The following is a 144,179-nucleotide window of genomic DNA, read 5'->3' as shown; positions in this document are numbered from 1 at the left end:
TGCCCATGATTTGCGTAATATCGCATGCAGTATACCTTTTCATATGTTATTTATTTATTTATGCTATTGGAGAAATTGGAACACAAAAATTATATATGTTGTTGTTTCCGTTCACTACTATGGAAGTTTATCCAACAAAAGACAGAAATGTAAAAAGGGAACATGGGTTCATATAAAACTGCACCACCAAAGCTCTGTAAACACACACAAAATAAAAAAATATATAAGAACGCATTTTTTGCATTGACGGGCTCCTTTAATTAAAACAGCATTTTGCGCTCTGTTTATGTGCTCCAGGCGCCTCATGGTTTTGTAGGAGCGCTCAGAGTGCCTGAAGTTGAAAAAAATAAAATAAAAATCTACTCTGAGCAGAAAAGTGCCTGACATCATTCACATTTTTTTTTTTTTTTTTATATTGTCCAATCGAATGAATGGAGAGAACGGAACACCCTTCTGTTGTGGTGATTCAAGTTTACAGTTGCTTGGAAAGTCCAGTGACTGCAATTGGAGCTTTACTTTTTTAAGGTTTCTGCTAATATGACAATTTACTTAACAGCAAACCAAAGATTTTTGAGCACTTGCGCTATAATCCTTGATTAGACTGACAGGACGGCTGATTCGGTGGTTGCCTAGCAACATAAAAAACGCACTGTACTGCTCTTTTCTAATTTAAAAAAAAAAAAAAAAAGTCAACCAAAAAAAGGTAGTGTGGTGTGCCTCTCGTTTTCAAACCTGAAAAAACGCATTCTGTCTGATCGGGGCCTTAAAAAGGCTTGTTGAGCTTTAATCTGGTGAAGCCAGCAACATGACTCTGTGTAATCATTGTCACACAGAAGTTTCTTGCTATATCTAAGTCCATCACAAATCTCTGACAGTCATGTGGCTGTAACAGGCTCTGTTGTGCTTTTATGATAGATGTGAGTTAAAGGGCTTTATGTTTTGCATAGATGAATCATTATCTGATATGTGCATGTCACACCCACAAGCTCGTGTAGGAGACATGTCCTAAAAGACTTTCCATTCACATCCACTTTCCTAAATATACAGTTTTTATATGGCCATGGAGAACCTGGAAATATCAGGGAATTTTAATTTTCATTTCCTAGCCCAAAAAAGTTATGAAACTCATTTGAAGTATGCTTTTTATAGTAATTCTTTGCTCTAAAAAATGTAATTAGCTAAATTACAAGATAGTGAACAGTCTTTTGAGCAAATTTTGAATGAATTGGTTAGACCGACTCACAAATGGTTTATTAGAGAAATCTGTCTGAAATGTAATGATTTTGAATTATCCCCCAACCAAAGACAGAGATACAAATTGAATTGGTTAAAAATACTAATTTTTAATACTAGCAATTTTTTTTATTTTTCTTCTTCTTCTTCTTCTTATTATTATTATTATTATTATTATTATTTTTTTATGATTATAATTTTTTTTACATTTTAATCAGGACATTATTGGACCCATTTTTAAACATTTCCCTTTTGGGGATGTCCCAGTAAGGGAGTTTTATGAGGTTTCAATCACCTAATAGGGGGTTTTAGATCAGTTTTGTTTTCATGATATTTTTCAAACATGTAGACTTGCACTAATAGCATGTTTGTGTGTGTGTGACTGCAGTGGTTGTGATGGAGGCAGGGCCGGTCTGTGCTCCAGGGAGGCAAAATGGAGTCACACCGCTCGCGTTCACCTGACACCTGTCTGCTCATCAGGAATTTCTGGAAGCTCTCGTTTTATTCACAGACTTTGTCAAGCGCTCCAGTATTCATCTAATTCTCTGAAAGCTATTATTTGTGACTCAGATGATGTTTGCATTGCACTTGTGTGTATGTTCTTGTGCTGCTTTGATAGTTCAGTAGAGTTAATTGGTCATTGTTTATGAGTCTTTAGTTGTAAGACTATATGGCTCAGAGGAATAGTTTCCTGGAATAGGCCGTGTCTCACAGGTGGTGTTATTTGAATTCACTCGCTTCAGTTTATTGAGTTTTCTCAAAGCGTGGGCTGTTTCATGGATTAAACTTGGGCTACGTTTACACGACACTGATGTAGACAAAAACTGAAAAGTTTTTCCCTTGCGTTTTTAAAAAGTTTCACGTATACACAACAACATTTTTAAAATGATTTGCGTTTACACATATCTGCGAAAACGGCCGAAAACACTGTATTACGTGTGCCAGGCCAGTAGTTGGCGCTGTCACCTTGTTCGTAAACAGCACCTGTAGGGAAGTGACTATTATATGTTGTATGTTGGTTGTAATATTGGTGAAGTAAATCCACACTTTGCTGAAGAAGTGTTAACAAACTCTTGAGCAGCAATAACAGTACCATGTACTCCGCCATTGTTGTGTAGCCTGTCTATGATTGTTCGCGGTTGCCTTTAAAATAGACACGTACTGCGCATGTCTACATACCTAACAAGTACTACACACACGCATTACGTCACCGTTTTCAAAGATTCCCGTATTGGGTGTTTACACGGAAAACTTGCACTTTGAAACCTGTTTTTATAAATATGCGCTTTCAAATTAAAATTTCCGTTTTCAAATTCAGTCCCCAAAACTACGTTGTTGTGTAAACAAACAGGCAAAATGCATAAAATTTCCCTTTTTTGGCTGAAAACATTGTTGTGTAAAAGGCCCCTTAGTTAACTTGTAGAAGCACTGCCAGAACTCTGAAAAAAAAAAAAAAAAAAAAAAAAAAAAAAATATATAAATATTTTTTTATATATATATATTTTTTTTTTTTTTTTTTTTTTTTTTTTTATTTTATTTATGGTTTTCAAGTCATGTTTCATGTTTCTGATGTTATTGCACTGTGACTCATCACTTACCTTCTTATGACACAACAATAAAGACTGTAGTCACAATATCTAGTCAAATTTTCCAGTGGCTCACAAAAAGTGATGACATATTTATTAAATTGTTATTTAATGGTTATATATAGTACCGTTCAAAAGTTTGAGTTTCAGAAGGTTCTTATGTAATATAATATAAAATTTGATTAATTCCTGTGATCAAAGCTGAATTTTCCGCATCAGTCACTCCAGTCTTCAGTGTCACATGATCCTTTAGAAATTATTCTGATATGCTGATTTGCTGATCAAGAAATGTTTATTATTATTATCAGTTTAATCAATATATACAATCTGTAAGTGTGTCCTCTTTATATAAGCACCAGCACTACAACCCATCCAGACTGACTTCTTTTGTTGTTGCATCATGTTTTTGAGTTTCCTTCCTCAAAGCATTGCATTTTTACAGCCAGGCAAGTTAAAAATAGTTCAACTTTTTAAAAAGCAATCCTGAGACCCTGTCTTTCTTTTGCATTCAAATACTCTTTCTCAATCCCTTTTTGAATGTATCTTATCTGAAACTTGTTTAATCTGTTTCAGGATTGCAATTTTGGCCATTTAATGTTGCTGATACATGTTATTTGTAGCCTTTTATATCCAGCTAATCGCTACACCTGCTTAGCATTTCTTTTTGTTTTGAAAATATGTTATGAAAATAGGCAGAATCTCATAAAAATCACATACAAATCCTATACTGTTGTAATCGTATATATTAGATTCATGTTTCATCTATAGAAATGTTTTTCTGGGTTTCTTGCGTACAGAACTGAATGCGGAAGTGTAATGGACATTCATCATAATAGGCAGGGCGGGTTATGAACGCATAATGAGTGACATATGAACAGCGATCGCAGAAGAGAAAACACAGGCAGCGCTGGAAGCAGCTAAATCAGTAGAAAATAAATGGAAATTATTATTCTGTCTAAGCTATGCATTTTAAAATGAAAACTCACTAGTGTAAATGTAGCCTAAAAGATGCGGAAACTAAAAACTATTTTAACTTTTATTAAAATGATTTGCACTAATTTATTGTGTTGGTTAAATTTTGTTCCTTTGTGCAGTGGCTCAGGAGATCAGTCTTTGAGTCTAGAAACGTAAACAAGCTGAAAAAAATTAAGTTTCTTATTTTATTTTTAAATTTTTTTAGGTAATGTAATTTTGTTAAAAAATGTTGCGCTGATATCGAAATTTTTTGAACGAAATCCCATCAACAAAACCGCATCCATATAACTGCCTGTTAATTTTAGTATAGACTGATTTTTTATTTTTTTTGAGGAAAATTTGATGCACTGGACTTGGTATATAGGCTATATATGTCCGAAATGAAACAAAATTTAATCTAGTCGTGATCAGAATTTGAACAAATCACAAGCTTATGAATATCAGAAATAATTCTTACAATTTTAATAAAACTCATATCAGTCAGCTAGATTGCTTGATTTCTACCTATTTTAAAATATCAACTTTTTTATTATTCAATTACTAATTTAATTATAAATACTTATAATTATAATTATAATTAAATTATAATTATAATTAAAAAAAATGTTACAAATTAATCAGGGCTGACAAATCGATTAATCACAGTTAATCTCATCCAAAATAAAAGTTTTTGTTTACATAATATATGTGGGTGTACTGTGTATATTTATATGTATATACATGCATGCTTATATTTATGAAATATTTGCATGTGTATATTCATATTTATATATGATTTCTAAACAAAAAAAACTTTTATTTTGGATGTGATTAATCACAATTAATCAATTTGACAGCCATAAAATTAATAAAAAAAAAATTAAAATAAAAACAATTCTACGTTAACAATTATTAATTGTAAGACTTCGACAGGTCAAATGGCCTGCGTTCACAACAATTCCCAATTATTTTAACATCTCAGATGTTTTGTCCCATCCTTAAGACACAGCTGACTGCGTTTACATTTAGTATTCTATAATAATTTGTAGATGCCCATGTAATGACCTGTTGGCCCAGTAAGGCAAGTGACCATTCTGTCAGCTCGAAACCCTCTCACACTGGCCCCACACAGAGCCTGCTGAATGTGTAGAGGGGAAGAGAGAGCTCATTTGGGAACCATATTTGAATAACTAGCCACTGGAACACAGATAATAAGTATAATCAACAGTGGCTGTTCAAATATAATGATAAAAACCGCATTGGCATGTCATGAGCGCACTGATACCTTAGTGCTTTAGCACGCTTTCTGACCTTCTGTCGGACCTTTATCCACCAAACTAACATTTAGACAGCTGGGAATTAACAAACAAAAGCACTATTCATCTCATGGACACAATCAGAGCTCAGTAAACATTAGTAAGTTGCACATATTAATTAGCCCAATCCATGTCGCATCTGCCATCATACAACGTGCCAAGTAGAATGAGACCGACGTTGAGATTTTCGCTCAGATTTCATCCCGTCGAACTGGTTTTTCAAGATCTTTCTCCAGATCTGGTGGTTTGATCCAATAGCAGGCCAGCGCCTCCATCTTGTGTGTTTATTGCGGGGCTGATGTCATTGTTCTGCGTGACTTCTGCTATCTGGCTCTGCCCGCTGCTTTAGGAGGGGCTGTTGGGAGGAGTATAAAACTGGAGCGAGATCATTGTGTGAACCTTGTGAAAGGCAGGCATATCATGCATATAATGCCATGGGCTGTTTTGTGGCAAATGTGTTGAGGAAATGGAACCATTTAGGCCTAGTTATTAATTATGAATTGGAGGAGCAAGGAAGTTTTTGTCATTCCATATGTTGTTTATAGTGAGGCACTTCACAAAAATACAGCGTACCATTGAAAACTAGCACAGAACCATATGGTTATGTTCATCAGATTATAATACCATGATGTTACTGTGATCATGTCCAAAAAAAAAAAAAAAAGGAAAATATGATATTGCACTTTACATGACTATTTTCCAGCTTCTTCCTGACACTTAGAATTAAACATCCTGATTTTGCAACTGTACCTTTAAGTAAATGTCTTTGTTTTGATTGGCTGACCTCTATGTAGTTTATGAGGTTGTTCATCATGTGGGCGCAGAGCACTGAATATGCTGAGTTGCTATGTACTGAATATGTAATGCTACATCATCTTGGGTTGGGTCAGTTTTCCAATCAGTTACTTTCTGTGGAACATAAAAGAAAATGAAAATAAATAAATAAGGGGAAGTCGTGGCCTAGTGGTTAGAGAGTTTGACTCCTAACCCTAAGGTTGTGGGTTCGAGTCTCGGTCCGGCAATACCACGACTGAGGTGCCCTTGAGCAAGGCACCCAACCCCCAACTGCTCCCTGGGCGCCGCAGCATAAATGACTGTCCACTGCTCCGGGTGTGTGTGTGCACTTTGGATGGGTTTAATGCAGAGCACGAATTCTGAGTATGGGTCACCATACTTGGCTGTATGTCACATCACTTCACTTCTTCACTTCATAAAATAAATATATATATATATGAAAAAAATTATATTTTGTAGAATGTGACCGCTATATATATATATATATATATATATATATATATATATATATATATATATATATATATATATATATATATATTATATATATATATATATATTAGTTCACATTCTACAAAATATAAATTTTTTTCATATATATATATATATATATATATATATATATATATATATATATATATATATTTACAATTTCATATCCTACAATTTGCACATTTTTTTGAGGAAATGTTGGGCAGATGGTTTTTTTTTTATTATTATTATTATTTATTTATTTATTTTATTAAATATATAAATAAAATTTGGCTTTTTATCCGAATATTTGAAGAAATTAATAAACATTAATCAATCATCAACTTGGCTTATTTATAAAGGTCTAGTTCAAATATTCTGACTGCACCTAACTTTAGTTTGTTTCCTTCCTCACAAATATAGCTGTGTTTTCATCCAGCATTTAATTATTTAAGTCATCTCGTGGAATATCAAAAGACAAACAAGACCGGATTTGTTCCCTTCAATCAGACCGCATACACAGGAGGAAACTGATAGTTTGCTCCATAATTCATGGAGGCCCAGCCCTACTGTGTACTTGCTCTTATGAATATTTAACATATTTCCTCTATAGTTTAATTGTATCATTTGTAGTAATAAGACCATAACCAGGCTACAAATGGCTCCTCGTTACCATGGTTAGGTCGATATTGTTTGAGCCAGGATGTTTGACTTCCTCTGTAGCGTGCATTTTGTGGTTATCATAAGTGTCGAACACAAAACTGAAGCAATCATCACAAGAAAAAAAAATATTTAGTCAAATATCATTGAATTTACCTAACACCTGTAATTTGGAAAAACTTTTATTGCCAGAAAACTTCATGAAACGTAAGTTGCGTGTCCAGGAGCACAGTGGAATATTCGGCACTCCTTTCTCAGGTTTTGTTCCAGTATATTGCATAAATACAAAAAAAGAAAAAAAGACTAGTACGCCATATGCTTAACTATAAATATTCAATTAACGTGTGTAAACCAAATCGTTTTTAGCCGGCTGAAAAATTGCCAGGCGCACTTCTGAAAACGGCCAGGTGGTGGCACTGCATTTTTCCACTTTGGTTGCTATGGTTTGGAATATCCACGGCAGCAATGTGTTGCTAGTATCGCATTTTGAGGAATATTACTGAATCTAAAAATGCAGTAACCAGTATTATTAACTTCTCCATTGTTGTTCAGTCGTTGATATCCGACAGGTGGCATTCACATTTCATACCAGGTGTTCCAAAAAATGAATACAACACCTTTAAATGTCATAGTCTAAAAAACCCTTCATTATTTCTCTTCTCTTTTCGTTTGATTTTGAGCTGAATATGACACATTCTCGGCAGGTTTTATGCAATTCACCCGGTCTTATTTCAAATAAACAAGCAAATATGGTCATTAATGAGCAAACTCCGCCGAGGTGCGCGGTGTTCTGTGTGCTCGTATTTTGGTGAATGAAAGCATCCGATAAGGCCGCTTCTCCCGCTGGTGGAATGAGATTCACACTGGGCACAGCTGAAGTGAGACGAGTGCTGTATGTCTCTGCCGCTCTCTTTCCACTCTCTCTGCACCGCTCTGCGGTTTTGCATGCATAATGGATGAAATGATACACAATCTGCTCAGCCTCCTCTATCATTTAAAGGCCATGAATAATGGACAGCAGCCCACCTGCCTGTTTGCACTGGAAATAAGTGAGAAACGAAGGAATGAGTCTGCTGAAGCGCGTCCTGTGGTGTGGATATTTGTTCTTATTTGCAGAATGCCTCGGTCCACTGCACATGTGTGTATTTACAAGCCATCTTTATTTTTCCTTTGTTTATTTAGATTTTCTAAACATTAACAGGTTGGATGTAGTTACAGATGATACCTTTTATTGCCTGATACCTTTTATTGATATCTTCATTATTATGTATTATGTGTCTCTTATTAATGAAAAAATTCATGCAGCAAGAGAAACAACAAGGTTACTTCCAAGTAAAGTAGGGCAAGGTTGTACAATACTGGATCCATCATATAATGCAATTTATATGTGCACAGCATTCCAAAGGAAATAAAAAAGAAAAGTAATTTATTAAATAATAAATAGAGTACATACAGTATAAGCTAAAACAGCAGCCATAAACAAAAAACAAACAAAAATAAATAATATACAGGTTTGGAATAATTAATATTTTTCATATTTTTGAAAGAAGTCTCTTATACACAACAAGGCTGCAGTAAGTTGTATTTTTGTATGTAATTTTTTTTTTTTTTTTTTTTACAATTTTTACAAATAACATTTTCCCATTTTAATATATTTTAAAATGCAATGTATTCCTGTAATAAAAAAATAAATAATGTGGAGATATATTAGAATATATTAGAATGATACAAATTAGAACAATATATTAGAATGATTTCTGAAGGATCGTGACATGCGGAAAACTGAAGTAATGATGCAGGAAATTCAGCTTTTCATCTCATCTTATAATCTATTCAAACCAGTTATTTTAAATTGTAATTATATTTTACAATATTACAGTTTTTTTCTGTATTTTTTGATTAAATAAATGCAGCCTTGGTGAGCATAGGAGACTTGTTTCGCAAACATTAAAGTCTTAATCATTCCAAACTTTTGACCCCCAGTGTAAATATATAAACAAAATTTAAAATACTTGTAATGAATAAGGATATAAGTAATAAGTAGTTCAATTAATACATATTTACTGGCCATCTTTTTCCATTTAAATGAGTATGTGTGTGTATGTGTAGGTGTGGGGCGTTGCTGGCAGAGTGGGTGTAAGTGGAGAGGGGGCCATGCATGCATGCGAGGTTAAGCCAGCACACGGCTCTCTGTGGCCTGTTTTCATTCGCCCTTCTCCCCCTCCGTCGTTGTTGTACAGCCACATGTGTCATGCAGCCAGACGGTGGCATCTTCATAGGCCACACTTTTGCATGTTGTTGCATGGTATATTGAAATATAAACAAATGAACACACAGAGCTGAGACAAGCATCTCTTTGTGTATGACACTACTTTTATTTTGTAACTGTGTGAGTGTTTTTAAAGCATGGTCTGTCTTCCCCTGGGGCTCTGCTGCATTGTGCGTTAGGTGGGCCGGTGATTTCGGGGAAATGATGGCTGGATTCACAGTTGACTGCACCAGCTTTGATCAGGACCAGATGTAAAGCAGGATCTCCTGGAGAGGCAGGCTCACTCATTAAGACAGACTGTGATTGGACTCCTCTTGAACCCACAGCCATGCTTTCAACCCACCCACAGCATGTGGGATTTCATCAAAGCTTCCCATGTTGAAAAAGACACATCATCAGCATTTCATCATGTGTTTTTAAACTGTCCCTATAGTTAGAAATATAGTAAATGAATGCAAATGTTCAGTTTAAACAATATTGTCAATGGGCAAGTTCACATTTCTGGTTGACTGTTGTCATGCTTGTTGACAGTTTAGTGAGAAGTTTCGATAACATATAAGACACAGCTGCTATTATCTCAGGAGTTTTTAAAAGGTTAGTTCTGCCAAAAATAGAAGTTTTGAAGGGTAGAAGTTGCTGACATACGCAACATGCTTTTGCTTTAAAAACACAAGATGCCGAGAGACAGGTTTTTTAAGTTTAACATATTTTAATTTGAGTGCCGCATTTTTTTTTTTTAAATGCTGTGTCATGTGCGGAATCATAAAAAATGCGAGATGCTAGCACGATGGTCAAACAGGTCTGTCTAGCGCGTGTGTACATAGAAACAAAATGGAAATGTAGTGCAGTGCTGTTTTCTGTGAATGTGCAAGGCTTCCGGTTCATTAGCCACTGTAGGGAAATAACTAGAATAATATCAAAATGCAGTAAACGGTGAAACTGTTTGCGCTACAAACCAGTATGTTTATAATTAAGACAATACATGAAAATAACATGGTAAAATAATACCAGTTATTTATAATGCCAGTTATTTTTGTGCAGCTAAAATAACTGGAAGTGAATGACATCGGAAGCCAGACACATTAAATTTTAAATGGCCAGGGCCGCTCTTACATAAATTTGTAAATTCTTCAGATTTCTGTATTTTTTTTCATAGACTATAAATTGCAAATTTTTTGGAGGACGACATTGGGCGGGATGTGGAACAATATTTTTAATAATAAACTAAAAGCAATTACTTTTTTATTAAAATGATGATATTTTAATTATTGATAATATTTTGATTTTGTTCTGTTTATCAGAGAAACAGATTAATCTATTCTCAAAATAATCAGTAGTTGCAGCCCTACTATAATGGTGACTGTACCAAAAATATATTAGTGTTCACACACTATTAATTAAGTGCTTAAGACTTGACTATTCTCATAGAATTAGAACAGGGTTTGGAAAACAAGAACCTTTTTAAAGTCTGGACGATTCTGAGTGACGATTCTGAAAAATCATTCCGATTCCAACGATTTTATCCTCACAGAAACAGAACATGCATCATAAAACAAGAACATGACTATTAAAACAAAAACAGAACATTTTTTTTTAAAACAATATGTACCGGAACAGTCTTTGCAGATCAACAATCTTCATTTTTTTTTTTTTCTCTGTACCGGAACAGTCTTTGCAACACTGATCCAGAATCTGCAGCGCGACAAGTGTAGTCTGATTCCCAAAAAAAAAATACTCACAAAAAGCCTCTTCTTATAAAATAAAAAAAACACAAAAAAAAAAAAACCTAACAAAAAAAAAACACATTTGAAGGTAGCTCTCTCGCCCCCTTGAGTACTGGAGTCAAGAACATTACTTGTGTACAGCGGACCTTGTATTCACAGTGTTTCTGCCTCGTATGTTTTTGATTGAAAGTCTGTCTCAATTTCTCTTATATTATAAAAAATGTGCCTGTCCTGTCCTCTGTGCTGCTTATTATGTCTGCGGATATATTGGAGTGCAAGGGCTGGAATTGCCCTGCTCTCAGCTCACAGTTTGATCACAGAGGGTGTTTATAATGTGCCACAGTGTTATTAAATGCACTCTGATTTGGCTGCGAGATGCGGCAGTGGCCATTCATTTGCAAAAGCGCTGCAGCCTCTTAGGAATCAAGGGTCTTCAAAATATGCCACTGTGCTTTAATATTCATTGCAACAAGGGGCCAGATAGCGTCTTGGTTGTGTGTGTATTCTGATATGAATGCAAAGAGGTTGCTCCTAAACATTCGCCCCCTTACTCATGAATAATTTGATCCCCTGAAAATTAAGCATGATTGCTATAAATGACTTGAGAGTGTTTGTCTCTTCTCGACCCATGCTCACTTTCTCTTTCTCTCTCTCTTTTTATAGGGATTTCCTTCCCCGAGGCTCAGGCATCGTCACCCGCAGGCCTCTCATTCTGCAGCTAGTTAACAACAAAGCTGGTGAGTGTGTTGATGAGCACAGCACAACTGAACAACAAAGCCTTCTCAGGTATTTTTAGTATGCGGATGGTTGAAACCACATGCTTTCATACAAGTGTCAAGAAATGTGTCACAGCAGATGACACATCAAATACAACATTAAAATTTAACAATACCATAATTTTTAAAATAAAAAAAAAAAAAAAAAGAATTAAAAAAAAAAACATTTAAATGGTTTAAATACATTTTAATAATCAAGGATGTCTAATCAGTTGAATTCATAAAACTTTACTAATTTAATAACGTATTGCAATTTTAAGAATAATAGCCATATGAAATGATTTGTTGTCTATTTATTTTTTTTTCAGCAGGCAGTGTTTTATGATTTTGATATGAATTTATAATCAAAAATGGAGGTGATCAAATAAATGCGTGAAACTTTTAACAATTTAATTTATCTTATAAAATATAATCAAATGAAATTTGAACAATTCCTTTTTTAATGAGGTAAGTACTACACAATAGAGGTTCAAACAAAATAAAATAAAAAAATGATGAAAAAGTCAATTTTTGTCATATTTACATAAGAGTCTTTTTGATTTATTCATTCAAATTTAGTCAAATTCTGTGTTATAAAGTAAATAAGTTATAATTTTATGATTTTATGGTTCATCCACCTTTTCTGCATCACAGAAATCAAAGGTCTCTATATCAGTCCAGTTTGAAAACAAAATGTATTTACTTATTTATTGCAATTCCTGTTACTAGTGTCACAAAAATGACTCTTTTAGCTGTTATAATGTCACTTTATTCAGTTTTCTTACATAAAGCAGGTTCCTCTCTGAAAATTCCCCTTCTAACATTTACATCTCTCAGCCACTTTAAAAGCAGTTATCATTTCTATTGTTTTCAGCATGAGGTTCTGTAATGTAGCGAGAACAAGGAAGTGCAGATGGAGAATTAATTCAGACAAAAAGACATTACACAGAACAAATTATCTTCCAAATGAGTGCAATTGACCATAGAGTTGAACATAACTGATGTTTTCTGCTTGTACATGCACATTATCTGTGAATCATTCTCATCATTGGAAATTGAAAAGCAGTTTTTATTTTGAAGTAATACTAGAATTAAATGATGTTTGGATCTGTTAATGCAAAAATTATTATTATTATTATTGTTATATTTTTTTTTGTTTTTTTAATTTTGTTTTGTATAATTTAAATATAATTTTAATGTCCATCTCTCTTTCTGTAGAATATGCGGAATTCTTGCACTGCAAAGGGAGGAAGTTTGTTGACTTTGATGAAGTCCGGCAGGAAATTGAAGCAGAGACCGACAGGATTACCGGGTCCAATAAGGGCATCTCTCCAATTCCCATCAACCTGAGGGTTTACTCGCCACACGGTAATACAGCACAAGACTCCATAAGACCACAGCTTTCCTCAGTCCACACTCGGCAGCCTTGTTAAAGTGTCACTCATCTCTTTCTCTGTTCAACAGTATTGAATCTGACTCTCATCGATTTGCCCGGTATGACTAAGGTTGCCGTGGGCGACCAGCCAATAGACATCGAGCACCAGATTCGAGACATGCTTATGCAGTTCGTCACAAGGGAAAGCTGCCTGATCCTCGCCGTCACCCCAGCCAACACCGACCTCGCCAACTCAGACGCTCTCAAGCTGTCTAAGGAGGTGGACCCTCAAGGTGAGGATTGCTGGGAAGGTTACACACGGATAAAATAACAAAAGGATGTGTATCGAGTTCACATAGTCATGGAAAACCTGAAAACATCAATATTAGCAAACCGTAGCGATGTCAAATTTAATCATTCTTTTGAGGCGTTTTTAGTGAATCACAAATGGTCTGAAAGATTCAATTGAATTCTGGTCCAGTAATAATAAATGACTAGAAAGGTTGCTTCATTGGTCAAAAAAGTGGGAGCCCAGTGGACTGAACACAAACCCTGCTGATGTTGTTCATGTGTTTTTGTTTTGTGGTTCAACAGGACTGCGTACCATCGGTGTGATTACTAAACTGGATCTTATGGATGAGGGTACAGACGCCCGGGATATCCTGGAAAATAAACTCTTACCACTGCGTAGAGGTGGGCGGTTTGTAAAGTTTAAAAGAGCAGCATTAATTTGAAATAGAAACCTTTATAAACATTAGAAATGTATTTGGTGTCATTCTTGACCAATTTAATTAATCTTTGCTGAATAAGTATTAACCTCTTTACAAAAAAAAAAAAAAGTCAACAAAAAAACAATATAATATAATATTATATTTATAATTTTATATTTTTTTTCTATTCTATCTTCTTGTTTTCTTTTAATTTATTATAAAAAATGACCCTCTAACACTAGCATTTTCCATTTTTCTAGTCATTTTCTATTGTTTTTTTTTAAAGATCCTCTAACTCCCCGTTCCCTATTCTTTTTCTATTCTATCTCCTTGTTTTTCTTATTATTTATTATAAAACAAAAACCTTGCTATGTGTACTGTGTCACAGGCAGAACTTACATATGATTGCCCTTTTGTTGGTTTTGATTGCTTCTGTTGTCCACATTTGTAAGTCGCTTTGGATGAAAGCATCTGCTAAATAACTAATGGTAAATAAAATATAATATAATTAATATAATATAATATATACATAATAATATATGGGATAAAAAAAAACATACCATATTATAAAAAGACTCCCATAACATTATGCTTACACACTAAACACTATTTGAAAGTTCTTTCTTCTTGTCTTGACTTGTTTAGGACTGTCCTGAATGTCCCGTTCTCTATTTTTACATTCCTTACAGTTTCTTTGTTATTTTCACATGTAAATAATGTCAAGCATGTTAGTGGATATATCAGCGCATATAACAGCCGCAGTATAAACAATAGAGCAAAGTTCCAGTTGACACATTTCTATAATTGCACTGTGTATACTGTCAAATCGTCCAGCCCTGGCACACTCCGTTTAATGCCACGTTCCCTGTCTCAGGTTATATTGGCGTAGTGAACCGTAGTCAGAAAGACATTGATGGCAAGAAGGACATTCGTGCTGCACTGGCAGCAGAAAGGAAGTTCTTCCTGTCCCATCCCAGTTACAGACACATGGCTGAACGAATGGGAACACCACACCTGCAGAAAACCCTCAACCAGGTAGGACCAAATCGCTCACACAGAGAAAATGAAGCCATAGATTTCCATAAATAACTGGCCATTTCAGAAAAGATTGGTGTACAGTTATGTAAATGACGCTAATGCTTAAAATGTCATCTTCCGTTTTGTGCCTCTATTTGTATATCACATTCTCACTTCCTTTTGTTTTATTTTTTAGCAATTGACCAACCACATCCGGGACACGCTTCCCGGCTTGCGCAGCAAACTCCAGTCTCAGCTTCTCTCTCTGGAAAAAGAGGTGGAAGAGTATAAGAACTACCGCCCGGATGACCCTACGCGAAAAACCAAGGCCCTGCTGCAGTGAGTCTCTAACTCAAACAGATTCTAGGCTTTAAAACTGTAGGGCAGATGTTTAAACTCCGAGTGCCACTTTCAGGATGGTCCAGCAGTTTGGAGTGGACTTTGAGAAGTGCATCGAGGGGTCCGGAGACCAGGTGGAAACGGCAGAGCTGTCTGGAGGTGCCAGGATTAACCGAATTTTTCATGAGCGCTTCCCCTTTGAGCTGGTCAAGGTAAATGCCTCTTTTCAACAGAACAATTCGTTTTGTCTGCTTTTGAGCTGATAAAGTTTGTCTGAATGTCTGCAAATACTACTTTGATCTTTAGATAACAAGTCCCAACAAGCTCCTGGGGAACCCGCTATGCTACACAGGTGCAGTGGCAAGTCCCTGTTATGAAGTCTCTCTTTCTCTTTCAGATTGTGTTTGATGAGAAGGAGCTCCGGCGAGAAATCAGTCACGCTATTAAGAACGTCCATGGTGTCAGGCAAGTGGTGTCCCATTGATGGCAAGCACTTTTTAACCCTGCAGGCCATATGGCCAAACGGCACGTTTTATGTCCTCTGTTCACTGACTAATACCTCACTCTTTCACTCCAGTCACACACTTTCTTTCTTTCTCTCTCTCGTGTGTTATAGTAAGGCCATGCTTTCACAACACCGCTACCAGAATCACTTTACTTGTTTTAAAAATCAGTAGATCTCTCAGTAGATGTGTATATCAAGATGTGTATATCGGTAATAGATCTCTCAGTAGATGTGTATATCGGTAATAGTGGCGTTTTTTAAGTATTTTCTGCATGTCTCCAGCGTTTTCACAATACTGTGTTTTCTGGAAAATTAGTCGTTCCTGACTGTCCATCACATCGGTTCAAAATTGCATTTTTGAGATTAAAAAAAGTCAGTCGTTCATACATTTATGGTTAAAGACAAGCTGGAACAAATTTACTTTTAAAGTAAAACTGAAACTACTGGCGGGTGGGAATGTGCTTTATAAATAAACCTGAGTTCATGTACCTTTCTTATTCGGCGCAAATCCACATCCATGTTTTGCTTGTTTGACAGTAAGTACAGTACATGCTGGAATATATGTCAGATGAAAAAAACATACATAAGGCTTATATTCTGGAAAATATATCATTATATAGTAAATATAATCAAGTACGTCGGTAAACTACAGCTCCCCTGTCATAGTCCAGCTCATTCGAGATCAAGATCGAGACCCAAAGAACGTTGAGTTCTAGTCAAGACTGAGACTGGAAAAGGGTTGAGTCCAAGACAAGACTCTTGAGTCCACACACTCCCGAGTCCATGACAAGACCAACACCATGGAAATACGGTCTTGAACTTAACAAGAACATAAAAATATGGTCTTTAAGAACTGAACTGAAGACCAAGATAATAAAATTGTGATCTTGGAATTGAGGACCAAAACCAAGAGCATGAAAAACATGGTCTTAAACTCGTACTCAAGGACCAAGACCTTGGAAATGTGATCTTGGACCAAGATTGAGACCATGAGAATATGGTCTTTGACTTTGGCTTAATGTGGACTGTCTTGTCAAATTCGTCCCTCGTCCACTCTTGGTTTTGAGCCAGATTAGATTGAGTTGCTTAAGTCGTGTCTACAATCAAAAGTGAGCATCAGTTAGGCCGCGATGTGTCTCTTGTGAGACCCTCAAAAATGTATCTGCGACCTCAATAAATGGTGTCATGAGGGCATGGCCTAAAGCGATTTTAAGAGAAACCTTGTCGTCTCTGAAATGTCTAATTGACTTTTTTTTTCCCACAGCGAGCCACACTAATCTATCCGTTTCTTATTTAGAACTCACTTTATTATTTTTAATTTAGTCTTTGTGAGCTAAAACGTTGTCTTTATCCTCTTCTTTCCCTCCACTGCACCTTCAAGTATCCTAATTTCACGTGGTTTCACTTCTGTGTTAATATCATTGTCACGAATGTCTGTCTTAGAGTTATTTTTTAGGCACTTTTGTTGTTTTTTTTTTCTCCTCACTGTTTGTCTCCGTCCTCTTATGTCCTGCTGTCTTGTCTGTCCTGTGCGTTCTCAGAACTGGGCTGTTCACTCCAGATCTGGCGTTTGAAGCCATCGTGAAAAAGCAGATCATTAAGCTGAAAGAGCCCTGTCTGAAATGTATCGATCTGGTTATTCAGGAGCTCATCAACACAGTCAGACAGTGCACCAACAAGGTACTGCAGTACCCCAGCCTGGCCACGGGGGGAGGGCCTTCTTGTGAGGGGGTCACACTACACCTGAGACAAACAGACGGGACTTTCAGTGAAAAGCACAGAGGGAGAGTCAGAGGTTGAATGTGTTTCCGTGTCATGTGACCCCCTCGGGCCCCCCCGACTGCCGTGTGCGCTGGCTCTGCTGTCGTGTGTTGGAGTGTTGTGTCGGTCTTGTGATAAGGAGATGAGCGGAGAATTTCACTCTCCGGTCATCTGCGGTCTCAAAGGGACGAGCCAGGGGTGCTGCAACATCCTGAGTGTCTCTGTAGTCAAGGGTCAACATGAAAATGTAAGGGCTTGAGGCCCAGTAACACCAAGTCTGAAATTTATGCACAAAATGCTTGCATAGTAAGCATATTAAGTCTGAATGATTCCAGTAATTGATCACATTATTAATCATATAAAACTTGACTGTAGCATACTTAAAATAAAAATAGTACTTATTAAAGAAAATTTTTTCAGATACTTAATTGCATGTTATTTGCAATTGAATGAAAATCTATTATAGTTTAAATTTATATAATATGCATTTAGTTAAACTTTAGTGTTTTTTTTTTAGCAGTTTAATTAGGACTTAAGTACATCTGTATATGCAATTTCATAATTACTTCACCGAGACTACATTATGAGTCTTTTTCACCAGTTTAAATTAATCTCTTTAAGATTTGAGTCATTTTCACAGATTAATTGCAAGAGTCAGAGTTGATAAGAGTCATCTGTTCAAAAATTGGACTGGTTGTGTAGTCTATCTGTTTTTGAATCCAGATATTTTATTGCAGTTTTAAATTATTTTTTTGTCGTGAACTTAACTTGGAATATAGATTTTGCTGTGGTGCGGTGGTCTCTCCACATTGGCTGAAGAATACAGATGTTGAAGAACTATTAAAAGTCAGCATGAAATGAAAATTCACCTGATCTATTTTATAAAAAGATATTATAGATCATATTGGGAACAATTAATTTGTGCATATGTTACAGTTGCTTCTTCTGTTTCATTTTAATATTTATTAAATCTAAATAAAAAATGTATACTGTGAAGAAGTATTGTAGTAGTGAATATTTTTGGATGGGAAAAATACAAATATTTTAAACTAGTTATGTTGAGCGAACAAGCTTTTCTAGGGTTTGTTTATTGTGGTGCAAAAAAATACATAATTCATGGATGTGAAAACCTGCGGCTCCCCCTTTTGGACCTAGTTTGTATCTGTTCATAGATAAGAGATGATTAATCAACTAAAAGTTTCCTCTCTTTTTATTCTTCCCCTTCTTTCTCTTTTTCTGTCCTTTTTTAACACCTCAACACATCTTCTCCCCTCTTCTTCCACTGGCTTCCCCCTGACCCCCTCAGAACGGGGTTGTTCACCCCTGATCTGGCCTTTGAGACTATAGTGAAAAAACAGATCCGCAAACTGAAAGAGCCCAGCCTGAAATGTGTGGACCTGGTGGTGTCTGAACTCACCACCCTCGTCAGGAAAAGTGCCAAGAAGGTAACCAGGAGCGGATCGAGTAAAGGCGGAGTCAAAAAACTCCTCATCCCTCTATATGCGTACGCTGCCGCCCACCTTCCTATTCAGCTTTCCACCTGTATGAATCAGCCACGCCCTCCACACCACACCCATAGTGGAATGTGTCCATGTGACTTGTCCAAAGTTGGTGTTCTGTTCCATAATGACCCTTGCATTTCCATATCCCCAAGTGAATCCAATAAAAACCATTCAGATTGCTTGTAAAAATTGGATGTTTCCAAGTTGAATCTGCTTTAGAGCCCCAGTTCCAGCATTTTTCAGTGGCACATCACCTTCTTTTACTCTGTTGCTTTAGCAGAGCATCAGTTAGCCTGAAACACTGACTGTAAAAGTAGAAGACACACAGTGGCAGACGCTTTGCCTTCTGCCCCAGACACAAAAGTCTGCTGCTGTTGTCATAGCAACAGCAAAAAAAAAATAAAAATCACCTGCCATCTTGTGGTCATAGGTGGAACTGCAGTGCTTGATGCTTGACTCTGTCCTCCCTCTCTAATGCCACAAATCCTTTTTGAAATTTTCACATTCTTTCCTTTCTTGAATCTTTTTCACTCTCAGTTTTGGAAGAGTATTGGTGGGAATTTAATCTCAAAAAAGTGCAGATACTTCCTGCATTTCACATGAAATTTTGTTATCACTTAAGATTTATATGTTTTAATAACTAGGGATGGGAATCGTAAGGAGCTTACCAATTCTTGCTGTAGTTCCAATTCCACTTAAAGAGCAGGTCATATGGTATTTTAAAGTGTCCTAATGTTGTGTTGGAGTCCTCTACAACAGGTTTAAATGCATCTAAGGTCTGAAAACATTGTAATTTTCTCAGAATATACATTTAATATTAGAATCATTTTTAAATGATTTCGAAACTATTTGTTCGAAGCAGGTCTGTAAACTCCTCCCTTCCATAAGCCTACTCTGCTCTGATTGGTCAGCTGGCCAAGTCTGTTGTGATTGTTTTTTCCGTATACAACGCGTGTAGGAAATGAAACACCAATTAACGTAATATTTTTTTGCTCAGGAGGCTGACTTGTAAACAAAGATGCTATAAGTTTACAAAAATGGCATCGATATGACCTTATCAAACACACTAACTAGCGGAAGTGTTTGTGGGCAGGTCAGAGTGTTCGTATTTCGGAGGCAGGCAGAGATTATGCAAATGTGATACCTTGTGACGTAGGTAAAAGGCAGTAGATTCGAAAATATGACGACTCGTTAAGGCGGTTCAGAGTCGACTCTTTCTTTTGAGAGACGATATCTTTATTTATCATGCACTTTTTTTTATTAACAACTTTGCAGACTGTTTACATTGAAGGATAGCTTCAACACATATGACCTGCTCTTTAACGATTCCATTAATGATCCTTTTTGTACATCTAAGAAAGCACCAAATTATTATTACCTAATGATATTATACCATATGCTATTATACTATATATCTTACATAAATTATTAAATAATAGGAAAATTATAATTCTTATAAATTCAAATACTAAACCGTGCTATGCTGGTAACATTTGTAAAATGTATTCTTTGTCACAACAAAATTTATAATGTTCTATATGTGTTTATTTCACTACACATTTTCATATTAACAGCAAATGAGTAATTAAACCGATTTATTGTAAACTGATTTATTATGATTTATTTTTCTTAATTACAATGGGTCTAATTTGGTCTCTTTAATATCTTTGTACTTACAAATATATATATAAATATATAGTATTGCAAAACAATTTTGCTGCTATTGACACACAGTTCTTGGTTTATTTCAAGTCTGACAGGCCCAAAAATAGTGACTTTTCATTCCTAAAGTGAGTCTGCTGTTAATTCATTAACTGCTCCAACTGATTCGGTGAGTGAGTGAGCCATTTAAGGTCAATGAATTAGAGATTTATTTGACTGTTTCGTAAGAGTCTGAAAAAATCACTTAAACATAACGTCTGTTGTCTTGGTGCTGTAGATTCAACAGCGCAGTGTTCTGACCGTATCAGTGGAAGAACTCATATAAGAACTCTTAAAACAACCATTTGGCTGTAGTATTTTACAGTCATATTCGTAACTGTTTCTCGATTCCCAACCCTAGCATCCCTTAAATTTGGTTTGCTGCACTTAGAACTTAATTTATTGATTCACTGTCCATTCCTGGCTGGGAGTGAATGCGGTCTAACCTGCACAACTTGCTGAAATACTCAAATCTGCATCTATTTGTGTGTGTGTGTGTGTGTGTGTGTGTGTGTGCATTCCTGCTCTCTTGCATTGGTTCCTCTTGTGCATGGTGGCTTATCAGAACTAGTCCTCACATCGACCTGTGTGAAAAGGTCTGATCGTGGTTAACTCTTACCGCTTTTACATTGCAGAATGTATGTGAGTGTGTGTTTGCACACGTGTGCGTGTGGCTATGTCTACATGCCGTAGCCTGCATCTATCTTGTGCTTTTCCCCACAGCTAGGCTCTTACCCCAGACTCCGAGAAGAGACAGAGAGGATTGTCACTACTTACGTCAGAGAGAGAGAAGGCAAGACCAAGGACCAGGTGCGAGACTGGAGAGAGAAGATCCGTTTTTACTATTGTTGTTGTTTTTTTGTTTTCATGAATTTTCTTAATGTGCAAAATTGTTTTCTTTACCAGGTCCTTCAGTTGATTGACATTGAGTTGTCATACATCAACACCAACCACGAGGACTTCATTGGTTTTGCAAAGTATGTGTAGCATACAGTGCGGCACATTCTGGGTTTTGTTTCTCAAAGCTTGACCCTTAACCTTAGCAGTGCTTTTTGCGTATTTGGACTTTTGACCGTTTGCAGTGCAGTTTATTCTGACTTATTCAAGCAGGAAGTGGCCATGTGGCCAACATGTAAAGCAACCAGTCACAGTTCACATTTTCCATGTGAGTTTATCTGAAAACACATTTAATTCTAAGAGCAAAACAGAATATGACAAGTTCTTCTTCTTCTTCAAAAAACTGTAGAATCTTTCAAAGGTTCAAAGTTTTTCCTTTGTAGTTTTTGCTTAGAAGTGTGCTCATGTTACTGGGGCATCACCAACAATATTTTGATGTATATAGAATTTCAAGATGTTTTCAACCTGTTGGAACTCTGGAAGTCATATTTGGACTGTGTCTCCTGTTTACTGTTATTGCAGTGGACTAAAAAGATCAGATAAGGTCCCTATGCCTGTGCATTATGGTTAATTCATTGGACGTAACTTAAATGCACTAAAATTATTAGTGCATGTCTTTGAACTCTCAAACTAGTGTACAACTAAAATCTGGTTGCATGTGAAATGTTTGCATGCTCAGATGGTTACTGTAGAGCATTCAAGAGTTGAGTCAAAGGTTGCCTACAGCATCAAGCCTGTCTGACCCTGCTCGCCCTGCGTGTGTCCCCATACGCATGTTGTGAGTTTGTCAGGGCGCCTCTGTTAATGGTTCTCATGCCGTCACTTTCAGTCTTGACTGCAGACGGATGGATGACGGTACCATTCCAGGGTACAGCAACAACAGGTGCGCTAGCGCCCCCTTAATCACCCAGACACAGATGTTAATTAGACCACCCATCTCCTCTTTTTTTTTTCTCCCACCCCTTCCCTTCTTCCTGCCTCAGAGCAGGATTACTCCCACCCTGAGTGCCAAGGAGGTTAACACAATAATCATTTTACTGTTGTGCTTTTATAACAATACAGACAGCAGCATGCAATCGGTGCATGTGTAATCAGTGTTCTCTGTCTGTTTCCTCCAACTGCAGCGCCCAGCAAAGGAATATTGTTAACAAGAAGAGGGCCATTCCCAACCAGGTACACTTTTCTCTGCTTCCACATGCTATTAAATCTATGTTGACACCCCTTCACTCCAACACCATCATGCCCTCCACCATTGCAATTAAACACAAAAGGGCCTAACATTGAACCCTGAGAGACCCCTTCCACATCACCCCTTTAAACTTACCAGCTTTGATTAAAAACTGAACAGTATTTTTTGTCAAGGTCCCTATCACTTAACAAGTTTTTGCCTTTACCAACCACAAAAAAAGTTTAAAAAATTTATGTTTCATTGCATCCCCACCAAGAGATTTTGTTTGAATGCGCATAGTCAAGATTTGGGTAAAACTCGTAAACCTTACGTTTATGTTTTGTTCTGCAACATAAATGACATAACTGTTGTCATGAACAACTCTATTATACATCAGATTTGTTCTGAATGGCTGATATTGTGAAGCATCACACTGTGTTGACAGCTGGAATTCTGTCACTTCACGCCTGGTTAGGACACAGTGTTAGTATTTACAGTATGTGTACCATTTCATCTGAATTTCATCTGAATGAACAAAAATGAGTTTTTTTCTAACAAAGTAGAAATGAAATGGACGTATCATGTATGAAGGTTTCAGTGGAAATGACATAAGCAACTTGAAAGTACACTGTGTTATTAGAGAGGGACATTCCCTTTCATTTCCTCCCACTTTTGAGAAACTCTGCTTTCACTAGCATCACAGCAGTACTAGCTGCTAGTAACACCGATGCATGACAAATGAGTAATCAATGCAATTTTTTTCTTTTCAGTCTTGCCCTAATTTAATGCAAACTTCCTCTTTCTATTTGAAGTGTAATTCAGAATGTGCATGGATCCAGCCATGACAATGACATGACCTAGTAGATAATTCTGATTTGTGGTACTGTCAGTTAATCTAATTGCATGTAACTTTTTTCTGTTGCTCTCTCTCTCTCTGTCTCTCTCTCTCCCTCTCTCTCTCTCTCACTGCTGTGCTTCTAACTTTTTTCTCACTGTGACTTTTCTCTTGTCTTTGACACACTCCATCACACCCTTGTCCCCTTCAAAACCTTTTCATTTCCATTTGAAAAAACGTGTCTTTCTTCACTGTCCTCCTGCACTGTCTTCCCTTCCTGGCTTTGCTTGTTTCTTGTGTCTCTGTCTCATTTCTTCTCCCCAAAACTTGCCCCCATCCCCGTCCCTCCTTATCACTGCAGGGTGAAATACTGGTAAGTACCACAAACCTACAAGCCACGCCCAGTTAAAGGTCACCAGCGCTCATCCAGTCAGGAGAACTGAGGCCGCAACAGGTCAAACAATTCTGTAATTACCCGTGTGGGTGGGATGTCTGTGTGTAAACTTGCTGGTGAGAGTTATAAAGCTGATGGTTTTTCTTTCACTCTGCAGCTAGGTGGCCTGAGAGAAGGTGAAGCCGAGAAGGTATAGTCTGGTGGAAAAACCAAAATGGAATAAAAACCTGGAATAAAATTTGTAATTATGGCTAGTTTTTCAATTACAGTTACGACTAATCAGTAACTGACGTCAATTCCACCATAAAATGCCCACTGTAATTAGTGGCATCACCTAACATTCGGCAATTATAGTAATTAAACCGAGAGAACATTACTAACCATTCCTTTGAGAAAATGTCACAGTGCACCCTTAATTTCATATATTAGTGTATTTTTATGCATGAAAACCTTTTTTTTTTAAATGAGAGAATGTTGTGAAATGGAGGCCTCGGTTGTCCTGTTGCTGGATGTGAGTCCTGGCAGCCCAGGCTGGGTGAGCAGAGTTTGCCTTGTGGAGAATCAGCCTCTACGTCACTGTGGGGATATGAATTAAATGTATTTTTATAGGTTTTTAAACACATTTGCCATGAATCATGATGAGCTACTCACAATTATTTTCCACTGAAATTTCAATTCAATCCAATTCAAGTTTATTTGTATAGTGCTTTTTATGATGCAAATCAGTGCAAAGCAACTTTACAGAAAATTTAGTTCCTACAATATTTAGTAGTAGCTTATCAGTGATGACTGTCAGTTTATGTGCATACGGCAGAAATGTTCGGAAAAATCAATTAAAGACGTAAACAAACAGACGATGAACACTATTAACAGCAATTATGCAATCAAATTTTTAGCAAAATTTGATAGTTCTATATAATGAAATATGATTTCTGTTATACTAACAACACTTCTGAGGTAGGACTGGGCTATATGGCTTAAAAATTCTCAATATGTTGGAACCTTTTAACTATATTTAATGTCATTGCATCCAAACAGCCATTTTTGTCAAGTAGATTCAAAAGTAATACAATAAATGTAATCAAGGCATGTTTTCTGTTTTTCACTAAATGAAGAGTAGCTAAGTAACAATTCATAGTAATAAATAAGCATTTCCTTTTAGATTTGTTTATCAACTTGTAATAATTGCAAAGTGCCACAAAGGGCATGAGCATTATTAAGGTGATGAATCATCAAATCGTATTTTGAAACTATTAAATGAAGTGAATTAAATTAAATTGAATCTTAATCACAAAACTAAACTGCCAAATACAGTAAAAGGTTCTTAAAGTCATCGCAATAATAACTGCTGCTTAATTTTAGAACTGTACCTGAACTTATTGTGGATAATCAAAATATTGTCCAGCCCTACCTTAACAGTGAGTTGGTATTTAGTTGTTGATTTTTTTTTTTTTTTCCTTGGTGTGCCGGTAATGACCAGAATGTGGCAGTGTCGGGTTCCTTTTGCTAATCAATTGGCTTTAATTTAATAAATTAACTGCTCAACCTTTGAGAAATCCTTTCTGGGGCAAAGTTAATTGAGAGATTTCTATTGGAGTAATTAACAGTCGCCTCTCGCAGGTAATCATCTAATCATCTCGTCTTTAATTCAAAATCATCCCTTCTATCAACAAATGTCTGTTTAATGAAATCTCTGATCATATGTTGCCATTTCTTTGATTAACTTGTTGATAATTATGCATTTTAAATGTACACAATATTAGGATTAATTTGTTTAATTTAGAGAGACAGCAGTCAGAATGTGCAACGTGGAAGAACGGTGAAATCCAAACACAACAGAAAATAGGGTCATGCTCTCATTTTTTTTTCAGTTGTGGGTGGCAAAAGGGTAATTGGATCCATGTTAGAGAATACAGAGCCCAAGCCAGGCTGTGACCACAGATATTTGCTGGGTTTCTGTCTAATGAAAAGATATTCAAGAGCGTTTTTGTGGTCGTTTGTTCGGGTCGCTACAGTATATCCTAGCACGAGATGCCTGAGCCGTACTGTCCTGGTGTTTTTCTCCACTCATCAGTCTCTTCTGTCTTTTTCCCCTCTCAGAGATGGTTATCAGGTCTCTAGATTTCAGAAGGTTGATGGCATTTCCCCACCTAGGCAAACAATCTGTATAGCCTGTTATAGCTTTATGTCTGTGTTGTTTCTGTTGGCACTAACTCTAACTTTAACCCCCTCCTCTCAGTTTCACTCCGTTTTTACGGAGAACAAAGCAAAACGGAAAGGGAGAAAAGGGATGGCACTGTAGTACATTTTGTTGTGACATTTCTTTCTTGGAAATGGAAAGCGTTCAGTGTCATTGATGCTGTGGGGTATTACGATGTAAGATGTAGTACCAGAACGGAGCTGGAATGAGCATTAATAATGGAAATGAGATTCATTTTGATTCTGTTGACTTTACGAAACGGTGTAACCTCAAAAATAACACTGAAAATTCTTTACCAGTGAAATCTGAAAGCCCTTTCCCTCCCGTTTCCTTGACTAACCCTTTCTTCTCCAGCTTACGACCCGTTTACCTGTGTCTTCTTTCACTATTCCTTCCCGTTCAATAGGTTTTCACATTTGAGTGTACATCTTTCTCCATTTAACACCACTAACAGCATTCTCCTTTTTTTTTTTACCAACATGTAGGCTTTTTTTTTACTCACTAATTTGAGCCTAACATACCACTGCTGACCTCTGACCCCTGTTCTCTGGCATCCAGTGGGTCTGGATGGCATCTGCTGTCACGTTGCCCTGTACTTTAGAAGGAAATAATCCACAAGCACAACACAATTGTTCCTTTGTTCTTTTATTGTTGCTCTATTTCAAGACTTAAAGACACTCCCCAGTGGTTTTGTTAGTGTATATTTAGAGTTTCTAAAGCGTTTATTTGTAACTAAGCTTTAATTGCTGCCTTATGTTCTGACTACGTGCAGAGTTACGCTCGATACTGTAGTCCAGTGGTTCCCAACTGGTGAATCGCAACCTAACACTAAATCTAAATATGCATACAATTGTGTATATCAGGTTTAAAAAAAAGAACACTTTAAATCAAAAATCAGGGCATTTTTGCTAATACAGATACATTATGTTTTATGCATTTAAGTTGGTAAATCGCACTTCTGCTGTTGTTCATGCAGTTGCATTAATCACTTTTCCTGTTTAGCTATGAATATTCGTATGTTAATATTTTTGCATATTGATGGGCCCACATTTTCCACACTTCAGCAAATTTTCACGTACGAAATGCAATCATTTCAATTGAAATCCACACATTCGGGAATTGCGCGGCGAGGGCGTAAGATTTCCACATGCAGATTTCGCAACGGGTTCAACCTGGTCACGCAGATTCGCTTTGTAGACAAACATAAGGCTACTTGTTTTAAAAAAAGTGATTTCTGTGTTATACATTGCTAATATTAACAATGAAACTTAATAACAATTGACCTTTTTTGCCTGAATTTTTTTTTAACAGAACAATGGAACATTTTTACACACAACAAAAAATCAAAACAATGGACCTTTTTTTGCCTTTCGAAAATTTCGAAACCAGTTGAGAACCACTGCTGTAATGTACAAAGCAGAGCTATTTAGTTAATCACATTAGCCACCATAGAAGGCAACCAAACTTTGGCAGAGTTACACAAAATATTTCCACAACAGGTAAGCACCAAAGGTTTGCACAATAGGGTTTTCAGGTTTGTTCAGTATAGGGCACAAGCTTCCAGCACAAAGACTGTTGAGTGTACATGTGTGGATCTCATAAATTTTTCCCCCACTCTTTTGGCATGCCCTACACCCTCCGCCCCCCTCCACCCTCTGTCCCACAGGTGATCCGTAAAGGCTGGCTAACCCTCAACATCAGCATTATGAAGGGCGGCTCCAAGGCGTACTGGTTTGTCCTGACGGCCGAATCGCTGTCCTGGTACAAGGACGAGGAGGTGAGATCTGTTCTTCATTCCTCTTTTGCAGTCCCTCCCCCTATGGCTGTAGCTTAAAACCAGCTCCACTCACGTTGGGCTCGAACTCCATGTGTGTTTGAAATTTGTGCAAACGTTAGCTGTTTTCCAGAGTTCCTGTGGCTTGACTGGTAGAATGCAGTGCTAGTAACATCAAGGCCTTGGGTTTCATTCCCAGGGAGCACATAAATTTATGAATGTGTACTTCAATGCATTTGGCAGACGCTCCGAAGCAACTTCAATGTAAACGTCTCAATTTATTCCCCAAGAGAGATTGTTTATATGTTAAATCCCCCCGTCCAGCAGCGAATGGTAGAGTCCATTTGCTCGAGCCACGGGTGTGTGTGTCCCTGCCCAGCCTAACCAATGTGCGGACTACTGTTCAGCTGCAGCATGATGAACAGGTAGTCTGAACACTGGGCAGGCGGGGGGGAGGAAAGAGGGCGGCTGGACCGCAGGTCACTGCCCCGAGGACCGCACACGACTGCAGAGGAGAGTAAACAGTTCAGACAGACACACTGATAAAGCGCCAATCTTACTTAACCCGTCGAGTACTTATTTAAAATAGAGTAATACGAAATATTTCCAAAGTAAATGAAGGTTGTTATATAACCATTAAGATGTTTGGATTGCAACTTTGTTTCAGCAGCAAGTTTAGTTCTCAAAATCCCCATAAATCTGTTTCTCAATACTGTAAGACTGTCAAAAATATTGATATTTCAATCGTAAAGTATGATTTACATAGTTTACTGTATTTACATTGCATTAAAATAACAAGTCTAATGAAAATCATTGTGAATAATTTGGGAATGACAAAATTATGAAACAAAAAGGAAATGTAAAATGTTCGGACATACTACGTTAATGATAATTTCAGGGGAGAAAGCTTCATTCTCGTGAAAATAATGTTGCAGTGAAATAGGTTTTGTATTTTTTATTGCAAAAATATAACCTCTTTTGATTTTAAAGTGAAATTGCTGGTTTTGTTTAGGTTTTTACTTAGAAAAAGCTTTTTGTACCGAGTAATGAAGGCACACAAAGAATCAAGTAATTAAAGCTGGTCCGCTATGCCCCAAAAAATTATATTAAATATACTATGAATCTAAACATAATGAAATCGGTTGTAACAACATCAATGTGTATCCTAACATTACTTCTTGATAATTAGGAATTTGTTTCAAACGTATATATTCGGTATACTCACATCTCCGCTGCTGCGTGGCAAATGCATATTCCAGGCCTCTGAAGTTTCTTCACGAGGAATACAGAGCGTTTGCCATGATGGCTCCATTTTCGAATTCTGAACTGTGTGCAGTTTTCGCTCTTTACCATTGTTTTATGAATAATACTGAGAAATGTTCCGTTAGCAGTGGTTTTCGAAGTAAAGAGAAAGCGATAAATGAAGAAAAGAGAGGACGAAAGTAAAAAAGGGACGAAAGGGGAGGCAAAGTGACGTGGCAAGCGCGGTGAAATGTTCCAGCCGGGATCCGACTTTGGAATTTGCAGGAAATCGTACTGGGTTACTGGGGGTTGTTGTGTGTGTATATGAATGTGTGTGTGTGTTGGGGGCAGGGAAGTGTTCCTCTGAGTGATGTAACTGTTGGGGCCGTAGCTGTGCAGACATAAACGTTTCCAGATGCTGCTTCTCAACTCAACAGAACGAGTTGGCAGCATAAGTCCTCATCCAGACTCCTCCTCTTCTATTTCTTTTCTCTCTCTGTCTCACATCCCCCTCTCTGGCTTGGCAACCTGGTGGTCCTTCTTTAAAGCGACAATTCACTTCAAAATGAAAATGCGGTCATTTACTCCCTGTGATCACAAAAGCAGATGTTTTGGAAAATCTTCAATATATATTGTGATATATTGTATTCAGAATCTCAGAAATCTGCAGCTTTTGATACCACTGTGAAGCGGTTTATAAAATTGTTGTAACTCTTTCTCTCTCATCTCGCTCTACTAGGAAAAAGAGAAGAAATACATGCTTCCTCTGGACAACCTGAAGCTCAGAGACGTGGAGAAAGGCTTCATGTCTACCAAGCACATTTTTGCAGTCTTCAACACTGAGCAAAGGTCAGGGCTGATTGCAACTCTCAATGTTTGTGTATTTGTGTTTGGCGTTCGGCCACTTCATGTATTCGATCCCCCTCGCAGGAACGTGTATAAGGACTTGCGTCAGATCGAGCTGGCCTGTGATACGCAGGAGGACATGGACAGCTGGAAAGCCTCTTTTCTCCGAGCAGGCGTTTATAATGAAAAATAGGACTTTTGGTATCAGGATTTATTTGTCATTTGGTGCTTTTACATTTAACTTTCATGGTATCAGGGTTTATTTGTCATTTACACTTACACAGTCTCTTATGCTCACCCAAGGCTGAGTTTATTGAAAAAATACAGTACTGAGCATACAAAATGAAATAAAGAACTTTAGGAATCATGATATAATTATCAATTTGTCATTTTTTACCATTATAAAATTATAAACTTCTATTTTCTATCAATATTTGGTGCTTTTTTAGCATTATAAATGTCTTTCCTGTCACTTTTGATCAATTGAATGCATACTTGCTGAATAAAAGTATGACTTTCTTTCAAAAACAACATTACTGATGCCAAACTTTTGAACGGTAATGTATGTTATGAAATTAATAGTCGGAATGGTGGCGTTGCATCTAAGGCAAACATTAATATTATTATTGTTATATATACTTGGGGTTAGGGAGTTGAAAAAAACAGACTCATATTAGAACATGCATTTGTGTTATTGACTTGGTACCTGAAAATCTGCAGTTTGTTGAAGACAGGTATGCATTTATATTATTACTGTGTTATTACTATGTTATTACTTAGCAATTTTGCATAAGCAACAAGCCAGAAACACTCACTCCAAAACACATTAAAAACAACCAAAAAACATTAAAAAATAAACCTATCAAAACATGTAAAAATAAATCTCTTAAATCAGCTTAGCAACAACTTTTACACAGCTTTTACATGGGCAAACATCACTCACCTTGTCTAGTATCTAGTAAATAGTTAAAGTTGTTTTTCCCACCTATACAGTCTTGGTTTGGTCAGCAGAAGTTGTTTTAGAGGTAAAGAAAGGTTTTACATTTTGATGAAAAATGACAGAATTTTCTTTTTTATTTCCTAAGAATAGTGTTCACTCATCCACTAATCCACTCATGTATTAAAGATACAGGTCACTTTAGATGTTGTCGTTAAAATTCATGAAAAGTCCTAAAGTTTGATCAAAGGCAACAGATTAAATAAGTGATTGTAAAGAAACTGGGATGTGTGTGTTGTGTAGGTGGAGTCAGAAGACGCCACTCCAGCCGACACTTTCTCCATGGACCCTCAGCTGGAGAGGCAGGTGGAGACCATTCGTAACCTGGTGGACTCCTACACTAGTATCGTCAACAAGACCATCAGAGACCTCATGCCCAAGACTATCATGCATCTCATGATCAGCAGCGTAAGTCCACAACCGCTTGTGTTTTAAGCAGTTCATCTTGAAACATTTGTTGTACGTAGCTTATTGCAAACAGCCTCACCTCTTCCTTAACCTTTCCTTCCTGTTCTGTTGTCTTTCTGTCCCCAGGCGAAAGACTTCATCCACTCAGAGCTGCTGGCATACCTGTACTCCTCAGGAGATCAGAACAGTCTGATGGAGGAGTCTGCTGACCAGGCCCAGCGCAGAGACGAGATGCTGCGTATGTACCACGCCATAAAAGAGGCCCTCAGCATCATCGGTGACATCAGCACCAGCACTGTGTCCACTCCTGCGCCTCCGCCCGTCAACGATGGCTGGATTCCAGAGAATAGGTTAGAAAATGAACAGCATGCTGCTGTCTGGAAACAATTAGATTCCCATAACTGTGGTTTTCTATGTTTATAATGAAATATGAATACTTTTAATTATCTGATGGCACACACTACATCATAGTGCTGTAAAACTGCAAGTATCTTGATATTGAGTCCCATGGGTTCCTGAACATGATGGATGATGGGGTACGCTTGGCTTCAAATACTGCTCCAGTCCGCTGTTAGACGTAGTGTGGATCTAATGTGCAACAAGTGCACTGAGCTTTGGCATTCATTAGACCTGGGAAAGTTTTGCACATTTATTTGGCCAAGACCCCAAATGTGGGACAGGCCTTAACACTTTAAAGGCCCCAATGTAATTAAAGTGAAATTAAAGAACAAACTGTTAGAATTATATAACTTTGAACAAATATGTTTGGAGTTTGTTTCAGGAGTTTGAAACTGCTTGTGAACTGCAAAGTGAACTTTACGGAAAATTTTATATACATTTATATATTGTTGCATCGCATCACACCATGCTGCAAAAGCTGGATTTGTCATGTCCCGCCGCACTGCTTCCAGCGTAGACAGCATCACCTGATTATAATGGGTTCTATTGTCTTTTATTATGTCACTTCGCACCATGCCGCTCTCGTAGATGGTGTAGACATTGTGTAAGCGAAGAACTTCGTCATGAGTATATTGGGCATTAAGAGTTGTGTACTTCATAAACTTGTTTTAGTGTACTTCATAACTGTTTTAATATTATATTTCTTATTTTCCTGTTCTTTGTAGCCCCACCCCCCAGCGGAGACCGCCTACATCGGCCCCGCCCCCCAGCAGGCCTCCAGCAGTTAGAGGTCCAACACCAGGCCCGCCTTCTCTTAACCCCACCCCCTCTTTTGTAGCTCCACCCATTCCCTCTCGCCCAGGCCAGCCCATTAATGCCTTCGGCAACAGCAGCCTGGATCCTTTCAGTGCGCCTCCACAGATCCCCTCGCGCCCTGCCCGCATCCCTCCGGGCATCCCCAGGTAAGACACTTAACCATCTGTCACCTCCGTGAAGATGTGTAGACTCGCTGAGCCTGTGAGAACAAGCATCTTTTGTCTGAAGCTCAGAGGAGTGAACGTTTTTGAAAGAAAAAAAAGAAAAAAAACATTTGAACAAGGTTTGACTGATGTACTGTTTCTTCAGCTCTTATTCTTCTCTCACTAGCAGTCGCATTCAGCTGTTTTCTCCTGTCACACACTACTACTATTATTATTAGTAAAAACAAGTTTTTCCAGTGATGATCATTTCCTGTTTTGATCTCCTCTAATCTCGTCCTTTCTTCCTCTCTACTCATTTAGCGTCATCTTTTCATCTCTTCATATGTGTTCTCATCTAGACTTGTATCTCCTCATCACTTCTATTCTCGTCTCTTTTCTATTCTTATCTTATCTCTCTTTTTTCTTATCTCTTATTGTGATTTCTCACTTTGTCTCATCTGGTATTTTCTTATCTCATCTGTTCTGCACTCATCTCCTCCCTTCCTTTCTGCGTTGTCTCTTTTAATGTCATCTCGTTTCTTTTCTTCTATCCTCTTCATCTCTCATTTAGTCTCATCTAGCTCATCTGTCTAGTCTCTTCCTGTCCTTTCTTATCTTGTTTTGTCAAATTTAGTCTCTATTCTAGCCTTCTCTTCTGCTGTTGCGTGGCCTCATCTAGCAACTTCTCGTCTCACATAGTCCCACCTAACTTCTCGTCTCATCGCATCTCACCTTGTCACTTATCTCTTTTCATCTCTTCTTATCTTGTTTCTTCAATTTTTTTCTCATCTAACCTCCAGTTCTTGTTTATTCTCATTTACCTTAATCTAGCCTCTTCTCATCTGCTTCTCTTCTCTTATCTCTCATCTAGTCTCATCTTTTCGCATCTAGTCTCATCTCTTACATGGTGTTATCTACTCTTGTCTCCTCATCTTTTGTCTCGTCATCTTGTCTCATCTCCTCTTAGGTTGTCTCAACTCCCTCTCCTCATCTTTTGTCTCGTCATCTTGTCTCATCTCCTCTTAGGTTGTCTCAATTGTCTTTTCTCATCTCTTCTCGTCTAATCTCAGGTAGTCTCATCTAGTCTTGTCTCCTCATCTTTTGTCTCATCTCATCTGGTTTCATTAGCCACTTTTCCACTGTCGGGCCAGTGCGAGCGAGTGCTTTAAATGGGCCAGGTGGGGCTAATAGCCCTGTAGCACCGAGCCCAAAATCATGCTGCGTTTCCACTGTCGGGCCAGAAGCTCCGCAGCGCTTCACTAAAACCCGCCCTTTACACACCTCTCTGGAACAACGTCACGCAACCACATCATTTCACCGACAAAGAGAAGTTATCAGAAAAATGATAAGAAGTAAGTCACTGGAACAAGCGCGATCACAAAACGAACATAATAAAAGCGGTCATTTGTTTGCATGTTTTAATAAAGATTTAAAGCCAAAAGCATTGATGTTTTACAATAATAAGTGATACATTGACCATAATGAATACATTTTTCAGGATTAAAAATTAGTCACACAGAAATAAAGCGGTATGAACCGTTATTTCACAAAAGAAAGAAGACACATAGTCAAGTCTGTTTCTGTTTATTTGTAGTCACAGTATACATCACATTTAGAAAGAAAGATAATTTCTACATTCTTTCCATCAAAAAAATACGACCTGAGTAGCAGAGGGAGCTAACGAACAAAAACAATTATGATATTTTTATGACATACGCGGAGCTAAATTCTATTGTAATAGTCTGAATGAGAAGCTGACGTCTGATTTCTTCAAGCGGTTGTAGGCTATTTACCATATTTACTAATGGCTAGCATGCATAGTCTTTTGCGTCGCTTGTAAATATTTCTGCCTTGTATGGTGATCTTAATCCACATCGGATCTCAAACAGAAGTTATTTAAAACATTCACTGCTGTCTGAAAGTGAGTTTTGAGCTAAAATTATTGTAAAAGTCATTAATGCTGGTGTTTGCTGTTAACTTTCTGAAATGATCCGCGGCGCTGATGCTCTCCAGATGCAGAGAAACTCCATCTTTGTTCATAACCACTTTTCTAGCCCCAGCTGGCCCTCTTTGGCCCAAGGTTTTGTTGGGCCAAAAAACCCAGGCCGTTGGCCCCGAGGAAGCACCAACGAGGCACAGTCAAGCCCCGGAAGTCACAGTGGAAACGAGACTGGCACGCATTAGCACGCCCGCTTTTGGCCTGACAGTGGAAACGCGGCTATTAAGTATTGTCTCTCCTCGTCTTTTGTCTCTTCTCATCCTGTCTCATCTCATCTGGGGGTCAGTTGCATAAACATAGCCGCTATGTTAAGTGTCTTGAGAACTAGTTTGACCTACTAGCAGTTAGCAAAGGGGTAATCAGTCTTACTTTCGAATTAAAATTAGACCAGTCTACCTTTTTGCAACTGTTGAGGAAAAAAAAATTAGATGTCTAAAGTTTTAAGACTGGTCTCATTAACTCTTGTCTCTGCTCATCCTTTGTCTCTTGTCATCTTGTCTCATCAATTCTTGTCTTTCCTCATCTTGTCTCTTTTCATCTCTTCTAGTCTCATCTAGTCATCTCTTTTTGCTTCATCACATCTCCTTTTGTCTTTTTTCATCTCACCTAGTCTCTTGTCCTCTCATGTAGTCTCATCTAGTCTCGTCTCTGCTCAGCTCTTGTATTTTCTCGTCTCTTACGTGGTCTTATCTAGTCTTGTCTCTGCTCATCTTTTGTCTCTTGTCATCTTGTCTCATCAATACTTGTCTCTCCTTATCTTCTCTTTTCATCTTCTAGTCTCATTTAGTCATCGCTTCTTGCTTCATCACTTCTCCTTTTGTCTTTTCTCATCTCACCTAGTCTCATGTCCTCTCATGTAGTCTCATCTAGTCTCGTCTCTGCTCAGCTCTTGTCTTTTCTCGTCTCTTACGTGGTCTTGTCTCTGCTCATCTTTTGTCTCTTGTCATCTTGTCTCATCAATTCTTGTCTCTCCTCATCTTGTCTCTTTTCATCTCTTCTAGTCTCATCTAGTCATCTCTTTTTGCTTCTTCACATCTCCTTTTGTCTTTTCTCATCTCATCTAGTCTCATGTCCTCTCATGTAGTCTCATCTATCTAGACTCGTCTCTGTTCAGCTCCTGTCCTTTTCGTCTCTTACATGGTCTTATCTAGTCTTGTCTCTGCTTATCTTTTGTCTCTTGTCATCTTGTCTCATCAATTCTTGTCTCTCCTCATCTTGTCTCTTTTCATCTCTTCTAGTCTCATCTAGTCATCTCTCCTTTTGTCTTTTCTCATCTCCTCTAGTCAAATCTCCTCTCATGTAGTCTCACCTCTTCTTTTCTCTTCTTATTTCGTCTCATCTAGTCTCAATCCCTCCTCATCATGTATCTTTTCATGTCTTCTAGTCTCATCTCTTCTCTTTTTCGTCTTGTCTACTCCCTTCTCCTCCATCATTTATCTGTGGTTGTGGGTATGTCTCAACTCTGTTTCTCACTCTTTTCTCCTCCTGCAGCAGAAGACCCCCTGGCGCTCCCAACCGGCCCACCATTATCCGCCCCGCCGAGCCCTCCCTTCTAGACTAGACCCATGCACTGGCCAACATAGGCTGACAGAAAGAAAGAAAGAAAGAGAGAGAGAAAGGAAGGAAGGGGTGGAGAACTGCACTGAAATGTGCACGTGTGTCTACACATACAGCCTCACCAATAAACCTAAATAATCCACTCAAACTGTCCTCTGATCAGCGCTGCTAATCACATCCTTACTTTTAAAGCCCAGAGGTCTAAATTAAGCACATAAATATTCAAATAAAATGGTTGTTGTTGCTATTATTTTGTTAAACTATAGAGTGAACTGAAGGGTGTAGTGGCCTCCAACTTTCAGTCATTTCATCACTCACATAGGTCAGGTGACCACCAGGGGGTATCCTACTCAAGACTCATTATGCCTCCTCCCTGACTAGTGGTTTAATGTGGGATTATATGTATACAAGCACTGTGCAAGCTAGTTGCTGCTAAACTAGCCTGTCTTCTTCCTGTTCTTTGGTAACTTAAAGGTGGTTGAAGATTCTTTCGCGTTATAGACACACTTCATGTGTTTTTTGTTTTCATTCTGTGTTTTCTTGACTCTCTAACTGGATATGCTGAAATAAGACACCGTGACTGCTGTTATTACTGCTATGTGGGATTGATTTTGATTTGATTTCTTTTTTTTTTTTTTTTTTTATGTTCGGTTGGCTGTTTGTTATGTTTGATGCCCTTCAAAACGGCACTTAGTACCAAGAGACTGTTAATTATGACACAGTAGCAGCTAACCAATCAGAAAAATGCAAACATACAAGTTCATAATGCAAAAACCTAGATGTTAACGCTCATGTTTGGTGTTAACTGGCAACATTCTGTTGGGTCCGGAAATTTGGTTTTTGAAAAGCACTTCTGGTTTTCTTGTGATGGGAATTTCTTAGGTAGTCGGAGCAGAAGGTGCAATTTGTATGAAAATCTCTGTAATGATCTGTTTATATAAATAATAATTTGTGTATATGAATATAATCCTGGAAAGCATGGTAACCACTCGTGACGGGCCGACCCGTCAGAGCTCAGGTAACATCCGACTCCAAATCTGATAACAGTTTATGCTAGCTTAGCATTCTGATCATTGTAACTTAAATTAATTGGCAAGGCCTTATGGCGTGCTTTTATTTTCGCATTCAGGGATGGTAAGGGTCAGGGGAGCATTTATGAGCGGGAAGAACAACTGGAAGTAGGAATGCACTCAAACACAAGGTCAATGAACATGGTACATGCAGGTGTATTTGGGGTTGTAGGGCGTTTGCTTTATGGAACCAGTCCGTTCTCGCCTACAAAGACACAGTGAACTTTCTGACCGCAAAAAAAAACAACAACAAAAAAACGGTGAACCTTTAACATAGAGATCATAATAAATGTATTCCTGAGTGTATTATTTATAACCTGGGCATTTTTCACAAACTGTTTGCTTCGGATTAGAACGACAGTTATTCTTCGCTAATGACAGATTTATGCCCCGTCATTTGCGTTAACAATGGTTGAACTGAATTCAGAGTGAAAGCGGTCCAGCGGGTTTCCTGTTGATCCTGTTTTGATTGCAGAATCTTTGCCGTTTGCTTTTATTGATGTGCGTGCAAAGAAATGGGCCGTGACAAATTTTGTTTTCTTGATTTACTTGAGGATAAGAATAGGGATTTTGGTGGGCGGGTCTTTGATTTTAGCGCCGATTTGTCTGTAAATAATCAAAGGCTTGGAGTCAGGCTTGAGATTAAACTTAAAAATTAGCTCCAGATATCAGGGCCGAACGCTCTTAAATCACTCCTGTGTGTTATGGCTACAGTGATGGCAACCACTGCTTCTTCTTCAGTCAGTTCAAGGCTTGAATTAAAATCTTATCCAGCTGTATCCTTTCCGGTTTTAAATTACTTCAACATCTGTTGAGAACTGGATGAAGCCCTGATCATTGCAGCCATAACTTTTCCTCTGGTCTTTTCTCATGGTGACCCGATCCCCATCTCTCCCTCTAATAACTGTGTCCTTTTGTATGGAGTAAGGGACTGAGGACATATTTAGCATTCTTTTTTATGCTGTTGGAATAACAAATAATTGTCAAGTGCCTGTGTAGGAATTAAAATGGACTTGGAGCAAAATGCACATTGAGAATTGGAAGTGAGATGATAATAAAAGGTGTTGTGTATAATAAAGATCTGGCACTCTGGTGGTCGGTGTTTCCTTGTGTCACGTCTCCTCGCTTTCTCCTTGATTAACCATGACATGTCTCTCCCAGCATGCATCTCTTCCTCTTGGTGTACTCGTAGAAATAAATCAAATGTAGGGTGTCTCGATTATCTGTGACTGCATCCGAAACCACATGCCCTTCTTTTGAAGGAGTACTTGCTTTGTAGCTGTTAAAAAAAAGTATTTTCGATACAGTATAAAGTATGAATATGCAACATAATCTCATAGCAGGTTTTTTTACTATTTTACATTTTGGCGAATTGGTGGCTAATTTGTTTGAATTCATGCGATTTCATTTGTATGTTTTCATATGATCTACTTAGGCCCATTTGATGGTTATGTTTAGGGGTGGACATTCATGCTTACTTTTTTCCCAAAAAAAAAACTTTATTTTACAATTAAATCATACAAATAAACACAAAAACACAAACTAAAAAAAAAACTTTAAAAAAAGGTTAAATTTTCTTGTGTATAGTTGTATAGCTTTTTTTATGAAAATAGTTCATAAACAGAGTTGACCCTTTAAGTAAAAATATTGTAAAGTAACAGAATTGACAGAATTATCTGGTGGACTGTCAATTTTGTTACTCTGTTGTCAGCATGTTTACTCTACCTTGGTAACAGAGTTTGACGGTAACAGAATTGACAATTTTATTTTTGCCAAAAACTCCACTTGCTAGCAAAAATGCTAAGAGCACATGGCACTAATAAAATCATGATTTAAATACCTTTTATATAACCCAATTTGTGATCAGTAATAAATATTGTTTTCCTTTTGATATTGTGGTAACAGCGTTGACATTCTTCAAAATAACTCTAGGTATAAGAACTTTTTAGATTAAAATATTTTCTCAGAGAGAGCACACAGACTTTTCAGGGCTTCAGATCTTATCAGTGAGGGAAAATGTCATCATTTCCTGTATTTTACATAGTTGTGGGAGATAATTCCACCAATTTAAAGGCAAAATATGGTATGGTAACAGAGTTGATGCAAGATTTATGAACACACGTTTTTATAAGAAAACTATTAAAAGTTATTTTTAAACAATTTAAAGGGATACTCCATCCCAAAATGAAAATTTTGTCATTTATCACTTACCCCTGTGTCGTTCCAAACCTTTAAAAGCTTCGTTCATCTTTGGAACACAATTTAAGATATTTTGGATGAAAACCGGTAGACTTGAGACTGTCCAAAATACCAACAAATAAACAACACCAACAACCACAAAAGTATGAAAAGCATCGTCAGAATAGTCCATCTGCCATCAGTGATTCAACCGTAACGTTATGAAGCGACGAGAATATTTTCATTTTCTTCGGGTACAAAAAGTAATGACTATTCAACAGTTCCTCTCCTCTGTGTCTCTCCAAATCAGCATAGCGCCATTTTGCTGACACAGAAGAGCGTACGCCGCCTGCGTACTGCTCAGAATTGCCAAAATGGCAAAAAAAATTTATTTGTGTACAAAAAGTATTCTCGTCGCTTCATAACGTTACGGTTGAATCACTGATGGCAGATGGACTATTCTGACGATGCTTTTCATACTTTTCTGGACCTTGGCAGTGTTGTTTACTTGGCAGTCTATGGGACAGTCTCAAGCCTCCAGGTTTTCATCCAAAATATCCTAAATTGTGTTCTGAAGACGAACGAAGCTTTTAAAGGTTTGGAATGACATTGGGGTAAGTGATTAATGACAAAATTTTCATTTTGCGGTGGAGTAACCCTTTAATGTTGTAGAATTAAGTAAATTAGTATTTAGGGCTTTTATATATAAAATGAATGAAATATTACAAAAAGAAAAGTACAATAAAATAATTTGATTACACAATACATGATGGAAAAAAATGCATTCTCATTAGGACAACAAGAAATCATGATTTTGAGCTATTTAAGATACTTTTTACACAAATTATTATATTGTTATTGACTAACATCTTGTAATTCATAAAAATAAGTAACAAATTATTAAAATAATTAAATGTAACCATTTGAAAAAAGCTGAAAAAAAAAATGACTTCGGACACCAAATGTACCAGCTATTATAGAATTACCCGTGTAATGAGCTGATGAGTCACATTTGCAGAGTTGAGGGTCTCAACAGGATATATTGAACCATTACCGCTTCTTCCTCTGTGAAGCTAACCTTTTACATATGACTCATGAGCAAGTTTCCTTAGTGGAAGTAAAAAAAAAGAAAAGAAGTTGTTCTACAGAAGACCACATCTGAATAATGACCAGTGTTTTTTATTATCACCATGTAATTTCATGAGTAATGTGCAGCTCATATTTATCAGCTTTTCTTTCAGTATCATATGTTTCTACATTGCAATAAGCAGTTTCACAAATTTTGAGATATTAATCTACCCCCAACTCTCCCTCCACATTCACAGCTTCTACGATCATAATGAAAACCCCAGTATAGCTCATCAGAGAGTTACTGTAAACATACATGTTTCACTTTGTACAGGATGCAAATGTAATTCTCACTGCTGATCTGTGCTTTTGGTTGCGGTTGTTGAACAGACGTCCACCTCCCCGACGGCCAGAGAACTAATGGTGAAGCTGATCCGGTGCTCTGGAGGAGGATCACCATATGGCTGCTCTACAGCACCATGAGGACATGATGCCTGTTTCTATAGGATACGGAAGGAAGAATCATGACAAAATGTCAACTTAAATTTTACTATGCGATTTAAAAATTTGACTGGTCTTACACAGTCTTGTTTGAACTTTTCTCTCATCTTGACCTGAAAAGGTGCTGACTTACCTTTTTAGTGGTCTTGATTCTAGAAGTAGTTTTTCCAATTCAGTTTCTCCATAGATTAAATAGATAAAGTTCTAAGTGTTGAACCAAATCAAACCAGCTCAGAATTGCAACATTAAAAACTTTGATTTTAAACAAAACCAGGTATGAAGCACTGTGAATAATGATGAATCTGATATAATGTTACAATGTGAAACCATTGACTTGGAGTCACTGATTGTACGTATTAAAACTGTATAATTAACTTTTTTTCCACAACTTTAGAAATATTTACGAAGGTATAGAAGAAATAGAGTGCTGCAGTGATGATGTACTGTATTTTTGTAGGCCAACCCATGAGTTTGCATAACCCTGGTTCCCTCGACAAAAGCCAAATAGAATTTTTCCAATGGCTTTTGGATTACTACAAAAAAATAAACTCTGTTACCAACAAAAGCTTATGATTCTTACACATTTGGTTCATCATAAAACTCTTCACACATGAACACAACTGAATTTTAAAGCTATATTTTAGGCTAGAAACTAACTACACCAGGGTCACATGACTTCAGTGTCACCGTGAGTAGATGAGTTGGCGCGATGACATTTAATGTCCCCAACAACCATTTAACTATTTAGTCCCATTTAACCATTTGTGTATTTACTTTTTATGCCATAGAATGAAATGTGTAAACATGAGCTTGTGTTCACCACAGACCTTATTTCAATCAAAAACCCTCAATGTGATCGAACCGAAGTGGTAAAATGCGAACTTAGTTCCAGGTTTTGGCCTACAAAGTTACAACAGAGAGTGTGCTCCACTACACTTTTAGACACCCTTTGGTAAACTTCCCTAAGCACGTCCCCTCTTCCTCTTCTTACACCGTTTACTGTATTGATTATCAGAAATTCAAATGATAAACAGCTTTAGACATTCGAGTCAACAAGATGAAGGAGTTTCCAACAGTAGCAAGCACTGAAGCGATGACGTATATTTGAGTCAACAAGATGAAGGGAAGTTAGAAAGAGAAGGGGATAAAAAGCAAAGTTGAATGCATCCAGGGGATCTTACATGTAATCTGCAATGCTTTATGGGAGTGGGTGGCTCCTGCCAGATCAGGACCAGAATATGATTGGTTAGCAAGGCACATGTGACCCAACTTCCCATAAGTTGGTTTACAATGATGACCTAAGTGTCAAATTTCTACTAAATAAATGATGTCATTAGCTAAGCATCATGCCTGTGAATTATTTCATTGAACTCTGGGGACTCTTATTTATAGGTAGTTTAAGGTTGTACAGAATTTTTACTAGGCTTCTTGTTTAATGAAAATACTTGTATATTGTTTCATGGTGATGGAAGAATATAAGAAACACTGAAAATTAATTAACCTACAGATTAACCTGTAGAAACAAAGAGATGAATGGCAACAATCTTGAAAGTATTGTTATAAAACAATGTGATTCTGATTCCCACAATACAGTAATAACTCAGTTCATTTCAGTCAGCAACTGACTTACAAATGTAAGATGAATAACCCAGATGAGTTTTAAATTCATTTTGCATTTGCACTTGCTATGCCACATACGACTGAGCTGCATTTGTTCCAAATGAGATGCTAATGTGCTGTATAATAAAACCATTCAAAGCAAAACACTCCCTTGGATTTTTATTTTACTGCCATATAAATCCATAATAAATGTCAATCGCAATGTTATTTATTTCAAAACTCTTATAAATTATTTTAATCACAGTATTTTAAAAGTCAAGTACAAAATTACATTCAAATGTTCCTAAAGTACTTCAAGTAAATTTAGTGTTCAGCAGTGTTAGCGCTCTAAAGAAAACTCTTATCATTAAAACTGTGAGAAATGGTACATGGTCAAGCTCCAAGATTTCAGATTCACTGATAGCTCTAAACACTTCAATTCTGACATAAACTAGAGGGGTATTTTTTGGACCTGAGAGTTTCCGCATGTCATAATTTCCAGAATCCATTAGTTTGTATGTTTTGTTAACAGTGCACAAAGTGTTCCAGCATCTTCTCTCCAGTTCATCTCTGCTATGTTCGAACTCTGTGTTTGTCACTGAATAATCTGCGTAACGTGTAGACCTGGGTGAGGGCCACACTGACCATGACCAACAGACTGACGCTGGACCAGAAAGAAACCCGCCACAGGTTATCCTCCAGCAGGTAACGGTCACGGGCTTCGAACGCCCGCAGCGTCGTCTGCAGCTGACGGCTTCGCTCCAGGTTCTTGTGCACAGTGTCCATCGAGTCCTGTGCGGTGAGAAAAAACATGAGTGAAACATAGCTTCCCACACAACATTTTTATAACATAGCATTTTGGTTGCAGGTGATCAGTGCCAAAACTAGAACTTTGAGGAAAATTTTAACTGCAAATAATTTTCTTAATTGCATTCAACTATTTAAAAAATGTTCTGAAAACATTGTGAAAATACCAGTCATGGTAGCTTTTCTCTAACCCTAATAAAGCCTACTGTAAATTATCAAAATAATAAAAACAACCTGGAACCTTTATCATGCACACGATCCACATATACTTCCTACAAAAGTTGTAAACTGGATACAGGCAGATGTGTGAAGGGATATATGATCTGTGTACCCTGATATCCTCCAGTTTGTACTCCAGCGAGTCCTCTGGTTCAGCCAGAGCATCCCAGTCTTCGTCGTCCTCATCCTCCTCCTCTGGTCCATCCACGATCACCTCCACATACACCATCTTCTCTGAAATATGGCTAAAGCTGTTGTCAAAGCAAATCCTGTAGTCGCCCTCCTCAGTGAGGTCCACCCTAACAGCAAACCCCCAACACACCCAAGCAAGATTACTATAATGCACATATCATGACTTAAAGACAACTTTTGATATATTAGATCATAAAAAAGTTTTTTTTTCTTTTTTTTTTTTCACACAAAAAACATTCTTCAAAATATCTTGTGTTCATAGTCAGACCTAAAGAAGCTTATTTCTGCCACAGATTAAAAATATTTAAAAGTTAATTGCTGCTTTTTTCCCCCTCACAGTTCTCATACATTTTTTCTTGCAATTTTGAGTTTATACCTCACAATCTAGAATTTATTTATTTGTCTTTCAGAATTGCACATTTTTATCTTGCAATTCACCCTTCACCGGGAGTGTGATTGACAGGCAATGAGAGAGGATCAGTTGAAAGGCCGCTTGAACTGTGGCACTACAGTGATCTGTCACTACAGATTAAAGAGCCACAAAATGGTATTTATTGTTGAATTTATTAAATAACTGTCAAAATTTGAAAGCTGACACTTGAAAGCTTTGTTTCACACGAAGAGTAACCTGCTCTGTCTTGTCTTTCGGCACATTTTCAGTGTCCTCTTTGCTCCGTGAATTTTCACTGCATGAAAACATGATGTGTAGTTTGAGAGCACCATGGCTCGTCAGACGCAGCAACAGAAACTAAGGAGGACGGGTCTTTGTGAAGCGTCAATAGCAAGTTGCCATCTCACAGCAATTTTCAGATTTTACAATTTTGAGTTGTTTTCTTGGAATTCTGACAGTACATCCTGCAATTCTAATAAAAAAATGTCAAGATTAACTAAATTTTTGATTGCAAGTAAACTCAGAATTTCGAGAAACAAAAAGTCAAAATTCAAGATTGTAAACTCAGAATTCAGAGAAACAAAAAGTCAAAATTCAAAATTGTAAACAGAATTCAGAGAAACAAAGTCAAAATTCAAGATTGTAAACTTAGAATTCAGAGAAAGTCAAAATTGTGAGGTGTATATGCAACCCCCCCCCAAAAAAAAATACAATAAATAAATGCAAATTGCAAGATGTAAACTCAGAACTCAAAAGTCAAAATTATGAGATTATCGGTTCACGTTTCTCGGAAATCTGATGTTTTGATGGAAAAACATCAGAATTCCGAGTGCAATTTTATAACTCACATTTTTTAGAAAAAGTCAGAATTGTTATTTAAAATAAAGCCGCAATTACCTTTTTAATATTTTTATTTTGTGAAGAAAATAAGCTTCCATACAAACCGGTTTGGAATGACAGAGTAAATAATAACAGAACTAACACTTTTGAGTGGACTAACCCTTTAAGTACGCTTTAAAAAGCATTACTTTTCAGTTGACTACCTAGTCACATTCAGTAAACAGGCAACTGTTTTCTGTAAATTCAGTTGTGGTCACTGTAAGCTCTGCAGGAAGCATGCAGTTTTGCAGCAGAGGACTTGCAAATACTGTGGGTTATGACAGTCCGAAACTATGAGTAAATGTGTAAACGTTTGCCTATGTGCACTATGGGATGTGAAGCTTACGTGTGTATGCCGTCTGATTTTCTGAAGTCAGAGACCAGTCTGTACCCGCTCGGGGAGATCAGAGTGAAGCCGATGTCCAGCCCTGAGCCTGCAATGACCTGCAGACACACAGATGTATTAATGGCAGGGTGATACTGTAAATGAAACGGTGTTCACAACCCATTTTATTTCTTTAACGTGACGTGTACCCAAGTGCAACAGGATAATAATTAGGAGATTATATATATATATATATATAATTATAATTGTGGGACACATGATTTCAAGTTTTTTTTGTCTCTAAATGTGTGATATTTTTTTTTTTTATAATGTATTAATAAAAGGTTGGATTTTTTCTCTTTTTTTGCATTTGGGTTCTATGTTGTCTAAAAAAAAAAGGAGAATTTTTAGAAGTCCACGCCACATCTTAAACAGGGGTGTCAATAATTGTGGCAGGGCACTGTATGTGTTTATAGATGTGGTCGTGGACTTCTAAAAATTCTCCTTTTTTTATAGACAACATAGAACCCAAATGCAAAAAAAGAGAAAAATCCAACCTTTTATTTAAGTACATTACTTTGGTGGTAAAAAAAAAAAAATCACAGATTTAGAAATAAAAAAAAATTAAATCATGTGTCCCACAATTATTGGAACCCCTGATGTTAATACTTTGTACAACCCCTTTTTGCCAACAAGACAGCCCTTAATCTCCTCCTATAACATTTCACAAGATTGGAGAACAGAGAGAGAGGGATCTTTGACCATTCTTCTTTGCACAATCTTTCTAGATCATCCAGTGTCCTGGGTCCTCTCTTATGCACTCTCCTCTTTAGCTCGCCCCACAGGTTTTCGATTGGGTTGAGTTCTGGGGACTGAGATGGCCATGGGAGGACCTTGAGTTTGTGACTGCTGAACCATTTTTGTGTAGATTTTGCCACGTTTTGGATCATTATCCTGCTTAAAGACCCAATGACGACCCATCTTCAGCTTTCTGGCAGAGGCCATCAGGTTTTTATTTAAAATGTCCTGGTAGTTCAAAGGCGTTCATAATGCCATGCACCCTAACAAGGTTCCCAGGGCCTTTGGAAGAGAAACAGGCCCACAGCATCACAGATCCTCCACCATACTTCATGGTGGGCATGAGGTGCTTTTCGGCATACTCATCTTTTGTTTTACGCCAGACCCACTTAGAGTGTTTGTTGCCAAAAAGCTCAATCTTAGTCTCATCTGACCAAAGCACACGATCCCAGTTGAAGTCCCAGTGCTGCTTAGCAAACTCCAGACGTTTACGTTTGTGAGTGTTAGTGAGAAAAGGCTTTTTCCTTGCATGCCTCCCAAACAGCTTGTTGGCACGTAGAGAGCGTCTGATGGTTGTTTTGGAGACTTTGTGACCCCAAGATGCCACTCTTTGATGCAATTCTGTGACAGTGAGCTTAGGACTTTTTTTTACTTCTCTTACCATCCTCCTCACTGTGCGTTGTGGCAAGATAAACTTGGGACCTCTTCCAGCCTTGTTTGTCTCTGTTCCAGTTGTTTTAAACTTCTTAAAGATTCCTCTGACTGTAGATACGGGCAAGTTAAGGCGAGTGTCTATTTTCTTGTAGCCATTGCCTGACTTATGAAGGTCGACACACATCTGCCTTACTTGAATGGTGTGTTCTCTTGTCTTTGCCATGTTGACAAATGGGTAAGAGAATAAGGCCTCTGTGTCACGTCATATTTATACCCCAGGTCATGAATTACTAATTAAAAGTTCCTAGATACCCTGACCAACTTTAGCAACTACAGAAAAAAAATCAATAAAATTTTTCAGCGGAATTGTTAGGGGTGCCAATAATTGTGGGACACATGATTTCAAGTTTTTTTTGTCTCTAAATGTGTGATTTTTTTTTTACCACCAAAGTAATGTACTTAAATAAAAGGTTGGATTTTTCTCTTTTTTTGTGCATTTGGGTTCTATGTTGTTTAAAAAAAAAGAGAATTTTTGAATTTATTTTTATTTGATCAGGGACAATGCACAGACCACGGGACAATGCACATCTTAAACATTAGTCTAAAAAAGAAGGATGTCATGTGTCAAAAAAATGCTAATTTCGCAGTCCCTGGACAGGTAGATGTTTATAGGCCCTACGTACAAAAGTTCATAAAAACATATATAATACATACATATCATTACTTTACTATCATATATCCACTTCAGGAATCTATCACTCACTCATCACTTACTCACTCACTCAGAATTTACACGTTCATAAATAATAACCACTGTTTGGACAGGGGTGTCAATCTTGTGGAGGGCAAACTACTAATATATATATATATATATAACCCCTGCCATATATATATATACTATATATACCATTTCCACTGACTTCTCTGCAAACTACTAAAGACTTCAACCCCTGCCATTACTATGACTGTCTCTACCACATGTCCTTTTTTCCCAGATTCAAATTAGAGACCTCCTATCTTCCACTGACTGATAAAGAAGCCCATTGATGAGTCAGTGTGCTGTTACTAGAGATAAAGTGTGGCAAACAGTAACCATGCAGCACTTGAGAGAGCGTGATCCTTCTGGCAGAGAGAAATGAGCTTTGGGCCGGGTCAGATGTCCCGCAGCTGTGCCTGTTTTTAACGTAAAGCGGGATGGCTCCACAAACACACCCCAGACATGCGGCAGAGTGAATCTTCTGAGAAAAGAACCCAACACAGGACTGGACTAGAATAACTAAAAGACAGTAGCTCCTGTGAGTGATACCTAAAGTAAACAGGACTGAATGAGGATTGCTCAAGTCCTCGGTAGGCCTATGCAATTGACTTTCAATAATATTGAACGTCCCACCAGAGCTTCAGAGAGGAGCCACATTAAAAAAAAAAAAAAAGAAAGAAAGAAAGAAACAAGCACAAGCTGTTCATGTTATATTAGTATATGATCACAGGAGACTGTGCCTATGACTTCATAAGTACAGTCATTCATAAATGCACTTTGACCTAAACATGAACCAGTAAATGGAAATGTCCTGCTACTTCCTGATCATGACTGTTAAGCAAAACTGCAATGTAATGCAGCAGTTACTAAGAATCTTACGAATAAATGATAAATTATATTTGAACAAAAACTATTATAGCCTAAACCAAAAACTAGACAGTTACTTCTACTTCTCAAATTTGCTGACTAGTGAGGCCTCATTTCAAACAGGTTATCGATTTAAATAATTTAAACGAAATAACTGAAATACTTTAACATATTTTATTGACCTGGTACTCCACTTCCATGCTGCCGTTCTGAGTGGCTGTTTGGAAGAAGCACTCGGTTGCTCCGGCAGGCAGAAGGAAAGTAAACTCGGTGTCCTTTTTCTGTCCGAACGCGAATCCCAAATCCACGCTGAGCGTCAGAGAGAGCAGCAAACACACTACGAGACGCGTCTCTTTAAACCTCTCCATTACTTTGCTCTTCATAAACACACTAGAGCAGCTGTTGCACTTCGAGCGGCGCGAACACACCAGGAGCCTATCATTGCCTTCTACTACACTGCAACAGCATGGTTTGGACTCTCGTGAACTTGCCGTGACAAACAGACGCGTTTGAAGTTTGACAGCTTCGTTGAAAATGGACGCGTTGTAGTTTGCCCGCGTCGCGTAAAACGCGCAAACAGCCTCGCTGATTTGTCCACTGGGTTCCCACGTCAAGATTCAACGCGCGCCAGAGATATGTTTTTATAAGTTTCCGTGTTTCTGTAATAACACACGTTTGTGTATCTGTATCGAACTCTATGAGAAGCTTGTAGCAGGAGCTAAATCTGGCCAAATCGTGTGAGGGAGCTCATGTTTTTTTTTTTTTTTACATTTTGGGTGTTGAATAAATTCAGTGTAACCATGTTTGAACCAATATAGAACCAACAGAGCTGTATGGATGGATATAATGTGGTTGTCAGACAGAATATCTCTGCAATGTTCTCAGAAGTTTATGGTCATAAAACTATAAACTTAAAAACTACCTTTCAAGAAGTAGCTAAAATTTAATTAAATTTAAACCAGATTAAACTTCTTTAATTATTTAAGAGTTAACTTTTACTTAAATATACATAATCTTTGTGTCTCTAAACAGAAGTCCATGGTAAGACCCTTTGTGACTGCTAGATAAGTGTGTGTAAATATTACTGTAGTCTATCAAGGCCTTGATGTTTAAATTGGCTTCAGGAAGTCGGCGACGTCATTTAAAGTACACATGAAAACACAATTGTCATTTATTTTGTTAGCACACTACAGTTTTTGTTGTGAACAATTCCTCCGTGCAAGTCAATCCACAAAAAAATAAATAAATAAATAAATAAATAGTTTGCCTTCGTAATCTTTAATCCAAATCTGAAAATGCACCTCCCCTCTGAAATGACAGACCTACTCTGATGACATCAGTTTGATGGCTTGGGTTTGAATATAACATCCTTAAACACGCCCCTCCAACTGTCATGCTCATGATACATGGGGCAACTTTTTGAGCAGTGTTGCTGGGCAACTTTGGGCAATATTGCAAAATTTGGGCAACAGGCTATGGAGTCAATATAATATCACATATATACGCAAAAAAATAAAGTTTTGCAAAAGAAAATAAAGTTTTGCAAACAAAAATTAAAGTATTGAGGAAAATAATTTTGCTTTTTGCAAACAATATAAAGAATTGCAAAACATAAATGATACCGCGCGCGAAAGCAATGATTTTGCAATGCATATTTTCCATGGTCATATCTACAATTTTATTTGCAACACTGATTTTATTTTGCGCGTCAGTCTAGTTTGAGCTTGCGCTGCAGTTTTTCCTGTGCGCCTCATTTTTTCTGCGCGTCTCGCTTTGTGGCGCTGTTTTGACGTGGGGGTGGAGTCAAGGGGCAGGGGCGTGTACAACATGCCTCCCTGGAAATGACGTCATCGGCCCGAGACGCAGCTCACTGATCCAGGTACTGTTATGATGAGCAGATGCATGCGAGTGGATCGCTTCATTTTATTCACTAGCATTAAAACCATGCATGGTTTCGTTTTATTAACTTTATTAACAAATGTATATGTGTATTAGCAGCGTTTGCTCAAGTTAAAGAAGTTGTTACCATGCACATCTGTTGTTTATTTCTCTCGATGTGCAGTATTTTACTGGCATAAAGTTGGCTTGACGTTGGACGTTCGATATTCGCAAATCTAGGGACCGTCTCTAAAGTTACATGCGAAACTACTATACACTTCTCTAAGGTCAATAGCATGCAAGGAGAATGACTAACAGTCATGAAAACAACTGTTAACTGTTCATCCAGGTGTCAACTATAATGCACACCTTTTATATTTTTTGATAATTATTAAAATAAACTGTAAATCATATGTAAAATATTGCTACTTTTCATTACACTTTTCATTAAAGTGCACTTTAGAGGATGAATTTAACAATAACCCTATAATAATAAATACTAGAATTATAAATGAATAATTCGCTAGTTTCATTTGTAAATGAAAACACTAATTTAACAAAGAACGTTAATTAGGTAAGCAATACACGAATTAAAAGGGGAAATAAGGCATAACAATAAATATAAAAATATAGCCATATTTAATATAATATTATTATCAATTATTATATACGGTTAGCCTATATGAATAAATGAATGATGCATTTATATAGCGTTTTATAATGTATTGTTGTACACCCAATTCGCTGTACGATCATGTGGCGGTCTCTCCTCAACCACCAGCAGTGTGCAGCATCCACTTGGATATATTATATATATATATATATATAATGATAAAAATAATAAAAGCCTTATATGCACATATATTACATAAAAAGACACGATCAACGGACTGTGGGATGGATAAAAATATTTGATCAATCTCTGATAATCTCAGGTTACTATGGTCACGCGGGTTTGTTTATGCATTAAACTCGTGGCAAAATTAAACCAAAAAGATTCGAGCTTCATTTTTTTTTATCTTACAATGACAATCATTTATTAATTTATGCCGGAAGTTATGTAAATGAAAAACGAAGTCGAGATCGATATAAAACTTGAGTCGTAGACCTCTTTAAATGATGTACGTTATAGTTTATGAAGTGAATTGCATAATTTTACATTAAAACCTAGCAGTAACTCTGAACTAATGTGAACAAAGAACGCTTCTGTGCGCTGGCGTCCTCCCACAGGTTAGATCTTAAACAAACACTGTTAATACACATGCAGTTAACCAAATGAAACAATACACATTTAATGCTATAAAAGTGTGTGACTGGCATAAAGTTGGCTTGACGTTGGACGTTTCGATATTCGCAAATCTAGGGATCGTCTCTAAAGTTACATGCGACAACTACTATACACTTCTCTAACGTCAATAGCATGCAAGGAGAATGACTAACAGTCATGAAAACAACTGTTAACTGTTCATCCAGGTGTCAACTATAATGCACACCTTTTATATTTTTTTGATAATTATTAAAATAAACTGTAAATCAAATGTAAAATATTGCTACTTTTTCATACCGAATGGGCTCAAATTTAAAATATGCCATAATTTGAAGCTCAATAGCATTTGAACAGAATGACTCACTTTCATAAAACATACTGTAAAGTGTTCATCTTCGTGTCAAACTATAATGCACACCGTTCATATTTTTCATAATTATTCAAATAAACTGTAAATCATATGTAAAATATTGCTACTTTTCATTTGAGCTTTTGAGCTTTAAATTAGTGTTTACGTCTATTTGGTAATGAAAAGTAGCAATATTTTACATATGATTTACAGTTTATTTTAATAATTATCAAAAAATATAAAAGGTGTGCATTATAGTTGACACCTGGATGAACAGTTTAAAGTTGTTTTCATGACTGTTAGTCATTCTCCTTGCATGCTATTGACGTTAGAGAAGTGTATAGTAGTAGCATGTAACTTTAGAGACGGTCCCTAGATTTGCGAATATCGAACGTCCAACGTCAAGCCAACTTTATGCCAGTAAAAGACTGCACATCGAGCGAAAATAAACAATAGATGTGCATGGTAACAACTTCTTTAACTTGAGCAAACGCTGCTAATACACATATACATTTGTTAATAAAGTTAATAAAACGAAACCATGCATGTTTTAATGCTAGTGAATAAAAGGAAGCGATCCACTCGCATGCATCTGCTCATCATGACAGTACCTGGATCAGTGAGCTGCGTCTCGGGCCGATGACGTCACTTCCAGGGAGGCATGTTGTACACGCCCCTGCCCCTTGACTCCACCCCCCACGTCAAAACAGCGCCACAAAGCGAGACGCGCAGAAAAATGAAGCGCACAGGAAAAACTGCAGCGCGAGCTCAAACTAGACCGACGCGCAAATAAAATCAGTGTTGCAAATAAAATTGTAGATATGACCATGGAAAATATATATTGCAAAATCATTGCTTTCGCGCGGGTATCATTTATGTTTTGCAATTCTTTATTTTTGTTTGCAAAAAGCAAAATTATTTTCCTCAATACTTTAATTTTTTGTTTGCAAAACTTTATTTTCCTTTTGCAAAACTTTACCGATCGTTTTATATATTTAAAAAAAAATTTAACACATAAAATGCAACCAGGTGAGACACAGGGCCCACGACCGATCTAAAGTATCCAGATAGACATTAGTTACCCATTCTCAATGGGAAAGTTCCAAAGCAACATTGCTCATAACAAAGTTGCCCCGTGTATCATCAGCCTCAGTGTTCTTCTGAACATAGGTAGATGACCCATTTGACTGTGTCAAGCACGTAGACGTGTCCACCATCTTTAATGGTCAACTTGACGTCATTCACCATAATAATCGATAAATAAAATCGAAGATGTCTCAATCCTGCACAGCCGATGGTTGTAAAAACTGCCGGGATTTAAAGGGGTCATATGATGCGATTTCAAATTTTCCTTTTTCTTTGGAGTGTTACAAGCTCTTGGTGAATAAAGAAGACCTGTGAAGTTGCAAAGACTAAAGTCTCAAATCCAAAGAGATATTCTTTATAAAAGTTAACACTCGTCCACACCCCACTGAAACTGCTCGTTCTAACACACCCCCACATCTCTACGTCAGTATGTGGGAAGATTTGCATGACGCCACCCAAATGTGCACACAAAGAAAGAAGGCGTACCTTTTATTTTTGTTGTAGTATTGTTGTTGTTGCCGCCGCCATGTCGTATAGACGCTGTGTGTTTTACTGTGAAAGCGAAACTACTTTGTTTGGCCTTCCAAAAGAGGACGATATCCACTTCGTCATGCCTGGAGCTGATCCGTGCTGGTCGCTGAGGAAATACATCAACTTTGTACTGTGGATCGCTGAATCGGCTTTTACCGTGGACGAAGCGGCGTCCAGCCCGGGGTCGTCACATGTGGTTGCTGCAAGACCAAGGTACGCAAATCCAAGCCGCCTGCTTCTGCTCACTCAAGCCAGCTGTGGCTCACTCTAGGCCTCCGGCCTTCGCTCACTCAAGTCTGTTGCAACTTCCCGTTCACGCAGACTTTAAGTGTGACATTCAACAACATCAACAGCTGTAGAATGTAAGACAGAAATGCCTGGACGTCAGCATCAGTCCATCTATTCCTATTTTTCATGTTCATAGTGTTAGTTTGTGGAGTAAGTATATGTAAACTGTGTTTACACATGTTTTTAAAAATGGCGGATACCAGTTTTGTATGGCATGCATTCGACCAATCAACAATTCAACATTCAACCAATCAACTTCCTGCAGTGCAAACACACCAAAAAGTGGGTACTCCCGCCAATATTTTAAGGAACTATGAAAAAAAGCCTGTAAAGCGACTAAAGCAAGCAAACAACGACGTCAAGTGTGCACACATATGATTTTCTAATGTTATATATTCATCTGTCACCTGAGCATTACAATATGCAAACATTTTAAAAACGACATTTGGAATGAAGAAACGGAAAACCATTTAAAATGGTAAGGAAGTGATGATGTTTACGGATTAGCTGCAGTCCTAGTTTAGCGTTCCCTTTTTGAATGACAAATACAGACAACTGCCACCTGCTGGTGTGGAGAGTTATTTCCTCTCACGCAGGCGCAGAACGTACATGCCAGTGGAACTTTGGAAGTGGTCTTTGAGGTGTGTTCAAGTGCAATTTCTTTTGGCCTAGACGCAAGCGACAACACAGTCAGCTTTTGATGTCTGTTTCATGTGTCACAAGCTAAGGAGTAAGAATTGTGTAAATAAGGAGATTGTTTCCCTCTGGCTTTTATGTGCACACTGCTATAACAAAAAAGATACACCCTATAAATAAGCCTGCATACACCCTAACTACTCTATTGTGTTTTATTGGTCCAAAATTAACTTCCTGTCTTTTTCCTACAGCAAAGTTACTTAAAACTTTATCACAGCCAAAATTACTTAAAGAAGTGTGAGAGTGTACTTCAACAAGTGTGTGTTGCATAGAGTAGGGGAAGCTGTGGCTGAGAGCTGATGCAGAGGAGAGAAGAAGGTGTGAAGAGGTGGACCTGTTGCATGGCCATGAATATATGTTTGTATGCTTGTGTAGGCATTTGTGTGTACCACATGTCTTTTCTGATTTCAATTTAAATAGATTTCACTTACAACCTAGTCAAAAGGAAAATGTCACGTTCTGAATGACAAAAGATCTGTTTTTTATTATTGACGATTTTTTTTTCTTCTCATTTTGAAAACTAGAAAATTTTATTTAAAAGCTGCACTTATTCCATCCCACATTTCTCAGACTTTCAGATTTTATTTAACCTGTCACTTGAAATAGTATTACAGGAGATTTTGAGAGTGGTCTGACTTTTTTTTTTCTTGGCCCCACTGAAGTGTGCTTTCTCGCACCGTCCGCCCACCTGCAGGCTTTATGAGTGATGGTTATCTCTCACAGTGGGTCTCACTCTCACTGCTTTGCAGTGGGTCTTCTCACACTTCTCTGGATGTGCAGTTGTCATCTCTGAAGTGGCCAGAGACGGTGTGTGTGCACATGGCTCCGGGTAAAGTTTCGTATCCTTCAGTATTCGTGGTGGACAGCAAAATGAGGCCCCCTCCGCTGCCCCCCAAGCCGGTCCGTAGACAGCGGAAGGAGGTGATCCAGACTCTACTGGTGATCCTGGTTTGTGTGGCTCTGTGTGGCATGGCTGTGGAGGCCTGTTTCATCTACCATCTGTTCACATCCAAAGAAAACCCTGTAAGTACTATTTGGTCCAGCTTTCTGAAACATCACTGTCTTGTGTAGCCTACTTTCATTCAGCGTCATTCTTTCACTCACACTATCACTTCATCTAATATCAGTTCATTTTTTGTTTTTCAGTTCTTCTTTTTAGAAAATTGCAGATTTTTGATTATTTTCTTTATGTTTTAATGTCTTCTGTTTCTCTTTTATACAAAGAATAACGATTATGTTTTAGGGTGTTGACCTCATCGTGGTTTTGTCACTTTCAGTTACTTTCAGTTATCTGAAACTATAAGATACAAATGACATAGAACTATGATTGATTGAGCAAGAATTGTGTAAATATATATTTTTGCTGCTCTTTTGAACTTTCTATCAGAGAATGCTGAAAAAATGTATCAGTCTCCACAAAACTTATAAGCAGCAACTGTTTTCAATGTTGATATTAATAAGAAATGTTTCTTGAGCAGTAAATCAGCATTTTAGAATGATTTCTGAAGGATCATGTGACATTGAAGACTGTAGTAATGACACTGAAAATTCAGCTTTGACATCACAGAAATAAATGACATTTTAAAATATATTAAAATAGAAAACATTTATTTTTCATTTTAACAATATTACTGTTTTAATAAATGCCACTTAGAAAACATAAGAGAATACTTATTTTAAAGATAAGACTATATATATATAACATATCTCTTCCATCATTTTTTGACCCTCTAACTCTAGCACAACCCAATCACAATCAAATCCAAAAAAAAAAAAAAAAAAAAAAAAAAATAATTGTCCGTTTTAGACTTGGGCTCTATTCATTTACTGCTTGTTTTCTTAAAAATATAAATCACTAGCTTTTCTAATCTTTTTGTATTCTATCTATTTGTTTTCTTTTTATTTACTGTACAATTAACAAAAGCAAAAAAGGCCTCTAACACTAGCTTGAGCTATTCTTTTTCTGTTCTATCTGTTTTCTTTTTATTTATTATATAATTAAAAAAAAACTTGCAACGTGTACTACATTAAGCTAACTGAGACTTGTTATAGCACTTGCAGATCATTGCTCTTTTGTTGATTTTGATTGCTTCAGTTGTCCTCATTAGTAAGGATATCTTTGGATAAAAGCATCTGCTAAATGACTTAATGTAATGTAAATATATATACACACACGCGCGCGCATTAAATGTGCTCCAATACTAAGAAATTATACAATTCATAAATGATGTTGATATTTCAAATCAAATTTCAGTTATACTTGTAAAGCTGATAATATGATGTTGAAATATAATGCAAAATAGAAGAATATCACTCATTTATTTGTGAAAATAGACTGAATGCAGATTGAGATGTTTCCGTCAGGCTCCTCCCTTTACATGAAATTTGCAGAAATGTAGCTGGACAAACCTTAAGCTGCTCAAACCATAGCGTGCTGTGGTTACATGACCTAGACCTCGACCTAACTGATACCGTTATGAGAAAATGGGTCTTAACCAACCTGCAACAGTGTTATAAGATATAAAAGCAGTGTGACACAAATTAAGCTCTGCAGGAAACATGACTGAATGCCAAGTCTTGTTTTTTAATAGTACACAAATACAAATAGTCATGCTAACATGTTGTTACTTAGTTACAAACTTATCTTTACAATACTACGTAATAATACAAACTTAACAAAGTTAACATATGGTACACATGTAACTGAGTGAACATAATGGTTGCTCTTAATAATGTCCTCGCTCTTAAGAAATCTTTAGAAGTCAGTTCAGACAGGTTGTTTGAAGAAAATTATTCATTGATTCATCCCAGCCTCATAAGTGTTCACAAAATTCCCTGTACTGAAGTAGTGACAGGTCTTTTCTTCCTAATATAAACAGATTATCAGAAAAGAAAAAAACGGCGGGGACAAGTCGGTTGTTCATTGGTTATTAAGATGACGTGCCACTCAAAAGGCAAATGAATGTGGCAGATGAATGTGAGCATGCAGCTTTAATTAATTAAAACGTAGAGGAGATTATGAAATGATGTTATTTTACATTAACTAAAGTGCAGGAACTTGCTAATATTAAGACACAATGGATGCATGCAGCAGCCCATGACACATCATTGTAAAATCTCTGCAGACTCTTTCACCCAAGGTGTTTGAGCAAGCAGAGACTCTTTCACCCAAGGTGTTTGAGCACTCAATATGAAATATTCTACAATGTATGATTCTTCCTTTAATCTTCTGCAGACACCAGATGGACCACAGATTGCCATGAGAAAACAAGGTAAAGATCACTCTACTAGTCTGTACTGCCACTAGTTTACTTTGCTGTGTTGCACTTTTTATTCTAGATAAGCATGGCATATAAACAATATTTGATTGCACTTAAATCTATGATTATTATTATTTTTTTCTTTTCTTTTGGAATATCACAGAGAAAGAACATGCTCTAACCCCCAAACAAAAACCGCTTGGAGAAATGAAGCCTTCAAAACCAATGGCACAATTGACAAGTAAGCTCACAGCTGATTTCATTTGTTTATTTATTTATTTTTAGATGTTAGTTTATTAGTTATCAATGACTAGCAATCCAATGTATTAATATTTTCCATGTCAGCAGAATTGAAATAAAACAAATAGAAGTATGGGAATCATTCAGTCACCAAAAATTCCCATGTATGCTGAACACCTGCAAGTCACTATCCACTGACTAAATTTATACATTGGGTCATGAAAGAACAAATTCAATCAAGATTGTCAAAACATTTGAGTGCTAATATACATGTGGTCCTTGCTGTCCTCTCCTCTAGCTGGTGAGAAATCTGTTAATGGAGTCATGCTGTGGCATGAGAATCATCCGTCCATTCTTTACCATATCAAACACAAAGCAGATGAAGGCAAACTCATTATAGAGAAAGAAGGATATTATTCCGTCTACTCGAAGATCAACTTCAAAGAGGACAGCATCTTATTCAGTCACTCTGTACTCTGGGTTACACATCGATATGCAGGAAATGAGATTCTGCTTCTCCAGTCCTCTAGGTTACATCTTAGGCCTAGAGCTACAGACAACAGCTACCTAAGCGGGGTGTTTCATCTGTACAAAGATGATGCTGTCTTTGTCAGAGTAAAAAATTGTACACTTGTGTTGTCCAATGCTGCTGAGAACTACTTTGGTGTGTTTATGATTTAGATGGATTCTGGAGTCAGACTGTTACCATATGACTAATGTGTGAGTTGGATATGTTCACAGATAGATTTTATGGAAAAATACAGATATATATATATATATATATATATATATACATACATACATACATACATACATACCTTGTAATGTTCCTGCCTGTGTGTAGCACCCGCCGCTCTGTTGATTTACACTGTATTTTTTTTTTTTTTTTTTTAGTGGTAAATCAACAAAAGATTATCACAATATGTTTTACAAGAAAATACCATTTGAGAATTTCATGTTTAATTCAGTTTTACTTGTTTCTTTGTGAGTTAATTGTGAAATTTACTGTGAGTCTCTAAGTGAAAACTATATATATTTATGTAATATATATATAAATGAATTTTGTATGTTGCTTTGCACATCTTAAATATTATTATTATTTACTTTTTAATGCTGTTCTTATACACTGCCCTTCCAAAAAAAAAAAAAAAAAGTCACACACTCTAATATGTCGTTGGACTGCCTTTAGCTTTAATTATGGCATGCATTCGCTGTGGCATCATCTCGATAAGCTTTTGCAAAGTCACAACATTTATTCCCGTCCAGAGTTGCATTAATTTTTTGCCAGGATCTTGTATTGATGATGGGAGAGTCAGACCGCTGCGCAAAGTCTTCTCCAGCACATCTCAAAGATATTCATTGGGGTAAGGATTTGACTCTGAACTCTGAAAATGATGTTGCATACTTACTGAACCACTCTTTCACAATTTGAGCCCGATGAATCCTGGCATTGTCATCTTGGAATATGCCCGTGCCATCAGGTAAGAAAAAATTAATTTATGGAATAACCTGGTCATTCAGCATTTTCAGGTATTGTATTGTCAGCTGACCTCATTCTTTAGGCACATAACATAATCATCAATGCAGTAATTATCCAATGGGAGGATCTTAACTATTTGCTTAGTTAAATCCAGGTGGTGACTTTTTTTTTTTTTTTTTTTTTTTTTTTTTGGACGGGCAGTGTATTTAATTAAATTATATATTATGTTTTGAAAATATTTCTCACATAAAGTGGGGACCAAAAGTCTGAGAGCACATTAAAGATTTGGAATTATTCTTTTTTTTCCCAATTAAAAGGAAGCACCGACAGCTTTTGAAGAGTGTGATTTTGTAAATAGCATAGTAAACCCTTATTCAGTTTGTTAGAACATCCTGATATGACAACTTTGACTCCCACTGAAATATGTAAATGCAAAATAAAAGCATTTTCTCAAGTTTTTTTTCAGGCTTTTGGACCCCCCTCCCCCTCACTTTCTCTCTCTCTCTCTCTCTCTCTCTCTGTCTATATATATCACATTAGCAATAAGAGTGTTCCTGTATCTGGATCTGCACACTTTGAACACATTTCCTACTCAGAATAAAGATATGAGAAACCTCAGTCTGCTCATCATTACATGCTGTTACACAATGTGCACTGCAGAGATTAGTCACTTGCAAGAGAATCCACAACGCTGTGGTTTGACCTTTCCTGCTCATCCACTACAGTGACACTTAAATCTTGCTTTACCAGCAATTTTTAATTCATAATGCAAATGTTTTTTTTTCTGACTCATCTTATCCTTTGATCTCAGTGTGGAGAGACTTGAGTCATTTGTCTTTTGAGATGCTACCAGTTTAACATGTGTCAGATGACATCAGCGTTCCACTGCAACAAACATTTCAAGAACTTCACTTCACAGCAGCATTTATCGTTTGAATCAGTTTTATTTCATCTTATTCTAAGAAGCTTTTTTGTGTGTGTGTGTGTAAACACCCACGCTGCTGTGTATTCTTAGCAGAGCTAGTAAACTGCAGAGGAAATGGGGGTGGGGGACGCTACCGGCATACACAGGTACGAGTTTGGCTGTTTCGCTGACTCAGATCTGTCTGTCTGAAGACTGAAGCTTCTCTAACAAGCTTGGTGGAAGATTCCAACCAACACAGCAGCAGTACATGGGCCATATCACACTTTAGACAAAGTGAATTGGTAGGCCCAACATTCATGACATTATCGCTTTCAGAAAAGAGTTTGGTGGGTTTGCGTTGTCAATGCAAGAGATGATGTGTGATGTCGTGATGTCAGGCATGGCTTTGAGTGGACTAATTCTGAATGGGAAGGTCTTTTTGTGTGTATACTTGTTCATCCACAGACTTTTCTTGTGCTGATGTGTGCATGTGTATATAGTTCCTTTGTGGGTGTATCCAGTGTTTCTGCTCATTAGCATATTTAGCCTTTCTTCTGTTTTGGTAGGGTGAAACCGAAAGTTATTTGACTGGATTTTCCTGCCCTTTCAATTTCCACTATAAAGTATCTGTAAAGCGTGTGGTTTTGTTTTAAAGAGACCAAAGATTAAGATCAGAAGTGTTGCTAATTTCGAAGCTAGTGTTAATGAAAAAGCTTTTTGCGAAAAAAAAAAAAAAAATTGATTGCTCAAATTCAAATTTCATATCAAGTTACTGATCTTATTAACTTACTGAAATCCGATTTAAACTACTTCTTCTTCTTCTTCTGAGACCAAATTGAAAATCTATCTCCTCCTAGACTTTTAAAGGTACAACCACCAAACTCGGGTCAGACCTTCAGACTGGTCTGACTCCGGTTACTATATCTTTTCTAACTGATCCGGCTTACGGAACATGCTAATCATGCTAGAAACATGTTAACAACTTGCTAAACATGCTAGAATCATTCTAGTAAAATGCTAATCATGCTAGAATCATGATAGTCAAATGCTAATCATGCTGGAATCATGCTAGCAACATGCTATTAACTTGCTAATCATGTTAACAGCATGCTAGTAACTTGCTAAACATGTTAGAAAAATGCTAGCATCATGCTAGTAACATGCTTATCATGTTAGAATCATGCTAGTAACATGCTATTAACTTGCTTATCTTTTTAACAACAGGCTAGTAACTTGCTTATGTTAATAACATGTCAGTAACATGCTAATCATGCTAGAAACGTGCAAGTAACTTGATAATCATGCTAAAAAAGGCGAACACCTTGCTAGTAACATGCTAATCATGCTTGAAGCATCGCTAGCAACTTATTAAACATCATCATGCTAAAAACATATTTTGTTTTATACCTATCTGTTGCCTTGAAAACATTCAAACGTTAATCTTTAAAACTATTTTAACTACTTCAAAACTGAAAACTTTCAGACTGCAAGCTTTTAAAACATTTTCAAACTTTCTATTAGCTGGATTTGTCTACAAACTTTTTAATCTAGCTCAACATTGTTGTACTGAATAGGTCATTATTTTCTCCACAATCTTCATCGTAAAAGCAGACTGTTTATGATAGCTTTGTGTGCGGAACAGAATTAAAATTAAGTTATTACTCACTGACTCATTACTCAGTGCTCACTCTGGAGGGTAAACCTTTCAAATGGATTAGAGTATAAAGGTGAGCACTTAAGAATGGAACACAGCCCATCACTATCAGACAAAAGTCCAATTGCTCACAGTGTTAATCAGTAAGTAAAACAGCTCCCTCTGCTGCCAAAATGTGGGAGTTCAAGTGACACTGCCTCTTTGCCCCCTGCCTGACAATGATCTGTGATCTAACAGAGATGCATTATTGTTTGAGAACACGGCAACTGCTGAGACAGTTCAAATAAAGGAAAAAGGAAATGTGTGAAATGAATACTGAGAGTTATTTCTCTTAAAAAAAGAGACAAGAGCATTAAATTAGCATATTTCAATTTCATTTTCAGCGACATAGGGTGAGAACGAAGTTAGGAAAGTGATCTCAGGAAAACAAAGATCGTGAGATGTGAAAAGAAGCTGATGAATGTCCAGGTGACGTCACTGAAAACAAGATTTCCCTCAGTAACAGAAGCAGACGCAGCGGAAATGCTTCTATGCTTCTTCTGCACTTCCTCCTCATCCTGTGGAGGTGGATAAAGGCTGGTTTTGACAAGAGTGGGCTGCAAAATAAGCATCATGGACCTATTGGTGGCTAATATGAGGGTGATTGGCCTTTTCCATTTTAGAGGGAACAGCTACATAAAAATTTGAAAGAACTAAAGAAAAGTAAAGAGGAACACCCACTCGGGATGTGAACCTGTAGAATTAGCACTCTTTGTTTCCCCGATTCTCTGTATGCATCATTATTAATGCGTAGGATTATCAAAGACCTTGTCATGAAGCCAAGCTTATTTGAGATCAGCCAAATTCTAGTTGTTCATTCAGTTTAACATTTAAGCATTCCACAGTTTAAAGCTTATATAGCCACATGATGGTTTTTGCTAGTTTTACCTCAGAATGTCAAATAACCATTGAAAACTGATAAACATGATTTTGCTTCTTTAGCTTTATAAAACTGTATTTTTTTATTTAAATCTAGTTTTGCACATTGTCTTAGTGCACAGTATCATGATACATGATTAAAAGTAGTGACCAGCAATTGGTACCTTACCTTAATTTAACCCACAAAAAGGTGTTGTTGGTATTTATGTTGATTCTGTTATGGTAACGAGTATTTATACTTTTTTTCAGTGTATGGTGAAGAGAAAACAATGTTGACTAGTTACCAACACAGGGAAGATTAAGAAAAATATTCAATAAATATTCAGCTATTTTTGAAAAGAAAAACAACACAAGTTATAACCCTTATAACCCTAAATTAACCATGGTTTTACTGTAGTAAAAGTGTAGTAACCATCTTTTTTTGGCATATTGACTAATTGTATGGTTAAAAATATGGTTAGTGTAGCAAAACCATGGTCAGTTTGTGGTTACCGTAGTTTAATTATGATTTTCTGGTTTTATTTATAAATTTGTGGTTACCATAGTTTAACTATTGGTTTCTGGTTTTATTTATAGTAAAACCGTGGTTAATTTTCAAAAGGTTAGTCAGTGAGGAAGGCTGCTGTCTGAATGTCCAAAGTTGACCTCAGTTCGGACACAAAGTTTAAACTTTCCACTTGATAACGTGCACAACTGAAAGTTATCTTTGTCCAGTGTCTGCGCTATTTCTCTTCTGAAGGTATGACAGATTAAACTTTCTTTGTATTGTAAATGTCTTTATATTTCGCTCTACTGTTGTTGCGTTCTTCAAGTCAAGTCATCTTTATTTATTCAGTCGTTTCTTGTTCTTATTCTTCTTTTCTTTTAATGGCGGTTGGCAAAACCACTTAAAAAGTGCATTTCCGCCACCTACTGGACTGGAGTGTGGAGCATGATGGATATCCAATATCATACCAATAAAAAAAAAAATAAAAAAAAGGGATACCATATTCTATACACTTCACTATGTGATCTTAAATCCTATTTATTAAACCTATTGCTTTCAAATAACTTATAATTGCATAATATACTTCATACTGTGCTGGAGCATTCTTTAGTATAGTCTAAATTGTTATATTAATACTTAATTCTTCTGTTAATCACATTCTTTCTCTTTCATATGCTTCACGGTTTAATAGTATATGTTCCACAGTCTCGGGTATACCACATTTATTGCAATTACCGGATTCATTTTTACCAATTAGAAATAGTGATTGATTAAGACAGGGCCAGCCCAAGCCTTTATGAGGCCCCAAGCAGAATTTTATTTGGGGGACCCTCTGTGTCGCCAATATGACTGATTATTGTCAATGCTTGATTATTCACACACAATAAATCTAACTCACCCATTATCAGTTTTATTTGTTGTAGTGTCACGCTACGCTGCCGGAAGGAACAAGGAGTCGAGAGTGATCAAGAGAGTCAACAACAATCCAACACAGGGGTAAATCCAACATGGAACACAGGAGGAAGACACACGTACTGACTTGTAGACCCAACAAAACTGAACTGAAAGGACTGGGGTTATAAAAGGCAGGATAATAGGGGAAACACAGGTGTATGGAATGATTAGATTAGTGGAGACATGGAACACATGGGGAAGAAACTAGACACACCTGGAATCAAATTAACAAACCAGGGGAGACAGAAACACACAAAAACACACACAGACAGGTCCATAATCCTGACATTTAGCCCCCCTCCCGGAAGGTGCGTCCTTGCACCATAGTAACAGAGGGAGGCATGGGTGGGAACTTGGGAGGAGTTTCTGGTGGAGGACGGACCCCCGGGAGGGGACCGGTGGACAGAGACCATGGAGGTAGGAGCCAGGAGGAGCTTGGAGCAGGAGGAGTCCAGCTGACTTTCAGTTCCGATTCCCAGTCTATAAGATCCACCTCCTCATTTTGGCCTTTTTGGTGTGACATATCCAGCTCACCCTCAGCCGCTGTGCAGGGGGCGGAGCTCCTCTCAGCGCTCACCCTGTCCGTGTCCTTCTCCCTCATGGCAGGCGGTGTTGCCGGCTCACACACCTGGTCTGACATCACGGCGTCTGGCTCCACGGCGATCCTCAGCTCTGTCGCTGTATGCGGCGATGGCTCGTCAGTCACGGCGGGCTCGGGCATGCGCTCCGCACATTGGGGAGGTGGTGGGCTGGAATCTGGGTCGGGAGTGGCACAGGCGATCAATCCCTGGGAGCAGGTGGGAAACGGAGATTCATTTCTCGCCAGTGTCCACTCCACGAAGGTGGCGAAATTCGCTCGGGGACCGCCCTCGGATGACCAGGTAATTGGTGAGGCTTGCCATGATCCTGAACAGTCTGGTGTGTGCCCTGAGCGAATTCTCCCCCTGCTCCAGCAGGAGGAGGAGGAATTCCAGGTGAAGGAGGGGATCAATCACACAAAAAGAACTGAGGAAAACCGGAAAAACAAACGGAGGGTAGACACGCAATTTATACTGTTTCGTTCGGGTCTTCTGTCACACTACGCTGCCGGAAGGAACACGGAGTCGAGAATAATCAAGAGAGCCTCCAATAAACCAAGAAACGAATAAATTAAAATGGAAAAACACACATATTGACTTGTAGACCCAACAAAACTGAACTGAAAGGACTAGGGTAATAAAAAGCAGAATAATAGGGGAAACACAGGTGTATGGAATGACTAGATTAACAGGGACATGGAACACATGGGGAAGAAACTAGACACACCTGGGAATCAAATTAACAAACCACGGAAGACAGAAACTAGGTCACAGGGGCAAAAACACACACAGACAGGTCCATAATCCTGAAATGTAGCTGTGTTGCTTACATCACACCAATGTCTTTACCATTCTGTGATTTTTAATTGTAACAGTAGCAAACCCTCAAGAGTGGTCAGGTGTTAATTTGCACTTTAACATTCAGACTTACAGTACTAAGTGGTATATAACATGGTGTACTGAAAAGCAGCTAAATAAACCAGCAGACAATGCATTCACAGAAAAGAATGTTATTTTAACAACATAAATTATTATACACAGCAGCTAGCCATCTGTACATAAAAACAACAACTCTTAATCTATAACTAATTGAGGCATAATGATATTGGAATATACTAGCAAAGACCCCAAAGGTAGGCAAAGGTAAATAATGTTAAGCTGTTATTAGTACCAAGTTTATGAAACAGAATTGTTTTAATACAAAAAATATATGCCCAGGAAAGTTATTTTTACACAGAAGACAAGAATGATCTATACTACTTATTGCAAACAGGGGCAGTTATCTGCACCTCAGTATTATAGTACATTATAAAACAGTATGCAGTAATAACGTATTGAGTGTAAATTAGAATTTTAATTCAAATTATTAAATGGATGCCACCTTACTGGGACAATAAAGCCCTCCCTACACCTACCCTAGCCCTACCCGATACTTTATTTTTAACTTTTTGATTATTTCCTTAATTTTTGCATCAAAATGAGTAAAAGTAAAAAGAGTAAAGTTTTACCATATGAACCACAGAAGCTGATGACCGTTGGCTGTCTTTTGTAGTCCTCACTAGCCGATTCACACATTGGTGGGCGGAGTTAATTTAAATAGCCTCTGCCAACACTATTTGCGCAAAAAAAAAATCAAGCCATTTTATGTACTCTTGGGGGCCCCCTGGTGGCCACGGGACTCTAAGCAGCCACTTATGGTGCTTTTCCACCGCGTGGTACGACTCGGCTCGGCATGCTGTACCATGCAGTGGAAAAGCGCCATTAGTTCGTTTATGCCTTGGGCCGGCTCTAGATTAAGAGCTGTGTGACCAAAATGGAGTCTAGATATTATTGTGTCCTCCTTCCTACTTCCAAATTTTTTATTTTTTTGTTGTTGTTCTATCTTTTCCGTTTCTTTTTGTTTCTGAAACAACCACCTGTCCCAGTGTTGCCTACTTGTGGCCCAACTAGTTACTCTAAAATGGCTAATGCTGCCTTCACATATTCTCTGAATTTTTGTGAATACTAATTTCCTAGTTGGAAAATGAACAGAAATTAGCATTTTTATGACTGGGAAACTGAGTGAGGTGAGCTGGGCCATAAACTCGGCAGAGGAGAAACCATCTGTAGTGACTGTTAAGTTGTATTCGTTTTTTCCCCACAACACTCTTGTTGTCACAGTGATGTGATTTTACAAATAACGATTTGATGCAAACTGTATGTATTTTACACAGCAAAAAAAGCATCTATTTGAATGAAAATATGCAAATTATAAGCAAGCTGATTGTCTACAGCAGTGGTTCTCAATTCCAGTCCTTTGCACCCCTTGCTCTGCACATTTTGCATGTCTTCCTTATTTAACACACCTGACTGAGATCATCAGCTTGTTAGGAGAGTGATCCATGAACTGTACCAACACGTTGATGATCTCAATCAGGTGTGTTAAATAAGGGAGACATGCAAACTGTGCAGAGCATGACCACTAGTCTACAGTACATACTATTGTGAAAGTAGGCCTATTCTCTCGCTGTGCATTGCTATTGCTGTGGTGAAAAGTTATTAGATTTGCAACTTTGCTGATAGGGTTTTTTTTTTTTTTTTTTTTTTTTTTTTTTTTTTACATAATATGCTTATTAATAGCAAGCTGTATGCCCCACTTTACTATGCAGTTTCACTTTCACCCTTTTATGCACCAGCAGCACTTGATATAAATGATAAAATGCACTAGTTTGTCATAAAGTTAAGTACAAAGTTAGAACAGAGATGTGTATGAACAGTCGTGAATTAAAAATGTTTAGTCACTTTTTGTATTCGGATTGCATTTGTATTGCATTCAGTTTAAGTACTTCAAAGCTGTACTAAAGTGCTGGGTAAGCTACAGAAAAAAAAAACAATTAGGTATAGTCAACAACAACAAGTGTGACAGCTATGGAGAAAGCAGCATTCTATTCTTATTTCTGTATAAATATATAATATAAAAAATAATCAGCTGTAATTTTCAAATGAAATGGGAAAATAAACCACCGATGCTGTGTGTACACTGGATGATTACCATAAACAGTTGTATTTACAAAGAAGGCCTACTTCAACACAATACCAAAGTGCTACCATGTTATAAACACCCTCAGACACACACACACACACACACACACACACACACACACACACAGAAACGTCTTTCTACTTTAAGTGCTTTTGTGCACTACTTTAAGTGCTCTATCTATCTATCTATCTTACAGTCAAAAGCACCCTCAGTTAAAACTGTAATAAAAGGATATTGGTGAAACAGATATGGCAATCACTCCAGTGTGTATTTTTGTTTGCGCTCTGGAAAGCATCAAAAGTTTCTATTTGCAACATGTTTTTGTAGTATTGAGTATTGAGCCAATCACATCAGTCATATCTGTTGATTTCTTGAATGCCTGTGATTGGCCATTGTGTTAAAGTTAGTACAGATTCACTCACCTCCGATTTTTTCATGCACGCTTGCGATTCCTCTCATTGTAACAAAGTGTAAATGATGTAAATGAGAGCTTCATTGATTATAATGGAACATTATGAGATTACGTTAAAGTGAAGTGAGTGACAGCTTTTTAGAGATTATATGGATGTGCTACTTACTCGCTTTCTAGGCTACATGTAATCCATTCAGAAGTTTTGCTAACAGGACCAATGGCCACATACCCACATGCACAGGGCCGCTGCTGGCCAAATGGGTGCCCTAAGTAGAATTATGTCGTTGTGCCCCCTCCAGAGCTTGACGGTACCGCTTCATCCTCTTTTGTAACAAATTTCAGCATTGACCCTGCATTAAATGAAGCAGAATATATTAGTCACAGTAGAATTACTGAGTGCACTTTTAAATAAACAGTTATTGTTAGTTAAAAAAAAAAACATAAGTAAATTAAGAGCAGTCAGTGTAATAAAACGTGGTTTTAACAACAACAACAACAAAGACAGTTACCTCCTATGACTATGATTTTATTAATACAGTTGTCTGATTGATTTTATAGTCTCAAGCATTCAGAAATCACACAAAAGAAAGTTAAGCAGTTTTACTACGATGATTAATTTTTGAAATTATAGAGGCTGTAGCATTTCTATCACAAAAAAATGCCAAAAATTAAAGATTAAGTAGATATTTGAATTAAATGTTTGGTCAATATTAAAAAAGGATTTGATCATCTTGTGGGGAAGTCGTGGCCTAGTGGTTAGAGAGTTTGACTCCTAACCATAAGGTTGTGGGTTCGAGCCTCGGGCCGGCAATACCACGACTGAGGTGCCCTTGAGCAAGGCACCGAACCCCCAACTGCTCCCCGGGAGCACCGCAGCATAAATGGCTGCCCACTGCTCCAGGTGTGTGTTCACAGTGTGTATGTTCACTGCTGTGTGTGTGCACTTGGATGGGTTAAATGCAGAGCACAAATTCTGAGTATGGGTAACAATACTTGGCAGTATGTCACGTCACGTCACTTTTGCGTGTAACAACAGTAATTACCAGGCCTTTGGCGCCCCTTTGCAGGCATTTGTAATAATATGTAATGTACATAAATTGTTTATGTTGTATTACATTATGTGTTTTAACAGTGTCATTCAATGAAGCCACATGATTATTATTAATTAATAGGGGTGTAATGATTCGCTTGTTTTTATCGATATATCGATTACAAACCCTAATGATGATCGATCTTAAAACACGATTTTTCAATCGTTAATCAACGATTTCGGTCAGTTATCGATTTAAACGCCAAGAATCTAATGAATCTTGATTTCTATAGCGATTCATTGCTTTCAAAACATATACACATTAAATAACTTCAAGCACAAATTAATGGAGACCTTGAACAGTGTCCATGCCTTGCATTAACAACAACCTTAAAATAAGAGCGCGAGGTTAAAGGGATACTCCACCCCAAAATGAAAATTTTGTCATTAATCACTTATCCCCATGTCGTTCCAAACCGGTAAAAGCTCAGTTTGTCTTCGGAACACAATTTAAGATATTTTGGATGAAAACCAGGAGGCCCTGTGACTGTCCCATAGATTGCCAAGTAAATAACAGTGTCAGGGTCCATAAAAGGTAGGAAAGTTGTTGTCAGAATACTCCATCTGCCATCAGACGTGCAATCTGGGTTATATAAAGCAACGGGGACACTTTTTGTAAGCGAAGAAAACAAAAATAACGACTTTATTCAACAATTCCTTTGTCAACAGTCTCCTCTGTGTCTCTCCATATCACCGTATGCTGCTTATGCTCTTCTGTGTCATCCGCGCCACAAGGATGCGCTGTTTTCTTTCAAATCAAAGCTAAATACACATAGAAACAGTGCATCCTTGTGGCGCAAATGATAAAGAAGAGCATACAGAAGAGGAGTATCCCTTTAATCTGATAATCAGATGCATGAAAGTAGAGTTTGTTGCTTTAGCAAACACACATCAGGGATATTTTCTTTCAGAATCACCAGTCGTTGATGGAGAGGAAAAGTTAAATATCATCCTTTTTATTTTATGAAAATAAATTGATCTCGCGCTCATAGACATGCCAGGCTATATCTGCAGCTAAGCTGAATAAAAAGCAGAATGAACTGATGAAACCTTAAGACAAAAAAACACAATTAATAAATAAAATTTATGAGTAGTGCAGTGTTAATTGACATAATTTATTACAGTACAGAAACTATAAAGCATATTTCTAACTTATGCTGTGCAGAAAATTTAAATAATTGTTTGTAGTAAAACAATCATTAATATTGCCATTAGGAAAAGAAATATAGATTACAAATGATTGATTATTGTCCAGCAGTGTATTTGATTTCTTACAGCAAATTTAAAGTAATAGATAAGAATATAATTCCTTGTAAAAAATAAAAATAATAATAACTATGATAATACATACATACATAAAATTATTGTATTTGACATTTCTGTCACTTCTGAAATGATGGCTATGCCACTGGTGTGACAAAATGTTAGCCTATGCGTAATACTTCTAAAGCTCTTTTTTAAAATCTTGGCTTACATAAATTTATACATATGCCATGTCATGCTATAACATCATCAAACTATCATCTAATAATGGAAAAAAGTGTTTTTTTCTTCTGCCCCCTGACTAAGCATTTAAAGAATTTAGGGGAAGCATTTAAATAATCCTTTGAATGCACTTAAAGAATGCAAAATCAAATCGTTATAATTGAATCAAATCAAATTTAATTGTGAATCGAATCGAATCGTTCTAAATTTGCAAAAATCGTTCTTGAATCGAATCGAAAACCTATGAATTGTGAATCGAATCGCTGTCTACCCAAAGATTCACAGCCCTATTAATTAACCAATCATTATTGTCTCATTGTTTTTATTGCATTTAAGTCATTTTTAAAGTGTGTTTTCGCTTAGGTCTGTTTTTATTACAAGAAAAAAATAAAAGATATATGTGTGTGTGTGTGTATAAATATATATATATATATATATATTATCTGAATATGTCTTTGTAAATTATTATTTGAAGTAACAAAACCCATTGTTAATTTGTGATTACCATGGCTACAAGATGATTTTTGGGTTTAGACCTATTCGTAGTAAAACCATGGCTAATTTTTGTTACGGAACATGGAAACTCAGAGAGAATATTAGATGCGTTGGTGGTGATAAAATTATTACCGACAATAAAACACGTTATTAACCTTAACAGTCAAAAAGGTTTCACAGGATTATGAATGTACTTGAAACTGAAAGTGATGCACAGGCTTCATCTTCCTTTTATTTTAATTTTTCTCGGCACCCGATTGCTGATGTGTTTTCCCGGGCGTAGTTGTCCATCAGTCAGCCCCAAACATGGCCTACTGCCTACTGCGTTCACCTTAAAATGCTAATATTAATATAGAAGGAAAGTATTTTTTTGAGCAACTGGGATGGTGCCCCCCTGGGAGTTGGTGCCCTGTGCAAACTGTGTGCTCTGCCTATATGGAGCGGCGGTACTACACACGCAGCAAAGTTTCAGAAGTAACATATATCCCCAACCAAAACCCCCACCCATCCCGCCATGGAAATTCTCACTCCAAGTTGAACTCATAGGTTGGCAGCCCTGTTAAGTTCATGTTTATATGGTTGTCAGTGGGATGATGTGTAGGCTTGTTATTAAAAATCTGTTGGATATTGACTACATATCTTAAATATGTTTGAGCTTTAATAAGATTTCCTTAAGGAAAAGGCAAGAATGAGCATGCTGTTCTCCACCTTTTTCTGCTATGGTTCACCTGCTGAATACATTTTGCTGTGTCCTGGTTGGACAATGTGTCATAATTTTATTATTATTATTTTTATTATTTTATGTGCACATTGCTGACGTTTTTTTTGCAGAGATGTTACATGTATGTATGGCCTATATTTGGATTGATGCCAAGAGTTTAGTACAGTGTATTTGTATGCATAGTCTGGACGATTTTTTGATTGTTCCTGGTTAGGAAGAGTCTGGTGTTTGAGAACTGTGGCTAGTTTTCATACAAGAGGTTGGATGATTCATCTGCTATCAGCCAACTTCAGCTATGGACAGTGTTTGGACATTGATGTACTACAGCTGAGACTTTCGTACACATCAACTTTCACATGACAAAATCCTACAATCTTACAATTCTTTGTCTGCTTTCCTGTTTTTTTTTTTTTTGTACTTTTGTATATTTACATTTTTGGCCATATGTTGCTGTATTAACCTGAATTTAATGTTTTCTATTTTGTTTTTAATAAATCCATTGATTTGAAATCCCTTTGACTACTGTACATTTTTGACAATATAGACATTAGTTATGTGGTGACTGCATCCATTTCAGATGTATAATAACCTCAAAAGTATTTAAAGTGAAACAGTGTGTTGTTATAGATCAGTTCCTGGAGATCTACCTTCCTACAGAGTTCAGTTCCAACTCTGATTAAACAAACCTGTCTGTAATTATCAAGTGCTCCTTCAGATCCTAATTAGTTGGTTCAGGTGTGTTGATCAGGACCAGGTTGGGCACCCCTGCTTTAGATTTATAGTGAGGGCTGCCCGTGCAGGGCCAACATTAAGGGGCCAACGTTTTGCCAATGAGCAAAATCTCAGAGCTGGGGGCCCTTAGGCTAGCCCTAAGTGAGCCCGTAAAGGGCCAGTGCAGGCTTGTTTGCAGGGATGTGTAAAGGTGTAGGTCCTAATTAACTCATAAGGGGTTCCTCGAAAGCAGCAAATGAGATGTACTGAGTGACGTTATGGTTGACGCACCCTTTCACTTTCTTTTCAAAAAGAGGGTCCCGCTATTGAGTCATCAAAACATGATGTCACAGTAACAGAATGATGACACTAGTTTCAAGATCTATGAGATGCATCACAAGACCATAACACAAGGCTCAGAGTCAACCAAATAGATTAGTTTCACTTTAGTGCCAGGTTAAGATTAAATTAGATTCAAACTTGAGATGATTATTGAACAAATGTCAGTGTTGAAACCCACAGCTAACTAGACTAGCTAACAGCTAAGATGTTTGCTGATGGATTAATGGAAATGAGTCACTGCTGTGAAGTTGTGTTTCTGCCCCCTCACTCCCACCTCTATGGAAAGTCTTATCATTATCGGTCTTGTTCTTGTAAGCATATCAGGCAGTCTACCACCAGTATAAATGAGTCATCACAAAAACAATTAAAACAAGACAAAGAAATGCACAAGACATTGGCAGAAAGTATGTATTGTTTATTCCAATGATTGCCTTACACTGTATAAGCTTTTTGCCAGTTATACTTATATCATACAATCAGACCTACAAAAATTGAGTAACTTTATTTGAAACGAGACCTTAGGACAATAATATAACAAAACATCAATTCATCCATATTTAGTGATCCCAAAAAGTGACTTGGGTCATATTTTACAATGTCATAAGTCAGTACAATGTCATTAGATCCTGATTTCCAGATAGAGGTCTGTGGAGAAGATATATATAAAGGATATACATGAAATGTTCTTCTAATAATTTTCATGCCATTTCTCATTATTTGATTGTCCACAAATGTCTAACTAATGACCTCATAAGCATCTTATGATGTAATAATTTTAGTTTAAATGTTGTTTTTGTTATCAATAGAACATATAGCTTTTTATATCAGATCGTGAGGTTGGCTGAGAATCTTAGATGTAGGTCCTTAACCCTCTACATTAAATAATCTTTTGAACCAGTGGCATCTGCAAACAAAGGAAGCTAGAGATTTTCTCAACTACTTTCACTTTTCTGAGCAATTTGTGAAATGACTTTTAACCAGCTGGAGTCAAGATAGTTTTAGTGGATGCATGAAGTCAGCTCTTCACACAAGGTTCGGAGTATCTTAAAGTGTTGTTCAGTACATTAGCATGATCCAGTAACATCTCACTGTCATAAAGTGTCATTTTTTCTTCATTCTCAAAGTCTTCATTTTGAATTGTATGTATGTTCTAAAACAGCATACTATTGTTTTATAATCAGCAAATAAGTTATTTCTGTGAAATGTTTCGCTTGAACAGACTCAGTTTGATATTTGTTCTCTAGTCTAAACCAATGACTTTCAAAGACATTTAAGTACCCTAAAAACAATTTTGCTGACTCATAATCAACAGCCATAAATACAGATAAATATGACAAAATAAGAAATAAAGAACAAACAAGAAAACACACATACACGTGATATTGACAATTATAAATACACTTTCAGTGGCTTGCCACTCTTAATATACCACCTGACCAATGACATCATTGTTGGTGAAAACTTGGAAATAGCATAGTAGCATACTCTGCCACATTAAAGATGGAAATTTTGTTGTCACTAACTAACCCTCAAGTTGTTCCAAAACTTTATGAGTTTCTTTCTTCTAAGTGAACGCAACAGAAGATATTTTTAAAGAATGTGGGTAACCAAACAATTAGTATGGAAGAAAATACCATGAAGTCAATGGGGACCAGCAACCCACTCAAAATATCTCAAAAAAACTCATACAGGTTTGGAACAACTTGAGGGTGAGTAAATAATGAAAGAATATTCATTTTTGGTTGAACTGCCATTTGTAGTACTTGTAGTATGCAAGTCTGCCATTCTGAATTCAGGCTTAGTTTTTTGCTTTGTTGAAGGGAGGTATTCTGATACTCTCCTTTGTGTGCACGTGACCCTTTGCTAAGTCCCCACCTTTGCTGCAACTAACAGCTGTCGCTGATCTGCCATTTGAGACCAACTCTTGCTATTTTCTACATTTATCGTGGTTTTGTGTTTGCCTAGTTTAAAAAAAATTATAATAATATCCGGATATACTGTTGTTGAGGAGCTTATTAAAATAGTGACACAAGATACCAAAAGAGAAAACAAGCGGTATTTATTGCCTTTTCTCATTAAATAAATCTTGATATGTTCATACTGCAGAAATGATGTGTTGATCACAATTTAGCATTAGTAAGGAGACCTAAATGAATGCTAAATGAATGTTACTAACTTAATCTCATTTAATTTTCTATTGACTCAGGTGATGTAGTGTGGACTAAGGAACTCACAATACCAAAGTGAGAGTGTTTTAGAAACATTTGGAGCAGTTCAGGGCCTTAGCAAAGGGTCAGTTTCACACAAATACATATACATACATGTGTGTATATATAAAGTGCGTCAATAGGGTGCCAATTTTACATTGGTAACATTCAGGATTCGGCCACACATGGACATTCAGTGACACTTCATCCATTGAGTGGGGAAAAGGTTAAAAATAGTGCAATAAAGGCAGAGAGCTTTGGAGATTAAAAAAAAAAAAAAACTAACATTTCGTACACTGCCTTCAGTGTACTTCAAAATCCTGCAGATTAGTGCGGAGTGAGTCCACATTCAGTACTGTCACAAATCCATTTCAGTCTTTGATCTAGATTCAGGTTGAACTAAGCTTGATCACACCCAGGTAGGTTTCTGTGTGAGAGGTCTGGATTTTGGCTTCCGGATGGCAGGTCACATGTAGAGTATCGTTGCTATCCAGGGGAATACCATTAGCCATGAAGATAGTTGAGAGTTTTGATCCATTGATTAGACCTTTTAAAATCACTTGTCGTTTTTCTGATTGCACAGTGATTGTATGGTTTTCTTTCTCCTGAGGGTGAAGGGTAACCTGCAGGTACAGGAAATATTGGCCATCCTTTTTCACCATCAAGCTTTCCTTTTCCTTTCCCTCAATGAAATCAGGACGCACTGTTTTCCACTTAAGTAACTTCACCTTGTCTGAGTCTTTCCCTGTGAACAGAAAGACAGAAAAGTCATGCTAAAAATATATCAAATAACTGCTGTTCTTTTGAAAGTTCAATTCATCAAAGAAATCTCAAAACAAAAAAAAAAGTATCACAGTTTCTACAAAACTGTTTTCAATAATAATAAGAAATGATCCTTGAGCAGCAAATCAGCTTATTAGAATGATTTCTGAAGGATCATGTCACTGAAATCTGGAGTAATGATGCTGAAAATCCAGCTTTTTAAAACATATAACAAATGCAGCCTTGGTAAGCATAAGAGGCTTCTTTCTGAAAACAAAACAATTGTACTGACCCTAAACTTTTGAAAGGTATTGTATATTTAAATCAAACAAACTTTGGTGTATTTCTGTACTATATTGTGCTATATTTCTTATATTTTGTTGTATAATGAAAAGACATTGATAAGTGTCCAAATAGTTTTTGTAGCTACTTTACAAACTGAAGACACATAAGGTGAACTCTTTAAACTCTAAAAGGTTCAAAATGCTGACTTACAGTCTGGTGAAAATACCATTAGAGTAGTTTCTTTGATGTCAGCTTGGTTGACGTATCCCAGATTCTGTTGGAGAAGAAAGAAATAGGTAATATCAAGGCCTTTTTCAATCTTTCACACATTGTCTATAGCAAAATATAGTCCAAATATAATTAAAATAAGGACTTTGAATGCATTGCCTGAAATTTTAACAAAGTTGTAAAAACCTTGAGCATTAAGCATTTGTATAGCACAAAACACTTCACAAATAAGTAGATAAGGTATTCAGAATTTTCTAAAGTATCCTCAATGCAATCACTAGAGCACTGCCAAGAGGTTAATAGTATGTTATCCATTGCATTCCAGTCCAACTGACACAACACAGTTATTTTTTTTTTAAATGTATGTAAAAGGTACAACTGTGCAATATGCAGTGCTTCTGATGTCAGACAAACAAAACGAAAAACATTATCAGGGAAAAGGAGGGGTGGCAGAGTGGCATTTCCCCTCAGTGGAATGATGTCATGATGTGTTCTTCTGCTGCTCTGCGGTTGCTGGTTTGTTTTTACCAGTCCAATACGTCTACATCTACTTTTTTTCATGTGTGTGGAAAAAAAAGCATTTAAAGAGAAAGTATAGTTTCAGACCTAAACCAATTTCGTTTTCAAACATCAGAATCAGGTTCTCATATCTTATAGGTGTTACTTTTGAATTAAATCACCAGTTAACATTTTTAAAACAGTCACATTCTAATCTTCTGAAAATTACCCCAAAATATAATTTCTTTATGTTTTTTGACTGAGCACAACTAGAATAGTAGTTCAATGATATGCATGTGACAAAACTGTGACTCAAAATAGATGGTAAAGTGGAATTGCATCAGATGCTGATCTGTATCAATAGAGAGTTTCATTTCTTATTTTCTATTGTGCTGAATTGTTCAGTGCAGAAGCTGGACGTGTTTTGTTATGTTCATGTGGGAACAATAGATTCGACCTTCCAACTGGCATGAGATCATGGCTACACTGTTCAGATAAACAAAAGCATCTTCTGTAAAGTCAGATCGCGCCACTGTTCTGGAAATAGAGGTGATGATTGATAGTGATATCTGCAATATTGATACTGAGTTTCCACTTTAGCACCAAATGAGCTGTTTCCTTACTGTATACAAATGACTCACTGTATTGTGTGGTCATTGCATGGTTACTTATTGTAAAAGTACAGATCTTTTTATACACACTTTTACTCTTAAGAAAAATGGTTCTTTAAGGAAATGTTCACTGAAAGGTTCCTTGAGGAATCCAAAACTGTTCTTCAATTGAATCACTACGAAACCCCCTATTGGAACATGTATATTTAGAGAGTAGTTACTAAAATTCAAATAGCTATATGTCGCTATTTACAGTAGGGTGCAAAATAGCATCTGTAAATAAATTATATTTTAATTTATATTAATTTGAGCTTATATATTTCAGTCTGTCTTGTCTGTAAATATAAGTGTGCTGTGATCACACATATCTGCGGTCTTGAGTCAGCAACCGCTGTGGTCTGACTATATCCCACCAATATACAGATACGCAATACACAACAGAACCTGACACAATGTTACCAGTTCACACAATACAATACCAGTTTGTACACACTTCCCTGAGTTTCTCTTAATTTTCATTTCATTTTTTGACTGTACATGAAGTTCACAGAGCTGCAGCCTAAACTAATTGTTTTGCCCAATAAAGATTCCAAAAGTGGGTTTTCCCAGCGATGCCATAGAAGAACCATTTTGGGTTCCTCAAACAACCTTTCAGATAACCATTTTTCTTAGTGCAAATAACATTTTAATACTCTAAACTATCCGTTTTCCACTATAAAGAGCCAGTGGAAAGGTTCCATGGATGTTCCTCATGGAGCCATCAATGCCAGTAAAGAACCTTCATTTTTAAGAGTGTAGATTACAGATCTCAACCATACCTGTAGTTTACTAGGAGGTGACGATTCTCTGTGGATGAAGTGGAGAGCTGTTAATGTTCCCAAGCCTACAGTGAGCAGGGTAGCCCAAACAAGCAATCCCCGGAACAGTCTGCTCTGATGGGCCAAAGCACCATGACCACCCCCACCCCTGTCACCCATTTTACCACTGCAGTACTCGGCAGATAGAGACATGATCCCCGACAGCCTCAGTGCAGGTCAAGTGTGAGAGACGAGTGAGCAAACTGAACTGAAAACTCTGGTGAGTTTGCGAAGCCTGGGATTGATGATGTAGAATGAGTGTGGCCTCCACCTCTCGTCTTCTGGTTGGCCCGTAGACAAACCTCAGAATGTGTCAAGCTTCCTGTATAATGGCTTGGTGATTGTGTAAGTTTGTTAGAGTTCCTGCTTAGAGTTGCTCAGCATGTGACAGGTCCTGGTTGTCAACTGGAGGGAAGCAGGTGTCACAGTCCCTTTAATAGACTCCTGGGAGTTTTTATGCTACAAAACTCTCCCATTCTGGAGAACACATGTGATGCACTACATGAGACCTGTATTAAAGCAAGTTTAGGTTTTTCTTGCCGTAACTTGTTCAGTGGCCAAAGTGAGCTTGTTCAGACATGTTCAGAACATAAAGAAGGAGCCCTGTATTGTGGTAGGCACCACATTTACCACACTGCTTTAGACCAGTACTAAATTGAATGTGCCATGCTTTTTTTTTTTTTTTTTGCATATGTTGTTATTCTGATTAAACATGTTCTGACATGTGATAAAAACAGGATGCTTATCCGTCAAAGTGTCTGTATAGATAACTTAGATATCCATATACAGTTAATAAGACATTGTAGAAAATGTGAATGGATGAAACATAAAAACATGTCCAAGTTGTATTAAACAATGAATAACAATACATTTTTTTAAAGGTTTTTGACAGAAGTCTCTTATGCTCACCAAGGCTGCATTTATTTTATCAAAAATACAGTAAAAATTGTAACAGTTTGAAATAGTCTTACAATTTAAAATAACTGTTTTCTGTTATATTTCAAAATATAATTTATTCCTGTGATGCAAAGCTGAATTTTCGGCATCATTAATACAATCTTCAGTGTCACATGAACCTTCGTAAACCATTCTAATAAGCTGATTTGCTGCTCACAAAACATTTCTTATTAATTTCAGTGTTGAACGGTTGTGCTATTTACTATTTTCCAGGATATCACGATACATTTTTTGAGAATTATTTGATAAATAGAAAGTAAAAAAAACCCTAAAGAAACAAAACAGCATTTATACTGTCACGTCAAAGGACTGCCCTGTGTTCAGTGTCTTGTTCTCCCCACCATCTCCCCACCACCAACCATCTCCTCCCTTTTTAAGTTTGATTGTTCATTGATTTCAGGTGTGTCCCATTACGTTCCAGGTGTATTTAAGCTCTGTGTTTCCTGAGTCCTGCGTCTGGTATTGTTTGTCTATCCCCTGCTATGTGTGTGTTCCTTGGATAAATAAAGACTTTAGTTGGAAATGCTCCTATGTTTCCTCACTCCAACACAGTAGCACCATTGTGACAGAATATCGGACCCAAAAAAGGAAGTGGTGCCCCTGTTTTATTTCCTGTTTTTGGAAAAGACTTTTGGTTTTGTTGTTTCTCCCCACAGCTATGGAGATAGCTGCTTGATTTGCCGCCCTAGCCCTCTGTAGAGCTTGGTCCGAGTGCCATGGTCAGGCCTCCTGAACTGTCTGCTCCGCCATGGGACCCAGATCTGGTACCGCCTTGGAGGCGTCCCGTCAAAGCATGTCCTGAGGGACCTCCAAGGCGCCCACCCTCCAATCCTCGATGTCACGTCCAAGGACTGTCCTGTGTTTCGTGTCTTGTTTTGCTCCCCATGTGTTTTACACACTTTCTCCCATGTTTTGATTGTTCATTTATTTCAATTGTTTCCCATTATGTTCCATGTGTATTTAAGCCCTGTCTTTCCTGTGTCCAGTATTGTTCGTCTATCCCCTGCTACGTGTGTGTTCCTTGGATAAATAAATACTTTAGTTGTAAATGCTCCTACATCTCCTCGCTCCAACACAGTAGCAGCATCGTGACATATACAGTACATGCCATTATAAATGTATTTACTTTAACTTTTCATCATTTTAATATGTTGAAAAAGCAATTCTTAACAATTATGAAAAAAAATAATAATAATAATAATTCTCTCTGACACCAAACTTTTGAAAGTGTAAAATGAGCTAGGTATATTCTAGACAGATCTTGGGATATCCACTCTTATATGGTCATGTACAAAGCTATCTCCACTTGCACTATTGGCTATTGATTATGTGTCAAGACTTTCACAAATAGTATTTTATTTAAAAAATATAATAATAAAAGAAAAAGAAAACGCTCATGTAACCTGTATAGGCAATTACACATACAACGATATGACCCAATTGTAGTTTTCCCGTATGTGACCCAGAATCATGCAGAAAGCCTGAATATGAAAATAAATGGGAAATGATTAGTAACAAAGAATAATTAGCTTCCCTATAAATAATTTTATTTGGAAGAATCTTTGCAAATTTTGTGATGTCATCATGAATAATCACGCAAACAAACCAAAATATTTTAAATAAATATACAAACATACAATTCAGTAGCAGAAAATGAAGTGTGTGTGTGTTTTGTATATGTTGACTGTCATGTTGTGTACATAATGTGAGCTCCAGTCTGTGGTCTACCTGTGAAAGTTTAATACCACACATGCTCTGTATGAATGACTCTTGCTATTTGTCATCAGCCAGATAAAGTGCTTCATGACACCTGCAGAAAAATAATAAACTAATAAACCACAAAGTGAGAAATGATGAAATATCCACATTTTCTAAAGCCACAAGAGATTTTCTCAGCTTTTAAGGCCCTGGGTGCGATAATAAATCAGTGAAGAAGAAAATCAAAAGAGGAACCTCGCTGTGCAGATGTGTTTGACTGAGAGGAACCGAAAGTCACGGAGCAACATTTCAAAGATTAGGTCATCTATCTGTGGCTAGTGAAGTTGGTGACTGGTCACTCTTGTGGGTGGATCCTATGCCTCACCAGAGGAAGTTCAGAGCATCAAAAAAAAAAATAAAAAATAAAAAATAAAATAAATAAATACATAAAAAATGAATACACCTGAGATGTGTGGGGACGTGATGGGAAAGTTATGTATGGTGAACATGGTCGCATGTGTCTGTGACTGACATTTCTCTCTCCTATTCAATTTCCATCCTATTCCAACTGACCATGTTATTACAACTAATACGCTTATGAACTAAGCTGCAAAGGTCCAAAAAGTGTAGCGATGCCATAGAGGAACCATTTTAAGTGGAAAAGTTCCCTGGATGGTAAAGATTATTCTTCATGGAACAAAAGATGCCAATTAAGAACCATAATTTTTAAGAGTGTACCGGTGTATCACTACTTTGAAAGGCTTTCAGTGGAACATCTAAAGATGCTGTATATTAAGTGAAATAAAGCCCATGGGGGATTTTGAAGGTGAGACACTGTACAATGTCAAAGTGTGACATTAATCCAGCTCAGGAATGGGATTGAATCTTTTAACAAGTATCACATATTCCCTTGTTAAAACATCCCTTTACATATCATTTTCATGTACACACACACACACGCACGCACGCACGCACGCACACACACACACACACACATACATCGGTGAATACAGCAAAATAAATCCATTGTACCCTTTTTTTTTTCTTTTTTTTTTTTTTGAGAGTGAGATCGAAAACATACAGCCTACAGGATACTGGCCAACAACAGTCCAGGAATAGTCTGACAGTCTAAAAGATGTGAAACTACAATAATATAAAAGTGTGGAAAACTCAAAACACAAGAGAATCACCCAAAATGTGTGTAGACTCAGAATTCATGTCCAAACAAAAGTAATAATTTCAGATTATTTAACAAACATAATGCTAATAAGACATACCATTTTTCTGTGTACTGGGAACTTCTGACACCAAGACAAACCCATGTGTGTGCGTCTCATTTTGATTCTCAAACAAATGGTTGTTTGTCTCCACCTATAGGTCTTAAAAGGTTTCTACACATTATGTGATGTTCTGGGTGTGCATTGAGGGTTCACAGAAACAGCCATCACTGGAATAGAAGTGACTGTCTAGATGAGCTCCATAAAAAAGGTCAGTTGATCCCCAACACAAAGTTGTTGATTTTGTGGGAGAAAACAGCACGTCTTTCCATTTTGTTTGAATATTAAACAAAGACACCTTACACTTGGAACACTTTTTTGCTTTTTACATTACCACACAAAAACTAAAGTAAAAACATGGATTTTTTCTTTCATGTGATTTTTTTTAATCTATAAAACAATATATATATATATATATATATATATATATATATATATATATATATATATATATATATATATATATATATATATATATTATATATATTTAAAAGACATTTATTTTATTTGTCTATAAAAAACATTTTTTACACTTAGTTCATAAAGACAAGAATTATTTTTGTTCTAATTGTACCCATGTCAGCTACAGTTAAACACAGTACACTAGTGGAGTAACTACTTTAATAAATATAATTAAACAAAAAAAAACTTAACTGACTCTTAAAAGATCTTAAAAAGATTTTTTTTTATTTCAGCTCTTTCTTTTGCACCAGTTCTTTATTATAATTAGCCGAATATCTATTATATTCAGATGTTCTGCTATTCAATAGCCCACAGTTCTTGGGTAAATCAATTAACAATTAAGATTAAGTACTATTAATATTAAACACTTAAAAATGCAACACAGGAAATAGCATTCCCTCAGTCTGTAAGTGAGCAACTCACTCAATGAGAAAAAAACTCAAGATGGTTGTGGACATCACAGACACTCGCAGATCTTCAGCGTTTATTTTTTGGTGTGATTGGGGCTTGAGATTGCACAGACTCTGTTGAATCGGATGGAAAATGTCATTGTTAAAACACTCACCAGATGGCAATATTTCCCAATTCTCCAAAGTTCACCAGACCTGCAGATAACTGAAAATCTCCCACAAATGTCAAGAAGCCTCTACAGAGAGGCCCAAAACCCATCTAGTAGGTTACTTTATGTGTGCCATGTGACTTTTTACATGAAATACTAGCCTATGTTATTGTAATCGATGGTCACTGTGAAAGGAGTGTAAAGGATAAGGTCTGACAGGTTTTCTTCAAGGCCTCCATTTAATGAAAAGGGGAAAAAAGCTCAGCTGATCAGTGCTTCAGAATTAGTTGGAGTTGAAAGACAGAAAGAGGCAGCATTTGCCGGTTTCATGAGAAAGGAGCAGGAAGAGAGGAAGAAGGAGAAAGACTGTGACTCAATTGCTATTGGGCTGCCTAGCTACAGTAGATGGCATTTCTACAATGCGCTAGAAAACAGTTTATGTGCTTCAACTAAGCTGCATTAATAGAACAATACACACATATGGGGACTCAAAGATTTTTGCATGAGGACAAAAAATGTGAATATGAGGACATTAACCATGAACAAATACACACTCAGCTTTTGTAACAGCCCAGCAAATGTTTGTCTGCAAGATGTCTGTTAAAGCTCGCTTCATCTGGATGCATCTGCTGTGAACAAACATCTGATAGACATCTCTAAGATTTCCATACATTCTAAATCATAAACATCTTAAAGACATCTTCTAAATGTCTATATGACATTTGCTAGAAACGTCTTATAGACTTATTGCAGATGAGAAAACACTCAAAAAAATACGTCTTGCATATGCAAATGCAGATGTCAAATATATGTCTCTGTGATGTACGTGTGCTATCAGGTTCATATTTATCACGTGGATTCGAGGTGTTGACCAGCTGCTTGTTATGAAGGTGACTTCTGTGTGAGCTCATACATAGATACTACTGACAATGAACCTTTACACATGTCTGGGTTTCTCAGAAGTCGCCATAGTTGGTTAAACTTCTATAGCGGTGAATGGGAGACTATATATATATATATATATATACTGTTTTCACATGTGATTACGCTTTCACATGTGACCAACAATTAAACAACAAATCTAAAATATCATAATGAAATATTATCAAAATATTCAACTGATGGAGGTGAGTTGACACATCTGATGATGGTGACGAAAACCTGAATTTGTAGTCATTTTAACTGTCAAATTCATTGAATCAATCAATTACTGTATTAAAACAAACACAACAAACAGTGAGTATGTTATTGTTTATAAAGCTTTTATACAAGAGTTACATTTAAGTATTTTGATATATCATTGAAACACAAAATCTAATCGATCTAAATATTTGATCTAAATATTTCAAATAGTTTCCCCAGAAATTGAAAGATGGTGTTGACATATCATGGTTGTGACACAGGAAATAGTAACATTAAGATTTAAAATATTCTAAAACCATAAAACTTACCAGAGTCTATCTGACACTGATGTACTCTGCAGAGGTGGATTGTGGCAAGGGGGTCATTTAGAGTGACAGCTACCCCTGATATACCCTGATTTTATTACATTTTAATAAATGTCTGATGGTGTTAACAATAAGGGGGGACACAACTTTGAAACCTTATGAAAACAAGCATGTGTCACTTAAAACAACATTGCTTTGATATGAAATATTATTAAGTGTTGATTTTGATGAAACAAGCTCTTTTTTCATAATTAAAAAAACATTGTTATCCATTTTATAGCATATGAGTGATTGAACCCTGCTCTGTGGACACACTGTTTTAGATGTAGTGAGAAGACAAGTGTAATAGATTTCACATAATAATAAAATTAAATTGAAGCGGATAATTGTGTTAAATACATTCTATTAATAATCCCCCATAACATTTACAATTGAAAATATTTTTATTTTTAAACCAAATAGCAGTTACATTTGCTGGATAAACTAGTTGATGCAAAGGTACAAGAAGTACAGTTTTATAAGTGTACATTTTTTTTAAATAAGAAAATAAAATTGCAGGAAGACTGTTGCCACACATCATCAGATTTTCCCGCGAAATTTTGTTCTCTCATTTCGAATGTGCCCTCCGAAGGTCACATTCGTCATAAACAGTGTTGCCAGATGTACCATAATTATCGTATTTGTACGATAATTTTGACCTCTGTTTGATGTATGATCCATAATGAAAAAAATCCCATAATATGTACGATAATTTCTGAATTTTATGACAATTCAAATGATGGTAGTTGTAGTCATAGGGCTTCTGTACTTATACATGAAATTGGCTCATTACAGACACTCTAAATGCGCTTGTGCGGACCTCAGAGTACCTTAAGAATGCAGGAATGTGCCCTGCTTTAAAGCCAACGAGCACTATGTTGCGGTCCATGATGGCAAGAAGCCCCTCAACATCTGGCAACACACAGGCTTCCGATGACAGTGGCTTAGAGGTGGAGCCGCGCAGCAACAGCTTAAGTCTGTCTACACTGGACGCGACAAAGCGAGTGTTAAAAATAATTTTAATACGCCATAAATAACGAGGCATCAGTTTACTGTCAGGGATGTGCCGTGTCGTGTCGTGTCGTACCGCGATGCATCCAGAGCAGACAGAGTCACTGATTATAATGGGTTCTATAGTATTCTGTTGCGCTGCTCGCATCAAGTGTAGACATGATGTTAGGTACACCTAGTTATTTATCTGTGGTAATTTGCAGTTTATGTCAAAAAGTTGTTGGTTTAGATAAATAGCTGTATTCTATACATTTGACTCGCGTACGATAATTTTCTTCCAAAACACGATAATTTTAAGCCTCTGGTACGATACTTTCAATTCCAATCTGGCAACACTGGTCATAAAAAAGAATCAGCGAACATGGTGGTCACCTAAGAAGGCAATCAGTCAAGACTGCTTGATAACATTGACAACATACAAAGTTTTAAATGCAGGGCTGCTGCTGGCCAAATGGGTGCCCTAAACAGAATAGTATTGTTGTGCCCCTTCCTTCAAAAAAACAACAACAAAAAAACAACAACCCTTAAGGCCTCAAAAAAAGGACTGTAATATAATATAAAAGTAAATAAATAAATTGTAATTAAATTGTATTATTTATAAATTACAATTGTAGTTCTAGAAAATTACCTAAGGCTATGATTTTATTAATACAGTTGTCACTTTGATTTTATAGTCTCAAGCATTCAGAAATCCCACAAAATAAAATTAAGCAATTTTACTATGATAAAACCATGGTTAATTTTTTGTAAGGGTTGTGATATCCACATGTTTTTGTTGAAAAAATTAAAGAGACTGTAGCTTTTCTATCGCATAAAAAGTGGCAAAAAAAAAAAAATTTGGTGCCATTGGTGACCACTGGTGCCCTTTGCAGGCATTTGTAATAATGCAAATTGTTTATTTTGTATTACATTATATTTTAACAGTGTTATTCAATAAAACCATATGATTAATATTAGTTAACCAATCATTATTGCATAATTGTTTTTATATATATATTACATTTTTAGTCATGAAAACTAGAATAATAAGTCAGATGCGTTGTTGTTGGTGGTGAAATTATTACTGACATTAAAACACGTTACTAACATCAACACACTGACATCAACATCTAACATCAAAAAAGTTTCTCAGGATTATGAACGTAGCTACCTGACATTTCGTTATAAGACAATTTTGGGCGCAAGATGAGCCACACCAAATTGCGCACCCGAAAATGTTTCCCTAAGTAGGCAGCTTGCAAGTTTAAACGTCAAAACGCTATCTGGGTAGGCAGCTCACTAGGTTTTGAGACAGCCCTAGAGAGGGCGGAGGAATAACGCTAATTCCCGCAAATCAAAACACGATCCGCTTCAAGGTTTCTCTGGGTTGTAGAAAGACAGTTGTTTGACATGGAGAGTACAAGTCATAGAGGATGACAAACTTTTGACATATGTTTTCAGGAATGTGTTTTTCGCCATCATGTCCAGATGATGATGGCCAAAGTGCAGCTGGAACTTTTCATAAGTGCTGGGGAAAGGAGCTTTCATGTAAGTTGAGAGAGAGCGGACCAGGATCCATGTACAAGTCGGTTCGCTTTATTAGTTAAGACTTTTGTTCTGTATTCATCATCTACACGTGCGCTTGTATCTGCTCTGACACTTACTGGATTGTACCGTAAAACATTCAGACGATTCAAAACTTCAACTCAGCTTTATTCCTAACCTGTCAGATTGGCTTTATTGAATCCAACACAAGTATTGAATTGAACGGACATCATGCAGAAGCTGAATTCGGTAAACAGTCACGAGGAGCTCCAGCAGCGGCTGGCGGATCACGGCGGATCCGGAGACACGGCGCGGGAGAACGGCACGAAACACATCCCGAGTCCCGCGGAACCTTTGGATACGGTTCAGTGCTCCAGCAGAAAGATGTTGGTCGGGCTGGACATCCTCTGTTTGCTCGTGGGTAAGAGAAAGAAAGTTGGGTGACACTTTGTAGTAACTTAGATTATGATGTTAATGACATAATGCTATGTTATTATTTGTTAGATATTATGAAAAGTCAGCAGAACTTGTACTGGGTTACACTTTATAATTACAAGCATTATATAAAGCTTTGCAGGTCAAATCAAAGTTTCATGACGTTTGTATCAGAACGTACATGATCATTTATTTAGCATTATATAACGTAGTAATGCAGGTTATTGAAAATGTTGCCAAGCTGAAGTGTTTTTTCCACCCCCTCCCCTCCTAAGCAAAGAAAACAAGTTTAAAACACCACAACAGATTTAGTTGCAGGTTGTGGAGCTTCCACTTCATCTGTTTACCTCATAACAAAAAAACTTTTTGACACTTCTCCACAAAAGATATTGTTTTACTGCTGTCAAAACATGACAACAAAAGTGGAGGAATAAAAAGTTGCTCCATTCAAATAATCCTCTCAAAAGGCAAATCAGAACTTAGAAAAGGAAAATAATAAGTTCATAACCTCTGCGCACGTGGTGTGTGTGTGTGTCTTGAGTTTAGAGTTGGCAGGAAAGTTTGTCCTGGGAAATTCAGCCGTATCCATGGAAACAAGCAGTTCTCCAGAGAAAAGTGAAACTGCCTTTTCAGATGCCCGGAACTGCATGTTGTTTACTTTGTTTTGGCTATACTTTAGCTTTCATTAAAACAGTATTGGTTTCACTGTAAAAAAAATAGTGAAACTGCACAATTGTTTGTGCTTTTTTTTTTTACCCCATTGGTGGATATTTTTCTTGTTTTAAGCAAAAACTAAATTTTGATGAATTTTCCAGAAAACGACAATATTTTAAGCAATTTTACTTCTCAAGTAAATGCATCTTAATTCAAGAATGTTATATATATATATGAATACTAAGAAATAATTTTTTGCAGTGCATGAACTACTAATCAATTTCACATTATATAAGTTTGTTAATGAAAGTTATTATGAAGTGTAAAGTTTCTCTGCCACTTCCCAAAGACTTTTTCATCCGCACAAATCCTAGAAAAATGTTGTCCTGTTAGTTCGTTGACACATATACTGCTGTCTGCAATGCTGCTAGTAAATAAAATTAGTTCACACCCCATCTGTTTCAGATGATTTCATGTGTCACAGCAGCATTCACAACAGGGATGAGGTGATAAACACTTCAATTGTGTGTTTTTGTCGTTGCTTTTGGTGTGCCAAATAGAACCTGTCCAGGCAGACAGACAGGTTACAGTAAGTTCTTCACCGGCTTGACTGTACGGATCACTCACATAAGACCTGCTGTAAGCCTCCAGGGAAAAGTCCTTGTCCCACAGAATCTGTTTTTAGAACCGTGTCTGGTTCCTGCTTGAGGTTTATGGAGGAAAGGTCCTCCTTTGATTTAGGATGATTGTCACTTTCTGACTTATGACGTTACAGTCATGCACTCAGCAGTTTTGTGTACTCTAACCGGATTAATACATGATTAAGAAAGAGGATTTCTTATAACCTTGTGATGACAGACTGCAGTATGTCGAGAGTAAGCAGAGAGGAACTGTGCTGCTGGATGAGGCGTGATGTGATAAAGGAAAGGGTCATTTGCTATTGCTCACTCTGTCATCGTGCATGCATGTCCCTCTTTTGATGGATGTGGAACTGTCAAACATTCAGAGCCACATGATGCAGCTCATTTATGCTGTATTCATCTGAAGTATTGACATGTTGCTTTCTGGTACCCTTGAGCATGAGTTTGAACTGAATGTAATGTTTTCAGCAGTGTTGGGAAGTAACTAGTTACAAGTAATGGAGTTACAAAAAAAATGTGTAATTAAATTACAGTTACTTATGAAAATGTTAAAGATTACAAAGGGGGTTAAATCTGAATATTTTCACACACACCCACATACAGATGTAATTGATTTCTTTCCCAAATTGCATTGACTGCTCTAAAAATATGAGACACCAATGTTTCAGGAGTTTAGGACACAGGACATAGGGTAACTTGTAATCTGTAACCTATTACATTTACAAAGTAACCTTCACAAAACACTGGTTTTCAGGAACTTAATTGCACTGCATTTGAATGAAACTGTACTGTAGTTTCATCTATACTTAAAAAAGTGCTTTATGAACCACTTAAATAGGACTTAAATACATCTTTATATGTAATTTCAGAATTACTTCTTTTGTCTTTAAAATATAGCTAAATTGTAATGCTGAATGTAGTGGCAAGCATTTATGGTAAACTAAAATATACTTTAATATAATTTTATGTTGAAAATTGTATGACATTTATTTAAATAAATTGTTCATTTGATATTTATAATGATGAAGGTGCAATTTTGTGCATTCCGAAAATATTCATTAAATATTATTTGACTAATTTACTAATTTATTTTAAAACATTTATTTTGAAATTTAAAAGTGCACTTTTTAAAAGCATCCTTAAAGGTGCTGTATGTAAGATTTTGACTCTACTAAAGCATACAAATACCATAATATATTTGCAGATATTTAAGAAACATGCTAAGTTAACAAACTTGCATATCTGAAAAACAATGCTACTGTCAGTTATTCTCCTTTGACAATGTGCGTTCAGGGTGGAATGTCAGTCGTTGTTTTGGTTTGTGAAACCTTCCCACTGGCAGTTTACCCAATTGTATTTCGGTTGCCAATTGGCGGAAAACACAGAGTATTTCATTTCATTCATCATCAAGTGCGCTCGTTCCTCTTTGTGTCATCAATCTGGCAACCTGCGTGTGCCTCAAGTCTGAGGAGGAGGGGGCGGGTGAAAAAAAACCTCTCCAATATTTTGAATTTGGACTGCAATACCTAGTTCAACCACTGTGTCAATCCTACATTAAGCACCTTTAAGTGTGTTAAGAAGCGTCCTCTGGAGGTCGCATTTAAAGGCTGCATATATCATTACGGATGTCTTATTTAAGAAAAGTAACCATAATAAAATTGACTGTTATTCTTTGTGAAGTTTAAAATACTATAATTTCTTTTTTATTTTGCAATTTAACAGGTACTTTTCTTAAATGAGACTTCCCTGATGACGTATGCAGCCTTAAAATGCGACCTCCGGAGGACTCAGCCTTCTAAATAAGACACAGCAAACGTCATAAAAGTGCACTCTCTTTAAAGGGATACTCCACCCCAAAATGAAAATTTTGTCATTAATCACTTACCCCCATGTCGTTCCAAACCCGTAAAAGCTCGGTTCGGCTTCGAAACACAATTTCAGATATTTTGGATGAAAACCTGGAGGCTTGAGACTGTCCCATAGACTGCCAAGTAAATAACAATGTCAAGGTTCATAAAAGGTATGAAAGTCATCGTCAGAATACTCCATCTGCCATCAGACGTGCAATCTGGGTTATATAAAGCGACGGGAACACTTTTTGTAAGCGAAGAAAACAAAAATAACGACATAACACCGTATGCTGTGTATGCTCTTCATGTACAGTTTTATAATATAAAACATATTTTACTGACTCTATAATCTGATTAGATGAACTATATTCAAAGGTGCGGTAAAACACACCTGTGACTGCACAACAGTTGAAATCTGCTGGATATTAATGCTGCAAGTTGTTTGGCAACATTAAACAACCTAAATTCAATGAATAATATTTATTGGTGTAAGTTTATTCTGCATTTTATTACCAGCATATTTTAATGGTCACTAAATGTGGTGTCTGCATCGTATTGCTCCTGGCTTACTGTGTTTGAAGCTTGAGACTATCGCAGGCTGCAGGATTTTAACTGATTTCAGTGTGTTGTTTTTTTCAGCAGTGAATAGGGTATTCATGTCACGGCATTCTGATCTACTTTTAATAACCCAACAAAGCTGGAATAAGAGCAGCTTTGATGGCAGATCTGTCTGAGAATCTCTTGCTATGCATGTGAAAGTGAGCATTGACTGCATCAGCAGCAGAAAACAACACTGCAGATTGTTTACAGAGGCACTCAGACACGCTGAGACGATCGATCACTCAGCTCCGCTTCTCTGCAACTCTTTTGTCAGTACATTCCACTTGGCCAGACTGCGATACATAAGGAGGTTCTGGAGAAATGCTTGCCCTGGAGATATGCTTGAGTACCTGTGGCTTGAACGGGTCAAAGGTGAAAGTGTGAAAGAAAGGTCACAGGCATACCTGAGTGCGTGTTATAAGAGAGCCTGTTGAGACAAGCACTACTGATTCCCTTTCACCCTCTTCCACAATTTCCCAATCCTCTTATAGCAGTGAAAAAAAAATAAATAAATAAATAAATATAAAAAAAAAAAAAAAAAAAAAAAAAAATAATATATATATATGATATATATATATATATATATATATATATATATATATATATATATATATATATATGATGGACCAACTTATATGGTTGTATTGCTGCACGACAGTACTTTGCCAGATTTCACTTTGAAACTGTTGAATGTTTGCCAAGATAAACAATGCATTTTGCCTTATCTGAAAGTGAAAAACAAAGTTTAAAAGGCCATGAAGTTTGAAGGTCATATGCTTTACAGATAAGACTGACAGGCAAATACATACAGTTAATAGATAGATGGTTTTTAGAGTTTTTGTAAGAATCTATTAACATATTCCATATATACATATATATATATATATATATATATATAAATGTGCATTATATATATCAAAAATATCAATGGAATATTGTTTAATTTTATAAATCATCTAAATGTAAGATATATTTTTTTAAATATATGGCACATACAATGGAATATTGTTTAATTTTATAAATCTATAAATAAAAAAGTAAATCATGAATATATAGATCTGAATTTAAAAATATAAGATTTCCATTTAAATAACTTTATGTAATGAAAAATCTAATATTTATTATTTTCTGACAACATGTAAAAGTAAATCCTGAATATAGAGATCTGAATTGATTGAAAATCTAAAATTTACTTTTAAACAACTTTAAATTATCCAAAATTAATATAATATTTATATTATTTATAGACGTAAATATATCAATCCTGAATATACAGTATATACACTTCTAAATAAGTACACAAGTACTACATATACTGTATCTTTATGTAATTTTTTACAAATCTGTATTTAAAAAGTAAATTCTGAACATATAAATCAGAAATTATGTAAACCTGAATGTTCTCTGCGGTTGTTAGGCAGTTGCGAAGATGTTTCTTTGGTTTCTAAGGTGTTTTGTCAAATAAATTCAAGTGTAATGGTTAAGCCTGCGCCTTAGAAAAAGTACCGTAGTAGTACCATAAAAATATACCAAACAATATATCGATATAGCATCTTGATAGCATATGTTTATTTTAAATATATATTATATATATTTAAAAATGTGCCATTGATAACATCAGTGAATAATGTTACTGTCAGTGGTAGTGGTTTTGTGAACGATTTGGTTTCAGCGCTGTTTCAGTGATTCAGTGCTCATTTGAACCCTGAGTGCCTCACCAGATTTGTACAGGTAACATGCCCGCAGCTCTGATCTAAAGGAAATGATTTAGACATCAAAGCAAAAGATACAGACATGGCAGTGTGTGTGTGTTTGTGTGTGTGTGTGTGTGTGTGTGTATGTTAACATCTTACTGAGTGAGTAAAGCATTTATTTAGGGAGGAGGACAGGCGTCCTATCAGATGGAGTGATGCTGTACCTTAAATGAAGCCCTTCTTCCTGTTTATCACTTCTCTCTCCTTCACCTTTCTTCTCTGTCACAAAATGCAGCATCTAATCGAAGGTGCTCTTACAAAAGAGCCAGTGGAGTGTGCGGCAGTGTGAGGCCTGTAGGTGTGTGCGTATAAAGTGTCTGTTTGTATAAAACGTCTTGTGTTTCCATTGAGTTGGCTTCGAAAGCTGTCAAGTGAGACAGAGAGATTGCAGCACGCTGGAGCATGTCAGTTATGTGGGCGGCAGCACATTCAGGCCTGCTCATGAGCACATGGTGTTTGCCATCTCCACATGCTCATTCATGTTGATAAATGCAAATTGATCTCTGTTCTCTTCACATTAATAGCTCAACCAGAATGTCAGTGTGACAGTATAAATAGTATCAAATATGGCATTGGATAATAATGTATATTCTTGCTATAGCTGTAGTTACTGTGGTTATACTTTTGAATATTTGAATATATATATATATATATATATATATATATATATATACTGAATTAGTGTTAATTTACTTTTATAAATTCAATTAGGCCATTTGAATATATATATATATATATTGACTGATCACATCTAAATTTTTCAATTGGCCTAACTGAATTAGTGTTAATTTACTTTTATAAATTCAATTAGGCCAATTGAAAAATTTTGTTGTAACCAGTCACTAGAAAATTTTAAGTTGGAGAGGTTTTTATTTTTACAGTGTAATAGACATGCTAATAAGTCGAAATTAATAATAATAATAATAAAAAAATTGAAGTAAAAATAAGATTTTAATATTGGATAAATATTTTAACACATTTTTGTAATGTATAAATATAAATGTATAAATAAAATTGTAAATCATGAATATATAGATCTGAATTTGTAATTCTGAATATAAATGTAAATCTAAAATATAATTGTAAATAACTCTAAATTATAATCTAATTATACATATTTTATAGATATAGATAAATAAATCATGAATATGTATATAGGCTAATTATGTAAAAATAATTACACATAATTACATAAATCCAAAAATAATTACATAATTTACATATATCATAATATATAATTAAATATAATTTTGTAAATCTGTATAAGTGTAAACTGAATATAAAAATGTAATATGTTAATTTAAAAGAACTATGAAATATTCTTATAAATAATCTAATATCTATATTTCAGTAATATAAATCCATATAGCTATATTGTAATTTATTATATATTTATCGGTAAAAAAAAATATTTAGCTTTAGAATTATTCAGTTAATATTTAATTATATTGCATTTTAAATGTTTTATTTATGTTCATGTATAATGAATTATAAAACACTTAAACAATATATAGTTTATATATGTTTAGATTTTATTGAATTATATTGAGATTTATTTTATTATTTCATTTATATAATTTAATAGCAAATAATGAAAAAAACTCAATATAATTAAATAAAATCTAAACACACAAACATTAGTTTATATATACAGTGTGTATATATATATATATATATATATATATATATATATACACACACACACACACACACACACACACACACACACACACAAAGCTTTTACACCTGTTTACACCTGTTTTATTAGCAAATAACTGTCTTGTCAGAGGGAGTGTAGTTGTACTATCTACTCTCATTTGTTCAGTAAATGACCAGAGAGACCACCCTGCCATTATCTCTGTCTGTGTTCTCCCCTCTGGCTAAAGTGCATTAGTCTAGCATCAGACTCGCTCTAAGCTACTCAGCACTGATCCACTGCAGCCTGCTGGAGCCTGCCAACTCTCTGCTGTACACAGGGTTACAGCTCTAAATGAGGAAACTGCCCAGGGCCGTGTGTGTTTGCTGGTGGATTAATACTGTTGTTATGGATTTGGTGAAAGGTCAGAGGTTAAAGGACAGTGCTGGCTGAGATCTATGATAGCAGCAAGTCCTTCTCATGAGTGAAAGGAAACCAGAGTGAATCCTGCCGAGAGACACAACAAATTAGAGGATTACACAGTTTTGTTTTTTTTTGCAAGAGAGGAGCAAATGAGTGGCAGTTATCAGCACAATTACCACAGCTCTATTACTGAAAATTATGCTCTGAAAATATGCAGCCTTGTCTGTTCGACCTCTTTGAATCGGATAGACGGGTTCCCCCTTAAGATGTTTCATAATGACTGTATAACAGGGGTGTAATGGTACACAAACATGACGGTTTGGTTCGGTTCGGTTCGTACCTCGGTTTGACGTCAACGTTCGGTATGGTTTCGGTACACCAGGGGGAAAAAACTAAACATAAAATTGCTTTTTTTATATTTAACGGTGGTTTACTGAACAAACTGCTCTTTCTTTGAATAAATTTCATGATATTTAAAATTTTCTTAGAGCGATAAAAATATATTCTGCTCTAAACTATAGGGAGCTCTTTAATATTACAATTAAAAACAGAGCCCAAACTTAAATGATTAAATTGTGAGTTTATGTCTCTAATTCTGACTTTTTACTCAAAATTCCGCATTTACATTTTGTAATGAATAACTCACAATTGTGAGATATAAACTCAATTCATAAAAAAACTGAATTGTGAGATATAAACTCGAAATTCTGAGAAAAAAGTGAAAAACTCACAATTGTGAGATTGTGTCTTGCAATTCTGACTTTTCATCAGAATTAGAAGTTTACATCTCACAATTAATAACTCACAGTTGTGGCATATAAATGTGCAATTTGGCAAAATAAAAGTCTGAATTTTGAGATATGACATCGCAATTGTGAGTTTGCATCTCGTAATTCTGATTTATCTCAGAATTCTGAGCTTCAACTCAAAATCAATAACTCGCATAGAACCTTTTTAAGTTCTGATATTAACTCGAGACAAATAAACTTGCAATTCTTAGAAATAATTCCAAATTTATACATTAGATATAAACTCAGAGTTTACATCTTGCAGTTCTGACTTATTTTCTCAGAATTCTGAGTTTACATTTTACAATTGATAACTTACAATTGCAAGATAAGCTTCCATACTGACCTGCCTCAACACAGCCTCATTTCCAAAAACACTCTTAAAGAGTCTGCAGGCACTGCTGACCCCATCAGCTGTTGACTGTCTCTTATGCACAGCGTGTTGTAAGACAGGGTAAAGATTAGAATATCCCCCCCAGCCTGAGGACACATGTCTGGACTCGGATACAGTAACACCAGAGACGCAGCATTGCTAGCGGTGGGGGTCAGAGAGGGAAACTCAAGCAAGCTACAACTCATCTTTCCCTGTGGTTCTGCTCCCCATCACCTCATTGCCTGACAGATTCATTATTTTTAGGTGTGAAGAAAGCATTTTTAGGAACGCTTGAAGGGTTTATAGAAAAGGTTGGCAGCCTTTCATAGAAATGCAGAAATGTTAAACTCAGTAAGTGTAAACTCAGAAATCTTTCTTAGCAGCTTAGGTTGAGAAGTATCTTCTTATCACGAGCGATTTTTGGCTGTGTAGAGTTATTGACTTGGCAATATGGTTCTGTGTTCATGGTGATACGGTACCAAGCATAGTACTTTTTGGTAACAGAAGAAAGGTGAAGCTGTCCTGTCAATGCAAAAAAGAAATTTAGCTGTTGTTACAGAATCTGATGAAGGTCAAACTAAATGAGAAGCATTGTGACAAAAAAAAAAAAAAAAAAAAAACTGCATTCACACACATTCCTGTCCTGATGGGATTAGTTGTCTCGGAGGACCCCTGAGTTATTTGAAACACAGCAAGTAATTTGCTTCATAATTTTTTACAGAGGCTATTTAAGAAAAAAAAAAACAGGTTTGTATTTATGTGATTAAAATTACAAAGTATGTCTGTGAAACCCAAATTTCCCAAAAAGGTTCTCGTATGACATCACTTTTGCTAAAAAAGGTTGTCTTGTGGCATCACTGGTACACATAAAGTTTGTCTTGTAGTATCATAGGATGTAATATGTTCTATGGCATCCAGGAAAACTCAAAACATTATGTGACATCATAAGAACTTATAAAGGTTCTGTGACATCATAAGAACTTAAACATGATCTGTGATGTCATTGAATCATAAGAACTTCTGTTCTATCATAAGAACTTATAAAGGTTCTGTGACATCATAAGAACTTAAACATGATCTGTGATGTCATAAGAACTTAAAAATGTTCTGTGACATCATAAGAACTTAAAAATGTTCTGTGACATCATAAGAACTTATAAAGATTCTATGACATCATAAGAACTTAAACATGTTCTGTGATGTCATAAGAACTTAAAAATGTTCTGTGACATCAGAAGAACTTATAAAGGTTCTGTGACACCATTAGAACATATAAAGGTTCTGTGACATCATAAGAACTTATAAAGGTTCTGTGACATCATAAGAACTTAAACATGTTTTGTGACATCCTAAGAACTTATAAAGGTTCTGTGACATCAAAAGAACTTAAACATGTTCTGTGACATCATAAGAACTTATAAATGTTCTATGACATTATAAGAACTTAAATGTTCTGTGACACCATAAGAACTTAAAAATGTTCTATGACATCATAAGAACTTAAACATGTTCTGTGACATCATAAGAACTTATAAAAGTTCTGTGACATCATAAGAACTTATAAAGGTTCTCTGACATACTAAGAACTTATAAAGGTTCTGTGACATCATAAGAACTTAAAAATGTTCTGCGACATCATAAGAACTTATAAAGGTTCTGTGACATCATAAGAACTTAAAAATGTTCTGCGACATCATAAGAACTTAAAAAGGTTATGTGACATCATAGGATCATAAAAAGTTTATGTGGCATCATGGAAACATAAAAAGTTTTATGGAAGGGATGCACAACTCCTGGAGGACCACAGCCCTGCAGAGTTTAGTTCCACCCCTACTTCAACACACATACCATGGGATTTTCAAATAAGCCTGAAGGACTTGATTAGCTGGATCAGGTGTATTTAATTAGGGTTAAAGCTAGGGTTGAACTCGTCAGGGCTGTGGCCCTCCAAGAATTGAGTTTAGCATCCCTGTTCTATGGCAACATTGGAACTTAAAAAGGTTTTGTGGCATCATAGCAACCTAAAAACATCATAAGAAACTATAAAGGTTCCTCTGCCTCTGTTGTTAAGCATAATCTAAAACCTGCACACCTGACCATATTTTTCCACGAAGGCTCTTTTTATCTGATTAAAAAGTCACTGAAAACAAAAGGTACACAATGACACACCAGCCAACACAGAAGGCTCTTTTTCACCCTTGAGCTATCTCTCTTTTCAGATCAAGTCACTGACCCAAACAAAGGTACCAGACAATGACGGAGATTCAACAATATTTGGTGGGTAATTACATCCACAACTCTCACTCAGTTCCAGAGGACAAAGAGAACGTTTCTGCTCCTGTGTGTTTCCCAGACTCTAAACCTCCATTTTTTTTTAATGAAGGCGTTTTATCTGATTCAGCACAATGATTTGTCATTTCAATATTAAAAGACACTCTCTACCTCCTTCGTTTACCACAACTACTGTCTACCTGCTTGGGTTTCCACTGCTCTTTGTTTGTATAGTGCAAGGCCGTCTGGGTCGCTTGCGTGTATGTGAACATGCGGGGTGCAGTCAGTTTAGTCTATGTTTTTGTGGACTTGACATCTGTGTGGTTGAATATTAACACTGAGGTTGCTGTGGTTTTGAGAGGTGTTTGTGTATCTGCATGCTAATGCGTCCATATGGAACCGTTGGTTTCTGCAGCCGTGTTTTGTAAGCGGACCCCCAGTGTTGTGGTGATTTTGATGGTGAACTTTGTCATCGGGGTGTTTTTTGTATAATTTTTTGAGGCATTTAAATAATGTATGTATGGATGGATGATGGTGATGAGGTGTTTGTGTGGAGTTTTGGGGGGAATAAGTGTATATTGTCATAATGAGGGGTTTGTGTAGATGTGTATGTGTGTGTGTTGTTATGAAGAGGAGGGGCCCTGTTTACAAAGTAGGTCTCAGCTGAGCTTCGTTCACTGACCTCACATTCCAGAACCGCCACTAATCGCCTCCGTCTGGCAAACTCTTGCTCTCTCTCTCTCATCTCTCACACTCACTATTCTTCTCTTTCTTTTCTCCATCCCCTCAAACACCGAGGGCTTTTTAGACTGTTTAGCTAATTTTAAGTGTTCGCTTAAGCAATCATCACTTACTTTTGCTCATATTTGGGTGTTTTTTCAACTATGGACACTTTCAGCTTTGTGGACTTTTAGAAAGTAAACTCAGTTGAAACCCTTTTAGTTTGTTTCATTTACATAGTAACAAAGTTCAACAGTGTTGGGTACTCTTATTTTCAGCATCTTTTATCCTGTATTGAGTGTCACACGATCCTTCAGAAATCATTCTAATATGCTGATTTGATGCTCAGAAAATAATTTCTTATTATTAGAAAGTTCAAAAGAATAGCCTTTATTTGAAATAGAAATCGTATATAATGTTAGAAATGTCTACTGTCACTTCTGATCGATTTAATGCATCCTTTCGGTATAAAAGTATTAATTTCTTAATAAAATAAAATGTATTAATTTAATTTCCTCTGCATCTCAAATTTTGTTTGTTTGACATTCTGGGAAATATCATCTTAAATATTTTTGGAATAAAATAGCCAGCACCTTTATATTGCCAAGGCTACTTTCACCACTAGTGTAAATACACACAATTAAACAATATTTTCCATACTTTTGTATAATTTAACAAATCAAAGTTTGTCAAAGTCAAAAAATTTCTGTCCACTAGTGATTCTAACCTAGATTTGTCCTCGACTCTTTGATACTGTTGTGCCTGTGGTAATCATGTACACTAATTTTTGAAAATAAAAATAAATAAAATTAAATTAAAAAAAATAAAACATTATTATGGCCAATATTGTTGGTCATAATGGAAATTATAATAAAAGCAGGAGTAAAAAAATATTTATTTTTATTATGAATATTCATATTTTAAGATCAAAATAGTTGGTCTGGGACAGGTAAAACAAAACAATAACCACTTGTAAAGTATTCAATAAAATGATAAAGGCATGGTAAAAAGTTTTCATGACAGCTTTATATGATCTTCATATAACAAAAAGAAAATTATTTATTTCGCATACAACAACCTAAATCCAATAAATAAACTTTAGTGCTTTACTTATATTAATGACATCTCAAATGACATCTCAATGAAGAGAGATGTGTCGTTGCTTTTCTAAGTAGTTGGTCTTTTTGTCTGGTAGATGCTAAAATGGGTGAAAACAGGGAGGGAATGTAGTCATATCTCATGACCAGACTTGAACTCTTTTGACTCTTGACTGCAGAAATCGACCACGCTAGTAAAACACAAGAGAGAATTGAACACAGAACATCCTGGTGCCCACGTACAACACACTAACAACTACCCAGAATACTAGAAACCTCATAACAATTCACAAAAACCTTCTCAAATGACTGTAGCAACAACAAAAAAGTTGACGGAAAGTGCATAGCATTTTCTTGTTTACTGTCAGTTACCGACACAAACGAGCTACAGGGAAAAACGAAATATGCCCCAGATGTTTTTTTGCGCAATTCTTCTGTGCTGTTGCTCCATCTCTTGTTCCCTCTTATTTTATTGTTTTTCTTTCACGGTGAGCTCATTCTGGGTTGTGGTCCTCAGAAGTGTAAATTAGAACCAGATCCTTTCTTTCTGAGCGAGGCACAGATTGAATATAATGTTCTGTTCCTTCGCTCTTGTGACTGAAATATGGCCCAGGCCGAGAGCACATTGTGCAATACCACGCAGCTGTTCGTGCTGTTTTTCTTTTCTGGTCTGCTTTCTCACGATCTTCATCCATCTCCTCTGTATTCTCTCCTCCATCCAGGTGTTGGAGTTTGCTCACAGCTGCTTGACAGATTACGTGTGGCCAGCCAGTGGTTTGGAGATTCGTTGTGAAGCTCTGTAGCTGTGGTTGAAGTGACCTCAGAGTACTCATTTGGACTCATGTATGCCCCTTGTCTACTGTGTGTAGCGTGTTTGCTCTGGGCTTGGGTAAAGCCAGGTTGCGGCGTGTTTCTCAGTAAGGACTGAATCGTGGCTGTGTTTGTCTCCAGGATTTCTGGGCCATTGCTTTTTGGATGTGATCTGCTAATGGACTTGTGTTGATACACTAACTCCACCGGCACGCTGGCGCTTTAATGGAACAGCATGTAAAATGTACCTCAATCAATAGCATTGACTGGGTCTAGGTTATAAACGCAGAGTAAAGAGACCGGTGGAAATGGGCTATTGCATTACCGTGCGGATCCATTAGCGATGTCCTCTAGATAAGTGAGTCTGCTAGGGTGGGTCACTGATCCTGACATCGTCCCTCAGCGTTAATGGAAGAGTTTCATTGCGTTTTACACAGTAGTCCAGAATGGCATAGATTTTGTTTTTACACACCAGTCCCTCTGGCCTTGTTCCTTTAATGAATTCGATAGACGTGTCACTAATACAGGAAACTTTAATGACATCAGACACCTGATACGTGTTCAGTGACATTAGCTCATTTAGTTTTGGCAGTTCTGCAAAACTATTCATTTTGAGCTGTCATCGATGAGGTGAACCCACAACCTCTTGATGCTTTTATTAAAAAATGTGGTAAAAAATTCAAACATGCAATGACTTGATTGCACTTCTCAACATTTCTGTTTTGGCACAAATGTCATGCGATAAAACCTGATTCATTTTGACTTATCATCGACAAGGTTCATACCCAAAACCAAGGTCTTGCATGCAATACCTCTTGCTATTTCCCACTGCTAACTCACCCAAAAATGCTTCTACATCATTTATGCTTTAGCAGACCTTTTATCCAAAGCGACTTACACATTCAGGCTAACATGCTTTTTTTTTTTTTTTTTTTACCTGTTCTAAACCTGTATGAGTTTCTTTCATAATCCTAACAAAAAAACATAATATGAAAAACACTGACAACCAAACCATTTATATAGTTTCTTTCATCTTCTTAACAAAAGAAGATAATTTGAAAAATGCTGGTAACCAAACCGTTGATGGTATCCATTGACTTTCATAGTATTTTTATATACTATGAAAGTCAATGGCTACCGTCAGCTGTTTGGTTATAAACATTCTTTAAAATATCTTTTGTGTTCAACAGAAGAAAGAAACTCATACAGGATTGGATCAACTTGAGGGTTAGTAAATGATGACAATTTAAATTTTTGGGTGAACTATCACTTTAAGTTCATGCTTCATAGAATATAAACAGAATATAACATGAGAAAAGAATGCTAAGGATAAAATATATGTAAGTTAAATGTCTATATAATATGTATTAATTCCTATTATATAAATAAATAATACAACTTGTACATTGCCACACTGTACTTACGTGATTGATTCTACACACACACACGCAAAAATTGGCTCCTGAAATAATAAACTTCTACTACTTATGCTGTATAACCTACCTTTCAGAAAGTATTGTGTGATGAATTATTCCTATAGAGACTGTTAGTAATTGGTTGCATTGCCAATGACACACTACTATGATAAATTAATGAGAATTCAATGTCTATCCTTAGTTGCTGGATGATTAAAAACAGCACAAGGAGACAATTAATAATTTATGCATTTTATCTTGAATGAATGATGCATTTATATAGCGCTTTATTGTGTATTGTTGTACACCCAAAGCACGTTACAATCATGTGGGGGGGTCTCTCCTCAACCACCACCAGTGTGCAGCATCCACTTGGATGATGCGACGGCAGCCACAGGACAACGGCGCCAGTGCGTTCACCACACACCAGCTACAGGTGGAGAGGAGAGAGAGACAGAGCCAATCAAGTGGTTGGGGATTATTATGAGGCCATGGGGCAGCTTGACTTCTCTCGCGGGGTTGACAAAGGCCAAGGGGGCATTTTGGCCAGGACACCGTGGTTACACCCCTACTCTTGTTTTGTTTCATAAACTAACTGATCATTAATGTTTTTACATACATTATCTGCACAGTAAAGCATTAAACTCTTCTGACTCTATCTGGAGCATGAGCCCTGAATCATAAACCCATGCTATGCTGGATTTGAACCATTCGTGTTGTGTGACTGTAATTCCAATTATGCTGTCGCATTTACTGTTGTTCTGTGAATTCTAAGTATTTTTTTCCAGAATTTTTAATTTCAGTATGAGTCTTTGAAACCTGGAATTTTACATGAGAACAAAAAATTTCCTCTCGCAGATTTCACAACAGGTCCAAGTAGGTCAAGCAAATCTGCCACGTTGACCAACAGAAAGCTGCTTGGTTGTTTTTCAAATAGCTCCTTGCAGTTTAGCATATTTGCACAATGTGTGCGAGGAATATCTTAATTATAAAAAAAAAAAAATTCCCCCCAAAATGAATATTTGTTTCTCATACACGCAAATTGCATACACATATTCCTATTCAATTTCAAGCACTTGTAAGCACTTTTCATTAAAACAAGACAAATTTCCTAATATTCCAGACCTTCAATTTCTAAATGCTAAATTCGAGCACTATAAGGATGTTGTATGAACCCTGTATTTAGCACAAACTTTTATTATTATTTTTAGAAAAATACAATTATATTTATACAAAATTGCTTATTTTTAATACTTGAAAAACGTTTGGCTGCCAAATCAAAGTCATGTGGTGCAACCAACAAAGTCAAAAAGTGGACCCTGCAACTGTGTGTAAAAGTTAAGTCTTTTCCAATTTTAAATTATTTGACATTTTTATGACAAGACAAGATAAGTTTAGGTTGTAAAATGTCATGTGGTGTGACTCCCCGTGAAAACTAATTATATTTATTAATTAATTATCAGAATCAGAATCAGAATGAGCTTTATTGCCAGGTATGTTTTCACATATGAGGAATTTGTTTTCATGACAGAAGCTTCCGCAGTGCAACAGAATGACAGCAACAGAACAAAAACACAGAAAAAAAAGAAACAACAACAACAACAAAAATAGAACAAGTAAATAAGGAATAACAATATATAAATTGACAATTGTATGTGCAGGTATATTACAATAGACAGTTTTGTATGTACAGGTGTAGTATGTGCAAATTTGAAGTGTAGACTAAGTATGTGTGTTAGATAAATAAGTGTATGAGTGTATAAATAGTGTTGTGTGTTCCACAGTTATTGTCAAGTGTTCATGAGATGGATTGCCTGGGGGAAAAAACTGTTCCTGTGTCTGGCCATTCTGGTGCTTAGAGCTCTGTAGCGTCGACCAGACGGCAACAGTTCAAAGAGAGAGGGTGCTGGATGTGAGGGGTCCAGAGTGATTTTGCTAGCTCTTTTGCTCACTCTGGATGAGTACAGTTCTTGAAGACCTCTGCTGGGCCTTTTTCACAATGGAGTAAATGTGAGTGTCCCACTTTAGGTCCTGAGAGATTGTGGTGCCCAGGAACCTGAATGACTCCATTGTAGTCACAGTGCTGTCCATGATGGTGAGTGGGGGGAGAGCAGGGGGGTTTCTCCTGAAGTCCACAATCATCTCCACTGTTTTTAGCGTGTTGAGCTCCATGTTGTTGAGACTGCACTAGACAGTAAGCTCTTTAACCTCCTGTGTGTAAGCAGACTCATCACCGTCCTGAATGAGGCCGATTAGTGTGGTGTTGTCTGCAAACTTCAGGAGCTTGACAGAGGGGTCCTTAGATGTGGAGTCGTTGGTGTACACGGAGAAGAGCAGCACTGAGGAGATAAAGCACCAATTATACACTCCATTCCTGATTATTATTTGAGTAAATGGATGTGTCCTCTGAGAGATTTTTCCAGCCTCATGACTCTAGCTGCTGCCTGTCTGTCAGGGGGAGAGCTGTTGATTTCCACTGACCAGACGGAGGTTTTTAGCATGGGCTCCATGTTGTTGATAATACGGAGAGCTGAGTTAGTTTGGGCAGGTGGAGGTTTGGGATGATAGTGTTAAAGGCAGAGCTGAAGTCCACAAACAGAATCCTCACATCAGTCCCTGATCTGTCTAGATGTTGCAGAACCTAATGCAGTCCCATGTTGACTGCATTGTCCACAGACCTGTTTCCTGAAGGCAAACTGAAGAGGATCCAGCAAGGGTCCAGTAATTTCCTTCAGGCGGGCCAGCACCAGTTTTTCAAAAGACTTCATGACCACAGACGTTAGAGCCACAGGCCTGTAGTCATTTAGTCCTTAGCTCCAGTGATCTGTTGAAGATCTATGTGAAGATGGGGGCCAGCTGGTCAGCACAGGTTCTCAGACAGGCTGGTGTAACACAATCTGGGCCTTGTACTTTTTTACCTCTTTCCTTCCGGAAGACCTGGCGCACCTCGTCTTCACTGTTTTGAGGTGCAGGTGTGGAGGAGAGGAGGGTTGCAGGAGGTGTGAATGGTGTGAATGGTTGTGTGGAGAGGTGTTCAGGGCGGGTGTGGGGTGTTTTTTCAAACCTGTAGTAGAACTCATTCAGATCGTCTGCCAGTCGTTGATTCTCCACAGTGCTGGGGAATGGTGTCTTGTAGTTGGTGATCTCTTTCAGACTTTTCCACACTGATGCTGAGTCGCTGGAAGTGAACTGAGTCCTTATTTCTTCAGAATAATTCCTCTTTGCCACTCTGATCTCCTTTTCCAGTGTGTATTTGTCCTGTTTATACAAGACATTGTCTCCCTTCCTGTAAGCATCTTCTTTGGCCTGACGGAGCTGTCAGAGTTTTGCAGTGAACTATGGTTTGTCATTGTTGTAAGTTAGATAAGTCCTGGTAGGAGTGCACATATCTTCATAGAAACTGATATATGATGTTACAGTCTCTGTGAGCTCGTCCAGATCGGTGGAAGCAGCTTCAAATACACTCCAATCAGTGAGGTCAAAACAAGCTAGTAAATCCCGCTCTGCTATATTAGTCCATCTTTTTGTAGTCCTTAATACAAGTTTAGCTGATTTCAGTTTCTGCCTGTAGGTCGGTATAAGATGAACCAAACAGTGATCAGACAGTCCTAAAGCTGCCTGTGGAACAGACTGATATGCATTCTTTATTGTGGTGTAACAGTGATCCAATATATTACTGTCTCTGGTGGAACATGTGTTGTGCTGTCTGTATTTTAACAGTTCACGGGAGAGATTTTCTTTATTAAAGTCCCAAAGAAAGATTAAAACAGAGTCCGGGTGTTGTTGTTCGGTCTCTATGATCTGATCAGCAAGTTTCTATAAAGCTGAGCTCACGTGCGCTTGCGGAGGAATGTAAAGACTTACGAGAATGAACGAGCAAAAACTCCCGTGGCAAATAGAACGGCTTTCAGTTAATGAAGAGGCTTCTAGATCGGGACAGCACATCTTCTTTAACACTGTTTCATCGGTACACCCCTCTTGTGATGTAAAAATGTCCCGCCGCTGCGCGGAAATATTCTGCATCGCGGTCCACTCTGAACAGCTGAAAGCCTGGCAGATGGAGCGCGCTGTCTGGAATAGTGTCGTTTAGCCAAGTTTCTGTGAAACAGATCAGCAGAGTGTGAGAAATCCTTATTTGTCCGGGAGAGCAGAAGGAGTTCATCCGCTTTTGTTGGGTAGAGAGCAGAGGTTCGCCAGAATAGATGCTAGGTAACGGCGTTCAAAATCTGCGCTTCCTGAGCTTCACAAGCCTCTCTTCCCCCATCTGCGTGTCCTGAAGAGCGTGATCAGCGCAGCTGCTCCGCCAACTACTATGTCCAGCAAAAACATCAGAATAGTTCTGGTGAAACCGATTGCAGGAAAAAAACGAAACGAATGTCCAGCAATTCGTCTCTGGTGAAACCAACATCATTAAAAAAACTAAAGAGAGGACAAACTAACAAAAACACAAAACAACTGCAGAGCATGCCACGGAGGCCGCCATCAGCATCGGCACCATCTTTGTAAAAAAATACTCTTTACCTTGAAATGTGTATTTAAAAATAGTTACAAATTTTCGGTATGTTTTTAACTTAATGATTAAGATGTGTACACTCACATGTAATCATCAAATTTGAGGTATGAAAACCTGATGGTTACACCTCATGACAAAAATACACATACAGCCACATCTCCATATTTCTTCTATTAACACCAAATGACGTGAAAAAGTAAAAAGCGTCCTTACCCCCCAGAAAGTGTGTCAGTCTTTTTAGGGGGTCTTTTAAGGCCAGGCGCCGTTGGACTGATTCTCAGTCCTTGACCTGTCTGCGTAAGGTGCGTACGTGTTCCCCAGTTTAGCATGACTGATCTACCTAATCATTAGCTCAGCTGACAGCAGCTAGCCGCTGGCTAGTATGCTGTCTTGGTGATAAGGAGCTTCCTTTGCGGATATGAGCTAATGGACCACTGTGTACACGGCCTGTGATGTTGCCATGTATTAAGTGTGCTCAACTGAGGCTGAGTTTAAGGTTGCAGTTTCTCCACTGATTTACCAACCCGCCCCAAGTGTGAGTGTGTACCAATAAGAGGATTAGCACACCTGGAAGATTATTTCTAACCTCTCCTCGTTCCTCAGCACATGCAAACCAGGAAAGTGTGAAGCTGTTCAGAGGTACAGTTGCCATCCCTGCCAAGCAGACAGTTGCTGGCCAACTTTCGGAAAGTAAAATTGGCCAGAGGAAGCACTGGGACTAGTAGAGTGTCTCGCAAAATCAAATTTAGATGTAAGAAAATTTACAAAAATTTTAATTAGAGAAAATGTACAAGAAATGAAATCCAAGCAGTGGCAGATTCTGGTGTTGGTGATATAATGCTTACTAGCGTGGCATAGTTGTCCCCAGACATGCAGTCCACTACTCGATCGTGGATTCACAGCAGTTTCACAGGATTGCACAAGCTCTAAGCTCAGATTGCCCCTCTCATCGGCTCTTCATCTAGTAGACAAATATTGTAGGGGATGAATGTTCAGTGCAGTACCATTCATTACATGTCAAATTAAACAAGCAAACACACAGAATAATTGCAATCATATGGGATTTCCAGAATACCAAAATGTGAGAATTATTTAGGATTTCAATGTGACACGCTCTGATCGGATAGCATTACATATTTGTCTTCATCACACAACAATAAACATTAATTTATTATGACTCTCTAAGCAATATAATTATATATGTGGGCCAATGACATATTAGTGTCCATGATAAAACAAAATACAAATCTTAAGCCATTCATGTTGGTTTCAACATATGGCTATCATTCATGGTTTTGAAAAACATTCATTTTCAAGATATGTTTAAATAATGATTCATCATGTCAAATTTGTGGAACTATCATACAATCTAATCAGGGTTAATAGTTAATTAAAACTGAAACTGAAACTAAAATTAAAACCATTAACAAACGTATTTGTTACTTAAAATAAAATTAAATAAACGTTAACTGAAATAAAGTAAATATATATATATATATATATAAAAAAACTTTTTATTTTGGGTAGTTGCCAAGTCAACATTTCTCATTTTAATTTAGTTTAACTTCATGTACTAAAAGTTTAATTAAAACTGAAATAAAATTAATAAAAAACTATATAGACATAGATTAAAAAACAAAAACAAAATTACTAAAAACACACACACAAAAAAATCATTAAAACATGAACTAAAATTAAAATGGAAAATATAAAAATAAAAACTGATTCAAAATATCAATAAACAGTATAATAGCATGTCAATGATACTAAAATAACACTGGGTCCAACCACCAAAATTATGGAACCTATTTTACTTACACTCTGAGTGAATGTACACATATTATTATTCTTTATATATATATATATATATATATATATATATATATATATATATATATATATATTATATATATATATATATATTTATTTTTTCTCAAGCTAATAAGTATTGTGTACAAATATCATTGTATTCATTCATAAATATAATTAGGTTTTTGAGGGTCACACCACATGACATTTCACAAACTGAATTAACCGCGCCTAAAATTATTAGATTTATTGATATTGACAAATAGTCACAAGGGTCTGCAAGGTCATAAAGGTCACTCTATTATATAATTTATTATTTCTGCATATTGGTTGAAACATGTGACTGATTTGGTGGATTTTTATATATATATATATATATATATATATATATATATATATATATATATATAAGCAGTTGTAGCAGTTTTATCAAAATATTTAATTTTTCAAGACACAACAAATGACTGTCAAACTACTTCATGAAGTTTTCTGTTCAATAATCTTTTAAAGAGGCTTGTTTTTTTATGACATATATGAATTACATTTATAATAAATTAATAGATAAAAAATGAGTGCCATCTCTTGAGTTTAATACAGCAGGCAGTAATTTGTAATAAATCCCAGGCTGATAGATTTTTTCCCACCCCTGACTTACCTCAAGAATGGCCTGTAACCAGTAACTGTTTAAAGAATAAATCTGAAGTTAAAATGCTCTGAAGGAGTATCATCTTATATATATATAAAATATTCTGCCTTATAGGATCTGTAGGTACACTAGACCTCTGTTTAAAAGCCTGGTGAACAGGAGCTTGGTCACCAGCCCTTCATATCTGTATCCTGCATGGTGACCAGAGCTAATGATAGAGATCTCGATTACACACAAAGCCCAGTGAGGATCCTGAAGGGTAACAGTGTACAGGCCTGTCCAAAGCATGGATGAAATGTCAAGCATGCGCTACAGTGAGAACGAGTGAAAGTGTGATCAGGGTGTGCTGACATCAGTGCAGTGCACAGACCTTTTGAGGGGCATGTGCTAAAACTTTTTATATATATATATATATATGGGCGCTCAGTTTTTCCTGTTGTAAAATACATTTGGTCAAAATCAAATTTTATAAAATATGAAATTCTATGCATTAGCTATTTAAGTGTAGGCTATTGGCTATGACTGGATGGCAAATGCTAGCCCTCTCTCTCCGGTTCTACATGTCTCAGACCACAAATACATAAAACATGAGCCTTTATAGCCATAGTGTTTCTGCGTGAAGAAAACGCTGTACTTATTTAAACAACAAAATCTGTATTTACCCTTGCAAGAGTTTGTTCAGCTGCTGTGGAACTTCAGTTCATCCAGTGAAGATAGAGGGGTGGAGTTATGAGGTTTTACTGACAGTTTGAGTGGGTTCAACAAGATTTAGTCACAAGCTCTTTTTAATACCTTTCATTGGCTAAAGATTTCTAAAACAGACAGATGGACGTAAAGGGTGACCAATAGCATTGATTTATTGAGAAGAAGAGAAAAAACACCACCACCAATTAAAAGGGCTGGCTGACATGTAACTCAGTGCTATCTCATCAAAAGCATGTCTTCTTCACCTCTACATGTTCAGCAGTGCAGGATATTGCGTCTCACCTTATCTTTGTTTGGCCTCCACTTATTCTGGGAAAAGCAGCTATCAGCGATGTACACAGTACAAATTTAGTCCTAACTTCTGATTATGCATATCAGTGTTCTCAGGGGGAGTGTTCATAAGCATTCATCCCGATACGCTTGTTAGGGCTCTTATGGGGCGTTTGAACAATAAGAATTGTAAAAAGAGATTTTGGAATTCAAGTGGGAATACAGCAAATTGGATTTATGAAAGCAACTATATCAGCCTGTCTGAAATTCTCATTGGTCAACAGCAAAATTACTGTCAAAATTTGGTCACTTCAAGGTGCATCACTTTTGCTAACCCTTGCATTTCTTTCCTATATGTGTTTGTGGCACATCATTTTTGTTGAAATCAATAGGTGATGCAGCATAAACTGAAGTGTGTGGGAGACCTTAGTTAACACAATGGGTCTTATTCACTAAGTGTGTATGCACAAATTTGTGTGAAATCTGTGTATGAACGCTTTCAGGAACCATTCATGATGCACATATTACTTTCCTGCTATAATGTATTCTAAATGTTCTCCAGTGTGTACAAATACGAAATTATTAGTGAATGATTCTGGATGAACGATCATGATCAGTCTACATGAACTCGCTGGAAAATTTCAGCCATCGGTGACCTGCTTTGCACTTTCTTTCCATCTGTGGATCTGTTTTGGCCCCCCTGCAGTGTGTGAGCATGTGCATTTGCCCTAGAAGCCGAGTGGTCACGTACACTGAGAGAGTCCCTGGCAGAGGCTGTGTTTGTGGCTGGGTTCGTTCCAGCTGGGTGAGAGAGTGGAGGGTTAATGATTAGTCCCATGCTCTGTGTGGATCAAGGGCATGGGACCGTACGGGCCCTGGGCCTGGGGGAAACAAGAGAAAGAGAGTGAGGGAGCACAAACCAAGAACTCAAAAGCTGAATCACCCATCACTTCTATATTTATACTCAACTCCCAGTACAGATCTATATTTACACATCAGTACTGTGTACACCACATTTATTTCCAGTAATCGTTATATAATGAATAATCAGCCACTACTTCTCTATCCATCAAAGGTGCTGTAAGTGATTGTTTGACACATTAAATGTTCCTACTTCCTGACAGATATTGTTGAATAGAGGTCCTGAGAAATGGCACCTGCCTATGTGAGAACACTAGGTTCTGTAAACAGCCAAAAGCCTGTGTTTTTTTTTTAAGCATCAGAAAACTAGTCAATCAAAAACAGTCTTTGAATGGAAATCATTTGGGTTTTGAAGAGATAGTTAAGTTAGCAAATTAGCGCAAGTTAATAAAATCTCCTAAATACCTTTCGTTACAACACCTGATACTTTTTATTTTATATTTAATTACATGCTAATGTCCCATTTATATCTATCTATCTATCTATCTATCTATCTATCTATCTATCTATCTATCTATCTATCTATCTATCTATCTATCTATCTATCTATCTATCTATCTACATTACATGAATCTGTGGCTAAGCACCTTACTTATCAGTAATCAAAGAGCACCTCTTCATCTTAAAATGTCATTTCTCTTCTATGAAACAGGTGCATCATCCCGATGAAGCCTTGATTGAACCAAGGCTTATATGCATTAGTGTATGTGTGTGTTTGTGTGTGTGTGTGTGTGTGTGTGTGTGTAACAAGGAGGGAACTTGTCAACCCATGTTGAAGGATAACCGTAAAAAGTGGAATCCCAGAACGTAAACAGGTGCACTCTGATCAATTTGACTTGCAGATTTTGGTACTAAGGAGAAAATGAAACAAACAACAAACAAAGCAAAATAAAATTAAATAATAATAGTAAAAATACAGGTCTACAGGTCTGTAAAAAAACAAACAAACTAATAATTGACATCTATAGCTTATCGGTCATAAAATGAAACTAATTATCAGAATTGTAATATTAATAACAAACTACACAATGTGTAGGAGCACATGCGCTTACTGCCAAGCCCCAACTGATTTTGATTTGGAAATTACCTATTTGATTACTGATTAATACCTTGAGAGTTCACCCAACCATTTGGAACAACCATTTGGTTTACTTCTCTGGAAAACATGTCCGTGACCTACTGTCACAATGATTAATCTTTAAATTAGTAATTGTTTAACAAGGCAATAGAATAAGTCCTGCACACTGCTATTAATTCTATAAGTATTCTGCAAGCTACAGTAGACTTATTCTGTTATTTATTTTCTGTGCTATAGTCTAGTTTGAGTCCAACACCTGCCTGCAACCATCCAGGTGTGTAATAGATTTGTTTGCATTTTCTGAAAGAGAAAATCCCCTACGCACTCCAAGTGAACCATATTACCGCATTCCAAACTCGCAAGAAACTTTCCATCTTTCTCCTCATAGTCTCTGACCTCAATCCTGTATTCTTTAGGGTATTTTCTTCTCCACATGCCTCATCTATCCGTGCTGTCATTCTCTTTCAACCCCCACCCCTCCTTCACTCTTTCTGCCAGAGATATGCATGGAATGTCTGCTCCTTAGGCTGGATCTCGATTCCCATCAGGAAGACAGTGACATTTTCAATATCTCAGCCACACTTGTGATTCTAATTGCACATAAAAGAGCATTATAGATGTATCTGTGTCTGATCTTGTGGTGCCAGAGAAACACTGACAGAAAAACATTCCTCCAGGTAGTTTCGACAGAAACATTAACCCGTCTGTCTCTCTCCTGACAGCCTCCATTCCATTCTTTGCCTGTGAGCTCAAAGCGGTGACTGCGTACAAGAGGGGCTTCTTCTGCGGGGACACCAGCATCACTTACCCTTACATAGAAAGTGAGGCCATTCCTGACAGTATGCTTATAGCCGGGGGCATCATAATTACAGGACTTACGGTGAGAACACACACATATACTGTAGCAAAATATCACTTATTGAAAGGCTTTAAAGAGATAGCTCACCCAACAGTGTAAACTCTTTTCTTCATTTACTCAACCTCATGTCAGACTTATTTTCTTCTCTGTAGTCAGTCTTTTCATTGAAATTGCAGAGTCTTTTAAGTACCAAAATGGGTGCAACATTAAAATATGATAAAAGTGGTCAATGCACCTCTTCAGAACTGCACTCAATCCTACAGAAGACTTCAGAACATACAGTAGCATATAAGACAACCTTGTGTGAAAAATATACTAAAATTTAAGGTATCACCAGTAAGTTGTTAACCATTGTTGGAGCCAATAGCCTTATGGGCAGAGCTTCGACATGTAGGTGCAATTGCACTTCAGGAGACCCAAGATTGAATCCCAGTTCATGGTTCTTTACCAATCAAATGGAAATAGCTCTCCATACCAGCAGGTGACAGTAGTCTGTATTCGTCATTCAAAAAGAGCTAGGACTGCGGATAACATCACAAATGAGATGGCCAACTTGGTGCATCATGGCCTTATGTCAGTGATCGGAAATCAAGAACCAGTCCAATTTGTGAATAAATAATTTACATTGGTTTTGTCTACTTCAACTGATCAATTTAAAACAGAGCATCCAGTCCTTCTCCTAGAGGGCCAGTGAGCTGTAGAGTTTAGCTCCAACATATTTGCCTGGAATCTGAAGACCCTGAATACCTGATTTAGATGGTTTTATTTAGGGTTTTCTCATGAACTTTTATGAAGACACTAAGGAGAGCAAGGCTGGATATCAAGATTCAGTGGACAACAACTTAATTTTTCTGTTTCCCACACAAAACTATCTGAAAATTAGAAATATAATGTGTGTGAACTACTTCTATGGTGTTTTATGTAAAGCTTTCAAGCTATCTTTTCTTTGTAATTGCATGGAAAAGAGTGACCAGTACATTTAAATTGACCTTTGATGCTTCCTGAAAGGAAGAAAGTCGTATGGATTTCAAACAACATGAGGGTGAGTGGTAACTGATGACAGAATTTTCATTTTTGGGTGAACTAGCCTTTTATGAGACTTCCTGTTCACAGTAGTATTAGCCCACGGTTCTCCTGTTACTGAAGGATATTGATTTACTTTTTTCATCTTCCTTGCTATTGAACAAGATTTTCATTGTGTGTAAGAGAGAATGTGTGTGAGGTGCTGTGAATTATTCAAGGCTTTGTGAGCCTTGTAGTATTTAATTCAATGTTGCATGACTGTAACCTTAGCAGTGTCCCCTATATGTCTCAGATTGCTGTTGGAGAGTGTTGCCGGGTACGATTCAGAGGTGTGCACTCACGGGCATTTGTGCGCAACCTCTATGTGTCCTGTCTGTACAAGGAGCTGGGCAGCTTCCTGTTTGGCTGCTGCGTGGGGCAATCCTTGACCAACATGGCAAAGCTAAGTGTGGGCCGTCTCCGTCCCCACTTCCTGTCGGCGTGCAATGTGACCTATGCTTCACTCAACTGTGTACCTGGAACCTACATCTCAGATGATGTCTGCAAGAATGAGTTCAAGATAGTGGAGGAAGCCAGGTAAGTGGAGTACAAGGGGTTTTATGGGAGGCACATTGATGAGATTAGCTCTGTTCCAAAACCTAGGCTGTGTACAAAATTTGCATACTTAGTTGATACTTCTTCACTGATCATTAAAAAAAGTATGTTCTATTTCAAAAGTCTCCAAACCTGCTCCTGTCGAGCTACCTTTCTGCAGACTTGAGTTGCAACCATGCTCCAACACACCTTGCTGTAATTATCAAGTAACCCTGAACACCCTGATTAGCTGGATCAGGTGTGTTTGATTAGGGTTGGAAACTCGGCAGGACCATGGCATTCTTGGACTGATGGTGGCCACCATGGTTTGAGCTGAATTAATGGGTTAGTTCACCAAAAAAGGAAAATTAACCCATAAATTACTCACCCTCAAGGCATCCTATGTGTATATGACTTTCTTCTTTCAGATGAATCCAATCGGAGTTATATTAAAAACTTTATTTGATCTTCCAAGCTGTTTAATGGCAGTCAGCAGGCGCTGCAGTGCATCAGTCCAAAAGAAGTGAAATAAAGTGCATCCATTCATAATAAAAAGTGCCTCACACAGCTCCGGGGGATGAACAAAGGCCTCCTGTAATGAATTGATGCGCTTTTGTAAGAAAAATATCTATATTCAAAACGTAATAATCATTTTAATCTAGCTTGCGCCAACAGTTGTACACAGAACCAGTTCTGAGAGGATGGCGTATGAAGATAATCCAGATGTACTATATCTTTCATGTTTTCATTATCATGTGACCTACCAGCGTCAGTTGTGTCGCTTCATTGCAATACACAACTCATGTGTCAATCAGATGAGCACTTCAGAATCTTGTCGGAAGTGGTAGGTCATCCGGGTACTATTTGTCTACTATAAATACTATGGAGACTGAGCTGTCTTGCTGTATACAACCTACATAGGCAGCATCCTAACAAAAATGGATCTTCACAACTGACTTATTTGTAACATTTTATGTGCATGAAACAAATAGTACTCCACACTTAGGGCACTTCAGAATGGAACACAGCATTTGGTATTTAGAACAGCCCTATCTAGTGATACTGCCTAGGTAGGAGGCTCACTAGATTTTGGAACAGAGCTATAGTGTATGATTAGTTAAGGTTACAGCATTTCAAGTGCAAATGTTGGATGTTTTTCTTTTTTTCTGAATAATCACATAGTTTGTTTTATGGAAATATAAAGGAATTTCTTAGAATAACATGCATGCTTGTGATTGCTTAATATAACATCATGCAGACAATAAAGCAGTGCAGCGGTTTAATGATTTGTGAGATTATGACATTTGATCTGTAATAATTCCCTTCTGCTCTTTTCAAACAGAAAGTCCTTCTTCTCGGGCCATGCATCTTTCGCCATGTACACCATGCTTTACCTGGCAGTGAGTATCACCATATTTACCACATGCACACTCAAACACTCAAACTCAAACAAATGTCATGGTAGCGCCAAACGCCTGTGCTTGCTGTGGGATGCCGCTGAGGAGCTTTTTTTGTTGTCAGCTTTCACTTCCCATCCCTGCCATGTGGGAAAAGTGCCAAAAAATTCCTACTGACAAGAAACTCTCTCAAACTTCAACTCACACAAATGCACACAAATACACTCATACTGAAAGAAGAAGGCTCTGAGAATGCACAAAAAACTCCCAAAAGGCATCTTGCTTCAAGCAGAAAAGAAAGAATTGAGTGAAAGAGGGAATGTTCTCCAGAGGCCTGATGAATAGATGAGCGGAGAGAGGGAGAGCAAGTGAAAGCTAGCTGAAGACAGAGGAGGCCTTGTTTAGTTCTGGGTTGGGTCCGGGAGGGGGGGAGCTTTGGCCTGCTGAGAGATAGACAGGCTTCTTTCAGTTAAACCTCTCTCTCACTCACTGTTATGGCCTGGGGAAGGGGCACAAAAAGGGGAAAAATGACAAAACGCTTGCAAACGATCATAAAGCATGACATTCAATAGCATTTACATTTCTCTTTCACTCAGCTGCCCCACAAACCTTATCAGAATTTACCCTGCCTTGTGTGCCAATCACATTTAGAACGGAGGGAAGAATATTCTCCGCTGTGTAAAAACAAGCTATTTTCTACCATTCATCTGATTCAATTCACAGGCCTCTGGCTGCTCGAAAAGCGGGAGAGCTCTTCAGCTCTTATTAGAGAGCAAGAGAGAGAGAGAACATGAACAGAGCGAGGGAAAAGCCTATAGAAAAGCCATGCCAGGCTCTTTGTCCTCTCTGCCTGTTTTTTCTTTCCTTCCTGGCTAATGGCTGCACTGTTCAGGCTCGGCCCTGCCTTGCATGCCTGACCTGCAGCCACATGCTTTGGCTCTAAGCGCCAGCTGCTCCAGGCTTTACTGCAGGAAGCCAAACACCTGTGATGGGGCTGATGGGAGGGGTACCAGGGCCCTTAATTTCTGGAATGTTTCACGGTCCCTCGTGTGACATCAATGTCGATAAACTTCATGCACAGCCAATACCCGCTGACCCCAATACATCTCCCTAATATTTGTTGTGTCGCTAAACTAGCTTGGCAGGGTGGTATTATTAATATGCTAACTTTTTTTTTTTTTACCATATGGCTCTGTTCATCCTAAATGAAATGTAGCCTCAAAAGTGATGATTTGGAACAGTCTGTGTAATGTAACACAAGCACTGAAGTACATTTCAAGGAAAGTTAGTTAACTTGTCGGCCATATTTGCAACACCTCTAGGCAGCTATTTCCAGGATGCAAGACCAACTCAGTCTACTCTCAAAAACTGCTAGCGAAACTCTGACACAACCCATAAATGATCAAAAAGCATTTTTAGCAACAATTCTCTCATCTTGGATGAAGCTTTTCACAGTATATTCTGGCATTGTCCACTTTATTGCCTTGGAATTTGACAGATACAAGAAAACATAATTATGCTCCTTAACTTTTGGAACAGACTTCTTGTGAAGAGTGTTTTCGTGATGCTCAATAGATTTGTGTAGCTCGCTAGATTTGGGAAAATAACCTTTTTAAAACCATCTTCCACTGCCAGGGTGGAGATACAGAAAATAGATAACTACAGTAGACCTAAATAATATTGTCTCTCAAGTAAGCTAATTCAAAGGTAATGAAAGATCACTAACATGCATTTAGAAAATAGATTGAGCGAATTTATATTTGATGCAGGATTTTTTCTTAGGCTATTTATTATAACAGACTAACGCTATTGGCATCTTTGAACTAAAATAAGCACATTATTTAGTCTTTTAAAGATGGTTTATCAGATTTACCAGATTTAGCTAACTTCTGAATTGTGTGATTTTTCAGGAAATGTGTCAACAAAAGTTTAGCTAGGTCAAACACACTCACTCACACAGTAAGCTTTATTTATCAGTCCGTACACTCTTTTATCAGCTCATAAGTTAATCATTCTTCAAACTTCCTGTGTTTGTGCAGTTCTACCTGCAGGCAAGGTTGTCATGGCGAGGGGCACGGCTCCTGCGACCGTTGCTGCAGTTCATGTTGGTGATGTTAGCAGTGTACACAGGACTCTCTCGCATTTCAGACTACCGCCATCACCCCACTGACGTCCTGACCGGCTTCTTGCAGGGTGGACTGACCGCGTACTGGGTGGTAAGAATCACGTTGCCACATGCTCTAGATTACCATTATTATGATGCTGGGCGTGTAAGGTGCTTTTTGTCTGCTCACTTTAACATTTTCTTTGTGCGGTTACAGGCCTTTTATATCTCGTCCATGTTTAAGATGTCTCGTCCAGACATGTCTCCAACAAGCTTGTCTCTGGAGAGTCCCCTGTCCAGCCAGCAGACCGTCTGCTAACAGAGACACCTAAGAGACACGAGAGAGTGAAAATGGGAGTGATCGAGTGAAGAACGTGATTGGGACAAAGAATGTTAAAACATACTCATGTCTTGACAGAGAACCATTTCCTGCGCACTCTGAGAGAAGAACAGATATATATTTATATATATATATATATATATATATATATATATATATATATATATATATATATATATATATATATATATTTACACACACATACATGTCTAACACTTCAACCAACCCGTCCACAAAGTATCAGCCCTCCATAGATAAATGATATTTTTATATAAAAAAGTTTATCCTTTATATTTTTGAAATATGTTATAGTTGAAGCTGCTAATAATTGTTGTTATATAATTTGTCACTTGTAGTCCAGGCTCAAAGATTCACACGTCACAGTGTTAAAGTGATTTGACTTCATATGGAACTCAACATGACAAGCTTTTCGGCTCATGTTGACTGTTGGAGGCCCAGTCTAATGAATTTCCATTGGACAAAAATGGACCAATCGAAACAACGCTTCGGCCTTAGACCACACCCCCTTGTGTTTGCTATTGGACCTGGCTAGACCACTGTTCTGGTGCGCTGTTGCACAATCATAGCGGTGCTGATTGTAGACACCCTCTGTTTATAAAAGCACAGATTTGATGCTAATGCTATTAAGCTTGTATTGTATTAAGGTGGGTTAAACTCCATGTTTGTACTAACCACTTTCACTGCATGAGTGAGACTGAAAGGAGGATTGAGCCAACAACCTCCTCAACCGCCCCCCTCCCCTCTGCATAATGAGGGCTTGAATCTTGCCCTAAATGCTCAGTGGACAGGGGGTCTATACCTGTGTATCCTTTACTACTCATAGCACTTGAATTACACTATGGAATCGTCTAATTACTACAGATAATATTTTATATTTTGTCTTCTTTAATCAGTGTTTTACTTTCTTCCTGCGGTCAGTGCCATTTGTGTTCGTCTTTGTGTTATTTTTTTCCCCAAATTATAATTATTCAGAATGAATGTAAATAAAATCATTTTATAAACAGATCCAGATCATCAGAAGTATTAGCATCGGTTCTTGTTTTATGTGTTTATATATGTTTTTTATTGTTTGTGTTGATCAGGTACGCAGAGTTATTGTTGCTAATTGTTAAAGAGACTAGTGACTGAGCCACAGATTGTCAGAAAGCTATATTCTACTTATCTAGTTTCATTTCATTTGTTGGTTTCCCCTGTGAAAAGCCTGTATGGCTGAAATAACCACTGTATTATTAAACCAAACCAATAAAATGAATGTTCAACCTTTGTATCTTTCCATCTCTTCTATAATGACAGAACAAAAGTGCACATCCACCCACACACATTAATATACATAACCCTGATGAGTAAAGCTGCTGTAAAAAAGCTGATATACACATCTGTGACTGTGCATCAGTTGGATTATAAATTAACACAGTAAATTGTCATGTTGCTCTGCAACTGTAGCAGCCTAAAGAACAATATTACATATTCACTAATGAACTATATTAGCTGGCGGCAGAATTATTATTAATTAATGCATTTGTGTAAATGTTAATTTACTGAATCTTGGTGTCTTTACCCTTACGAAAAAGAAGTTTATTCAAGTGTGCTTTTAGTATACTTCTTTTAAACTAAAAATAGGAAAGTATGCTTTTAGTTTACTTTTTATGTACTTCTCAGAAATGGGCTTTATGTACTCCTCAAAAATATACTTAATATGACATTTAAGTATACTTGACTCATACTTACAAAAAGTCTAAATATATTTGAGCTACAGTATATTGTGCTCCTAGAATTTGTATTTTCATTATTAGATAGAGGGCACTAGTACACATCTTCTGCACAGAATTTCCCAAAAAACACAAGTGAAGAAGAAAAAAAGAAACAACAGATACCAACACATGTAATCTAACACGATCATCTGACATGAAACAGCATCAAAACTGTAACGTTATGGAGTAAAAAGGCCGAACCGATGAAGAGGTAATAATTACAGTCAAGCTTTGGGGTGTTGATCAACTCCATCTATGTTTTGATTATCATTCGGAATCTAATTCATAGTCTTTTTTCAGCTTATGTGTTCAAAATGTTATTTCTTTATTTTCAGGTGTTTTAAACAAAATACCGAAATAAAAGTCTACAAAAAAAGAATGAAAGAAAACAGAATAAAATGTTTTTGTTTACAAGCAGATACCCTGTTCTTTTCTTTGGATGTTTTGTATGTTCAGATATCCATATAACAAAATATAAACAAATTAAAACCTAAATAGGGACATAGTAAACTTAAAGTATGATGTAAAGTTCACTTAAAGAAAACTTATGCGTATACTTGCAGTATAGTAGTTTACTGAGACTATACTTCAAAGTGTACAAAGTATTTAATTAGTAAACTATCAGTATACCTATAAGTTCACTTTTAGTATAATTGCAGTACAAACTACAAACATAGAGGTAAACTAGTTGTGTACTCAAAGTTTGCTTTTATATACTAGAAAGTGGGCCAATTTAGTCCCAAGGAGTATTGAAACAGTACACTTACAAGTATACTGCTAGAACACTGATATTTGTATAACAATTGCCATTGTACTGCGCGTTGCATTAGATGCACCAGATGTACTTCTCGACCATTGGAGTTCTGTAGTTATGCAGGAGTGCAGCATAAAAACATTTTCTAGCATTTGATTTAAATTTTCTTTGACCTGTGATGCTTATTACAACCATGGAAAAAAATTACTCAAAGTTTAAGTACATTTTCATAGATATATTTAGGTAGATGACTCATTCGACAGTTCCAAGCATGTAGACACGTCCGCCATCTTGCAACGGTCAACTAGACATCATTCACCATGATAATCAATTAATATTCGAAGATGCCACAATCCTGCACAGCCGATGGTTGTAAAAACCATTGGGATTTAAATTCCTGAAGAAACGGGATAACCTTTCACAGGTGACAATGTGAGAGAGGGGCGGAACCATAGATACAGTATGTAAGGATTGTGGCATCTTCATATTCACTGAAGTCAAGTTGAACTTTCCAATATGGTGGATGGCTTACGTATAGTGGCCCACAGAAACAATCGCTAATGAGGCATCTACATATACACATCTATGTACATATAGCACTTACACTTGACAAGAGTTGCCCGGCTCACAGTTCTCCACCATTTTTATGTGACCACAAAAGCAGCAAACATAGACAAACATAAGTCTGCTGCTCAATTCTTATTGTTTATTATTTATTTGATACAATGCATGTTAATGAACATTTGTAGTAATACAATGTAAACAAGCCGGATTATAGCAACATTGCTAATTTACATCCGCAGTCCCTAGGCAGGTACACAAAAGGATACAGACTCAAATACACATATAACAGTACATAAAATATGTTTTAAAATTTCTAAGTAAAATGTTTACACAACTGATTTGTCATAAGCCAGTTTTTGAAATGATCTTTAAAGGTGGAGCATTGTCTTATTGACTGCGGTAAGCTATTCCAGTATTTACTCCCTATTACAGATAATACTTTCTGTCCAAAAGATGTTCGCCTATATGGGACCTCACAGTCCCCTCTAATAATAGGCCTAGTACCAATACTTCAATATGTCCTTGGTTTTATAAATTAATTTAATGTAGGGGGAGCAGGTCCATTCAAGACCTCATAAATAAAATGCATATTTAAAATTTGTACAAATTTCAATTTTTTTTTTTTTTTTTTTTATTTAGAAAATTACAGTAATGAAATGACACTTTAATTGCCTCCTTATACAATGATTCTATTGTCTTTAGAGTTGTGCCACTTATAAATGACCAACTATTAAAACAATAGTCAATATGAGAAAAAAATCATTAAGTATAAATATAGCCTAGCAGTACCAACTGTCAAAAATGGCCTAATATACATAAAATTCTTTAAATTCAACTTTACAATATTAGACAACTTTTTCACATGACTTCTAAAAGTTAAAGCAGAATACAAAGTTACCCCAAGGTGTGTAAACTATTTAACAATTTCAAGCTCCTCCCCTTTCAAGAATACCTTAAAAAATACCATATAAACTGTCATCTTTACAAACATCATACACAAAAAATCATACACAAAGCTTTTTTTTTTTTTTTGTGTGTGTGTGTTCAATAATAAATCTGATTTGGTAAGCCATTCCTGAACATTGGTCATAGCAGAAGTCAAAGTAATCAAAGCTTTTTCTAAGTTATTCGCATGGGTAAAAATTACTACATCATCTGCATACAACTGAACATTTACATATTTACATACTCCAGGTAAATCATTAATATAAAGAGAAAATAAAATTGGTCCCAAGATGGAGCCTTGTGGAACCCCCTTGGGACAAGCAATGTATGAAAACCTTGTACCATCAATACACAGACATTGTTTTTTATTTGGAAGATATGATTTTATCCAAATTATAGACTCTCCCGAAAAAAAGAACCTGATGGTCAACAGTGTCAAATGCCTTCCTTAAATCTAAGAAGACAGCACCAACACACATACTCTTATCTAATAAGCATTTGACTTTCTCAACAAACAGACAATTAGCTGATTCTGTTGAACAATTACTGTGAAAACCCACAGAAAACCCAACCTTCCAAGCTGACAGACCAACTGCTTGCCTAAAGGAAAATTCACCATATGTGTTTTAGGGCCTATTAAGGAATCTTTGTTATCTTTGTTAAAAAAAAAAAAAAAAAAAAAAAAACATTTGTTTCCCATAGGCATCCTTTGCTTTAGAGCTTTTTAATGTGTCAATAATATTAGCTACTCCTAATTCAGTTACTTCCTCTATTTGAAAAATAGGTTGGGCACAATTAATAGGTCTATAAGTAATATCTTTTAAGGTAAAAATCTGGGTTATTTCATCAAATGAATTATAAAAAAATATGTATCAAAATTAGTAGCTATAGTTAATGGATCTTTTACTAAAATATTATTAATTTTAAGTTAAAAACTTTTATCCATATTCTTTTTTCCAACTAGTTTAGTAATAGATTAAATATGATTATAAAATATAAAAGATTAATATAATTCTAAGAGCCAAAAAAAAAAAAAAAACATAAATAAAATTGCACTTAAAAAAGTGACAGTAGAGAGATTTAAAATGTTACAAAATATTTCTATTTAAAATAAATGCTGTTATTGTGAACTTTTTATTCATCAAAAATTTCTGGAAGAAATTGATCAATTTCTACAAAAATATTAAGTAGCAAATCAGCATATTAGAATGATTACTGAAGGATCATGTGACACTGAAGACTGGAGTAATGATGCTGAAAATTCAGCTTGCATTACTTGAATAAATTACATTTTAAAATATATAAAAATAGTAAGCTGTTATTTTAAATTGCAATAAATATTTCACAATATTTCTGTTTTTATTATATTTTTGATCAAATAAATACAGCCTTGGTGAGTATCAGAAACATCTTATCAAAAATCTAATCAACCCCAAACTTTTGGAAATCTATTTCTCTAGAATACATGGCTATATCTGAATGCCTTTCAATGGAGAAAAAAAAAGATGTTTGCTGCCAGATAGCATAGCTACTACATCTACAAGCAGGGGCTTGTACTGCAAATGCTAAAGCCAAACCTTGACCCCTTGAGTACCACAAAATAATACAAAACAAGCAATACAAGGCTGACTCACAAACAGACCTGGAAACACTGGCCTCTGAACACTACCCACATCTGTTCTAAAGTCTCTCGTGGCTCATTGCTTTATCAGACAAAAGTTTAAGCCTTAAACTTAAACTCAAGATGTTAGAGTGCAGAAATAATGAAACAGTTATGTCAATACAAAGAGCAGTTCTTTGAGAAAACTAGTTTAACATTAGACATCCAATTCCTCCAGTTCTCTCTCAGCCCCTCATTTCCCTCCCTCCTTCTCTCTTTCTCTCTTTTTGAGTGCAGTGGAGTGCATTGACTGTTTCTGGGGTCATGCTACCACTGTGATTCCTGGCCAGATAGAAGCTGGCAAAGTGCTGGAAGAAGAGGAGGAGGCTTTACTTTTCCTTCTCTTTTTTTCTTCTTCCAGACGCAGTGAGCAGAATAAAAGGCAGCCAAGATCAGAGCGAGCAAAGGAGAGATAAAGCAATTGAGAGAGAGAGAGAGAGTGACACAGATGGAGCGAGTAGCAGTAAAGGCATGAGTGGAGGTACGGAATGAGGGGCGAGAGGGGGGCGGGGCTCTGCGGTTGGCTGCTGGTGTGGCGCAGGGAGGTGTCGGGGCTCGGGATGTGGGGCGCTGGGGTGGGAAGGAATGTGACCGTGGTTTGGGGGCTGTTTTGTTTCACAATGTTGTTACCAGAGAACATATTTCATACCTGACGTGTAGTATGCATGATCCATAATGTATGGCCCTGCTCTTTTACATAATGTACTTCGCTCAGCTTACCATTGGGACTTTTCCAACGGCCTTCGCTCTGCCCCACAATCCTGCAGCCCGGAATCAATAGCACTAAGCCAGAATCTTCCTGTACATAAAACTCCCAGCTACTTTTAAGACAACATGACACGGTATTCACAAAACACTGAAAGCAAGCATGATAATTTAGAATATCCACATAAAATGTTTAAATATTTGTTAATAACATTAACATTATTTAATTTAAAAAAAGTTTCTTTGTAATCTTTATTCAGAATATAACTGAAACAACTTTCCTTTTCTGCTGATGTCACCAAGGCCTTTCATTTTAGCCCCTCCCCTTTCCTCAAACCTTCCATTCAAGCCCCAATCAATTCCCAGCAGATAAAATCAGGTATCATCCTACATGTTTCTCAGAAATACATCAGATTACAGGCATAAAATCGGTTAGGAACTGTATTTCATGACATTAACTTCTGTAATATGATGTATAAAAGTATTTAGCAAGAAATTATTTAGGATAGGATGTGGTTTTATTCACAAGGAGTCTGACTGAATGGTAAAAAGTAGGCTGTAATATTAGTGGATAATAATTATTTTTTCTTGCAAATGTAGGCTTTTGTTCTGTCAGCAGAAAAGTGTCATTTCAGACGTGAAGAATGCTATTACATTTCAATGAAAGAATATGAAAACTTTTTTTATAACTTCTTGATTTGTGCGAAATAAAACCAAAGACATTTATTCATAAAGATAGTAAATGCTGCAAAATTGATGTTGAATACGATGTTTTTAAAGGTGCACAGAGTCTGAGTCAACAGTCCCGAGTCCAGAGTGATGCTATGGATCAGCATGTGTGCGATCCATCAGTCCAAACAGAATGATTATGAATGGAAAACTAAAATGTGCCAGCTGGAGAGATAAAATGAGCATGCTGGCCACAGCCACCACAGCAAAAAAGCCGTCCATCCAGGAAACAGCTGCACCGTCCACAGCAGACCAATGGAATGCAACACACAGCCTCCCTGCACCAGTCACCATTTTTATTAAGTGCAAGAACCTCCATTTTTGAAGTTTGTAGTATGATTAATATATATGAATCAATAAAAAGGAATAAAAGCTCTGCTGGAACATGGCAGTTTTTAATAAACAAAATCTTCATACATCCATACCAACAGGTGTCAGTATGAAACCCAAGACCCCTGGGAAAAATGAAGGTCAGTGAAATATTAAACTCATTTATTTTCTCAATACATGTTGCTGGTCTTACTGTGAATGCCTTATCTGTGAATATCATCACTGTCAGATGGAAACCTCATAATGTATGTCCAAACCCGCTACCTTTCAGGAAGTGAGAAAAACCCACTGCACGTCAAAGTTGGTATTGTGGCTTTACATATGGTCACCATATTATTAATTTTTTTTTTGTTTTTTTTTTTTTTTGTTGCCAAAATCAAGTACACATGGTTTTTGACAAGCAAGTATATTGGCCATGACTAGATGGCAAATGCTAGACTAGGACATTCTTCTCTGCTTCTAAAATTGGTGGCAACCGGCTTTAAAGGGATAGTTCACCCAAAAATCAAAATTATGTCATTAATGACTCACCCTCATGTCGTTCCAAACCCGTGAGACCTCCGTTCATCTTCGGAACACAGTATAAGATATTTTAGATTTAGTCCGAGAGCTTTCTGTCCCTCCATTGAGAATGTAAGTACGGTATACTGTCCACGTCCAGAAAGGTAATAAAAACATCTTCAAAGTAGTCCATGTGACATCAGAGGGTCCGTTAGAATTTTTTGAAGCATCGAAAATACATTTTGGTCCAAAAATATCAAAAACTACGACTTTGTTCAGCATTAAACCGGGTCTGTTATGAGCGCGTTCACAGCACATCCGGTTCGCGAAACGAAATCACTCGATGTAACCGGATCTTCTTGAACCAGTTCACCAAATCGAACAGAATCGTTTGAAACGGTTCGCGTCAACAATAAAGCATTAATCCACAAATGACTTAAGCTGTTAACTTTTTTAACATGGCTGGACACTCCCTCTGAGTTCCAGTGAGAGCTTTTGTTAATTGTGAAATTTGCTAGCAATTTCTGAGTGAAAATTGTTTTTTAGTGCAACAAAAAAAACAAATACTCGTTCTCGAGTCAAGAACCGTTTCTGTCGGACGCGTCCAATTCGAGAACCTAGGAGCTGATGATACTGGCGCATGCGTGAAGCAGACTGACACACAGCTCGTCTGAACTGAACTGGTTCTTTTGGTGATTGATCTGAACTGATTCTGTGCTAATGTTATGAGCGCGGGTAAAACGAAGGCTTGAATCAAGGGCAATCATCGCCAATGAAGTCATTACGTCGAGCGCAAAAGGAACTGGTGAACCGTTTTTGGCAACCGGGTTTATTGAATCAAACTGTCCGAAAGAACTTCGCAGAGAAGAACAGAACTTCCCATCACTACCGGTGATCCGATAAAACACACAACCAGTTCCAGACACGATAAAAAGTCAATGTTTCGTTCGTTATCTGGCTCGGTTCAGTCAGTGTACTGTTTGAGTAAATGAATTACTCCGGGATATTGATTTATTTGAACTCAGAGGGAGTGTCAGCCATGTTAAAAAAAAGTTAACAGCTTAAGTCATTTGTGGATTAATGCTTATTGTAGACGCGAACCGTTTTCAAACGATTCTGTTCGATTTGGTGAACTGGTTCAAGAAGATCCAGTTACATCGAGTGATTCGTTCGCGAACCGGATGTGCTGTGAACGTGCTCATAACAGACCCGGGAGAGAAGTCAATGCTGAATAAAGTCGTAGTTTTGATATTTTTGGACCAAAATGTATTTTCGATGCTTCAAAAAATTCTAACGCACCCTCTGATGTCACATGGACTACTTGAAGATGTTTTTATTACCTTTCTGGACGTGGACAGTATACCGTACATACATTCTCAATGGAGGGACATAAAGCTCTTGGACTAAATCTAAAATATCTTATACTGTGTTCCGAAGATGAACGGAGGTCTCACGGGTTTGGAACGACATGAGGGTGAGTCATTAATGACATAATTTTGATTTTTGGGTGAACTATCCCTTTAAGTTTCATGCCAATTTTAAGGCAAAGCGCTGTGCATTCAGTCATCTCTGTTAACGTCAGCGTAAAACTGAAACTGACAATATCATAAGGATTTCACATCAATAAATCTGTTGGATCTGTAAGTGAAACTTTCCACAAGAAAAAAAGTGGGACTTTATCTGTTTACAAGGGTAAATACAGTACATGTGTTACTCTGATTTCATGTTGACTTTAAATGCATTCTTTCTCTGCACTTGAGTCCTTTCATGTCTTTTTTTTTTTTTTTTTTTTTTTTGCACTCTCTCTCTTTTTCCACAACAGTAGATTTTGGCTAGCCTCTGAAAATTTTGATCTGCCTCACTGAATCCTAATAGCAGCCTGTGAAATACTTTAGACCTTTTACCCCTCGTTATGAAAGAAAATAAAGATTACCCAATTTGCTTCTTTGACCAACACATGGTTCAAGGGATTGAGATTGATCAGAAATTATGGGAACAAACATTCAAAAATAGCTGCCCTTATAAATAAAAGTGATGTCTAGAGATAAGAATCGAGTGTGATGAAGGATGTCTCTTGCATGTGTTCTCCCACGTAGGTTTGCTTCACTTCAGTCTGGCCAGACGTGAGCGCTTCATACCTGAGACAGCAATCGGATGTAGGACATACCTTCCTGGATTTGATTATAGGCCTATCGCCTCCTTATCAAGAATTCTTGCAAACAAAAGGCCGGCAACATTGCACCGGCATCGCTGCATTTCCACCCACAGAAACACTGAAACTACCTCATAATTTTAAAGCCACAAATGCTTTGCTATATAATGATTGTCATTTTTTATTTACGCTCTCACTGCAGCTTATGCCGGTGGTGTTAATCTGCTCTGGGAAAAGGCTAAACCTCAGCACTGGCAAAATGAGCTGGATGAAAGCGCTGTACGGTATCACTGCTGTTCTCGCCACGCTCGACAGCTCATGGCTTCAGCCCTGCGTGATGCCGGCTCAATTCCTAATAGAATTAGCTTGAATTAATTGGCTGTTTGTATTCAGGAGTTCCAGTCTTGTTTCCTTCCCTGATATGGAGTGCATTGCTCCATTTATCCCAGTAATGAAAGTGGAGAATGCAGTGGCAGCAGTCATTACCGCTCCCCAACCAGAACAATGTGTTCTGACTGCAGCCTGTGAAAGACATTAACTAGGCCGTCTGAGAAAACTGATGACTAAATATCTCAGTCTCTGAGACTGCGCTGGGGTCAACGGCACTGCAACAAGCGAAAAAACAACCCCAACGAGTTCCAAAATATTCCGATGCCCCTGAGGGCGGAAGTGAGGGCTGAAGATGGGAATCAGATGTGCTGTGCAGATCTCCTGTGTCTGTGTTCCCCTAAGACACGTACATCACCTGCACACCTGTCTGGCTGGAGCCTGCCAAGTCTTACCTGAGAGGACAGACCCACCGAGGCATACCTCCACAAATCAGATTTCAACACACCTCATGTCACACATGCATATGTGCACAACAAAAGGTGGATCACTTGCTGTTTTATCATTTGGAACATCCAGTTAGGACTATTTAGAGTGCTAAGTGAAGCATCTCCAAACATCTCCGGAGTCCCTCAGTTTTTGATAAAATTCAGTGCATGTCATAAAAACACTTTCTCCAAGAAGGCTTCATGAAAACGTGTTACACACCACCAAAACTGATCATATTTCCAATTTTACAAACCCCTGAACTCAAAACTGGATTTAACTTTTTTTTTTTTAAAGAAGCCACTTATGCTCACTAAGACTGCATTTGATTAAAAAACAATAAAAACATAAATATTGTTAAATATTATTACTCACACCATTATTTATAAAGTTTACTAAAATTTAGGTAAACATTTTGAGGAAATGTTAGGTAAGAAATTAAACGAGAATCTGCTGATAGAGATGATAGCTCTCAATGAACATCCATTAACCATTATCGTTATTAATATTTTGAATGTGTTTATTTTTATATTTTTAATTTTAAATTTAGTTAAAGTTTTAGTAATTGTGTTGTGCGTTTTTGTTGTGTGTTCATTTATAGAAGTATATATATATAAAGAGAGAGAGAGAGAGAGAGAGAGAGAGAGAGAGAGAGAGAGAGATTTCTGTATAGTTTTTATTCATTTTTATATCAGTTTTAGTAGTACATAAAGATAAACTAAATTAAAATAAGAAGTGCTGCCTTGGCAACTAGGTGCAATAAAATGCTTTTTATATTTTATTTCAATTAACATCTATTTATTTTAAGTATTGAAAAAAAAAAACGATTTTTTTTTTTTAAATAGTTTATTTTATTTTTATTTTATTTATTTATTTTAACTATAATAGCCCTGCTAATTGCTGATCAAATGAAAACCCAGAAGTGAAATGTGACCCTAGACCACAAAACCAGTCATAAGTCGAATTTTTCAAAATTGAGATTTATACATCATCTGAAAGCTGAATAAATAAGCTTTCCATTGATGTATGGTTTGTTAGGACAATTTCCTATTCGGCCCATATTTGGCAGAGATACAACTATTTGAAAATCTGGAATCTGAGGGTGCAAAAAAAAATCTAAATATTGAGAAAATTGCCTTTAAAGTTGTCCAAAGTAAGTTCTTAGCAATGCATATTACTAATCAAAAATTAAGTTTTAATATATTTACAGAAGGAAATCTACAAAATATCTTCATGGAACACAATCTTTACTTGATATCCTAATGATTTTTGGCATAAAAGAAAAATCAATAAATTTGACCCATACAATGTATTTTTGGCCATTGCTACAAATGTACCCCGGCGACTTAAGACTGGTTTTGTGGTCCAGGGCCACAAATGTCTAAGAGGTCAAACTTATAGTTCACCTCACTCCTACTCGCTCCTTTTTTTTTTTTTTTTTTTTTTTTTTTTACAAATATTTTAAAAGCCATCCTTCTCTGGGAATCCAAAAATCATGCACTCAGATTTCTGCAAAAGTTTTGAATAAAACACCTAACAGGTGCTTCTTCATGACTGGTGAGCTTGTGCTGTTAATATAGTAATCTCCACAACAGTCATGAGGAGGGTTATCTGATCTGAGATGGCGCCACACAAGGCATTAGTTTATTTTAGTGTGTCCATGTTAAACATTATGCTCTAGGGCGGCTTTCTACCTCAGTCAAGGTTACCTGGGTTAACTATGTTACATCAACCTTTGGAGCCACACACAGTCGCTGAGAGAGAGATAGAGAGAGAGAGCGAGAGAGAGGGAGGGAGGGAGGGAGGGAGAGAGAGAGACATACCACACCTGTGCAGATAAGACTGACAGGAAGGAATTTCAAGGGAAACAACATGCTTGTCGTCTATAACTTAGTCACTTAAAGCTAAATGAATAAAACACCTTATCTGTGAAGCAGACAAGGCCTTGTACTAAAAAAGATAGCAAGTTATGTGTTTGTGTAGTGTCTGAGAGCTAAATCACAATACCCTTGCAAGTCTGTTGTGTTGTTCTGTGTGTTTGGGCTGGTGTTCATTAATAGTTCATGCGACTGCAGCATTAAAACAAAATGTAGCACATTAACAAATGGTGCACTGTAAAATCAAATACTGTGAGTAGAGTTGCATATAAAAGCAGACGAGAGACATAACGATGTTCAAACCAGACACAACACAAAATAACAGCAAAGTTTCTGTCACACTGAAAGCAAACCGTTGCATGAAGCAACCGAGTCAGGGTCTTTCCAAACTTCTGATGCAACAAATTGAAACTAGTGACTGAAACCCAACAATTCTGAATACTTAAATTAGATGTGGTTTGGAATAATTATATTTCTAAAAAATCAAGTCAAGTCATCTGTATTTATATAGCGCTTTATACAATTCAGATTGTGCCAAAGCAGCTTTACAGTGTTAAACAGGAAAAACGTGTGCTGATAATGCAAGAGGACAATACAAAACAGTCAGTTTATCAGTTAAAGTCAGTTTATTGTTGATTCAGTTATGTCATCATCCAGCTCAGTTCAGTTCTCTTCCAATAGTGTCTGTGCAATCAAGTCAACAATGTTGCCAGAAATTGTGTCCCCAGCTAAGCAAGCCAAAGCCAAATAATATTATTGTATATAAAGGTCAAAAATGAAAAGAAAAATCAAAGAAAAAATTTCCTACAGCTTTTTTTTCTGTACATTACAATGTCCCCTGTTTATTTTTATTATGTATTTACTTATTTAATATAAAAATGTAACACCCACTAAAATGTCATTCATTATAACAAGATTTTATATACCAAAAAAACTTGTCAGGCATGTTTAGAACCAGAATCCTTAGACTATCTACATGAATATATCTGTTATGCCGAATGACGATGGAACATTATTTCACCCATATTTGACATTTTATTTGAAACATTAAGGTAGACACTTTACTTGCATTTAATATGCTTTTTATGTATATAAAATCACACCCATAAACATAAATTTAATTAATATAAAAAAATTAATCTTTGACCCATATATCAGTAAAGTAATATACTGTAGGCTCCAAGAACTTTTATTTAATAGTTTTTCAAGTAGTTCAATGCAAACTTTGATTTATTTTTTGACATGCACTATTATTACATTTTTGTCCATTAATGGCTGTTTTAATCTGTATTTTTTTTTTTGGACCACTTATTTATTTTTTACTGGAGGTGAAACTTAAAAGCTCCCAGGTTTAACTTTTGGTGCATATTATAAAAAGAAATCCTCAAGCACAATGGCATATTCTGCCATGATTTGCATAACGCCGCCCAGATGTTCACGCAAAGAAAGAAGGCGTACCTTTTATTCTCGTTGTAGTATTTTTGTTGCCACAGCCATGCCGTATAGACGCAAGCCGCCCCGCCTCTAATTGTGAAAGTGAAAACTACTTTGTCTAGCCTTTCAAAAGAGGACAATATCCGCTTCGCGCTCACTCCTGGATGCTGATCGCGTGCTGGTCGAGAAAGCGAAACTACATTGTTTTTGCCTTGTGGATCGCACGAGAATCGGCTTTTACCGTGTTTATAATGGGGCGTTTTTGTCTCTTGGTCGTCACATGTGGTTGCTGCAAGACCAAGTTACGCTCCTATCGTAGAATAGCATTCCACAGTTTTGTCAAGCGCAGCCTCTGCTTTCTATGAAGCCGGCTTAAAGCTTGCAACTTTTCTCCACAAACTGGAGCGACACGGCTAGGCCTCCGGCCTCCGCTCACAGTCATTGCATGGTGTGTGACCCTGTTTTGGTTGAGAAAGTGTGCACTACTTTGTTTTTGCCTTCCAAAAGAAACCACGACTAGAAATCATGTGTTATGTATCACGTTTATAAAGAAAAGGTTTTAAAGTTTTTTGCACTTACAGGCTCTGGCCGGACAGAATATCACAACTCAGGCGTAACATAAAGGTGTTTCATTTCCTGTCACAGCTTGAGGCATTCGGCCAATCACATACGCTTATATATTGATTTGTCTTGCACAGCCAGCTTTTCAGAGAGGCAAGTCTTGCCTAACTGTCGATTATTCCAGCCAAGAGCGGTGGCAATAGAGGAGAAACAACAATGTACAGTTCATGTGGAAAGCAATGTGTTTTTTTTTTAACCTATAAAATCGCATAAACACACACCTGGCACACAGGCAAACAAAAATAATGTTCTTTTTAGCAGCAATTATATTTCGTTCCCCGATTTAAAGGCAGCTGTGCGAACAATTTACTAATTTGTTTACTCGCGGTTTTGTTCGTCCACACGATTCTATTGTCGTGTAACAGTAATGTCTATGTGAGAAATCGCATGGAGTTTGTAATCAGCTGCACGTTTCTAGACATGAGGGAATGAATTAGTAAATCACTTTGTAAATTCGGTTGTGTTATGTATCTGCAGCTGTTATCATCACACCAGTCATCTCATCTTATATCATCATCCCCACTCACTTGTACAACTCACATAATAGCAACCATGTAAACACCTCAGATAAAAGTAACAAACAGTGTCGTAATGTAACTCATGTGTACAGCTCATTGATCTAACTAGTTACTTTGTAAATAAATAATTGTGATTATGTCACTAACACAAGTAATGAAAAAGGTAGTAAAGTTTTATACGATAAAATATACACAGGCAACAGAGCTCTCTTGAGGCAGCTGTAACATTGTAATCTGGAAAGGGTGTTTAATTCCTGTTCATATTGGCCTCTCTGAGGGATTATTCTAGCCAAGAGCTGTGCAATAACACATTGTCTTGCAGAGCCAGGATTTAAACTATTGGCATATAATCTGGCCTATACTGTAGATTATTCTAGCCAAGAGCTGTGCAATAACACAGAAAAAAGGCCACAGTTCACTTTTTTAAAGCAATGTATTGTGTGAGTATATCTGAAATCTACGGAGCCTCACACCTGGCATGCAGGAAAAAAATAGTAGGCTAAATCGTGCGCACAATTTAATTGTGATACAATTTACTTACTCGATTTGCTAAGTCGTCCACACTGTGCAAACAAAAAACTAATTCCACAACACTAATAAATAAATCGTCCACACATGATCATAAATTGATTCTGAACGAATTAGTAAATTGTGTGTGCAACGATTTGCTGCTTCGAGGGAACGAACATAGTGAATCATTACCAAAGTGCAGCAAAGTGGCCCCTCAATCAAAAGTAAATCGTGCACACGATTTATCTATTTTTTCTTGCATGTCATGCTCGCGGCTTCGTAGAAATGAATCATACTACAATATACCAAATTAAAACAAAAAACCCAATAAAAAAAAAACGTAGAAAATGAGAAAATGAAAACTTTTATTCAACTGAATAGGATGTGTTAAAACGATAGAAAAGTGATAGTAAAGAAAATATATTAAGGTATAGTAGTATGAGAATTGTTTTTTTGTTTCTAACTTTTCTTTTTTCATGCATAAATTTTTATTACTGATTATTCATCAGATATATTAGATGCAAAATAAAACACTAGTATAAAGATAATGCTTAAAGATACCCCTGCTCATAGACTATGACAGTTAAATGTGACACTGATGTAAGTAATCTTGCTGAAAAAACACATTGTAACTGGAATAACTTACTTAAATTCCCCTTATAGATATGAAAACTAGTTATTTGCAGTTGTAATAATATTTACAATATTACGGTTTTGGTTGTATTTTTCCTCAAATAAATGTAAAGCTTGATGAGCAAGAGATATCTATCAATATATATTAATATATAGTAATATTTATAATTTATACCTATATACTGTATATATATATATATATATATATATATATATATATATATATATATATATATATATACACACACAATCGCACAACAGCAAAAGAACCAAAAACCCACAACAATACTGATCAAGGTAATAAACATAGTAAACAATAGGATGCTCCATGATTGTGCCACAAAATTACATTTCATTCAGCGGCCCATCGTCAATTATTCCTTACGTAATGCATAAGACAATATTTATAATAATAAGAAGAAACAAATATATACATACATTTTATGATTTAAAATAATTTACTCTTTAAAAAAAAAAAAAAACGATTTAAATCATTAAGAATTTGTTAAATTCATGAACTAATTAACGCATCATGGAAATGAATCAAACATTTTTTATGATTAAAAGACATTATTAAAATATAAATTCAAAATCTGTGTAATATTCACAATCAGATGAGGGCTTGCAATTTTGGAAGCTCTTGTCATTTTTTGTGTGGCGTTTTATAAGCGTTTTGTGTTTGTCAATGTGTTGTTTCAGACCAAACACCCATCAGGCACTGCGCTGGGACAATACTGCCACCTGACACTGCCACCTGTAATTATAATTATTGTCATTCTGTGATTCACTAGGAAGACAGATGGATCGTTTGGAATGCCAGGCTTGTTTTCCGCAGGTGTGTGATGGGAGCACAGAAGCACTCAGCAAGCAGGCCTGCCTGAACACGACCCGGGATTGTGTTCCCTGCATGTGCTCACCTGCACACTTCCTGAAAAAATGAATTACATGAGAATTCTCCCAAGCCACAACTATTAGAGGGATATGAGGACGGTTAGCTAAACAAAACCTCTGTTTATAGTGACATGCAGTGATCCAGTACAGATCAGCTGGGGAAAGGCAAACTCCAGATAAACAAGGGGGCGTTGAAAGGGAGGGAGAGCTGTCAGGCCTGGAGAGAAGAGGATGGTGTGATAAATCATTCCTTTCGTTCACAGTCTGACTTTCTCTCTCACTCTTACTGGATAGACTTTAAACATTACTCAAGATTTACTGTCTCTGTCATCAAGACAAAGTGAATTCCAACACCATTTTCCCATCAATATTGCCAGGATTTTACATCATTTAACTGTAATTTCTTTCTATCGCTTAATGAAATATTCAGAATTTAACTTTGAAATTAATACATTCTAAGTTATTTTCTGTCATAACAAATTACTTTAAAAATAAAAAAAGAAGTATTTTGTGCTGCATTGAAGGATAATAATGTTAATAGTTGTTTTGTTGAGCTTCATTATGGTGATTAATGTTCCCATTGGCTGCCAACCTGGACCTTAATGAGCTTTCTCCCTGCCAGTGTAATAGCATAAGAGAACATTGTTACACTGTTACATGAAGAAAATAATCTAAAGTTAATAAGTAGTATTGTATTTTACAATCTATATGTTACAGTACTGTATATTATAGTATATAATTATGTATAATCTTTTCTGGAAAGGAGATGTTGTTGTGGTGAGCAGAGTAAGAAAATGGTGGAGAAACAATTTTCAATGTAAATTATTTTTTCACCACTTTTTTGTAGTGTACAATTAATTCTGTTACTTGCCTTTTTTTTTGCAAAGGTTTAAAGATTTAAACATGAAATTTTGAAGTAAACAAAACTGTAGTATTTTATGAAAAAAAAAAAAAAAAAAAGTAAATTTCAACATAAAACAGAAACTGTGGGAATTGCACTATAATAATCTATAAATGCATTCATGTGCCAATCACGTCTTAATACAACGGATAAAGTAAAATAAAAATTAAAAGCTTTAATGTTGCCATTTTTTTAAATCTATCATGTAAAATCCAAAAATTCATTAAGAAATATACCAATATTTCTATTTTTTTTTTCCTTTCCTCAGTTCAAATGTTTCGAACAAAGCAAGTTTTATTGGGATAAAAAAAAAAAGTGACCATATGTAAGACAACTGTAAGTCTCTCTTTGAGCACTGGTGAACAACATGTTTTTCTGCATGCAAGAGGTATCACACAACAAAACTTTTTTTATTTTTTTGGGTCTGTCACAAAAGCTGATGAAGCTCTGTCTCAGAGGAACACCACAGAAATAAGACACGCTTCCTTTGAGTTCTGCGAGGACTGGACGTACTTCACACCAGCATTAAAAAAAAGACAGAGCTGAACTTGTGCTGTTCTTCTGTGTGCGTTAACTCGAGGATGACACATATAAAAAACTTGAGTATGAATTATTTGTGCACAAAAATAGTGAATGGGCTGTTCAAACTTTCCTGAGATAACATGTCCGTGTTTACCTTCTCTCATTTTCCCCTGACAAACACCCACCCAAACACGTCCGTTTATCAACATCTTCTGGAAAGCTGCTAAGTCATTCTTTTGAGTTTATGAGGGATCTCAAAACTATGCTGCATCACATGGTTCCTTCTATCAAAATGGCAATATCCTGTATCACATCTGCTCTTTCTTAAAACTGAGAAGCCCTTTGGGATGGATGCCTAGAAAGTATTAGATTTAGAAACATCAGTAAATGAGAAGATGAGGGGGAGAGAAAAGAAGAGATGGTGTTTAATCTAATGCTTTATTATAAAGTTTCACAGAGATCTCAGGTTGCTGTATGTGAGTGCCAGTGTGGGAGGCCTGCAAGGGTCTGACTATTAAAGGGACAGTTCACCCTATAAATAAGCATGCAGAGAACATTCACACAGAATGCTTTTTGCGTTTAAAAGCACGAGACAAAGGGTAATGGAATGGGGGGGAAGAATGCAGGCTAAAGATGTGCTTTTTAAAATTTGAACTTTTATATTGAGTGTCATGCTTTTAGAATTATGGCATGTGTGAGACACTGCATGTTTTCATAGAAAAACAGTGGAAATGCAGCGCAGTGTAATGTAATAACACATAGATCTTTAACCCTGATCCTCGGGACACACTTTCCTGAGTTTAGCCAAAGCCACTAGAAGGCACGCCTGCAACCTTTAGCCAAAAAAGCATAATGTCTAATGCCAATGCTTCCGCTATTGCAGTATGTGGGAAAGGAGACCAGAGGCCGTTTTTTTTTTTTTTTTTTGAATGGATGTCAATGGATGAGAGGCTTCACTTCACTGAATAAACAACTTTAGAGGAAACAGCTTATCATTTAATTAATCGACAGACCATTGGCTAATCTTCAACATGTTTTACACTAAACAATAGTTTTGGATTCAACTATTTTTAGAGTTTACACTGAAAAAAAGAAAATGTTTTATAAGAGAAGTCACAGACTTTTTGTAACAGGTGGGATACGGCTTATGGCACTTCTCATTCATACTTATGGTATCTGTAAACGGCGATTGAGTGATGCACAACTTTGACTGAAATTCAGTGACGTCAACACACACACACAAGTGCACTTCTCCATATAAGGGCTACTTACAATTAGTGTGACTTCTGTCTTGTTGATAGCTGTTCAGTTTCAGGCAGTCATTCAGATGCTTCTGTCAATTTAAGCATTCAATGGATTGATGTTAAAATGCGAGGAAACGCGACACCATTGTGGAGAGCAAAACATCTGCACTGATGCATTGCAGTATGGCAAAGTTTATGGGAAGTTTGTTAGTTTTCTGTGTTAGTTTGTTAGTTTTTCTTTTTTTCATATCCAAAAACTGTTTATTACCAGAAAGCTGGTAAAAAAAAAAAGCAAAAATGGCGTTCGCATATTCTTCACATATACACACAGCATGGTTACTGACTAGCTTTTTTCACACACCTTAATTTGTTTCTTTGCGTTTACATAACCACGTAAGTTGCATTTGCAAATGCTAAGGCACTTGAAGAGCCTAATGATTTTTGACATGATTTATGCTGTAAAGCAGTCGTTCCCAACCTTTTTTTTCCCCTATTTTAACACCCCCCAAAACAAACAAACAAAAAATCTAAGTCAATTGCTAGCCTAAGATTTTAATAAAAACAGCAATAGCAGAATTACTGAAATAATGACATTAACAATGATGGTCGGATTTTAAATTATATATATATATATATATATATATATATATATATATATATATATATATATATATATATATATATATATATATATATATATATATATATATATATATATATATAGAAGTGTTTAAATAATTATATGAATTAAAAGTTTAAAGACATTTGTAATCATTTCAATTTACAATAAAGTGTAAATCGGATGCAAAATTCACTTTTACATGGTGTTTGAACTTAAATGTGTCTTGACAGTGTACACAACCACCCTATAATGATAAAAATCCCACCCACTTTTGCACAGGCCCCTCCCACGACTGTTGACAGACACTAACGTTTTAGCATAGACCCGCCCTGAGTGAGCTTTAAACAGTCCGCCATTGTTTCGACACCACAGCAGGTGTAGACAAGAATGTCTCCTAAGAAACTGAGGTGTTCTGTTGTTGGATGTAAGAATGAACATATCATTTACTCCCAATATCTGAGCCGGTGAAGACACAGTGGATTACTTTTGTTTTTGAAGGGAATGAGCCCCCCAATCTTCCTAAATGCGTTTATGTCTGCACAAATCATTTTACTCCAGACTGCTTTCTGAATGAGGAACTATTCAAGGCAGGTTTTGCTAAAAAGTTCAAACTCACAGATGGATCAGCACCCATTGTTTGTGATCCAGCTGGAATTACAGAAGAAGTAAGTATCACACTTTATATTTCTTATGATTATTTGCAAATTGCCTTTTCTCTTCCACAGAAGAGAGGGGCAAGGTGAGCAGAGCTCATTAGCATTTAAAGAGACATGCACTGAAAACGGTCGCTGTGAACAGAGCTGTTTTTGACAAGGTAAAAGGGTGTTGTTTTACACTACCACTGAGGAATTTTAACCAAAGTATGTTGCAGACATTTCATGAAGACCCTAAAGAATCACACCAACTTGTGGAAAATGGGCATCTGATGTCCCCTTTAAATAATGATCTGTTAATCATTAGGTAATGTGTAAAATGTACATTAGTAAACATTAACAATCACATTATCTCATATTTCTAGCTATGTGACTATATATTAATTAATGATCTATTAAGCATTATATAATGTTTGTTAATGATTTATTATTTATTAGTTATTATAAATTATTACCCATAACTTTAATGATAATTAAAATATTAAACAGTAATACTAACTATTTTAGTATTTTATTGTGATTTGTCTTCAAACTGTGGCCAAACTAAAGTGAGCTCGGCATTCCCCAGGTTGGGAACCACTGCTATAAAGATAATCTGAAGACAATTTTCCCCTCTGCCACAGACCTTAAATCTCATTTTCAGGTGTGTGTATTAAAACTTAAACACAAAAAAATCTATCACATGACGACATGAAATAGACTTTAGTCAGGGAAGCGCCGTGTTCAATTTTTGACCAGAATGAAAACAAGGCTGTGAGGTTTAAAATTTCCTGAGGGTGAGTAAATGATGCAATTTTTATTTTTGCATAAACTATTCTTCAAATCATATTATTTCTCTGGAGAAGGTTTTGCAGTTGCTTTACTTTGGCAGTCCCCATAATGTAGTTTTTAATAAAGCCACAGTCATTTCCGTGTTTGACAGGATTCAGTGTGTCTCTGTGTGTATGTGTGTGTGTGTGTGTGTGTGTGTGTGTGTGTGTGTTTTCTGGGACTGGGGTTTTTGTGTTGTTATTGGACTGTTGTTCTCTTGAGTCTGGTTAGTGCTGAAGTTCGTGTGTGGGTATCATCTTTCACATGTTCCACCCGAACCCTAGAGACAAGGATGCCCTTCTTCTTCTAGAAGCCTTTTCCAACCACAGGCCCAGGAACAGACAGAATAAAAGGAATTATGTTTCCCCGTCCTTAAATGCTGGGAGTCTTCTTTGATTCTGCCAAGATAATAGCCTTTAGCCTTCAGTTACACTTTGTAGTTCAATTCAGTTCTCAAAATCTCATAAAAGTAAAGAACAAACTGGAATCAATCAGTTTCCCTGGAGAGGACAGCTACTGTATATGTGAAATGTTACTCCGCTTAAAAAAAAAAACAAAAAAAAAAACAGCATTTGTTGGGTTTTGGATGCTGGTCTTCATTATGAGATGGTGGTGTTAAATGAATAGTTCACATTCAAATGAAAACCCACTTTTACTTCAAATTTAAATGATTTCCTTCTGCACATAAAAGGAGAAATTCTAAAGAAAATTCAGGCTGCTTTTTCTGTACAATGAAACTATGTAATGATAAGACTGAAAAAGACAAGAATAACCATGAAAGTCTATAAATGCATGTGCTATATCCTATAAGTGTTCTGATATGAAACAGACTGAAAATTCATTTTCTTACTACAGTAATTATTCTTAAAACAAGAAAATGTACCTGAAAAGCTAAATTGCTTGATGTAATAAGACTTGTTTTAGAGAATAAATTAAGAGAATATATTTTTATAGAATATACTTTTTTCCTTACCCATTGACTGTTTCTTTCCTATTTTAAGCACAAACCTCACAAAATTGTGTTACATTTGTGCTTAAAATAGGAAAGAAACAGTCAATGGGTAAGGAAAAAATATATTCTATAAAAATATATTCTCTTAATTTATTCTCTAAAACAAGTCTTATTACATCAAGCAATTTAGCTTTTCAGGTACATTTTCTTGTTTTAAGAATAATTACTGTAGTAAGAAAATTAGTTTAGTAATGAATGGCACACAAAGAAAAAATGAACTCTCATTGGTTGTCTCTTCCTGTGTTAGTGAGCGGTTAGAAAAGAACAGAAAGGGGACCAGACTTTATGCTGACAGTCAGACTTTATTCTGTGCCAGCCTAAACACTGCCAGACAGAGACATCTGCTCTCGATTCTAGCAGTGTCAGTCCAAACAGATATACACCCACATCCATCTTCCACAGCATCATTACTTTGTTCTCAAGGCATAGTGGCAAATTCTCGAAGATAGGAATCTATTGCACATTCCTTTTTACTCCTGTAAGTTATTAATACATTTAACAACTTATGCATTGTAAGCTATTGAGTCCAACAGAGAAACAGTGAGATATATTTACTTCAGAAGCAAAACTGCATGAGATATTAAACAATTCTGATTTGAACTTAAAAAAATAAAAATAAAAAAAAAGAGAGAGAGAGATTGCGGAGCAACATGAAAGACCTGAAAGTAGCACAGATACAGTAGCACAATGCTCAATTATTCCAGAAAGTCGTGTAATAAATTCAAGATATATTGTTTTGAATCTAATTACTGTATGTACAGAATTTTGCTACCCATGTAAATGTATAGTTGATGTTCAGATATCTTCACTGGAGAACGACAAAAATACTGCAGGTGCAGTGGAGACTGGTTTACACAGACCCCACACACGGGCAGATGTGTTTACTAACCTGTGTTCAGATGAGCATCAGGATTGGGTGTGTTTATACTACAGCCTGCGTCATTCCTGTACTGTTGTGTTTATGGTGTCTCTCTCGTGGTGTTTCTTCCTCTATGTCTGGCTCAAGGACAGGAAGTGCATACCACGGTCCAGTAATTCAATATCTATGGAAAATACATCTTACGGTCACACACAACACACACTTCCTGTTCACTCCATCCCATCTCCATCTGAATATACACTCATTCTTTCATCTCTAACAGTACCATAAGCATCGTTACACTTCCAACACATTTAAAATGCCTCTTAATCTCCTGAGCCTTCAGGCTTTTACCATTGGGCTGATGCTTTCCCATGGGATTCAAAGTGGTCTTCTTCCATGGGGCGAATGAGGATGTGTGCATTACATTGCTTCAAAAATAAAAACAAAACCATAACAAAAACATATTTTGTTACTAACTGTTGTTCATTTGTTTTTAATAATCACCTTTTTTGGAC

The 144,179-nt window shown here is 36.7% G+C and overlaps 5 protein-coding genes and 1 long non-coding RNA gene across 6 annotated transcripts in view; 3 read left to right on the top strand and 3 right to left on the bottom strand.

Annotated features, from left to right (window-relative positions):
- Nucleotides 1-38,510, top strand: part of dnm2a (dynamin 2a) — a 42,006-nt gene extending 3,496 nt beyond the window's left edge. Inside the window, 20 exon segments of the mRNA XM_042720174.1 lie at nucleotides 11,672-11,745; nucleotides 12,982-13,131; nucleotides 13,228-13,431; nucleotides 13,733-13,831; nucleotides 14,723-14,883; nucleotides 15,062-15,204; nucleotides 15,281-15,416; nucleotides 15,602-15,669; nucleotides 17,251-17,389; nucleotides 21,397-21,483; nucleotides 21,580-21,650; nucleotides 22,695-22,743; nucleotides 24,125-24,157; nucleotides 27,834-27,944; nucleotides 29,923-30,032; nucleotides 30,114-30,246; nucleotides 31,270-31,434; nucleotides 31,561-31,784; nucleotides 32,559-32,795; nucleotides 36,283-38,510. Of these exon segments, the coding sequence (XP_042576108.1) occupies nucleotides 11,672-11,745; nucleotides 12,982-13,131; nucleotides 13,228-13,431; nucleotides 13,733-13,831; nucleotides 14,723-14,883; nucleotides 15,062-15,204; nucleotides 15,281-15,416; nucleotides 15,602-15,669; nucleotides 17,251-17,389; nucleotides 21,397-21,483; nucleotides 21,580-21,650; nucleotides 22,695-22,743; nucleotides 24,125-24,157; nucleotides 27,834-27,944; nucleotides 29,923-30,032; nucleotides 30,114-30,246; nucleotides 31,270-31,434; nucleotides 31,561-31,784; nucleotides 32,559-32,795; nucleotides 36,283-36,352 (2,464 nt within the window). The 3' untranslated portion in view covers nucleotides 36,353-38,510.
- LOC109087392 lies at nucleotides 25,425-29,470 on the bottom strand. Its single transcript, XR_002017370.2, has 2 exons — nucleotides 29,167-29,470; nucleotides 25,425-28,446 (listed from the first exon to the last, which is right to left on the bottom strand). It is a non-coding gene; the product is annotated as an uncharacterized LOC109087392 (long non-coding RNA).
- A 3,832-nt stretch (nucleotides 38,511-42,342) lies between the features above and the next one.
- Nucleotides 42,343-49,278, bottom strand: tmed1a (transmembrane p24 trafficking protein 1a). The gene is made up of 4 exons (XM_019097767.2): nucleotides 48,836-49,278; nucleotides 45,599-45,696; nucleotides 43,903-44,089; nucleotides 42,343-43,556 (listed from the first exon to the last, which is right to left on the bottom strand). The coding sequence occupies exons 1-4, from the start codon at nucleotides 49,034-49,036 to the stop codon at nucleotides 43,338-43,340; spliced, it is 705 nt and encodes a 234-aa protein (XP_018953312.1). The 5' UTR covers nucleotides 49,037-49,278; the 3' UTR covers nucleotides 42,343-43,337.
- Nucleotides 49,279-54,790: 5,512 nt separating this feature from the next.
- LOC109077203 (tumor necrosis factor ligand superfamily member 6-like) lies at nucleotides 54,791-59,288 on the top strand. The gene is made up of 4 exons (XM_019092805.2): nucleotides 54,791-55,771; nucleotides 57,984-58,020; nucleotides 58,172-58,249; nucleotides 58,547-59,288. The coding sequence occupies exons 1-4, from the start codon at nucleotides 55,448-55,450 to the stop codon at nucleotides 58,927-58,929; spliced, it is 822 nt and encodes a 273-aa protein (XP_018948350.2). The 5' UTR covers nucleotides 54,791-55,447; the 3' UTR covers nucleotides 58,930-59,288.
- A 14,184-nt stretch (nucleotides 59,289-73,472) lies between these two features.
- tnfsf18 (TNF superfamily member 18) lies at nucleotides 73,473-79,733 on the bottom strand. Its single transcript, XM_019126147.2, has 3 exons — nucleotides 78,911-79,733; nucleotides 76,966-77,029; nucleotides 73,473-76,453 (listed from the first exon to the last, which is right to left on the bottom strand). The coding sequence occupies exons 1-3, from the start codon at nucleotides 79,100-79,102 to the stop codon at nucleotides 76,098-76,100; spliced, it is 612 nt and encodes a 203-aa protein (XP_018981692.1). The 5' UTR covers nucleotides 79,103-79,733; the 3' UTR covers nucleotides 73,473-76,097.
- An 8,012-nt stretch (nucleotides 79,734-87,745) lies between these two features.
- Nucleotides 87,746-120,913, top strand: LOC109113359 (phospholipid phosphatase 3-like). The gene is made up of 6 exons (XM_019126148.2): nucleotides 87,746-88,345; nucleotides 114,056-114,213; nucleotides 115,508-115,791; nucleotides 117,131-117,188; nucleotides 119,225-119,401; nucleotides 119,507-120,913. Exons 1-6 carry the CDS (start codon nucleotides 88,156-88,158, stop codon nucleotides 119,606-119,608), a joined length of 969 nt encoding a protein of 322 aa, XP_018981693.1. The 5' UTR covers nucleotides 87,746-88,155; the 3' UTR covers nucleotides 119,609-120,913.
- The last annotated feature ends 23,266 nt before the right edge of the window (nucleotides 120,914-144,179 follow it).

The sequence above is a fragment of the Cyprinus carpio genome, chromosome A3 (genome assembly GCF_018340385.1).
Source record: "Cyprinus carpio isolate SPL01 chromosome A3, ASM1834038v1, whole genome shotgun sequence".
NCBI classification, from domain to species: domain Eukaryota; kingdom Metazoa; phylum Chordata; class Actinopteri; order Cypriniformes; family Cyprinidae; genus Cyprinus; species Cyprinus carpio.
Note: the sequence above shows the minus strand (reverse complement) of the source record. Positions and strands in the feature narration are given on the sequence as shown.

What these genes read in the sequence shown, in the direction of transcription:
- LOC109113359 (XM_019126148.2), top strand. Translation starts at nt 88,156, where the DNA reads ATGCAGAAGCTGAATTCGGTAAACAGTCACGAGGAGCTCCAGCAGCGG. An exon ending in CATCCTCTGTTTGCTCGTGG is followed by an intron (nt 88,346 to 114,055) that starts GTAAGAGAAAGA and finishes CTCTCCTGACAG; the next exon opens with CCTCCATTCCATTCTTTGCC. An exon ending in AAGATAGTGGAGGAAGCCAG is followed by an intron (nt 115,792 to 117,130) that starts GTAAGTGGAGTA and finishes CTTTTCAAACAG; the next exon opens with AAAGTCCTTCTTCTCGGGCC.
- tnfsf18 (XM_019126147.2), bottom strand. Translation starts at nt 79,102, where the DNA reads ATGTCTCTATCTGCCGAGTACTGCAGTGGTAAAATGGGTGACAGGGGT. An exon ending in CACCTCCTAGTAAACTACAG is followed by an intron (nt 77,030 to 78,910) that starts GTATGGTTGAGA and finishes CTTCTCCAACAG; the next exon opens with AATCTGGGATACGTCAACCA. An exon ending in AATGGTATTTTCACCAGACT is followed by an intron (nt 76,454 to 76,965) that starts GTAAGTCAGCAT and finishes TTCTGTTCACAG; the next exon opens with GGAAAGACTCAGACAAGGTG.
- tmed1a (XM_019097767.2), bottom strand. Translation starts at nt 49,036, where the DNA reads ATGAAGAGCAAAGTAATGGAGAGGTTTAAAGAGACGCGTCTCGTAGTG. An exon ending in GCATGGAAGTGGAGTACCAG is followed by an intron (nt 45,697 to 48,835) that starts GTCAATAAAATA and finishes GTGTGTCTGCAG; the next exon opens with GTCATTGCAGGCTCAGGGCT. An exon ending in AAATCAGACGGCATACACAC is followed by an intron (nt 44,090 to 45,598) that starts GTAAGCTTCACA and finishes GTTTGCTGTTAG; the next exon opens with GGTGGACCTCACTGAGGAGG.
- LOC109077203 (XM_019092805.2), top strand. Translation starts at nt 55,448, where the DNA reads ATGAGTGATGGTTATCTCTCACAGTGGGTCTCACTCTCACTGCTTTGC. An exon ending in TCACATCCAAAGAAAACCCT is followed by an intron (nt 55,772 to 57,983) that starts GTAAGTACTATT and finishes AATCTTCTGCAG; the next exon opens with ACACCAGATGGACCACAGAT. An exon ending in ACCAATGGCACAATTGACAA is followed by an intron (nt 58,250 to 58,546) that starts GTAAGCTCACAG and finishes CCTCTCCTCTAG; the next exon opens with CTGGTGAGAAATCTGTTAAT.